Source organism: Thalassophryne amazonica, chromosome 7 (assembly GCF_902500255.1).
Source record: "Thalassophryne amazonica chromosome 7, fThaAma1.1, whole genome shotgun sequence".
NCBI classification, from domain to species: Eukaryota; Metazoa; Chordata; class Actinopteri; order Batrachoidiformes; family Batrachoididae; genus Thalassophryne; species Thalassophryne amazonica.
Genome location: NC_047109.1, coordinates 111364381 through 111508559, shown reverse-complemented (window position 1 = coordinate 111508559; position 144179 = coordinate 111364381). Strand labels below are relative to the sequence as shown.

Sequence of the window (144179 nt, the reverse complement as noted above, 5' to 3'; positions counted from 1 at the left end):
GTATCGCATCACTCAGCATTTGCATACAGTAGACTTCTCACCTATTTTGGTCCTACCGAACTGGCTGGATAGCAACCACGTCTCTCTCTCTCTCTTTTGTTTTTTTTTTTTTTTTTATATAACTGTAAAGTGGCCACTCTGACTGAAAATGAGTGGCAGCTTCTTTTCTTTGCTTCTGTCTCTTGTAGTTAATGTGATCAATCAATCAATCAACTTTTTTCTTGTATAGCGCCAAATCACAACAAACAGTTGCCCCAAGGCGCTCCACATTGCAAGGCAAGGCCATACAATAATTATGAAACACAGTCTACGTCTAAAGCAACATAACCAAGGGATGGTCCAGGGTCACCCGATCCAGCCCTAACTATAAGCCTTAGCGAAAAGGAAAGTTTTAAGCCTAATCTTAAAAGTAGAGAGGGTATCTGTCTCCCTGATCTGAATTGGGAGCTGGTTCCACAGGAGAGGAGCCTGAAAGCTGAAGGCTCTGCCTCCCATTCTACTCTTACAAACCCTAGGAACTACAAGTAAGCCCGCAGTCTGAGAGCGAAGCGCTCTAATGGGGTAATATGGTACTACGAGGTCCCTAAGATAAGATGGGACCTGATTATTCAAAACCTTATAAGAAGAAGAATTTTAAATTCTATTCTAGCATTAACAGGAAGCCAATGAAGGGAGGCCAACACGGGTGAGATATGCTCTCTCCTGCTAGTCCCCGTCAGTACTCTAGCTGCAGCATTCTGAACCAACTGAAGGCTTTTTAGGGAACTTTTAGGACAACCTGATAATAATGAATTACAATAGTCCAGCCTAGAGGAAATAAATGCATGAATTAGTTTTTCAGCATCACTCTGAGACAAGACCTTTCTGATTTTAGAGATATTGCGTAAATGCAAAAAGGCAGTCCTACATATTTGTTTAATATGCGCTTTGAATGACATATCCTGATCAAAAATAACTCCAAGATTTCTCACAGTATTACTAGAGATCAGGGAAATGCCATCCAGAGTAACGATCTGGTTAGACACCATGCTTCTAAGATTTGTGGGGCCAAGTACAATAACTTCAGTTTTATCTGAGTTTAAAAGCAGGAAATTAGAGGTCATCCATGTCTTTATGTCTGTAAGACAATCCTGCAGTTTAGCTAATTGGTGCGTATCCTCTGGCTTCATGGATAGATAAAGCTGGGTATCATCTGCGTAACAATGAAAATTTAAGCAATACCGTCTAATAATACTGCCCAAGGGAAGCATGTATAAAGTGAATAAAATTGGTCCTAGCACAGAACCTTGTGGAACTCCATAATTAACTTTAGTCTGTGAAGAAGATTCCCCATTTACATGAACAAACTGTAATCTATTAGACAAATATGATTCAAACCACCGCAGCGCAATGCCTTTAATACCTATGACATGCTCTAATCTCTGTAATAAAATTTTATGGTCAACAGTATCAAAAGCAGCACTGAGGTCCAACAGAACAAGCACAGAGATAAGTCCACTGTCCGAAGCCATAAGAAGATCATTTGTAACCTTCACTAATGCTGTTTCTGTACTATGATGAATTCTAAAACCTGACTGAAACTCTTCAAATAGACCATTCCTCTGCAGGTGATCAGTTAGCTGTTTTACAACTACCCTCTCAAGAATCTTTGAGAGAAAAGGAAGGTTGGAGATTGGCCTATAATTAGCTAAGATAGCTGGGTCAAGTGATGGCTTTTTAAGTAATGGTTTAATTACTGCCACCTTAAAGGCCTGTGGTACATAACCAACTAACAAAGATAGATTGATCATATTTAAGATTGAAGCATTAAATAATGGTAGGACTTCCTTGAGCAGCCTGGCAGGAATGGGGGCTAATAAGCATGTTGATGGTTTGGATGAAGTAACTAATGAAAATAACTCAGACAGAACAATCGGAGAGAAAGAGTCTAACCAAATACCGGCATCACTGAAAGCAGCCAAAGATAACGATACATCTTTGGGATGGTTATGAGTAATTTTTTCTCTAATAGTCAAAATTTTGTTAGCAAAGAAAGTCATGAAGTCATTACTAGTTAAAGTTAATGGAATACTCAGCTCAATAGAGCTCTGACTCTTTGTCAGCCTGGCTACAGTGCTGAAAAGAAACCTGGGGTTGTTCTTATTTTCTTCAATTAGTGATGAGTAGAAAGATGTCCTAGCTTCACGAAGGGCTTTCTTATAGAGCAACAAACTCTTTTTCCAGGCTAAGTGAAGATCTTCTAAATTAGTGAGACGCCATTTCCTCTCCAACTTACGGGTTATCTGCTTTAAGCTACGAGTTTGTGAGTTATACCACGGAGTCAGACACTTCTGATTTAAAGCTCTCTTTTTCAGAGGAGCTACAGCATCCAAAGTTGTCTTCAATGAGGATGTAAAACTATTGACAAGATACTCTAACTCCCTTACAGAGTTTAGGTAGCTACTCTGCTCTGTGTTGGTATATGACATTAGAGAACATAAAGAAGGAATCATATCCTTAAACCTAGTTACAGCGCTTTCTGAAAGACTTCTAGTGTAATGAAACTTATTCCCCACTGCAGGGTAGTCCATCAGGGTAAATGTAAATGTTATTAAAAAATGATCAGACAAAAGGGAGTTTTCAGGGAATACTGTTAAGTCTTCAATTTCCATACCATAAGTCAGAACAAGATCTAAAATATGATTAAAGTGGTGGGTGGACTCATTTACTTTTTGAGCAAAGCCGATAGAGTCTAATAATAGATTAAATGCAGTGTTGAGGCTGTCATTCTCAGCATCTGTGTGGATGTTAAAATCGCCCACTATAATTATCTTATCTGAGCTAAGCACTAAGTCAGACAAAAGGTCTGAAAATTCACAGAGAAACTCACAGTAACGACCAGGTGGACGATAGATAATAACAAATAAAACTGGTTTTTGGGACTTCCAATTTGGATGGACAAGACTAAGAGACAAGCTTTCAAATGAATTAAAGCTCTGTCTAGGTTTTTGATTAATTAATAAGCTGGAATGGAAGATTGCTGCTAATCCTCTGCCCCGGCCCGTGCTACGAGCATTCTGACAGTTAGTGTGACTCGGGGGTGTTGACTCATTTAAACTAACATTCATCCTGCTGTAACCAAGTTTCTGTTAGGCAGAATAAATCAATACGTTGATCAATTATTATATCATTTACCAACAGGGACTTAGAAGAAAGAGACCTAATGTTTAATAGACCACATTTAACTGTTTTAGTCTGTGGTGCAATTGAAGGTGCTATATTATTTTTTCTTTTTGAATTTTTATGCTTAAATAGATTTTTGCTAGTTATTGGTGGTCTGGGAGCAGGCACCGTCTCTACGGGGATGGGGTAATAGGGGGATGGCAGGGGGAGAGAAGCTGCAGAGAGGTGTATAAGACCACAGCTCTGCCTCCTGGTCCCAACGCTAGACAGTCACAGTTTGGAGGATCCCAAAAAATTGGCCAGATTTCTAGAAATGAGAGCTGCTCCCTCTAAAGTGGGATGGATGCCGTCTCTCCTAACAAGACCAGGTTTTCCCCAGAAGCTTTGCCAATTATCAATGAAGCCCACCTCATTTTTTGGACACCACTCAGACAGCCAGCAATTCAAGGAGAACATGCGGCTAAACATGTCACTCCCGGTCTGATTGGGGAGGGGCCCAGAGAAAACAACAGAGTCCGACATTGTTTTTGCAAAGTTACACACCGATTCAATGTTAATTTTAGTGACCTCCGATTGGCGTAACCGAGTGTCATTACTGCCGACGTGAATTACAATCTTACCAAATTTACGCTTAGCCTTAGCCAGCAATTTCAAATGTCCTTCGATGTCGCCTGCTCTGGCCCCCGGAAGACAATTGACAATGGTTGCTGGTGTCGCTAACTTCACATTTCTCAAAACAGAGTCGCCAATAACCAGAGTTTGATCCTCGGCGAGTGTATCGTCGAGTGGGGAAAAACGGTTAGAGATGTGAACCGGTTGACGGTGTACACGGGGCTTCTGTTTAGGGCTACGCTTCCTCCTCACAGTCACCCAGTCAGCCTGCCTTCCCGACTGCACGGGGTCTGCCAGGGGGGAACTAACGGCGGCTAAGCTACCTTGGTCCGCACCGACTACAGGGGCCTGGCTAGCTGTAGAATTTTCCACGGTGCGGAGCCGAGCCTCCAATTCGCCCAGCCTGGCCTCCAAAGCTACGAATAAGCTGCACTTATTACAAGTACCGTTACTGCTAAAAGAGGCCGAGGAATAACTAAACATTTCACACCCAGAGCAGAAAAGTACGAGAGAGACAGGAGAAGCCGCCATGCTAAAACGGCTAAGAGCTAGTAGCTACGCTAAGCTAGCGGATTCCCAAACAGGGAATCCGACACTAGACAGGCTGTGGAGCAGCACAGGTAACGCACGACAACAGTGCTAAAACAAAATAAAAATCCACTAGACAGGCTGTGGAGCAGCACAGGTAACGCACGACAACAGTGCTAAAAAATAAAATAAAAATAAAAATCCACTGGACAGGCTGTGGAGCAGCACAGGTAACGCACGACAACAGTGCTAAAACAAAATAAAAATCCACTAGACAGGCTGTGGAGCAGCACAGGTAACGCACGACAACAGTGCTAAAAAATAAAATAAAAATAAAAATCCACTGGACAGGCTGTGGAGCAGCACAGGTAACGCACGACAACAGTGCTAAAAAATAAAATAAAAATAAAAATCCACTGGACAGGCTGTGGAGCAGCACAGGTAACGCACGACAACAGTGCTAAAAAATAAAATAAAAATAAAAATCCACTGGACAGGCTGTGGAGCAGCACAGGTAACGCACGACAACAGTGCTAAATCAAAATCCACTGGACAGGCTGTGGAGCAGCACAGGTAACGCACGACAACAGTGCTAAAAAATAAAATAAAATAAAAATAAAAATCCACTGGACAGGCTGTGGAGCAGCACAGGCAACGCACGACAACAGTGCTAAAACAAAATAAAAATCCACTAGACAGGCTGTGGAGCAGCACAGGTAACGCACGACAACAGCGCTAAATAAAAATCCACTGGACAGGCTGTGGAGCAGCACAGGTAACGCACGACAACAGCGCCAAAAAAAAAAAAAAATCAAAATCCACTGGACAGGCTGTGGAGCAGCACAGGTAACGCACGACAACAGTGGTAAAAAATAAAATAAAAATCCACTGGACAGGCTGTGGAGCAGCACAGGTAACGCACGACAACAGTGCTAAAAAATAAAATAAAAATCCACTGGACAGGCTGTGGAGCAGCACAGGTAACGCACGACAACAGTGCTAAAAAATAAAATAAAAATCCACTGGACAGGCTGTGGAGCAGCACAGGCAACGCACGACAACAGTGCTAAAAAATAAAATAAAAATCCACTGGACAGGCTGTGGAGCAGCACAGGCAACGCACGACAACAGTGCTAAAACAAAATAAAAATCCACTAGACAGGCTGTGGAGCAGCACAGGTAACGCACGACAACAGCGCTAAATAAAAATCCACTGGACAGGCTGTGGAGCAGCACAGGTAACACACGACAACAGTGGTAAAAAATAAAATAAAAATCCACTGGACAGGCTGTGGAGCAGCACAGGTAACACACGACAACAGTGGTAAAAAATAAAATAAAAATCCACTAGACAGGCTGTGGAGCAGCACAGGTAACACACGACAACAGTGCTAAAAAAAATAAAATAAAAATCAAAATCCAGTGGACAGGCTGTGGAGCAGCACAGGTAACGCACGACAACAGTGCCAAAAAATAAAATAAAAATCCACTGGACAGGCTGTGGAGCAGCACAGGTAACGCACGACAACAGTGCCAAAAAATAAAATAAAAATCCACTGGACAGGCTGTGGAGCAGCACAGGTAACGCACGACAACAGTGCCAAAAAACAAAACAAAAATCCACTGAACAGGCTGTGGAGCAGCGCAGGTAACACACGACAACAGTGCCAAAAAATAAAATAAAAATCCACTGGACAGGCTGTGGAGCAGCACAGGTAACACACGACAACAGTGGTAAAAAATAAAATAAAAATCCACTGGACAGGCTGTGGAACAGCACAGGTAACGCACGACAACAGTGCTAAAAAATAAAATAAAAATCCACTGAACAGGCTGTGGAGCAGCACAGGCAACGCACGACAACAGTGCTAAAAATAAAATAAAAATCCACTGGACAGGCTGTGGAGCAGCACAGGTAACGCACGACAACAGTGCTAAAAATAAAATAAAAATCCACTGGACAGGCTGTGGAGCAGCACAGGCAACGCACGACAACAGCGCTAAAATAAAATAAAAATCCACTGAACAGGCTGTGGAGCAGCACAGGTAACACACGACAACAGTGCTAAAAAATAAAATAAAAATCCACTGAACAGGCTGTGGAGCAGCACAGGTAACACATGACAACAGTGCTAAAAAATAAAATAAAAATCCACTGAACAGGCTGTGGAGCAGCACAGGTAACACACGACAACAGTGCTAAAAAATAAAATAAAAATCCACTGGACAGGCTGTGGAGCAGCACAGGTAACGCATGACAACAGTGCTAAAAAATAAAATAAAAATCCACTGGACAGGCTGTGGAGCAGCACAGGTAACGCACGACAACAGTGCTAAAAAATAAAATAAAAATCCACTGAACAGGCTGTGGAGCAGCACAGGTAACGCACGACAACAGTGCTAAAAAATAAAATAAAAATCCACTGAACAGGCTGTGGAGCAGCACAGGTAACGCACGACAACAGTGCTAAAAAATAAAATAAAAATCCACTGGACAGGCTGTGGAGCAGCACGACAACAGTGCTAAAAAATAAAACAAAAATAAAAACGAAAGCGTTAGCAAGCTAGTTAGCCTGCCAACGCTGATGAAGGCCAGCTGATAAAAGAGCTCCGTCGCGATGCTTCGACCGTTAGAGGTCTTCCTTAGGCGTTGGAGCACGGTGAAAAAGTAAAAAAAAGTAAAAAAGTCTTGAAAAAGACTGTTAATTCAAAGAACTCAAACAGCTCAGTTCAAACAGCTAACAGATACAGCAGAACACCGCTGTGCTCCGGAACAGGAAGTCAACTGTGATTAGAAATGAATTAACACGTTCAAGGTCAAGGGTGATGGGTGTCCATGATTGACAGCATTGTCAACAATGCATTGAGTGCCCTCTGTTGGAAAACCTGTGTTGTGACACCATTTCCATCAAATAGCTTTTTCTTTTTCTTTTTTTTTCGCATTGTGTTTTTGGTAAAATAAAAGTTCTCATTGGCAAAAATGACACCGATACTGGTTTGTGAAATGCTCATATTGACCGATGTTGTCGGCCATGTGATATTGGTGGGCTCCAGAGAAAAGTATATCATGTTATGATGATGTGCTTGGCAGGAGGGCAGGGGGAGTCTCTGACAAAATAAAATGAAGACCCTCCCAGTCGATGATCAGCTGATTATCGGTCTATCCCTTCCCACTACCATTTTAGTTGCTGGGGTGTGTGTGGCGGGGGTGGCGAGGGGTTGTGGGCAAATCATAGGGACCCAGCAGTTGGATTTGGCTCTCTTTTGGGGAGTTGCATGTGGAGATTTTTATTTGCAGACGAGGCATCATCATTTCTCTGCTGTCCTATTGGTGGTCCTAGGTTTCAGTATAAATTGCTCCATAGATGCGTGACCATTTGTTGCCCTCTGTGCCATTTTGAAATTACCTTTTTGCTGTTGGTTCCACTTAAAAAAGTTGACTGTTGTGCGGTAAGCCTAAAGAACAATGCGGCTGTGTAACACTAGCAAGTAGCCTGGACACAGTCCCAGGTCACCGCTCCTCGCCGGTTGTGTCTGATGGCATTTGCGGGTTCATTTAACTCTGTCTCACTTACACAGATCAGGTTGTTCCATACAGAGACATCAGCCCTTTGTGTGTCCTCAGCACAAACTCAAGTTATTTCAAGGAGGGAAAAAAAGGCAGAAATCTTAAGAGTAACACTTTTTTTATCAGTGGCTTTTGTTTGGGCCGGGGGTGGAGTGGGGGGCTGCCTGCCAAACTGTGAAGTGCAGTGTAGCGAACAGGAGTGGGAACTAAAAGTGGATACGGAAATGCACATTGTTCTGCCCAGCTGCTCTGCAAAGAGATGAGCTGCTAAAAGAAGGGCATCGGATTAACTCTTAGGAATGGAACCTGGAGAAATAAAAAGGATCCCATTTGGGTCTTCAATATCAATAAACTCATCAACCTTTATGTCGAAACTCTCATCTATGTGATATTTTTTAAGTACTTACGTTTCCTCTCACCACCTGTGACTTTATTAAAATTGTTTTGCACATTCTATAAAATTCCCGTCTGTTTCCGCTGACGGACGTTCAGGATGACGCCAAAGGTCACATGTCTTAATCAGCGTTAAGCAAAGGGGGCTTAAATTTCTCCGTGATGTCACGATGACCGATACATGCCATCTCTCACACACACTCACACAGCACACAGACAGTCAAATGGCTAATTCACACGACAGCAGAGTCAAGACTCGAATCGTTTAAAGCTCATTTGGATGCAGAAGTTGTTTTTGAAAGTCCGGGCTGTCAGCCAACATTTTTCCGAAACAGCCCATGATCACAAATGCTGAGCGCCAAGAACACCATTATGAGGCGCTTCGATCTAAATGCAGCCATGAGCACTAACCAGGTGGAACGGCTCCAAATTACTTCTAGACGGCGTTATTGTGCAGCGTGCTTTTGTAAGAACACAGCGTAAAACACATGAAGTAATGAGACGGTGGAACAGAGAATCCCAGCAGCTGACAGGCTGGAATTTATGTTGTTTCTTTTCTTTTAGTTACTGGAGCTTATCGCCAAGTCCCAGCTCCCCTCGCTCAGCGGTGTGGCACAGAAAAACTACATGAATATTCTGGAGAGAGTCGTTCAGAAAGGTGAGACTTGTCACTTGGATACTTTTGTTTAAGTTCATGAGTCTACTTTCTTGTGGTCTAGCAAGAAGAAGAAGAAGAATGCACACGCCAAAATGCATAAATGTGCAGATCGGGCCTCAAAGAAAGAGGTGATGTGATGTCAGCTGCTATTTTTGGGGAAACCAAGTCATGCCGTGAGCACAAATGTCTTATAAATGATTGATAAAGACTCAGGTAATTATTGTCCATGTTATGGGCAAACATTATTTAAAAAGTTGCAGCATTAGAACACCTGTAATAGTTGCACAAATAGTTACTTTTTGATTGTGATATTTGGCAATAGACTAGTACCATATTTTCCATAGTAGAAGTCACACCTGTTTAATAAAATGTCTCTTGATGAGGAAAAATCCATATACAAGTTGCTTTGGAGTATAAGTCACTCCTTTTTTTTCTGTATTATCAGCTGTTTTGTATTGTATGGCCTTGCCTTACAATATAAAGCGCCTTGGGGCAACTGTTTGTTGTGATTTGGCGCTATATAAAAAAATTGATTGATTGATTGATTGTTTAATTTGGGATTTTTGTGCATTGGTGTAGTGTACTTTTTATTATTGCCATTTGTTCTTTTTTTAGTTTTAGTGCTTTGATTCTTGGAAAAGTCCTTTATAAATAGTCATTGTTGATATTCTTATTAACAACGAATGTGTGGTATTTCAATATACAAGTCCCACTGGATTATGTCACAGGGCCTCCCAAACTAGTTTAAAACAAAAAACGGCAATTTACACTTCAGACAATATGGTAATAATAAGAATAATAGTTTATTGATGTAATCCATTCCATTACATTGTTGCTAGGATGAAACACTATAGATTGTCTTTGTAAAAATAAGCTATGATAAGATGATGATAGGAATTAGAACCGGTTTGATGCCACTTATGGTTCTGCCAGTGCAACAAGAGCTGAACTTTGTGGAATTAAAGACAACTTGGTTTGAAAAGATGCCAGCAGAGGTTACAATGGTACTTAACAATACTCTGATACAATGCTAGGTGAGAACAAATGGAAAAAAATTTAAGGTTGGTGGGGGGGATTTAAGGAAACCCAGTCTTACCAACTTTATACTTAAAAATGTATTTTTAGGCTTTGGAAAAGCCCAGGCATGTTCCCAGTAATATTCTCTGTGGGCAAATCAATGAGTCCATCTCCTCTTGATTAACAGGATACCTTAAAAAAGAATGTGTTCATTTTAGTCTTCTCCTAATTAGGCTAAACTGATTTAAATTTGTTTGGATTTAAGTCCCAGATCAATCAAAAAAGCAATTTTGATGGCTTGTGTAATGTCCCATAGACTTTCTTGCCCTCTGCTGCATGGTTCTGGGTGATTAAAAATTAGGAGCAGGTGTAGTTGTCAGTGAGAGAGACAGACTTTCTTTACAACAATGCACTAAATTAGAGAAATAAACCCTTTCTTTCTGATTCTGCATTCTAAAATGCAAATGACATCCATACACAGACAAATGGTAAATGGACTGCATTTATACGAGGTCTGTTAGATAATAAACCGACCCTTTTATTTATTTATTTTTGTAACTATATGGATTTGAATGACGTGCGATTACACCAATCATGCTTGAACCCTCGTGCGCATGCGTGAGTTTTTTCACGCGTCGGTGACGTCATTTCTCTGTGGGCAGGTCTTGAGTGAGATGTGGTCCCGCCCTCTTGGCTGAATTCCTTTGTTTCACACGCTGCTCGAGACGGCGCGCGTTGCTTTATCAAAAGTTTTTCTGGACCTATGAGGAATATCCGAGTGGACACTATTCGAGAAATTAAGCTGGTTTTCGGTGAAAAGTTTAACGGCTGATGAGAGATTATGGGGTGTTTCTGTCGCTGTAAGGACTTCCCACGCAGTGGGACGTCGTGCAGCGCTTCCAGGCGCCATCGTTGGCCTTTTCGACCTGAAAACATCCTAATTTAAGGGTTAATTCACCCAGTACGTCGTGAGAGAACAGAGAAGATTCAGAAGAGGCCGGCATGAGGACTTTATGTGGACATTCCACTGTTTAAGGACATTTTGTAATGAAAGACGTGCGCGCAAATTCGCCGAGTCGTTTCCGTGATGACTCGGCAAATCTGTGTGCGCCGCGACAGGAAAAACACCTCCGAGTTGAAAACCATTTGTAAAATTCAGGTGGCTTTTGATGGCTTTCAACAAGTGAGTAACTGAGAAATTGTGTAACAGCTTGGGCATGTTCCAACTTGCCCGTTAAGGTTTCCAATGGAGGTGTTTTTCCTGTTGCGACCCCCCGCGGTCGGGTCCGGCCCGACACGCGACTCTGCCCGACTTCTGAAAGTTCTCTGTTCTCTGACGACTTACTGCGTCAACAGAGCCTGAAATGAGGAAGTTTTCAACTTGAAATGGCGAGACGATGCCGCCTCGAAGTGCAGATCGCCGTCAGGCACCGTGGGCCGTCCTTACGGCGACACTACCAGACCAAAATCTCTCATCAGCCGTTAAAATTTTTACCGAAATCCAGCTGAATTTATCGAATGGTGTCCACTCAGTTGTGCCTTACAGTTTTGAAAAAAATTTGATCAAACAAAGCAGCAGTCTCTGAGCCATTCCTAAACAATGAAAAAATCGACGAGAGGGTGGGCGACTCCTCACTCAAAGACTGCCCACAGGCGAATGACGTAACCGACAGGCGTGAAAAAACTCTCACATGTCCACGAGGGTTCAAGCATGTCTGATGTAATCACACGTGATTCAAATCCATATGGTTTTTGAAAAAAATAATAAGGTCGGATACTTTTCTAATAGACCTCGTATAGCGATTTTCCATCTGCATCAGACGCTCAAAGCGCTTTACAATTATGCCTCACATTTACCGCGATGTCAGGGTGCTGCCATACAAGACGCTCACTACACACCGGGAGCAATAGGGGATTAAAGACCTTGCCCAAGGGCCCTTAGTGATTTTCCAGTCAGGTGGGGATTTGAACCCATGATCTTCTGGACTCAAACCCAACACCTTAACCACTAGACCATCACCTCCCCTGACAACACCTCTGGAAAGGATTTTTTGTGAAATTCGCTGTGACAGACAAAGCAATGAATGTGGTTGAATTTGGTCAGTGAACGTGGGAACATTTCCACACCAACATTTTGTTAAATTTAGAGTATAAAACATGTTTTGATTGTTTCACATGGGTTATGTTCTAAAACTCAAATGACATAATCACAAGTCCACACAACCCTGCAGGAAGGATTTTGTGACTGCAGCTGAAGTAGATGTGACTAGGTTGACGTCAGCTTCTTTAATTTCCAAACCCTCTGTCTGATGCTCACAGCTGCTTGTACATCTCAGGGTTCCAAATATTATTGGTCTCTCTTCTGCCTCTGGTTTTAAAAATACACACACACAAGCAGGTGAGGAAATAATCCCTGATGTGGAAAGAAGACTGAGGAGTGGATTTAGAGCTTTTATGTCAAAGTGAAAATGCTGACAGTCACCAGAGCCCTCAGCAAACCATCATGTAAACCAAATGTTCAGTTTGTTAAACACAGATTCAGGTTATTTATTTGGGCTTATGAGACCCTTTAGCCAAATATCATTGTTAGGGGAGAGCACAGTAAGTAAGTCCCTTCGGCTGCTCCCTTGTTTGCACTCGGGGTCACCACAGCAAATCCAAGGTGGATCTGCATGTTGGATTGGCACAGGTTTTACGCCGGATGCCCTTCCTGACGCAACTCCACATTACATGGAGAAATGTGGCAGGGGTGGGATTTGAATCCGGAACCTTCTGCACTGAAACCAAGCACATTAACCACTTGGCCACCACAATCGCCTCCAAAACATTTGGTTTCATCATCTGCTGTTCAGACCCACAGTAAATAGTTCACTGTGGCTGTTTTGCCTGTCAGCAGCTGCTAATCTGGTTCAAGAATCCAGGCTGTAATTGAGATCTCGTTGTCTTTTCACAGTCCTCGATGACCAGCAGAACATCCGTCCGATCAAAGAGCTGCTGCAGATGCTGTATGTGTCACTGTGCGGCCTCGTGCAGAACATGGGCAAGTGTGTCCTCGTGGGGAACATCAACATCTGGGTGTACCGCATGGAGCACATCCTGCAGTGGCAGCAGCAGCTGGACAACATCCAGATAAACAGGGTAAACGTCTGTCCCCAAAGCTGGGACTACTAAGATCTGGATTCACCAGAGTTAGTGTTGTTCTGATTTAGTTTTTCTCCTGCAGCCTGCGTCTACAGGCATAACTCTGACCAACCTGCCCGCCAGTCTGCAGCTGAACATCATGCAGCGGCTGTCGGACGGCAGGGATCTCGTCTGCCTGGGACAGGTTTGTCCCGAGCTGGGAACGCTCACTGAGGACCGGCTGCTTTGGAAGAGACTCTGCCAATACCACTTCACGGACAGACAGGCACGTAGAGACTGAACAACCCATAAATACACTCATGGCTGCAAGACAGACGAGTGTGGTGAAGTGCGAGAATGATGTCTTTTATTTCACAAACATGTTTATGTGCACTGCTCATTTGTCATCTGAATCATTCTCCTTGAGGAGCTGTGCATCTTTTCTCGATCTAATATACAGTTGGTTATCAGGTTAGTCTTTAACAGCTGTTTCACCATCAGTGTAATGACTTAAAATACTTCAACTGAAGAGCAGTTGCATTGGCCTTAATTTTAGTTGTTCAAATACCCCAGTCCCCAGTACAGTCTTTTTTGGGTGCCTTGCAATATAGCAGGTCATAGTCACCTGCCATAGACAGAGGTTTTGCATTGTTAAAAAAATAAAGTGTAAAAGATAGATTAAAACAAACAAAACTACTGTATATATTACAGTGCCATGTGTCAGTGCCTCCTTTATTACACACTAGTGAGTCGATGCCCAGTGATGCGTGTACCTTGATTTAATTGAACATGGACTGGTCATGGTAACACGGTGATACTTAAGAAACAGCTGTAGTTGTACTTTGTGTGAAGATTAATGAAATGTTTGGAAAATCTCCAAACTGTAGGTCTCAGCAATGAGTCTCATGTTACTGAAAGACAGAAAAGTGTCCAATTTTCTGACATAAAAACATTACATAGCCAGATAATATGTAAGCAAAGTGAGAAGTAGGTACTTTTGTTGTCATTTATCACTAACTTAAAGTTAAAACTGGGAATTCTTGCTGAACATCTGCTTGACCTCAACCAACTAGTTTTCCCTGCGGTCAGCCATCACCCAAGTTTCAGTGATGCATAACTGGTCAGATGACACCCCCCCCAATAACACTGGTAAAATTGTGAACTTAAAGTTCTGTTAGTTTTATTTGACTGTTAGACTGAACTGCTTACTCCAGGGAAAGGGGCTGGAGCCTATCCCAGCAGTATAATGCATAAACATCCCAAATTAAAATACAGAAAAATTAAGATGATACAGAAAAAAAGGTGCGACTAATACTCCAGAAAATATAGTGTCGATTTCAGGATATTTTCCCTGTCATGGTGTCTTAAACATTTGCTTTTTCTTCACAGATCCGAAAGCGCCTGATGGTGTCAGAGAAAGGTCAGCTGGAATGGAAAAATATGTACTTTAAGCTTAGCCGCTGCTACCCTCACAGAGAGCAGTACAGCGACACGCTGCACTTCTGCACGCACTGCCATGTCCTCTTCTGGAAGGTAGATGAAAATATTCCACTTAAGGTGTAACTTTAACACATGCACCTAATAAATACTGACCGCTATGCATCTCTCCTCAGGACACCAACCATCCCTGCACAGCGAACAACCCAGAATCCTGCACAGTCTCCCTTTCCCCACAAGACTTTATCAACCTTTTCAACTTCTGAGCTTCCAAACAAGCCACATGTGCACATGAGCCGACTGTGCACATTGTACATAGAAATGTATCATACTGTTTTTGTTGTATATCTGGTTGTAGAGAGGGATGATTGAGGTTCAGGCAGTGGGACAGTTTGCAATAGTTTTATAATTTTTATATAAATATTTTTGGACAGAAATCTGTGAGGCTGAAGGTAAATGAATGTGAAGGAGAGCGTGAGCGAGCAGTGGAACAGGGGAGAAACCACTCGGTTGTTCATGGTTTTGAAATGCACCTTTAAACCTGAGCTGTATTATAAATTATTTTTGGGAGCAGAAGTGGGACGATTAAAAGTTTGAGGGGTCATATAAAGTTTGCTGGCACAACGGGAAGCCGTTTGCAGTAAAGTGTTTGTTGCACTGGGATGATTTGTGTTGCAGCAGTGCATAAAAGAAAATGAATGTAAGCATCACTTTGAGATTATTTTTTTTGATATGTTCACGCCACAGTGTTCTTTTCACTTTTATAACTACTTTGTATTTATTTTAAATGTGTGATCATTGTTTTACTGCTATAGCAACAAGAGTGCAGTATTACCAAAGATTATAATTGCAATAAACAAAGAAAGTGGTGTGCCTTATGAAACTTGAAACCAGCACAACTTAATCTTCATGTGCAGTCTTTAAAGATTTATTTATTGTTTTGTCTGTCACATGGTAGTTTCAGTTTAGACCTGGATCTTTGCAACCAAAGTTCTTTTTTTTGCAGAATTGTGTACATATTTCAAACAGCCATCTGTTTTTATGTATTTATTTGGTTTTCTGACCTGCAGTTGGAAATCTAAGGAATGGAAATTATACTATGCAAGTCCAACTTTCTGTCACTGTTGAAACTGTGACTGATTATGTCCGTGCTGTGCAATGTTTTTGTTGTTTTTTTTTATGTTCTATTAATAAATTTAAATTAAAGAAGTTCCTGGTGTTAATTTTGTGTGTGTGTGTTAATGCAAATTGAGTGCATGAAAGATGCAATCTCCCCTCGTGCCCCATTTTTGGATAAGTGAGGAAGTGCAACAGTTTTTGTAATTTTGCACACTTAATGCACTACCACAATGGAGTTAAAACTATCAATCTGCGTTTATTGCAGTCATAAAGCAGGAGACAGGCATTTCATTAAAAAAAAACAAATTGAGCTGAATTTGCCAGAAGGCACATGGGAGGCTTGAGCCAAGATTTGATCTTTTCTTTTTCATTGTATTAAAATCTGCTGTATCACTCCACATTAGATTTGTGTAACTGGTGATTCTTCAGACAAAGGTTGTACTATGCAGTTTTTCAGTCAAGGCCACAAAAGTTTGTAACATCTTCAGAGTCATTTTGGTGGCTTCCCTCACCAGTCTCCTTGCATGGTCACTCAATGTCTGAGCTGCTTACTCCACAAATGTTAGCTATTTTGTAATTCTTAATTATTGACACAAATGAAGTCCAAAACATTCATGAATCCATCCCGACGTGACTGAAGAAAGGTGGCTGTAAAAGTGATGATTGGTCTTAAAAAATGCAACATATATTTAGTTTTGTCCAGTTACTTATGAGCTTTGAGGCAAAAAAAGGCAATATATATTAAAATGATCAAGTTTATATATTTTTAACTTGAATTACAGCTAAAAGTCTGCTACACAAACATCTTGTTTCATTTTAACTGATGATGTAATTGGTGTACACATGCAAACTTACAAAAATAAAACTGTTCAAATATTTGCAAGTACTTACAATGCATCAGGAAAGTATTCACACACTTCACTTGTTCCATATTTTGCTATGTTACAGCCTTATTCCAAAATAGGTTAAATTCATTTTTTCCTCAAATTCTACACACAATACCCCATAATGACAATGTGAAAAAACCTTTTTTTTAGTTTTGCAAAATTTATTAAAAATTAAAAACAACAAACACTAATAAATCACATGTACGTAAGTATTCACAGCCTTTGCCATGAAGCTTAAAATTGAGCTCAGGTGCATCCTGTTTCCAATGATCATCCTTGAGATGTTTCTGCAGCTTAATTGGAGTCCACATGGGGTAAATTCAGTTGAATGGACATGATTTGGAAAGACACACCTGTCAACATATACGGTCCCACAGTTGACAGTCAGAGCACAAACCAAGAATGAAGCCAAATGAATTGTCTGTAGACCTCTGAGACAGGATTGTCTCGAGGAACAAATCTGAGGAAGGGTACCGAAATTTCTGCTGCTTTCAAGTTCCCAATAAGCGCAGTGGCCTCCATCATCTGTAAATGGAATAAGTTCAGATCCACCAAGACTCTTCCTGGAGCTGGCCACCCGACTAAACTGAGTGATTGGAGGAGAAGGGTCTTACTCAAGAAGGTGACTAAAACCGATGGTCACTCTGTCAGAGCTCCAGCATTCCTCTGTGGAGAGAGGAAAACTTTCCAGAAGGACAACCATTTCTGCAGCAATCCACCAATCAGGCCTATATGGTAGAGTGGCCTGACAGAAGCCACTCCTTAGTAAAAGCTATATGGCAGCCCACCTGGAGTTTGATAAAAGGGCACCTGAAGGACTCTCAGACCAGGAGAAACAAAATTCTCTGGTCTGATGAAACAAAGATTGAACTCTTTGGCGCGAATGCCAGGTGTCATGGTGGAGGAAACGAAGCACTATCCCTACAGTGAAACATGGTGGTGGCAGTATCATGCTGTGGGGATGTTTTGTCAGCAGCAGGAACTGGGAGACTAGTGAGCCTGAGGCAACAGTTTATCTTTCTGCAGGACAGTGACCCTAAGCACACAGCCAAGATATCAAAGGAGTGACTTCAGGACAACTCTGTGAATGTCCTTCAGTGGCTCAGCCAGAGTCCAGACCTGAATGTGATTGAACATCTCTGGAGAGATCTGAAAATGGCTGTGAACTGACGCTCCCCATCCATTTGTAACAACAACAAAAAAACTTTTTCATGTTGTCATTATGGGGCGTTTGAGTAGAATTTTGAAATAAAAATGAATTTACTCAATTTTGGAATAATCAATCAATCAATCAATCAATTTTATTTATATAGCGCCAAATCACAACAAACAGTTGCCCCAAGGCGCTTTATATTGCAAGGCAAGGCCATACAATAATTACGTAAAAACCCCAACGGTCAAAACGACCCCCTGTGAGCAAGCACTTGGCGACAGTGGGAAGGAAAAACTCCCTTTTAACAGGAAAAAACCTCCAGCAGAACCAGGCTCAGGGAGGGGCAGTCTTCTGCTGGGACTGGTTGGGGCTGAGGGAGAGAACCAGGAAAAAGACATGCTGTGGAGGGGAGCAGAGATCGATCACTAATGATTAAATGCAGAGTGGTGCATACAGAGCAAAAAGAGAAAGAAACACTCAGTGCATCATGGGAACCCCCCAGCAGTCTAAGTCTATAGCAGCATAACTAAGGGATGGTTCAGGGTCACCTGATCCAGCCCTAACTATAAGCTTTAGCAAAAAGGAAAGTTTTAAGCCTAATATTAAAGGGAGAGAGGGTGTCTGTCTCCCTGATCTGAATTGGGAGCTGGTTCCACAGGAGAGGAGCCTGAAAGCTGAAGGCTCTGCCTCCCATTCTACTCTTACAAACCCTAGGAACTACAAGTAAGCCTGCAGTCTGAGAGCGAAGCGCTCTATTGGGGTGATATGGTACTACGAGGTCCCTCAGATAAGATGGGACCTGATTATTCAAAACCTTATAAGTAAGAAGAAGAATTTTAAATTCTATTCTAGAATTAACAGGAAGCCAATGAAGAGAGGCCAATATGGGTGAGATATGCTCTCTCCTTCTAGTCCCCGTTAGTACTCTAGCTGCAGCATTTTGAATTAACTGAAGGCTTTTCAGGGAACTTTTAGGACAACCTGATAATAATGAATTACAATAGTCCAGCCTAGAGGAAATAAATGCATGAATTAGTTTTTCAGCATCACTCTGAGACAAGACCTTTCTAATTTTAGAGATATTGCGTAAATGCAAAAAAGTAGTCCTACATATTTGTTTAATATGTGCTTTGAATGACATATCCTGATCAAAAATGATTCCAAGATTTCTCACAGTATTACTAGAGGTCAGGGTAATGCCATCCAGAGTAAGGATCTGGTTAGACACCATGTTTCTAAGATTTGTGGGGCCAAGTACAATAACTTCAGTTTTATCTGAGTTTAAAAGCAGGAAATTAGAGGTCATCCATGTCTTTATGTCTGTAAGACAATCCTGCAGTTTAGCTAATTGGTGTGTGTCCTCTGGCTTCATGGATAGATAAAGCTGGGTATCATCTGCGTAACAATGAAAATTTAAGCAATGCGTCTAATAATACTGCCTAAGGGAAGCATGTATAAAGTGAATAAAATTGGTCCTAGCACAGAACCTTGTGGAACTCCATAATTAACCTTAGTCTGGGAAGAAGATTCCCCATTTACATGAACAAATTGTAATCTATTAGATAAATATGATTCAAACCACCGCAGCGCAGTGCCTTTAATATCTATGGCATGCTCTAATCTCTGTAATAAAATTTTATGGTCAACAGTATCAAAAGCAGCACTGAGGTCTAACAGAACAAGCACAGAGATGAGTCCACTGTCTGAGGCCATAATAAGATCATTTGTAACCTTCACTAATGCTGTTTCTGTACTATGATGAATTCTAAAACCTGACTGAAACTCTTCAAATAGACCATTCCTCTGCAGATGATCAGTTAGCTGTTTTACAACTACCCTTTCAAGAATTTTTGAGAGAAAAGGAAGGTTGGAGATTGGCCTATAATTAGCTAAGATAGCTGGGTCAAGTGATGGCTTTTTACGTAATGGTTTAATTACTGCCACCTTAAAAGCCTGTGGTACATAGCCAACTAATAAAGATAGATTGATCATATTTAAGATCGAAGCATTAAATAATGGTAGGGCTTCCTTGAGCAGCCTGGTAGGAATGGGGTCTAATAGACATGTTGATGGTTTGGATGAAGTAACTAATGAAAATAACTCAGACAGAACAATCTGAGAGAAAGAGTCTAACCAAATACTGGCATCACTGAAAGCATGGGATGGTTATGAGTAATTTTTTCTCTAATAGTTAAAATTTTATTAGCAAAGAAAGTCATGAAGTCATTACTAGTTAAAGTTAAAGGAATACTTGGCTCAATAGAGTTCTGACTCTTTGTCAGCCTGGCTACAGTGCTGAAAAGAAACCTGGGGTTGTTCTTATTTTCTTCAATTAGTGATGAGTAGTAAGATGTCCTAGCTTTACGGAGGGTTTTTTTATAGAGCAACAGACTCTTTTTCCAGGCTAAGTGAAGATCTTCTAAATTAGTGAGACGCCATTTCCTCTCCAACTTACGGGTCATCTGCTTTAAGCTGCGAGTTTGTGAGTTGTACCACGGAGTCAGGCACTTCTGATTTAAAGCTCTCTTTTTCAGAGGAGCTACAGCATCCAAAGTTGTCTTCAATGAGGATGTAAAACTATTGATGAGATAATCTATCTCACTTACAGAGTTTAGGTAGCTACTCTGCACTGTGTTGGTATATGGCATTAGAGAACATAAAGAAGGAATCATATCCTTAAACCTAGATACAGCGCTTTCTGAAAGACTTCTAGTGTAATGAAACTTATTCCCCACTGCTGGGTAGTCCATCAGAGTAAATGTAAATGTTATTAAGAAATGATCAGACAGAAGGGAGTTTTCAGGGAATACTGTTAAGTCTTCAATTTCCATACCATAAGTCAGAACAAGATCTAAGATATGATTAAAGTGGTGGGTGGACTCATTTACATTTTGAGCAAAGCCAATAGAGTCTAATAATAGATTAAATGCAGTGTTGAGGCTGTCATTCTCAGCATCTGTGTGGATGTTAAAATCGCCCACTATAATTATCTTATCTGAGCTAAGCACTAAGTCAGACAAAAGGTCTGAAAATTCACAGAGAAACTCACAGTAACGACCAGGTGGACGATAGATAATAACAAATAAAACTGGTTTTTGGGACTTCCAATTTGGATGGACAAGACTAAGAGTCAAGCTTTCAAATGAATTAAAGCTCTGTCTGGGTTTTTGATTAATTAATAAGCTGGAGTGGAAGATTGCTGCTAATCCTCCGCCTCGGCCCGTGCTACGAGCATTCTGGCAGTTAGTGTGACTCGGGGGTGTTGACTCATTTAAACTAACATATTCATCCTGCTGTAACCAGGTTTCTGTAAGGCAGAATAAATCAATATGTTGATCAATTATTATATCATTTACTAACAGGGACTTAGAAGAGAGAGACCTAATGTTTAATAGACCACATTTAACTGTTTTAGTCTGTGGTGCAGTTGAAGGTGCTATATTATTTTTTCTTTTTGAATTTTTATGCTTAAATAGATTTTTACTGGTTGTTGGTAGTCTGGGAGCAGGCCACCGTCTCTACGGGGATGGGGTAATGAGGGGATGGCAGGGGGAGAGAAGCTGCAGAGAGGTGTGTAAGACTACAACTCTGCTTCCTGGTCCCAACCCTGGATAGTCATGGTTTGGAGGATTTAAGAAAATTGGCCAGATTTCTAGAAATGAGAGCTGCTCCATCCAAAGTGGGATGGATGCCGTCTCTCCTAACAAGACCAGGTTTTCCCCAGAAGCTTTGCCAATTATCTATGAAGCCCACCTCATTTTTTTTTTTTTTTTTTATAAGGCTGTAACATAACATAATGTGGAAGGAGTGAAGCGCTGTGAATACTTTCTGGCTGCACCGTATCTTCTTGGGTAAAACTGCACACAAAGTCATAACCTGCTCCTCAGTGCAAATTCAATTCACAGTCAATGCTATGGAGCATCTTAACATATGGCAGTATGATGAAGAGGTGATTCCACTGTTAAAGCAACAACACAGTCATTTTAAGGCAGAGGAATTCATTGTTATTCCCACAGTATTTGTTAAAAAAAAGTCACTCTTGAAGACTAATTGGTCCCTCCCCTGACATTTAAACTTGACTGTTTTCATTCTGGTACAGATTATCCAGATCACAATGCTGACACCTACTGGATTAGACTGAAATACAAACCACCTGCTATTATATATATATATATATATATATATATATATATATATATATATATATATATATATATATATATATATGAGGATTAACAGACCAAAATGTGGTTATCTCTGATGGACCAGCTCAATAGAAAAAGCTATTTTCTTTTGCCAGTTTAATCTATCATAAACCTGTCTGCTGCTACCTGTTGTTTGGGCTTGTTGTGCTGTACATAGTCTCATCATCCCATGCATGAAGAAAAATAGAAAAAGAAAAAATTCATGAAGGAATTTAGGAGCAGGTGTGGTTAAAGTTACACAGCATTTGAAACGTCTGTCAGTTTCTTTCATTCCTAAACCCAGATCTCAGGCCAAACACAATAATGGCATGTTTTTCTTAAAAATAAAGAGGACTATACACCGTGTTTCTATTTTTGCCTTCTTGAACTTGTATTGAGTTAGCCCTGATTGATTTTCCATACTCAGCATCCCAATTCACACCAGTCTGCAGGTTTAAAGTGATATTGCTGACCTGCATTCCATCAAAAGATTGCCAGTGTACAGTGGGGTAAAAAAGTATTTAGTCAGCCCCTGATTGTGCAAGTTCTTCTACTTAGAAAGATGAGAGAGGTCTGTAATTTCATCATAGGTACACTTCAACTATGAGACAAAATGAGAAAAAAAAAATCCAGGAAATCACATTGTAGGATTTTTAAAGAATTTATTTGTAAATTACAGTGGAAAATAAGTATTTGGTCAATAACAAAAGTTCAACTCAGTACTTTGTATCATAATCTTTGTTGGCAATGACAGAGGTCAAATGTTTCCTGTAAGTCTTCACCAGGTTTGCACACACTGTAGCTGGTATTTTGGCCCATTCCTCCATGCAGATCTCCTCTAGAGCAGTGATGTTTTGGGGCTGTCGCTGGGCAACATAGACTTTCAAGTCCCTCCACAAATTTTCTATGGGGTTGAGGTCTGGAGACTGACTTGGCCACTCCAGGACCTTGAAGTGCTTTTTACGGAGCCACTCCATTGCCTGAGCCATATGTTTGGGATCATTGTCATGCTGGAAGACCCAGACACGTTGCATCTTCAATGCTCTCACTGATGGAAGGAGGTTTTGGCTTAAAATCTCATGATACATGGCCCCGTTCATTCTTCCCTTAACACAGATCAGTTGTCCTGTCCCCTTTGCAAAAAAACAGCCCCAAAGCATGATGTTTCCACCCCCATGCTTCACAGTAGATATGGTGTTCTTGGAATGCAACTCAGCATTCTTCTTAATCCAAACACAATGAGTTGAGTTTTTAACCAAAAAGTTCCATTTTGGTTTCATCACACCACATGATATCTCCCAATCCTCTTCTTGATCATCCACATGCTCTCTGGTAAACTTCAGACGGGCCTGGACACGTACTGGCTTAAGCAGGGGGACACGGCTGGCACTGTAGGATTTGAGTCCGTCTCTGTGTAATTTGTAGCCTTTGTTACTTTGGTCCCAGCTCTCTGCAGGTCATTCATCAGGTCCCTCCATGTAGTTCTGGGATTTTTGTTCACCGTTCTCATGATCATTTTGACCTCATGGGATGACATCTTGCGTGGTCTTGTATACAGTACAATACAATGGTCTTGTATGTCTTCCATTTTCTTTCAATTGCTCCCACAGTTGATTTATTCACACCTACCTGCTTGACTATTGTAGATTCACTCTTCCTAGCCTGGTGCACATCTACAATTTTCTTCCTGGTGTCCTTCGACAGCTCTTTGGTCTTGGCCACGGTTGAGTTTGGAGTCTGACTGTTTGAGGCTGTGGACAGGTGTCTTTTATGCAGATAATGAGTTCAAACAGGCGCCATTAATACAGGTAACAGGTGGAGGACAGAAGAGCTTCTTAAAGAAGAAGTTACAGGTCCGTGAGAGCCAGAAATCTTGCTTGTTTGCGGGTAACCAAATACTTATTTTCCACCACAGTTTACAAATAAATTCTTTAAAAATCCTACAATGTGATTTCTTGGATTTTTTTTTTTCTCATTTTATCTCTCATAACTGAAGTGTACCTATGATGAAAATTACAGACCTCTCTCATCTTTCTAAGTAGGAGAACTTGCACAAACAGGGGCTGACTAAATACTTTTTTACCCCACTGTATTTGTTGCTTTGACAGCAGGAACACGGCACGTTTGATTTTTTTTCCTCCAAAGATGCATCAACAATTTAACAGCTAACTGTCACACTACCTTAATAAAACCTTATGTTATCATGCAAAGCAGCTACACGAGCACCAGCAATGACCTTCTTATTGTACCTTCAGCAGACTCCTTTAGTACTCATTAGTGCAGAACAATACAGCAGAATGACATCAGTGGAAAAAGTCATTGTGTTTGTTGCATACTTTCGCTTTTGTTCGGTACTTTGTTTTTTTTTGTTTTTTGTTTTTTTTTACAGTCTGCACATCTACATTTCTCACACATTTGTCAAAGCACCCTTCATCTAAATAAATTCAAAGCATTTTTCTAAACTAAAGATGCTCCTACGATTCTTTGTGAATGATCTGAAATCGATTCACCTTGTGGTCATTCAATGGTACTACATGTCAAACAGATAAACTTTTCCTTTCCTTGTCATTTCTGCTATTTTTTTGTTTTGTTTTGTTTTAATTCAGAAAGCATTAATGTTCAGTAGTCCTGGTACTAAGAGCATTAAATGGCACTCAAAGGTGATGCACAATTTTTCCAATGTGCCGATTTCAGTGCTTCGTCTTCATCATTCAGTTTCAGCAGCAGTGATTTTCCCGCAGGGTGAGGGAGGAGGTGTGGCGAGACAAATCCACAGAGCCTCCCACAGGTTGGAGACACAGTCTTCATCACCATGGAGCTGCAGTCCTGTGTTTAAACACACATTCCGGTTTGAGTTCTTGGTGACACACTTGAATTATCCCGTATGTAATTTTGCAGGTTTCAGAGTTCAAAAAGGAGCAGCATGCTGGTTTTGATCTGGCAAAAACGACGGGCAAAATTGCAAAGGAATGTAAAGCGAAGAGTTACCAGAGTTAGTAAATGTCAGAGTGGCATGTTTTCGCCTTCAGAGTTCTGAATAATCCACTCAATTGCATCCCATCCCTACAGATTCACACAGGAAAGACAGAAGATGAAACACAACGTGCACGGTGAGACCTCTGTCGTCTTTCAGATCGTTTTTCCAGAAGAGTGACTCTGGAGCACAACAGAACGTATAAAGGCAGTAAAGTTAGAAAGCATGCAGAGAAATCATCACTTCAATCAGAGTACATGCAGAAGATGGACAGGAGGAACAGAACCTGAAGGTGTCTGACCTTCCTGGCGTTAGCAGACATTCTTCTGGCCATCATCCCTTCCAGGTAACTGCAGAGTCCGACTCCTTTGACCATGATGATGGCCTCCTGCGTCAGGATGGTACTAAAGACAGAAAGCAAAGAGAAGGAGGGTCTTCTGTTACATCAAAAGCATCTTTTTTAAACGAGGGAACATTCAGTGTTAGTCTTGTTGAATAGCAAGATTTCCCGAGATTCAGATCTTCCACTTGGTGGAAAGTGGTGCACAATGTTAATTTTCATCAAATGCGGTTTTAACTTTTACACCGAGCACCCTCATTCTGTAGATCAGGGGGTACCAAGCCCTGGGCCACAGATCTGTACTGGGCCACGGGCTGGGCTGAGTCGGGCCACAAAAACCAGAAGGAAGCGAAGGGAAAGATAACTACAATCTACTGCTTTGTGATTTGTTATTTATTTTCCTGTAAATAATATATCACAAGGAAATAAGCAGTAGTGGACACAGTTCCGCTAATCTGCTAACTGCTAATTAGCAAAGCTAACTTTTTCGTTACAGGATTAGCTTTTCAGCTAACTTTGAAAACCATCACCGGACCGATTAGCGTCCACTAAATTTAGTTCCGCTAACTTTCAGCCTGCTAACATTTTTTATTTTTTTATTATTATTATTATTTTTTTTTTTGCTGGTAAAGTGAGTAAATTTTAATGGTCAAAAACATCTGTAAACCCTAAAATCATCCACGTTAGTTCCTATCTGTTTTGTGTCTGCTACAGTCAGGCCAGTGTTCTGTCGAGATGAGCTCCCGTTGCATAAATCGACAATTAATGTGTCTGCTTTAAAGACAGAGTGTAGATGTAAATCTTTACCTTTTTAAAGTGAAAAGATGCTTATTGCTGTATTTTTATGTAAAGACAAAACTTATGTGGGTTTTCTCCAGTGGGGCAACTCAAGGTGACAGGTGAGATGTAGATTTTACCAGTCGCATTGAACGTAACACGGGTGATCCATTACTGTAACACTTTATAAATATAATACAGAGATAAACTGTAACTCTTAATACGCAATTTACTGTTTTTGAAAAAGATGATGATCGTGTTTGGAATTTTATTTTTTATTTATATATTTTTCATGCATTTGCTTTGTGAGATGTAGATTTTACCAGTCGCATTGAACGTAACACAGGTGATCCATTACTGTAACACTTTATAAATATAATACAGAGATAAACTGTAACTCTTAATACGCAATTTACTGTTTTTGAAAAAGATGATGATCGTGTTTGGAATTTTATTTTTTATTTATATATTTTTCATGCATTTGCTTTGTGAGATGTAGATTTTACCAGTCACATTGAACGTAACACTGGTGATCCATTACTGTAACAGTTTATAAATATAATACAGCGATAAACTGTAACTCTTAGTACTGCAATTTACTGCTTTTGAAAGAGATGATGATCGTGTTTGGGATTTTATTTTTTATTGATATTTTTTTCATGCATTTGCTTTGTGAGGTGTAGATTTTACCAGTCACATTGAACGTAACACGGGTGATCCATTCCTGTAACACTTTATAAATATAATACAGAGATAAACTGTAACTCTTAATACGCAATTTACTGTTTTTGAAAAAGATGATGATCGTGTTTGGAATTTTATTTTTTATTTATATATTTTTCATGCATTTGCTTTGTGAGATGTAGATTTTACCAGTCACATTGAACGTAACACTGGTGATCCATTACTGTAACAGTTTATAAATATAATACAGAGATAAACTGTAACTCTTAGTACTGCAATTTACTGCTTTTGAAAGAGATGATGATCGTGTTTGGGATTTTATTTTTTATTGATATTTTTTTCATGCATTTGCTTTGTGAGGTGTAGATTTTACCGGTCACATTGAACGTAACACGGGTGATCCATTACTGTAACACTTTATAAATATAATACAGAGATAAACTGTAACTCTTAATACGCAATTTACTGTTTTTGAAAAAGATGATGATCGTGTTTGGAATTTTATTTTTTATTTATATATTTTTCATGCATTTGCTTTGTGAGATGTAGATTTTATCAGTCACATTGAACGTAACACTGGTGATCCATTACTGTAACAGTTTATAAATATAATACAGCGATAAACTGTAACTCTTAGTACTGCAATTTACTGCTTTTGAAAGAGATGATGATCGTGTTTGGGATTTTATTTTTATTGATATTTTTTTCATGCATTTGCTTTGTGAGGTGTAGATTTTACCAGTCACATTGAACGTAACACGGGTGATCCATTCCTGTAACAGTTTATAAATATAATACAGAGATAAACTGTAACTCTTAATACACAATTTACTGTTTTTGAAAAAGATGATGATCGTGTTTGGGATTTAATTTTTTATTTATATATTTTTCATGCATTTGCTTTGTGAGATGTAGATTTTACCAGTCACATTGAACGTAACACTGGTGATCCATTACTGTAACAGTTTATAAATATAATACAGCGATAAACTGTAACTCTTAGTACTGCAATTTACTGCTTTTGAAAGAGATGATGATCGTGTTTGGGATTTTATTTTTTATTGATATTTTTTTCATGCATTTGCTTTGTGAGGTGTAGATTTTACCAGTCACATTGAACGTAACACGGGTGATCCATTCCTGTAACAGTTTATAAATATAATACAGAGATAAACTGTAACTCTTAATACACAATTTACTGTTTTTGAAAAAGATGATGATCGTGTTTGGGATTTAATTTTTTATTTATATATTTTTCATGCATTTGCTTTGTGAGATGTAGATTTTACCAGTCACATTGAACGTAACACGGGTGATCCATTCCTGTAACAGTTTATAAATATAATACAGAGATAAACTGTAATTCTTAATACACAATTTACTGTTTTTGAAAAAGATGATGATCGTGTTTGGGATTTTATTTTTTATTTATATATTTTTCATGCATTTGCTTTGTGAGATGTAGATTTTACCAGTCACATTGAACGTAACACTGGTGATCCATTACTGTAACAGTTTATAAATATAATACAGCGATAAACTGTAACTCTTAGTACTGCAATTTACTGCTTTTGAAAGAGATGATGATCATGTTTGGGATTTTATTTTTTATTTATATATTTTTCATGCATTTGCTTTGTGAGGTGTAGATTTTACCAGTCACATTGAACGTAACATGGGTGATCCATTACTGTAACAGTTTATAAATATAATACAGAGATAAACTGTAACTCTTAATACTGCGATTTACTGCTTTTGATAAAGATGATGACAATGTTGTTGTGTGGGCTGCCAGAAGAGGAGGTACTGCTGGCCCACCACCAGAGGGCGCCCTGCCTGAAGTGCGGGCTTCAGGCACGAGAGGGCGCTGCCGCCACGGACACAGCCGGGGGTGACAGCTGTCACTCATTATCTCCTGACAGCTGTCACCCATCCATACTTCATCATCTCACTCCATAAAACCCGGACGTCATCTCCACCTCATTGCCGAGATATCGTCGACCCGTTAAGGTAACGTTCTCAGCCTTAATCTGTGTCATATTGACTTTGTTTAGTGAACTCGTTTTTGCAGCTGTTTTCCTGCGGAGTGTTTTATCTGGAGATTGGCGTGACCGGCGACAGCTTCGCTTTACTACCCCACCAGATAAGTGTTGAGACAGGAGCTGCACGAGTGTGTGTTAGAGGTGGAGGTGGACTCTCCATCGTTGTTGTTACTGGGTGTGCACACACCCATATCTTATTGTCTCTGCTCCTTGCCAGCAGTACCAGATCCGACCTTCGAAGACGGTGGCCACCTGGGGACTCGGGACTTGGCGGCTCCAGTATTCTCCGGGTTCGGTGGCGGAGGAAATCGTGTGATTCCGGTTCATCTCAGGACAGACGTCTTCTATCCTCGAGCCTGCCCACACGTCACCCTTGTGATTGACTGTTTGCAAAATTTCACATTCCTCTGTGTTGTGGTTGTGCTCATTCACAACAGTAAAGTGTTCATATTCGACTCTTTCATTGTCCGTTCATTTACGCCCCCTGTTGTGGGTCCGTGTCACTACACTTTCACAACAAATGTTTGGGGCTTTATTTTTATTAATTTATTTTTCATGCATTCACTTTGTGTTTGTGATCCTGAATTTACCCAGCAGCCCCTGCGTCGCTTAAACTCGAAACTGGCTTATCAGTAGCTGACAGTACAATCCGATGTGGCAGCAACTGAGTCAATACTATTTTATTGTTGTTTTTAGCGTTATAAAAGTTAACTTTTCAGTTCGTGGATTAATGGTTATCGAAGCTAACTTTTCAGTTTAAATAGGCTATACAGTGAAAACATTTTAATGGTGTCACCTGTTGGTGAAAGGTATAGAGCCGATTAATGCTTGAGCAGACATTGTGATTCACTCAAACAGCCGGTAACGAGCATAGACTGCAGGCAACGAGTAGCTTGGACCGCTGTCTTGGATCAGGGATTGAATGATGTTCCACAATGACACAGCCACCAGATGGTTGATCTTGTACAATAAAGTTATCTGATGGGTTTTGACATGAGTTGTGGGTAAATGTTAAATGGACTGTACTTTTCCATCTACATCAGACACTCAAAGCGCTTTACATTAACACCTCACATTCACCCCAATGTCAGGGTGCTGCCATGCAAGGAGCTCACTACACACCGGGAGGAACTAGGGGATTGGATCTTGGTGTTGTGGCAGTAAGGTGGTGGGAAACAAAATTGGGTCAATCCCTGTCTCAAGATGATGGATGGAAATATAAGAATTTTTATGCCCACACTAGTGTTTTTTTTATTTTTCATCTTAGTGGTTAAAGGTGTGAAATATCAGTGGTCACTTTTACTGGAAATGAAGCAGTGAGATGAAAAATATCTGAGAAAATTAACAACTGACATTAACTTTTTTACTGGGGCTGCAAAGAAAGACTCAGGGGCAGTAAAGGTTCATTCAGACCAGTGGGAAGGATCTGAATCCTCTCTCACACCGGTATAAGAGGACAAATTACAGATGAACCGTTAACTCGCGTATGTGTAACTTGAGCTTTGGCTTTCCTCACGGTCGATTTGTGGACTCAGAAAATTTAGACTACTGTATATTTTTGGTTAACCTCATTAACTCACAGTTTCAGATAACTTCCGGTTTGATTTTGTGGACCCCAATTTGCGTGCGTTAACCAGGTTCACCTGTACTGAGGACGAAAGGCTTCATTTGAATCCTGATCTATCCCATCCCCAGAACTTGCCACAGTGGCACTGAAGACATTGTTCCACATAACTGTCCCACAGTACCACTCTACTGTCCAGTCTCTGTCCTCTAATATGTAGGGAATCCCTGCTCTAGATCATGATACCATTTGCACTCACGTGGGTGTGCTGGTCTAAAAATGATGTGTGGTCGGATACAGAGCTGGCGTGTCAACATCATCCATCACCAGAAACCGTTTGCACCTTAGATCAGCAAAACCTGGTGCAAAGTTCAGTGCTGTCTAGAGCTGTATTTAAGGAGTGTAATGCTCAGATACACCTTCATAAGCGGGTTCATGACACACATATCCTCTGTATTTCACAGATCACTTGTACTTACACCTCAGGATTTTCTGGGTGTGGCTGGTACACAAGCCGCTCATCAACTGAAATCAGGTTGGTGAGTGTAATCTGGAAGAAAACATCAATTTGGATTTACTGAAAAGGATCATATTCCATATGGAGGTATCAACATCTGGTACAGTTACTACAATACGCACAACAAATATCCATGTTCCTGTCATGATGTACATGCAATGTTTGAGGTGGTACATTTACAAATGCATGCATCGTTGTCACGGTATGGATGTTACGGTTCAGTGCAGGCGGTCATACGGAGAATAGGTTAAATAAAAATGTAATGTGGAACCAAATTTTACACTTGCAAGTTCTTCAGTTCGGGACAGCTGTGAGTCATCGACATCCAAGTGGAATGTGATGATCCACAGAAGATAGAGAGGACCGAGGGATGGAAAACTCCCAGTACGCTACGAGCAGCGGATCGGACGAGAACACTGTGGTTCAGCATTTGCATATAAGGTATGCAGTTGGTGCTCACTCAAAATCACGCCGACTTTGCTTTTGTTGCCATAGTGCATTCACTGGCACTTATAAATTTCCACCACTCTCTCTCTCTTTGTCTCCCCCCTTCACCCCCACCACCCCCCACCAACATACACACCCTCTGCCCTGGAGCCACTGGAGCTAGGCAGAAAAACGTTGCTTCTCCCCCCCATTGCACCAAATGCGTACAGAGCCATGATGTCCAAACTAGGCTGTCAACCAGACATTATTGTGGGTGTTAAAAATCCAACCATTTGTCCACATTGTGACACCTGAGTAGTGGAACAAGTAGGGGATTGCTTGTTGGGGTGAAATACAGTAAGGACCTTATGTCTCCTGTGGTCTCTACTGTAACCATGAAGGCCCAACAGGAACCCTGAACATGAGATGGCTAACGGGGCTCTGGTGTAACAAGAAGATCTCAACGGTGGATCAGGCAGAGGTGCTGGCTTGTAACCCAACGATTGTGAAGGCAGATAAACACCCTGATCGTCTGTGATATTCCAGCCATCAGATCAGGAGAAGGATCTGTCAAGGACATTGTGTTTGTCGGCATGTAATGGCATTCCCACATTAAACAAACCCATGCGCAGGTGCCACTGGATCGACCCTGGATCTAGATTCCGTCCGGCAATTGATCAAGAGATCTAGTGCAGCAGATAACTGAAACAATCCTTCAAATGGTACAGAGAGGTCATGGTTTGGTTGATGTTGTGGAAATCCCTCAGTGACGAGGAAAACAATCAATCAATCAATCAATCAATTTTTTTATATAGAGCCAAATCACAACAAACAGTTGCCCCAAGGCGCTTTATATTGTAAGGCAAGGCCATACAATAATTATGTAAAACCCCAACGGTCAAAACGACCCCCTGTGAGCAAGCACTTGGCTACAGTGGGAAGGAAAAACTCCCTTTTAACAGGAAGAAACCTCCAGCAGAACCAGGCTCAGGGAGGGGCAGTCTTCTGCTGGGACTGGTTGGGGCTGAGGGAGAGAACCAGGAAAAAGACATGCTGTGGAGGGGAGCAGAGATCGATCACTAATGATTAAATGCAGAGTGGTGCATACAGAGCAAAAAGAGAAAGAAACAGTGCATCATGGGAACCCCCCAGCAGTCTACGTCTATAGCAGCATAACTAAGGGATGGTTCAGGGTCACCTGATCCAGCCCTAACTATAAGCTTTAGCAAAAAGGAAAGTTTTAAGCCTAATCTTAAAAGTAGAGAGGGTGTCTGTCTCCCTGATCTGAATTGGGAGCTGGTTCCACAGGAGAGGAGCCTGAAAAAACTCAATACTTTGTAACATAATCTTTGTTGAAAATGACAGAGGTCAAACGTTTCCTCTTGAAATGCTTTTTAGGGAGCCACTCCTTCATTGTGATGTGTTTGGGATCATTGTCATGCCAGAAGACCCAGCCACGTTGCATCTTCAATGCTCTCACTGATGGAAGGAGGTTTTGTCTTAAAATCTCATGATACATGGCCACGTTCATTCTTCCCTTAACACGGATCAGTCGTCCTGTCCCCTTTGCAGAAAAACAGCCCCAAAGCATGATGTTTCCACCCCCATGCTTCACAGTAGATATGTTCTTGGAATGCAACTCAGCATTCTTCTTAATCCAAACACGAGTTGAGTTTTTAACCAAAAAGTTCCATTTTGGTTTCATCACACCATATGTTATCTCCCAATCCTCTTCTTGATCATCCACATGCTCTCTGGCAAACTTCAGACGGGCCTGGACACGTACTGGCTTAAGCAGGGGGACACGCCTGGCACTGCAGGATTTGAGTCCCTCTCTGTGTAGTTTGTAGCCTTTGTTACTTTGGTCCCAGCTCTCTGCAGGTCATTCATCAGGTCCCTCCATGTAGTTCTGGGATTTTTGTTCACCGTTCTCATGATCACTTTGACCCCACGGGATGACATCTTGCATGGAGCCCCAGATTGAGGGAGATTATCAATGGTCTTGTATGTCTTCCATTTTCTTACAATTGCTCTCACAGTTAATTTATTCACACCAACCTGCTTGACTACTGTAGATTCACTCTTCCCAGCCTGGTGCACATCTACAATTTTCTTCCTGGTGTCCTTTGACAGCTCTTTAGTCTTGGCCATGGTTGAGTTTGGAGTCTGACTGTTTGAGGCTGTGGACAGGTGTCTTATAACGAGTTCCAATAAATGCCATTAATACAGGTAACAGGTGAAGGACAGAAGAGTTTCTTAAAGAAGAAGTTACAGGTCTGTGAGAGCCAGAAATCTTGCTTGTTTGCGGGTGACCAAATACTTATTTTCCACCATAATTTACAAATAAATTCTTTAAAAATCCTTCAATGTTTTTTCCTGGATTTTTTTTTCTCATTTTGTCTCTCATAGTTAAAGTGTACCAATGATGAAAATTACAGACCTCTCTTGCCTTTCTAAGTAGGAGAACTTGCACAATCAGGGGCTGACTAAATACTTTTTTGCCCCACTGTAGTTATTAGTTAACTTATTGCTGGCTGTTGTGTTCAGTGTATACACACGTTTGTGGAGCACAGCTCCATCTTCTTCTCCTCCGGGTCAATGATGGAATGTTCCTTCACATATGTCTGTGTGTGGCTGGTTCCCAGTATCTACAGACACAGAAATGCACCATATGTACATCTAAATCAGGGCAAACGTCACTCGACACGGCACATGTAAGTGGAACACACAGATTATGAACACCTCCTCCTGACAAATCTTAAATCTTGGGGCAGTGGAGTGGTTTCTCTTCATTCAACCAGGATATATTTGCTGTGCAAGTAAATTATTTCAAAATACAAATAAATTATGGTAACTAGATTGAGTCTCAGCAGCTTAATAGGTGCTGCTGTGTTTGTGTTTGCATCCACTGAGTGAAACCACACGATGTTGATCCATGTAGGTGTATATATTTTCGTGATGGTGCTGACGACCGACTGACCGCTCGTACGACGGCAGGGAGGCCCCACTCTGTGCTGAGCAGTCTGTGGCTGTGCAGACGTCCCTCTGTGTCCAGATTCCGGTCCAACACGTCCACCCCGACCACGTTTGGATTCATGGGGTTGGGGTACTTCCTCATAGCAGCTTTGATCACAGTCTCCCATGGATAACTGCACATGGATGGTGCAAAGTAACATGCAAGGAGGGAAACAAAAGCATATTAATGAGCAAACACCTACTTTAATCTACTGATTTGATTTTAAGAGGAGTATAAAAAACAGTTATTCTAAACATTGACTTCATGATGATCTCTTTGGGTAGAGAACCCAGTTGAATTCCACAAACTTCAGTCACCTGACAGAGGAGTTTAAACCTTCACTGTAAAAAAAATCCCCACAGCTGTGGTTACCAGGAGAATTCTGTTAAAATTACAGTGAATATGTAAATGGTTTGACATAAAATATGTAAATTTTACAGTGTAAACCTGTTGTAATTTTATTGTCTATTTAGAAGATAAAATCTCTGCACAACGGTCACCTCATGTTTAATTATCCTCAAAATGTGGTTTAAACACATCATCTCTTTTTTCAAACCCTTAATTATCAGTATTTTACTGTATTTGTGAAAATTCTCATTTGTAAAATCGAACTGTATTGTACAGGTTTTGGTATTACGGTTTTTCTGTGTTTAATCTACAGTCATTTGCATATTCTACAACGGCATTGGATTATTTGAACATATTTGTACTGTTAAAGTCACAGTTTAGTTTCGCTCCACATTTTACACATTATTGCTGTAAATTAAACATTACTCCACTGTTTTCTTTTACCAGTTTTTTTAATGTTGTGATTTCACAGGATTTCACTGGTAATTTCACAGACATTTTTTTACAGTGTTGGGTGTATAAGTCCTTATGACATCATAAAGCAAGCCTTGACAGATCTGTACCACCTGCCAGACAGTTTAGGATCAGCAATAACTAGTACTAAGTAGTCTTAATTAATATTTCTGAACAAAATAAAGTTAATTCTATATGGATTTAAAAACTTTTAATCAATTTAGAAGTTTTTTAAAATGTTATTTTCTTACGTAGCTCGTCATCTTTAGTATAACAAGTTCCAAAAATAGTTCAGAAGAATAAGAAATAATCAATCAGCTTTCCAGCGTGCAGGGTATTTATTGATTTTTTTACTTGACCAAAATCCGCAAAATCGACTTATACGGATTTAAATCAGGAAAAAACATAAAAATATTCATAAACGTTTAACACTGTTGATTAAAACATTACTGACTGACCTGAAAACGTGTTCCGTGCTCCAAATCTTCATTTTCCACACAAATCGCTCTCATATCGCAGGAATATCATTCTGACCGTTAAGAAGCTGCTGGGATCCGAACCTCGAACCCAGCGGGCCTGCGGAGGAGGATCAGGTCCGTTAGCGCATCATCCACGCGTCTCTCCGTCTGCTTAACAGCCGAAGCGCACGCAAAGTGCGCACAGAGAAGCTGCGTCCTTCGCTTTTCTGCGCAATTCCTAGAAACAAAAGAGCGAATCCGAAGACTGACGCAAATACAGCTTCGAAGAGGGAAAAAGCCGGTGTCAGAAAGCGCAGACCGCGACAGCTTCTGGTCTAGACTTTCAAAATAAAACCAGCTAGTGGACTGTCAAAAGTCAAAGTAAATTAAATGCAATGATACAAAACAACAACAACAAGCAAAAACAACAACAAGAAAAAAAATCACAGACAAAGAAAGAACTAGTTAAAACACTTAAAACATACTGGAAAAAAAATGAATGCATACTGAAATAAATGCGCTGATAGGATAAACAATAAATATAAACATGTTTTAAAAAGTAATAGAAGAAAATCTGGGTAAAAAAATAAACAAAAATATTCACGTATATGTTTACATTTTTGTACATTCACTTTTTCTTTTATTTAATGTATGAATATTCTATTTTATTTTTTTAAATTACTTTGATAATTTACTTCAATAGTCTGTTCATACTTCCTCAATAATTAATCATTTTAATTATTTCTGTTAGCATTTATATTTTTCTGTGAATTATTTGCCTGTTTTGTTTTTCCTATTTACACTATCTCCAACATATTTCAGCAATTCTTATAGTCATAGATAATAATGCAGGTGCCCATTATTACTGTATTTGGCAGAGGGATGAACTCGCCGAGTGCCCTTCTATCTTATGTCCGCTTCTGCTGCTGCTACTTGTGCTGCACCCACCTCCACGACTGCGCATGCGCTAAGCATCTCTCCAGCATCATCTCCACCCTGCTCAGAGTGCCGCTCTCATTGGACCGAGAGTGTGCATCATCTCCATGAGGCACGAGCTGCATCAAGTTAGACAGAATAAGACCGGAAATAAAGAACACTTAATTATTACTTATTACCAAACCCACTGAAAAGGGGGCGCTGTTTCACCATGTCGCTTGCAGGAAAATAAATTTGTGAGTTGATTATTTTAAAAGGCGTTCTGACGGATGTAATTTGATTTGTATTCATAAGTGCAGATTTCATCAGGCAATATTCTGAAGAAACCTATTTAAAATCTGGAAAAGTTAGATCTTAAATTATAATAAGAATAAATATAACAAACGGTTAAATGTCTGTATTGTTGTCATCACTGCTGTTTTAATGTCCAATTTCAAAGTAGAGAAGCTTGAATCTTCGACTGGACTGGGTTGCTTCAAGCTTCTCTACAATGGAAACCACCTGGACAACTGAGAGCCTACACAGTCCAATTTCAAACATTAATTACAATCAATACCAGTTATGTTTGAATTTTTTTTTATTATTTAATTCTTATTCTTATTATTATTTTTTAATGTTGTATTTGATTTGTTATTTTTGTTTCATTTTTTTTTACATTGTTTCTGTATAATTTTGTATTTAACAAAATAAATAATGCCTTCAATGTTGGAAAAACCGAGGTTTTCAAATAAACGCGTGTGTCTGCAGGGAAAAACTGCACAACGTGATGCCAAAAATTTAAAAATAACAAATATAGCGTCTTAGACTGTGTTGTCTCAATAAGCATATTGTATTAGACACAAAGGAAAAAAAAAATCTAAGATTTTTTTTTATTATTTTTAACTAGCATTTTGAAGGTGTGATCGGAAATAAAGCCGGTGTTGCGTCTGTCTTGTCGTTGCTGTTGCAGGGATCGAATGAGGTATTTATCCATCCAGTAGCGCAGTATGGTCCCCCGACGATAGATTTCGCACATCGCCAGGATAAAGGAGGAAAAACGATTCGATTTTCAGCAAACGTGAACAGCTGAAAGCGGAAAGCGCTCACTGCGTCACCTCGTACGGAATATCATTACAGACGGATTTTACGCACACGGTAAGGCCACATTAAGCATCTCCATCCGCCCAGAAGGCGTAATCATTATTGCACGCGCAATGCATCGATTAATATTTTGTCTTGGTTATTAGTTTGCTCATTATAATCGTATTTTATTTGTGCACCTGAAAGAGAAACAGGAAAATCTGCCAGCTTTTGTAGCTGCAGCCTTGAAGGCCGGACTGCGTGCCGCAGAGCGCACATCTGCGAGTCATAAGATTTACTTAGAATATTATGTGCTCAGTCTTTAATAACTGTGCAGTGGGACAGTCGGGGAGGGTTTGGTGAACGGAGGAGTGTAGCAGATGCGGCAGCAGCAGCGCCAGATCCGCTGCGCGCTGCGGAGACGAGGCCGTCATCTTTTGTAATGACTGTGCCCTCCGCTTGTTTCCAGCCTCTTTCGGTGCTGTGACCCATTTTAACGGCAAAACAGGGCCGTGAGGTAAATCCAGCAAGACGAGTGCCTTCAGTTTGACCGACGGCCGTGCTCGAGGCAGAAATCTGCTGACACATGCGTGCAGCCGGCTGGTGTTCTTTGTGCGCAATGACGCCCAGAGCCCATCCATCACGGCCCCGCGGAGCCTCGTCTAACACGCGTCCGGCTGTCTTGGGTGTGAATCTTACTGCCAAAAATCCTTGATTACGGGGAGCAAATAGATCCGGCGCCACTTCGGTGTCTAAACAGCTCACATCTGACGCCCGTATCTTTGATTTCAGGTCCACAGATGGAGATCGTTACGCATTTAATCAATGACACCATCGAGTTCTACAAATGGACCCTGACCATTGCAGGTGACGACCTCTCTTGGCCGTGACGGATGTGACAGAGTGAGGTTTGACTGAGAGAATGAAAGGCTGATGTATAGGGGAGACCGGGAGCAGTTATAACACATTTTGCGTCAGCACTAAGCACTCAAAAGTTTTGTGTCAGACACTGACAAAAAAATGAAACGTGGACAAACTTAAAAAATATTACTGTAATATGTTACACCTAACTGCATTATTTTTCCTGAAATTATATTTATTATTCAAGGTTTTGACTGAATAATAAATATACTTTGAGAAATTCTAATACATTTAGGTATAAAAAATGCAGTATTTTTTTTGTAAAGTTTGTCCAAGTTCAACTTTTATTAGTGGAGCTAACAATTTTCTCACAATATCTCAGCATGTATCTCGAAACAGCACATTTTTCAACCTGTATCATTGATTTCACATACAAGACAGTCTGTTGTTACTATATTGGGGAGGCTGGGGCAAGTGACAACATTAAAGGGAAACAGTCACAGATTCAACACATTCTTTATAAGCAGTATCAAAATAATATGTTTATGAAGAAATTAACAAGCGTGTGTCTTCTATTAGCAGGAAAGTGTCATAATTACAGCTGCAAATAGAAATTACTATATTTTCTCATTATCACATTCTGCTGATTATTTTATCTCAAATTGAATAATATGATATGAGTATTCAGTTTACTGAAAAGGAGATGTGCGAAATTAAGTTACATTTGTTTGGGCTTTTCTTATGTGAGGAGAGAAAGGTCTTTTAAAGCCAGCTTAAAAAAGTGCACAGAATGTTTTCAGATCACACCTTCATCATCATCTGCTGCACTTTTCCAATTCCAAAATGTCAGGCATGCTCCCAACAACTTTTCAGCTCAAAATACTGTATGTCAATATGTGGTCATATGCAAAAATAAATAAATAAATAAATAATAGCAACACATTTTGCAAAAAGGTAACAACTGGCCCCCATCATGTCAACCTGATCAGCTGTTGTAGACTATTGGACTGGAATACAGTGAGACATAAAGTATCAAAATAGATTTAGATTTAGATTGGCAATGCTACTCCCCCCCCCACACACACAAAAAAAACAAAAGCCTCCAAACTCAAAATTCATGTGGCTTTTATTTTGAAGGGGTGGATGGAAGGGTTTGGGTGAAGTGGGTGGGAGGAGGCTATTGAACCTGCATGTTGTATGTGTGATTTGTAGAGCAGGTGCTGTTACGCTTTCCCCTGATCTCCCCTATATTTAGCTGAAAGCAGTGTGTGTGTGTGTGTGTGTGTGTGTGGTGTGCAGTGGTGGGCACAGTTCCGATAATCCGATAACAGATAATTATTGAAGATAATGTTTTCATTATCGGATTATCTTTTTAGATAACTTTAAAAACCATTATCGACTAATTATCTTCCGCTACATCTTTGTCTGATAACTTTTAGACCAATAACATAGTAAGCAAAGATGAACAGTGACATACATGTTTAAAACTTAAAATCAGTTGAGCTCCTACCTGTTAAAAGTTTTCTAACAGATGCATAGTTCCACCCTCTGCAAACAGAAGAGCGCTGCTCCCCCCAAAAAAACAAACAAACACTTTTCTCTACAGGCAAAACAGAACTGGTCTCACCAAAAAAAAAAAAAAAAAAAAAAACCATTCCCTTACACCATACTGATATGCTGGCAGTATCACCCAAGTCATCCAGAGACATACATTTTTAACTTATGGTTGAAATTTTAACCAAACTAATTTTGGACAAGTTATTTAAAATTACTGTCATGTCTGACGTTTTATAAAGTGAAAATATCAGATATATGTTTTAGTTTTAAAGTAATGTGCTAACTTTAAGGTTTTAGTGAGCACATGCTATGCCCAGTAGTGCATTATGGGTAGGATAGTCTAATCTCAGTATGTTCACGACAGGACAAATGCATTTCACACACTCTGTTCAGGCTCTACGGACAGCAGCATTAAACTCTAGTGCCTAAAACTCTCATGAATATATTCTCTGGATTTATAGACGTTATTGTATTTCCGTTTGTTAAATTCCACGCATCTTAAATGTAGCAGACATGGATTATCTGGGATTTTGTTTTGGCAAGTTTTTCAGACCTCTACTGCCATCTACTGGCCAGTAGTGTTCATGGCAGTATTCGCCCTAAGTACTAAGCGTCTGGGCACCAGTAGATGGCAGTGTTCTATTTATTTTGACCCTGGTTATATCAGATGGTTGTCAAATCAACTTTTTGGCTTTTCAAATGTCTTTTTTTTTTTTTTTTTTTTTTTTTACAAATTAAGTTTAAAAACAAAACAAAACAACAACAAAAAAATAACATTACAAGACAGCTCTGTGGTGTTTGCACAGGCACGGTGCGAGCAGTTGGATGCTTGTAGTCCCTCAGCAGCAGGATAACCAAACGACGGCCGACCAAAATAATATCAAACAGGTTTGATTTTCATTCAACCATACGATCGGCAATCAGGAGGTGGTCGTGAGATGTTAAACGCAGTTACTCCATGTACACCACACGATGCAAAACTTGGTCCAAAAAATTCTCTCACGAATGAAAAATCATCTGAAAAAGGGCCAAAACTCGCACAGTGTAAAGCCAACATTTATGTGTCAAGACAATATTTAGTGCACGTTTTACAACATCATCAAACGTGAGCATGGCACTAATAACATGCGCGCACATTGGGCCTCATGTATCAACGTGCGTACGGCGATATTTGAGCGTATATGGGGTGTACGCCAAAACGGCTGCGCTACTTGGTATTTATCAATGTGGTCGTTGGCGTATGCTGCGCTGAAAATATACACCAGGTCGAGAGGTGGCGTAAATTATACACCAAAATGAACCAGCGCTGGAATCCACATAAAAATGAAAATGATCAACATGATAAACAGTGCCATTATACAAATCAATGCATATGTTAGATAAATAACACTTTCCTGATCATACTACATAATAATCAATACAAATCCCGCTTTTTGCTGGATTGCTGGTCTATCGAGCACGATCCGTGGCCACAGCGCTGACCGCAAAGAAAGCGCTGCTCGCCTTTTTCTCCACAGCCTGGAGCCAGAGCAGCGCCGAGCTTAACTTTATGTGGTGTGATCGTTTTAGACAATGAAATTGATAATAACAACTGTAGTGTTGTCATTCCCTTCGCCCGTGCTGCAGTCAGGTTGTGTTGTCTCCATTCGTTTGTTCCAATAAAATAAATAAAGAAATACATTTTAAAAATAAAGAAATCTGAAAAATTAGGCGTCTTATTAATTGAGCGAGCAAATATCCACGTCAAGAAATATTAACATGTGAAAAGAGAATACAGTGGTCCCTCGCTATAACGCGGTTCACCTTTCGCGGCCTCGCCGTTTCGCGGAGTTTTTAGTCCAATTTTGCATGCCTTTTTTTTTTTTTTTTACAGTGTTCTGTGTTCTGCGTGTCTGTTTATAAGAATCTTCTCGCCCTGAAGAAAAAAGAGCGCCAACAACTACTCATAACTGTGTTTGTCACTCGGAAACAGACACCTGCAGCCAGGTGTGAGTGGAAAAAGGCGCAGCGCCACGACAAAGAGGTGCGATCTGTGAAATACTGGTCAGTCACTATTAATAATTTCTTATGTGTCCGACCTCGTACGTTGATCGTTAAAATTAAATTCGTTAGTTCTAAAAGCCATCATAATTATTTATAGGAAAACGTTCTATTTTTAGTTCTCAAACAAATGTTTGGGCCTGAAAACAGTTTGGTCTTATTTTTCTACTAAGGTTTGAACTTTGAGAGTGTTTACACACGAGAGAAAAGTGAGAAAATGTTCATGCCTGATTGAGAAAGTGTGTCAAGTGGTTTTACAGCTTTAAAACGTCTATAATAATTGTAAAAAATAATGCTGACTACGTTGCAGTTTCGTGTATTACGGGCTATTTTTAGAACGTAGCTCCCGCGATAAACGAGGGACCACTGTAACACTTTTTTGATTATACTACAAAACAATTGATACGACGGCCGCTTTTGACGCTCTATTGGCACGCATAGTGATTGGTGGAGTTCTTTTTCTTTGCCGTCTTCCTGGCTTCCATGTCGTAAAATGAGGGTGTGTCTGAAGCGGAGTCTGAATATTTATGGGCGTGTTTATTATAATTACGATTGTTTTCACCCGCTGCATTTATCAAGGTCACGTCAGGCATACGCTGGAAATGGGCAGGTGTGCACTGCTTGATACATGTCACGGCAACTTTGGTGTACTTCAAATTTATACCGTAAATTTCCGCCACAAGTGCACAACTTTGATACATGAGGCCCATTCTCTTCACATGCAAAACATTTTGCAATGACACTTTCAGGGCTCCATAAAAATGCCTGTTTTTACAAATAAAAAATGTAATATTTTACAAAAGCACATTTATCTGTAAACACCAACAGACGACACACGTCACATTAACTTGTTGGTTTACATAATGAATGACTGAACCAATCAGTGTTTAGCAGAGGCACTTTTACCCAGAATCCTTTGCGATCTGTCTGTGTTTGTTACAAAACCTCAGAATTAGTGCATTATTCAACATTAAAACATATATGTTATATTTTAACTTTGTACAAATGACAGAATTGACATTAATGGAGTTACTCTATCAGTGTTATTTATAACTCAAAACCATAAGTCAGAATGATTTTATTTTCCAAGACCTCTGCCTGACCGGCGTATTGAGATTAATAGAGAGCTGGCTTAATGGCTGCCTTTGTGCAGTAACCAAGGGCTTCCAGCAGTGGGCAGGATGTTTAAAGACAAACGTGTGGTCTCATTGTTTGGATCTGTTGCCACTTTTAATATTCTTAAAAGCTATTGTGATATTTAAACTCAAATACGGTTTATTAGTAGTTGTGTTGTGTGGGATGCGAGTTTGAAGCCCGACCCAGCATTTGACCGGACCCAGCGCAACAGAAGCAGAGACGGTTGGAATGAAAACAGATTTAATTAACAAACAGTGAATATGGTGAACAAATAATAACGTCGATGGTCTGTGAGGTAGAAGACACGGCCCGCTCCAGGCAGTTCAAAGAGGCTGGAAGTCACAGCGGCGTTGGACCAGGAGCAGAACCAGAACCACGTGGCCGCAACGAAGCTGAGTCTGGGGAAGAGGAGAGACGGAGGTGAGTCTAAACACTCTACAACGCTGACAGATATTTTCAAGGTGCTCACAGTCAGAATTTATACAGCAACAAACTTCCAGGCTTAATTTAGGGTCAGCATTCTCACTGGCAGGAGGTTCAAAACGCAAGCTGCGGGAGAAGCTGATCAAACAATTTACATAGCAGCTCAAACCGGGAGGCGCGAGGGAACGCCAAACCTGCAGGTTCTAATAATGAAAATTATAGAAACCAAATTACCTTAGGAAGTGTGCTGTCTGACGGCAGACCTCAACGAATCCTCTCCTCTTCACCAGAGACATAAACGTCAAACCTGAGTCAGCTTCAGCATCCAACGTAACAGTGTCACAAAGTCGAGTCTCTGGCCCTGATCCACTGCATAGTCAGGGTTTAAATGCAGCAGCCCCTGATCAGGTAGAGATGAGCTGCAGGTGAGATTCCTGATCAGGGGACAACTAGCTGCAGGTGAGGTCTGCAAATTGCTCAGCTCCGCTCACGTGCCACCTGGTGGGAAACAAAGAAAACAAAAACTAGCCAAATAGCCCAGTCCATGACAAGTTGCAAATGTACCAGAGACAATATTATAATTTATCTGTTATCGGTTATCTGTAACTTCTGATACATTTTTGGGTGGTTTATCATTTTATCTTTATCAAAGATAACTTTTCAATACTATGAGAACTTTTGTCTCACAGACAAGCGAGTGGAGAAATGGCCTCTGATGGACAACCCGCTGCCCACGCTGGCCATCAGCACCTCCTACCTGCTGTTTCTCTGGCTGGGACCCAAATACATGAAGAACAGGGAGCCCTTCCAGCTCCGCAAAACCCTCATCGTCTACAACTTCAGCATGGTCTTCCTCAACTTCTTCATCTTCAAAGAGGTACAATATAGCCATTTGTATATCAAGTGGCCACCGGTTTTTGTTTTGTTTTTTAGTTATGGTTGAAAGGAAAAAGCAAAACCTATGAAAAAAGGTGGTGATGATGTCACCAAAAACAATATGGTGGATTTTCTGTCCAAACTCCCCCTCCCCCTGCAGAAATTAATCTCATACCTATATTATTGTTATAACAAACCTTAATCCTGACTGTAACCCTAACCAAAATGCAAACACATTTCTGACCATTAAATGCTAAATTTGTGGACCTGCCTAGGAATTATGAAATATTGCACTTTACGTTTGGTATGATATCATGCTAAACGTGTCACAAGAACATGTTGACTAGACACACTGACCCCATGTGAGATCTGGATCCACATCTACACCAGTCTTACATTTGTGAAAAATGAGTCACATCTTCCAAATTTTTCAAAAGTTTAAATTTTGTGTGATTGACAAGAAAAAGAATGAAAACATTCTATTTTAGAATGTTGTAGAATTTGACAGTTAAATCTGATTCACATCCATGTCCTCACCAAAGTGCACTGGGTTACATTACTGCAATGTAAAAAAAAAACAAAACAAAAAAACATAGTATTTCAGTTAATTCACCTAACAATCAGGCAGGCAGAGAGACAAACACAAACCCAGGAAGAACTTAAACTTTTTTCTTGGATAAAATAAGGAAATGGTGCTTTTGTAGAACCTCCACCATTCCAGTATTTTAAACCAGTTTGTTTATTTATTTAGCTGTAGGATATCTGAAAATGACATGACCCAAATTCAGGGAAAATTCATTAACTGGCAGATCTTGGGTCAGGTAGCTACATAATCCCAGACCTTTTTTAATTCATAATTTTTTTAATATTATTATTATTAAATAGATATGCCTTCGATCAATTACCAAGTTTGTTGTACTTTGGTGAAACAGCGCCCATACTGGCACATAGTTAAGGACAGATAAGCTGTCAGGGCCTTGGTGAAGACCCCCACTCTGAGTGCTCTCTAGTTTTCTTGTTTGTTCAGTTAATTTTGAGTCAGTCTCAGTGAAACCTGGTGGAACGTTCCAATTTTCCTTAGCAAAAGGATGTGGATACTATGTGGATGCCCTCAGCAGTGAGGCTAGGAGTAGATAGGACCTCAAACTGTCGCTTATAGAGTTACACACACGTCCGTCTGGGTGGACGACCCATCTCAGTGGCCTGGAATGGAGTTTGGAGACTTGTACTGTTACTTAGTCAACATACCAGGTTGGTTGAAGCATTTTTAGTTTTACTAAGCTTTTAAAAAAATAAAAAATAAATTAAAAAAAAGACATTGTTTAACCAGCCCCACATGATCATATGGAGTGCTGTATTATTTGTTGCAGGTCTCTTGGAATATAACATATAAATGAAAAAAAAATCCTAATTGTGAGGGGATGTTAGGTGAAATAAACTTATTGCTATCATAACACAAAGGTATCTGCTTAACCTGTCTCATTATGCACTCCCTAAACAAAGCAAGATAATAAATTCTAGCCAGATCTGCATTTTCAGTCACCCGATGTAGAGCTGTGGACTTCCCACTGGTGGTGGTTGTGGCCTGTTGCTGTTTTAGGAGTACCACTTTTACACATTATGCAAGTTTAATTATTCAGTTAGATCACCAACCTTGTTTCAATACAATATCATAATGGCAACTGCTAAATTGTAATTACTTTGAAATAAAACCAAATCTGACCAGTGTAGGATAACAAGGTCCATACTGTGACGCATACAAGTGCCTCAACTTCCTCATCTGCTATGATCACTCACTGCTCATAATGGGAACCGTGCCATGTTTTGGCCTTAAAGAGGGCAAAGATTTGATTCTTGTTGCTTTGTGTAAATTATTTGAGCAATTGCAACATTTTCATTGAACTGGAATTGCTTGCAAATCTGTTGGAATTGAATTGAAATGAGAAAATGTAGTTGTGCTTGAGGCCAACCTTTAAAACAAGTTGGTTGCATGAAAGCCCTTATGGACAAAACAAAATTTTGTCTTCCCCCCCCCCCCCACACACACACAAATTTTGCAAATAATCCTGCTAAATGACTAAAAAATAAATAAATAAATAAAAAATCTTATGTGCACACATACAGCTTGACATCCAGTTCCCCATGTTAATTTATTTACAAATATGTGACATTATATTACATGCACACAAATGTATACATAGAAATTCGATTTTTCAATACTATGCATGTCAAAAATAAATAAAAGAATCCCCCCAATAATAATCCCTGCCTTATCAATGTTTTTTCGAGAATATTCTATGCAACCAACATATATGGGTGGTGCGGGCCCCTCCTGCTGCAGCCTTCACCCACTTTTCCTCAATTCTGATGACAGACTGCTTCAAGTTTAGTGCACATAAACAATGTCAAATATATATGTGTCATCTTTAATTTTGATGTGTGCCATTATTACGTTCAACTAGTAATAATTGTGGATTCATTGCTGTATTTTGTCTGAGGTAATTGGAGTGTAAACGTAATTTCGTTGTTGTTGCACTCATGTAATGGCAATGACAATAAATCTCATCTCATCTCTCATCTCATCTGTCATATTTTTAAGGCTGACTTGGAATTGGCCTCATCTAGTTGCAAATTATTATCACAACATAATAATAATAATAATAATAATAATAATAATAATGATGTCAGAAATGTACTTCAATTTCAGAAACTATTGAAGCAACTATGAATCAACCCTCACCAACACCATTGATGTCCCTGTTCATACAGGCCCTGTTTTAAAATATGAAGCAAAATATATTTACCATGGATGAAGTATTCAGAAAAAAAGTGCTCTGGACTTTGAGGGACTCCAGTGTGATCCATTTCATTCTCCCTGTGGATAGCTGCCAACCATTTATCTCTCCTGTCAGGGCTACGTTGTCTCTTGGGCAGCTCAAAAAAGATAACATTTTACCATGCTTGTGGTCATGGTTTGCACAACCTACAATAACAACACAGCTTCGTGGCATCTCTCCTGTCTGCTGAAACCAGGTTTCTGGGGCAGGTTGATGTCAACAAAACTGGCTAATGTGGAAAAAAAAAAAAGGTGTGGACAAGGCAGAGATGTCAACACATGAATGGGTTTGTTTTCAGCGGTTCTGCCATTGCTTGACAGTGAGGGAGGAAGTTCCGGGCTGCCTGTGGGGTCTATTTGTCATGTTTGATGCTGCTGTTAAACAGAGGTGGAAAACTCCGGCTTCAGAAAGTAAAAGTCCAACTACATATTTGTTCCATCTTCCTAATTAACCAGCTGATTGTAATTCAACTCTTCAGGCAGGTGGATGAGATAATTATTAACATCACCTGTTTTAGGTGCTAAGGTAGAAGCAATACGTACATGGCGGGGCTTTTACTTTCTGAAACCAGAGTTTTCCACCTCTGCTGTTAAACCATCATTCATCATGCTGGTCCTGCATTCGCCCACATGGGTGAGCTGTGTCAGCGGATAGAAACTGACTCCATGAAACCATAATAATTCTTCGAGATCCATCAGTAGCAGTTTTCCCTTCCGGGTTTGGTCTAACCTTATTACAGTGTAATAGAACATCTGCACATCATCTCTCTGCATTTCTGTCTTCATATCACCCAGTCAGATGAAATATTATTTTGTCTTCCAGCTGTTTTTGGCGGCGCGGGTGGCAAGTTACAGCTACATTTGTCAACCTGTGGATTATTCAGATGACCCCAATGAAGTTAGGGTGAGTAAATTCAGTTCTAGCTACTTTAAATGTGCCTAAAACCTTTGCACAGTACTGTAGCTAGTTGCTTTTAGTACACTATAACTACTCTGCTTAGCAACAGGCCAGTCATAGGGGGACGCACCCACATACCCACTTTTGGGGGGTTGTTTGTGTGTATTTTGGGGGTGGGGTAGATGGATTGTGTGCATTTGTGTTGTAGGGGGTGTTGCTGCAGTTCCTGTTGCTAAGCAACAAGCCAGTCATAGGCATACCATATCTTCCAGAGTATGTCACAGTTTTTTATTAGTTTAGGAGGTCCTGTGATTTATACTCCAGTGCAACTTACATATAGAACAATCACACATTTGTTATTATGAATAATAATTATAATGACTATTTACATAGGCCTTTCTCAGGAATCAAAGCACTAAACAAAATAAAGTTGAATAATGAAAGAATAAAGGCCAATAATAATAATAATAAAACTACAACAATGCACAAAAAATCCCAAATTAAAGAGCTGATAATACAGAAATGGTGCAACTTATATATGTGTTTTTCCTCTTCAAGAGGCATTTTTTAAGAGGTGTGACTTCAACAATTTCCTACATTTGTTTTGGTGTAATGGTGTGTTTCTTTCATCAAAATAATGTAATCTCTTCCCCGCAATGTTAAAAGGTGTCTGTATTCATTCTACAAGGTCAGGTTTGAGACGTGTGTTTTTGGGAGGCGGATCGCACGGCTAAATCAGGCCGTGCATCCCGTCAGTGTGGTTAACTAATCCTGCACTACTGTGATGGAACATGTGCAAAATTGTTAACAGATACATTTCCACTGGAAACCGCAAGAGCTAATTTAAGTCTTAAAACCATTTTACCCTGACTTTCATTTAAAAAAAATCACGTTGAGTAAAGCTACACTTGCAAAAACAAATCTTAAGACAGTGTTGGGTGGAACCTGTCAGGGAAGCTTGTCCCTCAGTGGTTTTAGAAACCTGATATCCACCTCAGTTCATTTTGACCCTGGTCCTGTTATCAGGAAATGTCCGAGCTGGAATCCTGGTCGAGTTTCACCTTCATTCTTCTTGCTCCATGACATCATTACACTTGACACAGAACCAGGAGTCAGTTAGTGTCAGTTGATGCAAAGATCAAGATGTCAATGAATAGAATAGATTACAGTAGAACACATTATAGCAGGACTCTTGTGATTCTCTGTATGTACAGTACCTGAAATTCAATTAACTAATTCAATGAAAATTTCTATGTACCTACATGTGAGAGAACTACTGCACTTTTTAAACTGTTTCTATTTTTTCTTTCTACTTTTGGCTGTTTTGGACCATATGCTCCTGTCCTGCCTTCATTATCCTTCTACTTTGTGCTCATTATCCTCATGTCCTGTCCTTATTATCCTCATGTTCCATGCTTATTGTCCTCATGTCCTGTGTTCATTATCCTCATGTCCTACTCTCATTATCATCATGTTCTGTGCTCATATCCTCATGTCCTAACCTCATTATCATCATGTTCTGTCCTTATTATCCTCATGTCCTACTCTCATTATCATCATGTTCTGTGCTCATATCCTCATGTCCTAACCTCATTATCATCATGTTCCATGCTTATTGTCCTCATGTCCTGTGTTCATTATCCTCATGTCCTACTCTCATTATCATCATGTCCTATGTTCATTATCCTCATGTCTTGTCCTCATTATCATCATGGTCTGTGCTTATTATCATCATGTTATCTGCTTATTATCCTCGTGTCCTCCCCTCATTATCATCATGTTATCTGCTTATTATCCTCATGTCCTGTCCTTATTATCATCATGTCTTGTCCTCATTATCATCATGTTCTGTGCTCATTATCATCATGTCTTGTCCTCATTATCACCATGTTCTGTGCTCATTATCCTCATGTCCTCCCCTCATTATCACCATGTTATCTGCTTATTATCCTCATGTCCTGTCCTTATTATCATCATGTTCTGTGCTTATTATCCTCATGTCCTGTCCTTATTATCCTCATGTCCTGTCCTTATTATCATCATGTTCTGTGCTTATTATCCTCATGTCCTGTCCTTATTATCCTCATGTCCTGTCCTTATTATCATCATCATGTTCTGTGCTCATTATCCTCATGTCCTACCTTCATTATAATCATGTTCTGTGCTCATTATCCTTATGTCCTACCTTCATTATAATCATGTTCTGTCCTTATTATCATCATGTTCTGTGCTCATTATCCTCATGTCCTACTGTCATCATCATGTTCTGTCCTTATTATCCTCATGTCCTATCCTCATTATCCTTATGTTCTGTGCTCACTATTCTTATGTTCTATCCTCATTATCATCATATTCTGTGCTTATTACCCTCATGTCCTGTCCTCATTATCATCATGTTCTGTGCTTATTGTCCTTATGCCCTGTGCTCATTATTCTTATGTCCTATCCTCATTATCATCATGTACTGTACTTATTATCCTCATGTCATGTGAGTTTTTCCTTCCCACTGTCGCCAAGTGCTTGCTCATAGGGGGTCGTTTTGACCGTTGGGGTTTTTCCGTAATTATTGTATGACCTTGCCTTACAATATAAAGCACCTTGGGGCAACTGTTTGTTGTGATTTGGCGCTATATAAATAAAATTGATTTGATTTGATGTCCTGTGGTCATTATCCTCATGCACTATCCTCATTATCATCATGTACTGTGCTCATTATCCTCATGTCCTGTCCCCATTATTCTTGTATCCTCTTCTCATTATCCTTATGCTCTGTGCTCATTGTCCTTGTGTCTTGTGCTCATTATCCACATATGTTCATTCATATTGTCTTCATATTCTGTCTTCATCATCCTTATGTTGTCTTTGTTATCCTCATGTTCTGTCTTCCTTATACTCATGTTGTCTTTGTTATCCTCATGCCTTGTCTTTATTATCCCCATGTTGTCCTTATGATCCTTTTTATTCCTGTATGCCCGTATTCCCATATTTCCCCTTTGTCCTTATGTTCTGTCTTCATTATCCTCATTCCCTAACCTCATACTCTGTACGTATCTTCATGTCCTGTCCTCATTATCCTCATGTCCTGTTGTCAATACCCTCATCTTTTATTGTCATTATCCTTATGTCCTGCCCGAGACAGGTGGCAGGAGCTTTGTGGTGGTATTTCATCTCCAAAGGCATTGAATACCTGGACACGGTGTTTTTTATCCTGCGGAAAAAGTTCAGCCAGGTTACTTTCCTGCACGTCTACCACCACTGCTCCATGTTCACGCTCTGGTGGATTGGCATCAAGTGGGTGGCAGGAGGACAGTGTGAGTATTCAGAAATGTATACCTCATCCAGCTGATGTGGAGCTCTTTACACATCCAGACTTCACTGCATATGCAAACAATCAGTCTTCCAAAAACACGTTCCCTTAAATCTTTAACTGATGTGGATTAGAATTTGAGTATTACTGCAGGCAGTGAGACAAGCAGAGCGGCACTCATCGGACTGCAAACCTCAGCCACATTAGACCTCAGACACATTTGACCTCCACATTAGAAATATTACAAGGACTGTTTTCATCCACCTGCGAAATATAGCGAAGATTCGTCCGATCCTGTCTATGACTGATGCTGAGACCCTGATCCATGCATTTATCTCTTCTAGATTGGACTACTGCAATGTTCTATTTTCTGGTTTACCGCAGTCTAGCATTAGGGGTCTCCAGTTGGTTCAAAATGCTGCAGCCATACTTTTGACATGAAGCAGAAAGTACAACCACATTACACCCATTTTGGCATCCCTTCACTGGCTTCCCGTCCCAGTGAGAACAGATTTTAAGGTTCTGCTGCTAGTCTATAAAATTGTTCACAGACATGCACCTCCTTACCTAGCTGACCTAATTAAACCTTATGTACCGGCCTGGGCTTTACGTTCTCAGGGTGCAGGACTACTTTGTGTCCCTAAGGGCACTGTCCCACTGGCGTTTAGGAGGATTTGTGGATGGAATGCGCACAAAAGTGTCCCACATGCGCCAAACAACCGCAATAACCGTGTAACATTCCTGTATGAGTCGGCCGCCATCCGAACATGTCCGTGATCATCTGCAGAGGCACGCATGTCCGCAGCCAGATTTTTTGAGCGGCTCAAAATTCCTGCTGCAGATGAGATCCGCATCACTGCCTGAACACATACTGAAGACATACGCAGGACATACACAACCAACGCGCTGCATATCCCCTGTCATCCGCTGATATCCGCAACCGACGGGTTGGCACGAGTTGGCGCGGCTTGGCGGTGGACCGGGACAGCGTGCAAAACAGATATGACGCGTGCCCAGCACGGCCACATCACGGTCGCAAATGGTATGTCGCGCATGCAGACAGAGTGGGCATGGATGAGTGCATCACGGCCGCTGTGCCCCTCATGGGGGCGCCTCCGCGGTCGCCTTCGCTTCTGTTCCCTGTTATATCCGCTTTTCTTCCTCATGTATTTGCTGATCCACCCCGGGACATTTGTCATTTCCGCCCGCCTTTGTTGGGGACGCTCAGCTTTTGTCTCCTCATTTCATGCGCAAATCCTCCTAAATGCCAGTGGGACAGGGCCCTAAGTGTTGTGTGGGCCGCTGAAGAGGAGGTACTGCTGGCCCACCACCACCAGAGGGCACCCTGCCTGGAGTGCGGGCTCCAGGCACCAGAGGGCGCTGCCACCTCACAGGAGCAGCCGGGGTGACAGCTGTCACCAATCATCTGATCCGCATCGGTATATCAGCAAGACGTCATCTCCACCTCTTTGCCGAGATATCGCTCTACTGAGGAGGTAACGTACTCAGCCAATTGTGTTGTCTTCTTGACAGTAATACTTTGTTGCTTGTGTGCAGACAGTGAGTAGTACAGCTGGAGACTGTATTGGACTTTTTTGGATAAGTACTCACATTCCTGCACTTACCAGTATTTTCCTGACGAGAGGTGGAGGTGGTTTTTCCACCATACGTGTTGCTGGGTGCAGGCGCACCCACATCTGACTGTTTTTGTTCCTCGCCAGCAGTACCAGATCCGACAAGCGGAGGCAGTGGCCACCTGGGAGTTCGGGACTTGGCGGCTCCAGTATTCCTGGGGTTCGGTGGCGGAGGAAATCGTGTGGTTCCGGTTCTGCTTTGGACAGACGTCTTCTATCTTCGAGCCTGCCCACATGACACCTTTTGTGATTTGACTTCATTGTCTACTATTGTAATCTGTCGTGTTTGTTGTGCTTATTTCACAACAGTAAAAGTGCTATTTGACTTCCTCCATTGTCCGTTCATTTGCGCCCCCTGTTGTGGGTCCGTGTTCCTACACTTTCACAACAGGATATCTCGGCCAACGTCATGGATCCCGAGGGGCATCAACCGGCTGTTGAACGGCCAATGGAAGAACAGGGCGCACAGGCGTCCGCAGGAGGAATGATCGGTGAGTTGCAGCGAATCCTCACCGCCTTCACGGCTCGGTTGGATCTAATGACCGAGCAGAACGTCCTCCTTAACCGCAGGGTGGAGGCTCTCGCCGCGCAGGTGGAAGCGCGCCCTCAGGGCGCTGCTGCGGCTCTCCCTCCTGTCGACCCTGTGCGTAACAGTGACGTTCCACAGGTCGTTCAACGACCCCTCCCACCTTCCCCGGAAGCATACATAAGCCCTCCAGAGCCGTACGGGGGTTGTGTGGAGACGTGCGCGGACTTTCTTATGCAGTGTTCGCTCGTCTTCGCACAACGTCCCGTCATGTACGCGACTGATGCTAGCAAAATAGCTTATGTGATAAATCTGCTTCGCGGTGAGGCACGCGCTTGGGCTACACCGCTCTGGGAGCAAAATTCACGGCTCCTTCAGACATATGATGGGTTTGTGAGGGAGTTCAGAACAGTGTTCGATCACCCAAATAGAGGAGAGACTGCTTCAGCCGTGCTGCTGTCAATGAGACAGGGGCGCCGGAGCGCAGCTGCTTATGCAGTCGACTTCCGCATCGCGGCTGCGAGGTCCTGTTGGAATAGCACTGCCCTCCGCGCCGCCTTCGTAAACGGACTGTCGTTGGTCCTGAAGGAGCACCTGGTGGCTAAGGACGAACCGCGGGATTTAGATGGGCTTATTGATCTCGTTATATGATTAGACAATCGGTTAGAAGAACGCCGTCGGGAACGAGACGAAGGGCGTGGCCGGGCACGCGCCGTCCCTCTCCCTTCCAGCTCCGACCGAGCTCCGCCCTCCCCACGCTCCACGGCCTCTACGCTCCGTGTGGTTACAGCTCCCCCTGCTGATGAAGCTATGGACACGAGCAGGGCCACATTTAGACCACCGGATAGACAGAGGAGGCTGGTCCACGGAGCGTGCTTTGTTTGTGGCTCGATAGAGCATCAGGTGAGGGACTGCCCCGAGCAGTTAAACACCAATGCCCGCCCCTAGAAACTGGGCTAGGGGTGGGCCAAGACATTCACGTGGGACACACCCATATTGCCACATGACTCCCAGTTACAATCCTTTATGAGGATTTAACCCTTCAGGCCCCAGCACTGGTGGACACGGGCTCTGAAGGGAATTTGCTAGACAGCAAATGGGCCAGGGAGGCAGGGCTCCCTCTGGTGGCACTTACTTCACCTGTGCAAGTACGGGCACTAGATGGCTCCCTACTCCCTTTAATCACACATAAGACACCTCCAGTAACTCTGGTGGTGTCAGGGAACCACCGGGAGGAGATTGAGTTTTTTGTGACTCCTGCCACCTCCCGTGTGATTCTCAGGTTCCCCTGGATGTTAAAACACAATCCCCGGATCGATTGGCCGTCCGGGGTAGTGATTCAGTGGAGCGAGACCTGTCATCGGGTATGTTTAGGTTCCTCGGTTCCTCCCGGTTCCCAGGCTAAGGAGGAGGTCAGAGTCCCGCCCAATCTGGGGACAGTGCCGGTGGAGTACCATGACCTTGTGGACGTGTTCAGTAAGGATCTGGCGCTCACCCTTCCCCCGCACCGCCCGTACGATTGTGCCATTGATTTGGTTCCAGGTGTTGAGTTTCCGTCCAGCAGGCTGTACAACCTCTCACGACCTGAGCGTGAATCAATGGAGACCTACATCCGGGACTCTTTAGCTGCCGGGTTGATCCGGAATTCCACCTCCCCGATGGGTGCAGGTTTCTTTTTTGTGGGGAAAAAGGATGGTGGACTATGTCCATGCATTGATTACAGGGGGCTGAACGAAATCACGGTTCGTAACCGATACCCATTGCCCTTGTTGGATTCAGTGTTCACGCCCCTGCATGGAGCCCAAATGTTCACTAAGCTAGATCTTAGAAATGCGTATCACCTGGTTCGGATCCAGAAGGGAGACGAGTGGAAGACGGCATTTAACACCCCCTTAGGTCACTTTGAGTACCTGGTCATGCCGTTCGGTCTTCCAAACGCCCCAGCGACATTCCAAGCATTGGTTAATGATGTCTTGCGGGATTTCCTGCACCGATTCGTCTTCGTATATCTGGACGATATACTCATCTTTTCTCCGGATCCTGAGACCCATGTCCGGCATGTACGTCAGGTCCTGCAGCGGTTGTTAGAGAACCGGCTGTTTGTGAAGGGCGAGAAGTGCGAGTTCCACCGCACTTCTTTGTCCTTCCTGGGGTTTATCATCTCCCCTAACTCCGTCGCTCCTGATCCGGCCAAGGTCGCGGCGGTGAGAGACTGGCCCCAACCTACCAGCCGTAGGAAACTGCAACAGTTCCTCGGCTTTGCAAATTTCTACAGGAGGTTCATTAAGGGCTACAGTCAGGTAGTTAGCCCCCTGACAGCCCTGACCTCTCCAAAAGTCCCCTTCACCTGGTCGGATCGTTGCGATGCCGCGTTCAAGGAGTTGAAACGGCGCTTCTCGTCTGCACCCATTCTGGTGCAGCCCGATCCTAGTCGCCAATTTGTGGTTGAAGTGGACGCCTCAGACTCAGGGATAGGAGCTGTGCTTTCCCAGAGCGGAGAGACCGATAAGGTCCTTCACCCGTGTGCCTATTTTTCCCGCAGGTTGACCCCGGCCGAACGGAATTATGACGTCGGCAATCGAGAACTCCTTGCGGTGAAAGAGGCTCTTGAAGAGTGGAGACATCTGTTGGAGGGAACGTCCATGCCATTCACGGTTTTCACTGACCACCGGAACCTGGAGTATATCAGGACCGCCAAGCGGCTGAACCCCAGGCAAGCCCGCTGGTCACTGTTCTTCGGCCGTTTTGACTTCCGGATCACCTACCGTCCCGGGACCAAAAACCAAAGATCGGATGCCTTGTCCCGGGTACATGAAGATGAAGTCAAAACGGAGTTGTCGGATCCACCGGAACCCATCATCCCGGAGTCCGCTATCGTGGCCACCCTCACCTGGGACGTAGAGAGAACCGTCCGGGAGGCCCTGGCACGAAGCCCGGACCCCGGAACTGGGCCGAAGAACAGACTTTACGTCCCACCAGAGGCTAGGGCTGCAGTCCTGGACTTCTGTCACGGCTCCAAGTTCTCCTGTCATCCGGGGGTGCGAAGAACCGTGGCAGTTGTCCGGCAGCGCTTCTGGTGGGCGTCCCTAGAGGCCGACGTCCGGGATTATATCCAGGCCTGCACCACCTGCGCCAGGTGCAAGGCTGACCACCGCAGGGCATCGGGACTGCTCCAGCCGCTGCCCGTGCCTCATCGCCCCTGGTCCCACATCGGCCTGGATTTTGTCACGGGCCTCCCGCCGTCCCAGGGCAACACCACCATCCTCACGATAGTGGACCGATTCTCCAAGGCGGCCCACTTCGTGGCCCTCCCGAAGCTCCCGACAGCCCAGGAGACAGCGGACCTCCTGGTCCACCACGTCGTCCGGCTGCATGGGATTCCAACAGACATCGTCTCTGATCGCGGTCCCCAGTTCTCCTCGCAAGTCTGGAGGAGCTTCTGCCGGGAACTGGGGGCCACGGTGAGTCTCTCATCCGGGTATCATCCCCAGACCAACGGGCAAGCAGAACGGGCCAATCAGGAGGTGGAACAGGCCCTGCGTTGCGTGACGGCCGCGCACCCGGTGGCCTGGAGTACCCATTTGGCCTGGATCGAGTATGCCCATAACAGCCAGGTGTCGTCAGCCACCGGCCTCTCCCCTTTTGAGGTGTGTCTGGGGTACCAGCCTCCTTTGTTTCCGGTGGTTGAGGGAGAGGTCGGTGTGCCCTCGGTCCAGGCCCACCTACGGAAGTGCCGTCGGGTGTGGCGTGCTGCCCGTTCTGCTTTGCTAAGGGCCCAGATGAGGACGAAAGCCCATGCAGACCGTCGGCGGACCCCGGCCCCTGCGTATCGGCCAGGGCAGGAAGTGTGGTTGTCAACAAAGGACATTCCCCTCAAAGTGGACTCACCTAAACTGCAGGATCGGTACATCGGTCCATTCAAGATCCTCAAGGTCATCAGTCCAGCTGCAGTAAGGCTTCAGCTTCCGGCCTCACTGCGGATCCATCCCTTTTCCATGTGTCCTGGATTAAGCCGCATCACACCTCGCCCCTCTGTACTCCGGGTCCGGCACCACCTCCTGCCCGGATCATCGATGGCGAGCCGGCTTGGACTGTGCGCCGGCTCTTGGATGTCCGTAGGATGGGCCGGGGCTTCCAGTATTTGGTGGACTGGGAGGGGTACGGACCTGAAGAACGCTCCTGGGTGAAGAGGAGCTTCATCCTGGACCCGGCCCTCCTGGCCGATTTCTACCACCGCCACCTGGACAAGCCTGGTCGGGCGCCAGGAGGCGCCCGTTGAGGGGGGGGGTCCTGTTGTGTGGGCCACTGAAGAGGAGGTACTGCTGGCCCACCACCACCAGAGGGCACCCTGCCTGGAGTGCGGGCTCCAGGCACCAGAGGGCGCTGCCGCCTCACAGGAGCAGCCGGGGTGACAGCTGTCACCTACGACAGCTGTCACCAATCATCTGATCCGCATCGGTATATCAGCAAGACGTCATCTCCACCTCTTTGCCAAGATATCGCTCTACCGAGGAGGTAACATACTCAGCCAATTGTGTTGTCTTCTTGACAGTAATACTTTGTTGCTTGTGTGCAGACAGTGAGTAGTACAGCTGGAGACTGTATTGGACTTTTTTGGATAAGTACTCACATTCCTGCACTTACCAGTATTTTCCTGACGAGAGGTGGAGGTGGTTTTTCCACCATACGTGTTGCTGGGTGCAGGCGCACCCACATCTGACTGTTTTTGTTCCTCGCCAGCAGTACCAGATCCGACAAGCGGAGGCAGTGGCCACCTGCGAGTTCAGGACTTGGCGGCTCCAGTATTCCCCGGGGTTCGGTGGTGGAGGAAATCGTGTGGTTCCGGTTCTGCTTTGGACAGACGTCTTCTATCTTCGAGCCTGCCCACATGACACCTTTTGTGATTTGACTTCATTGTCTACTATTGTAATCTGTCGTGTTTGTTGTGCTTATTTCACAACAGTAAAAGTGCTATTTGACTTCCTCCATTGTCCGTTCATTTGCGCCCCCTGTTGTGGGTCCGTGTTCCTACACTTTCACAACACTAAGGTGAATAAGAAGTCTGTGGGTCACAGAGCTTTCTCTTATCGTGCCCCTGTTCTGTGGAATGATCTCCCTGCATCAATAAAACAGTCAGATTCTGTAGAGACTTTCAAGTCCAGACTTAAGACACACTTATTGTCCCTTTCATATGGCTAGCATACTGGTACAGTTTGGTTTTACACTTTTTACTCTTTTAATTCATTTTATTAAGAAACTAAGTGGGCCGCGGCCTCAACTTTACCTAAATTCTGGGACTTTTAGTGAAGTTTAGGGCTAGTGGCCGACGATCACCTTGATATTTCCTGTTTTGCTTGTTGTGTAGTGCTGACAAATTATGCTGTATTTCTTGTCTTTCTGATGCCTGATTCTGTTTTTTCTCTCTGTTTAAGGTGCAGCTCCATCCAGAGATGGGTGTGGTATTTGTGCTGGAGACCCTCCTGTCCTGTGCACCAACAGCATTTCCTGTATATTCATTTTGTGAATCGTTTTGTAATTTGTGTCTGTATCATGGCCCAAGCAGAGGGTCACCCCTTTGAGTCTGGTCTGCTTGAGGTTTCTTCCTCAGAGGGAGTTTTTTCTTACCATTGCTGCTCTGGGGGTTAGTAAGGTTTGACCTTGCTTGTGTGAAGTGCCTTGAGGCAACTCTGTTGTGATTTGGCGCTATATAAATGAAAATAAATTAAAGTAAATTAAATTAGTTATGCATGAACTCTCATGCTTTTCACCTTTGAATTATTTCTGCAAAGTTCCAAAGCACAACTGTCTTTCAATCAGTTTTCTAATTTTCTGGGAATTCACTTGTTTTAAAATGCTCAGTATTACAGCATGAATACAATTGGCAATATTTTACTGTATGCAATGTAGTTAAAATATCAGGGTGTATAGAATTATTGCAGTTGTAGTGAACAACATTTAATTGACTAATTTTTTTTCCAGCTTTTTTTGGTGCACACATGAACGCTGCCATTCATGTCTTGATGTACTTGTACTATGGTTTGGCCTCCTGTGGACCTAAAATCCAGAAGTACCTTTGGTGGAAGAAGTACTTGACTATCATCCAGATGGTAAAACATACTTGTTTAACTCCTATAATGACCCTCAAGCCCCATGTACAACTTTCTGATGTACTTCTGATCCATCTGATGGGTTTTTATATTTTTGTCTCAGGTCCAGTTCCACGTCACCATCGGACACACTGCTTTATCGCTCTATGTCAACTGTGACTTCCCTCACTGGATGCACTACTCCCTCATCTGCTATGCCATCACCTTCATCGTCCTCTTTGGGAATTTCTACTACCAAACGTACCGCCGCCAGCAGCCCAGACGTGACGCCTCCTCCTCCTCCTCTGCCGCCGCCACTTCCAAAGCAAGCAAGACGCTTTCTAACGGGACCCTCAACGGACTCAGCAAGGCTGCCAATGGAGCCGTGGTGCCGGGAAGCAAAGAGGAGAAATCGCAGGAAAACTCTGGGAGGAGGAAGAGGAAAGGAAGAGCAAAAAGAGATTAGAGGAAGAGGACGAGTGCCGCAGAGGTGAGGTGGGGCTGAGAGGCCTCTGCTTTTAGGGCAACAGTGCTAAACCGTGAAAGACTTTACCCAAGGACGACAATTTTGATGGATGACCGTGTGGAGGTGTGATGCGTTTATTCAACCTCCTCATACCCGTGTTTTGATTTGGTAAATGTAATATCCACTTATGTGGGCGCAGGGTCTCAGGAGGTTAGGCCACGAGTTTTGCATAAAGACCCACACTGAGAGATGTCAAAGGTCATAAAAATATCTATAATAAAAATACAGTCATGTCTGGTACGAGATAGATCTTAGTGTTCCTTCTCTTTTTTTTTGTGGTGCCAAGTCAATGTGGTTCAACAAAGTGATTTAAAGCTCCATGAATGGCACTTAAAGAGGATTCGGGAATGTTTTCGGGGCTCGTTTGGCACGCTGAGTAAGCTGCATTTAAAACAAAATAGATTTGTTGTCAGTGATCACTGCTGTATTGAGACAGGAGGATGCAGCCCAGCACGCTCAGCTGTGTCCATTTGTATAGCTGAGCTCATCATATTTTGTGTGCGTTTACAAATGTAAAGCTGATGATAATGTACAGTTTCCTGTCTTTTCCCCCTCCTCTAAGCTCTTTATTATTTTGTAAGTAGTACACATCTTTTGATCAAACAGATCAAATGAAATTCTTATTTTAATTTGTGTGTGTGTGTGTGTGTTTATTTGAAGTAGCAGCTTTCATTCCATCATTATGCAGCATTCTAAAAGAAGATAATGTCTCCTCTTATATATATTGGAATTAGAGGCCCGAGTTTTAATCCTCTGACAGAGAATTATTGTCAAACAAAATGAAATTTAAAATAGAAATTAAACAAACAATAAAATAAATGTCATTGAATGAGAATTTAAAAATTTAAATTTAGTTCAATTGTAATTTTCTGATTCTTCATAGTGTGCAAAAAAAATCAGGCATTTAGATATTTTAAAAAAAGGATTAAGTGAAGCTACTGCAAAAATAATAAAAAGCTTTAAAATACAGTAATTTATGGTAAAGAGTGCTGAATTTCAATCATGATACAAAATAAATAGCTTATTTCGGTTTCACAAACATATTATGTTGGTCGGTGTATTATTCTCCTATTTTTGTGTCTTATTTACTTTCTTTAATAAACTTGTCTGTGCCATTGTGGCTAAATGATGGATTTTTCTCTTTAGCCGCAATTAGCTTCATTGAGCTACATGATGTAGCCATACTTTAAACGATACCGACATTAGCAGCCAAATTCATATACCACAGGTTTAATCAAAGATATGACCAGATAGTGACCAAATAATAACATCCGGTCTGTAATTTGTATGAATTACATAGAACTATAAAATATCCATAGCCCTTGTGGCTAAAAGCAGCCATCATTTATTTATTTATTTATTTTTAGCCACATAGCATTTCCCTTAGCATCTGGCTATGCACATGGCTAATCAGTAGCACAAACCCAGGTTGAATGAATGAGTAGCCCAGCATTTTTTTTTACTTAGCTTTGGAAATTGCCTAGGCATATACCCTCTAAAATGCAGGCAAAATTATTATCATTAACATTTGTAAATTTCAAATTTGCTCATTCATTGACATAACATTAAAAGCCACATTTATAGAGAAACACTAGAACATGCAGTACTGTACACACAAGCATTACATGTTTTATGTATCCCTACTTATTGGTAATGTAATGTAAAAAACAAGTATACATGTTATTAATAATGAAGCTGAAAAATGTATATCAGTGTTTCTCATTATGACAGAGAAACTGGAGTTTTATTAAGTTGTTTGCAGATGATTATGTGTTTTTTTAATCCTGTCTGTCAGTTTCCTTTGATGCTGCTGAAAATGTTTGTGTAATGAACCAAGGTGTGGTGGCTTTTTACTTTGTAACTACAGAGAATTTAGAGCTAGCTTTACCTTTCCATGTTGTACGTCCCGATGTTCAGTTTGCTTAAATCATGTCCTGACCTAGCTTGAATGTGAATGTATCAAAGTGAAGCATTTGGTTGTAAATCTATACAGATGTTGATCGACACGAGTCGAGCCGGTGAACCGCTGTCGTGACTCTTTCAGTTCTATGACTATGAAGAATAAATTTGCTCTGCCTGTACTGCGCACACTATAAGTCAGCGGTGATTATATCAACACTTCCATCTTTGTATCTTTCAATACATTTCAGTGTGATGTATTACTTTATTTTCTATACAATTTACTGTAATGTAAATACAATTCCGTCTTGCTGAAGGTGCTTGTCTGTGTGTTTGTGTTCTTTTGTTGTACATATTTTGTAGACTGGACATTTGGGAATGCTCCCAGCTTATTGGGTTTTTTATTTTTCTTTTTATTTATTTTTGTCCAAATACAGTGTTTGTTTATTTTTTACTTAAAATTAAATTAAATCGAATGCTTGTCCAAATCTTAACTTGTCCTTACTAGGCTACTTCTTTTAGCCATTTAATATATTCCTAATTTTTTTTAGCTGATTGCATCGAGGATGTTAGTTAGCAGTCTTCCAGACATTCCTGTTTCCATAAATGATGAATGTGTTAACACTAGAGGGCGCCAGAGTAACATTGCCTTGATTGTTGAGCATGATCCGCTTCACGTCACATTATGAAACATCCCTAGTAATTATTTTTCATTGTGTGAAGTTGTTTTTCTAACTTTATGACATCAGTGCAATCATTTTCCTTCATTTTCTTTGTTCTACAGGTCGTTCTTTGACATGTTCAGTAGCATTCTAATTACTTCACATGACATCGTCATGGAAAAATCCTTTAAGATAAGAAACGTATGAAGTGAATAATGTGTCAAAAGCTATTTGTAAATATAACTTTTCAAACATAGCTTTGTGATTGCTATGGAACATTTTCCTGATACTTGTAAAAAAAATGTTGGCAAAAACTTTGTGTGTGTGTGTGTGTGTGTGTGTGTGTGTGTGTGTGTGTGTGTGTTTGTGCAAAATAACTGAGAAATAGGAGATCTGATTATTACCAAACTCGGTGTGAACATTCCATGGATGAATGTCTCCAGATGATTAACCTTTGGAGCAGATCAAGTCAAGCTAGTCAAAAATATAGTTTGAAAACACTTTTTTTCCCAGAATATCTCCACAACCAATAGGCCCAGAGAGAAGATCGAATGGTTCCATTGATCAGCTAATAATTTCTCATTATGTGGATAAAAATGAAACCATGAAGACAATCAAACATAATGAGATGTTATCACTACATTCTGAAAACAAATGTTTATTACATACACATACATCATATGCATCAATTCTCTTATGCACTTTTTTGTTGTTATTTACTTTTGTATTGGAAAAAAAGGGGGGAAAAGCAGTATTATATATTAATTTTTCAGTGCAGAGATAGGCAGAGTTATTACAACGCCTATTTCTGTTTTTAAGGCTTTTACTACAAATAGGATTGCAAATACCTAAGTTCAACAGTGTCGTGGGCGAGGCCCCTTATTGAGTGTGAGTGTTCTGACTTGTTTGGCAGCTGTTTGTTGTTTATCGAGTTTATCCTAAATATCAAAATAAATGCTGGTGACAAATCAAACCACATGTCAGACAAAGCAGCTCATTGAATTGGATTTATGACATTACTCACCCGTCTTGAATTCCCCTCCCTTTTTGCGGCCTGGCACATTTAGACAAAGGTTGCCATGGTATCTGTACACAGCAGTTTTTTGGACACGAGGAGTGGGAGTGGGTGGTCCCTGCTCCTCCTCCTTCTCCTCCTCCTGCACCTCCTAATGCTGCTCCTTATTGAATCAGCTCAGGTCTATGTGGGATACAACACAATAAACTATTAAACAGGTTTGTGCGTGTGCATGTGTTGCATGTGTGCACGTGCGTGCATGTGCATGTGTTGCATATGGTGTGTGTGTGTGTTAGCGTGTGAGTGGGAGGCCTGTGAGAGGCGATTTCATGAGAGAGATTGAGAAACACTCTTCCCCTGCAGACTTTATGAGCTGGGGGCCGTTAAAGGCAGAGGTTGTGTTACAGTACACACACAATTCTTGTTTTGTTGTTTGTGTTTCAAGGTAGAGTAATAATTTCATAAGTGCAAATAATAATAATAATAATAATAAAAGCATAAAGCAGCCATTCATTGAATGGTGGCCTCATTTTAAGAATTTCAGTCTTGTCTTTGCAGCCAAACTGTCTCTAAAGCTCAGAAATAACAAATAATTAGAATACAGATGTGGGTGAGTCAAATTTAAAACATTTGCAGCTGAAATAAATTGCTGTTCATTCTACAAAAGCTCATTTGGATAAACTGGAAAGTTTTTTTTTTTTTTCCCACGAGCACAAAAATGATCTTTCGGTGTTTTAGGGAACAGTCCATAACAAAGAGAATTTAAGAAGATGACATTTGTCTGTTATAAGATTTATGAATGAGTCACGTATGTTCTACTGCACTGTATAAAAATCAGACAATTACTTACAGTTATTTGGCAGAAACCTCAGTGCTCAGAGCCTGGTCCTTTCCTTGTGTTCCTGAGGCTCTTGTTTTGCAACCCTGATCCTGTGACACTTTTCTTGATTTGACCATTTTCTGCATTGAGTTTGGTTCAGTGCAGTTCTTTTTTTATCTCCATAATTTTTACTCTGTCAACATCAGATCATTGTTCTTTACTTTATCATTGCTTGGATTTTGAGGTAACTCTGAAGACAATGAGGCTTTTCAGGTTTCAAATCCCGCAAAACCTCGGAGAGGTCACCGCGCTGCAAGATCTCAGTAACATTGAGAACTGCATTGAGATGCTCTGATCACGCTGCACTTTAACCGCTGCACACAGACAACACAATTAACATCGCAACATAAAACTATTTTTATATTGTGCCTAAAACTCTTGGGAATATATTCTCTGGGTTTTTAGACGTTATTGCGTTTGTTTTATGTAAACATGCGAGAATCACAGCCTGTCTCTCCGTTATTTTCAGTGGGAGCTGCTGTGAGCTACAATCGCTTCCTGATCATGTCGTTCTGGGGGAAAGTGAAGTTTGCTCTTTAACGTCTTGATTATTGTTCTTTACAACACTGTTTGTCCTCTTTGTTCCAGACTAATATATATAATATGTCTGAAATTCGGTTTGCGCTTCTTAAATTCCACGCAGATTAAACGTAGCAGACACGGATTTTTTGTTATAATTGTTTTAGCAAGTTTTCAGGGTATCATGCAGCAGTCTCTTATTAACGTGATGAAAAGCATAAAAAAATGACATTTTTGTAGTATAATATTCACTTTCTGGCACGCAAGGGATTATGGGATACATGAAAACCCCGAATGAAGGCAGTAAAGACATTCTGACATTTGACCATAATGAGCTTGACCTTTACCCAAATGATTGACTTCTGGCTGACCTAACTAAGGGCCCCTTCACACATAGTGTGAAGTTTGGTCAACATCTGGTTGATTACAGCGATACAGCGCGAAACAGTTCTAAATTAGCACACCATGAAACATCTTGCCAACAGGCAGGCATGCACGAACCCGGTGTGAGAGTTCATACACGCGCCAGTGTCTTTCGAGTAGAAACAGTGCCAAGTGCAGCACATGGTGCCACTTATGTGGTATAAATAAAAAATAAAAACCAGTTGGTACCTGTGGAACCACATCACCCCACTTATGTGGAATAATTAAAAAAAAAGAGAAAAACACACCACCCACTGGACGCTAACTCACACCTTTCAAAAGCTCTGATTGCCAGTCAGCAACTTTACCACTGAGCTACAGAGATGTTCTTTAAAAGCTATGGGAATCTGCCTCATATCAGGAAGGACATGGAAGTATTACAAAAAAAATTAAAAAAAATTGCACAACATATAAAAACACCACATTTATCAAGTGAGCAATACAAATATGTTCTGTCTGTTCCTCTGTAAATGACCCATGGTCACAGACATACAGTCATGAAATGACATGAATGAGAAGCAGTTCATTCGTCTCATTCATGTCCACATATGCTGGCACGTCTTCAACCAGCTGCGCACATGTCTTGTGGACGACGTGTGCCACAGAACACCATGTCATGTGGAACAGAGCTCACATGGGTGACGTGACAGTGAGACTGCCTGCTGCGTGCTCTGATCTGATGGTCTGTTTCAACCAGGGAGCAGCCTGTCCATGTGCACGCCATGCGCATGCTAGCTTGCTGCAGCACACCGCCACAGTGATATATATTTTTTTATTTATGTCCACTTGATAACAGCAAACAGACACACGCGTCACAGTGGGCAGTTGTTTGTCCATGTCCGTCCAAACACAGTATGTGGTATCCAGCTGAAATGTCCAGATCCACAGATTTCCACAGCCACTTCAGTGGGAGGCCACACCTCTTGTCATCTCAGCACACACACCAAAGCCACACTCATGTGGGACTTAGACAAATTTCTCTACGAGTACGAAGGTGATTGTCTGCAGTCTGCTGTCGTGCCAAGAGTGCGACTGGCTACACATCTTCTAAGTGCATGTGAGCGATGTTAGATGTTTATGGGTGTCACCTGGAATTTGGCTGACACCTGCCGCAAGAGGGTGCGATGGGTTCGCACAGCGCACATTTTGTCTTTCAGGCGCTTGTGGACGCAAATAGTTGTAGCAACAGGTGTACGAGGTGTTGGCGACAGGGATGACATAGTTGGCACACGATTCTGAAATAAATTAATAAATAAATCTGAAAATTTATTCTGTTTTTATTTATTTGTGCAGTGCATTGTTATTTTTGTTCTGTGACAGCATCTGTGATGTTTTTACTAAATGACACTAAATACGAGTTTAAATCTAAATTTTGACCTTTAACCCAATGACCTAGATCTTAGCCAAAACTATCCCGAAAGTATAATTCTGACATTCGGATATCATCCACATATCAATTTTGGGGGAGGACAAACAGTGCTCAATGTATAGTATGATACCAAACATCATGGAATGATTTTGTGAGTTATATTAAAATACAGTAAAAAACTAGACTGGCACTCAAAGAATACATACCATGCATATCCACAGACAACAACAATCACATTTTTGACTGATCCTAGGTTGTATGCACATGATAGTGGAGACTTATATGATCTCATGAGAAGGATCTCTTTATGGTTTCACCCTTTCTCATTATGAAATCACAAGGCAGGTAGTTCAGTTTTTTCATGATATAAAGCAATGGTTTTCTTATGACCTTTGTGCGATTATAAATCCACAATGTTAGGGGTTTTTTGTTTGTGATGGTCACAAAACAAGAATGATGCATGCACAGACAACAAACAACAGTGCACGTGACAGCAAAAGACCAGTTGAACAGTTATTAGCTTACTTTAAAAAGTGATGCAGGTGATGGTATTTCAATTTATTCAACAATCTGCAAGTAAAGTCCATCTGATAGGCCACAGGACCTTCATTCTTAGCCATGTATCATGGTTTGCGAGCACGCTTCACACAGCAGAAGCAACAAATGTAAAAGACACAATATTCACATACAAACATGTTAATCCAACTGTCATAGCAATTTCCATTAGATGCTCAGCACTTGTGTCCTTTTAATCCCATAGTTCTGGGTCCTTGATATGTTAAGGCCACACCTATAAGGTAGGGACAGTGGGAATGTTCATCCACTAATGATGAAAATTATTAAAATAAATAAATAAATAAAAATATCTACTTGGAAACACATACGAACTGCCTGTGCCACATTATACACAGTAACAAAATATAAATAAATAAATGAAAATCTGTTGGTTTTAATTATAAAAAAAATAACTGGCAGCTGCAGTTGTCAGAATGTTTCTGTAAAAAGCACAGTAAAAATATGTAAATACTTAGAGAACAGCATGTAAACCTCATGGCATAAAGGTTTTGTAATTTCCAACTCTCTGCAAAAAAAAAAAAAATCAATAAAATTAAATGAAATAAATTAAAAAAATATACATTTTAAACCAATACATCTACCAGTTTTTTTTTTGTTTTTTGTTTTTTTTAGAAATTAACATTAACATGCTGACTTTTCTTATTGTACATTGAAGTGTCTCATTCATGGTGACTTTGTTGTGGTGCTCCCATTTTGCTTAGGGCCATCACCTGAAGTTTGACATGGGATCCACATGTTGACCTAGCTTTTCTACCAGAAGGACTCAGGAGGCCAGGTAAAGTTGATAATGAAAGTTATAGTCTATGAATTTGGTGCTCGTCCCATCATTGCAGAGAGTAGATTTGAGATGATCACAGATCTTACCAATGGAAATGGCAGGGCAAAGGAAACCGCCAGGCAGGAGATGGGTACCATATGGTGGAGATGGGGTGGGGGAGTGGATGTCTTATCAGTGATCTGTAAACAGTGAGAGGTGAGAACATTGATGTTTTAAGGAATGTGTGTGGTTCCTTTTGGTTGATGATTCATAGAAAACACTATTTCATTTAGAGATTAAAGTTGATGTAAATTAATCAACTCCGATTGACTACTTAAACAACATGTGTCCTCTGGTAGAAATTACACTGCATTTCTAAGAGAACTATAGCTGTATAAGGAGAATGAATTTCACGTGGTGTGGGACCTGGAATATTTTACTTTTAAGGCAGTGCACATTGTTTGTGCAACTGCGCTGTCACACAATAGGAACTACTCTAAACTACTCTAAATATAATAAATTGTATGTCATATTGCCCTATCAACACATTTTTACTGTATTTCTACAAAGTATGTTAAACTGAGGTGTTCTGAAAAAAATCACATCTGTTTAGAATTGAGTAGGTTCTTTATCAGTATGACAAATCAGATTCTGCAGTTCATTACATTGTCAGACTAGCTCAAGCAGTTAGTTTCTTCCTTCCCAAACAGAACATCCCCTGTTTAAGGCTATGCATACATCACCCTCCCTTTACTTTTTTTTTTTTGCAAATTACAATATTTTTATATTGCAAAACTTACAATATCTTATGTAAAGGTATTGACACATTCTTATGGCATTTTTCCAGAATTATACTCACAACCACAGCTGCTCTTTTATTTTCCATAAAAACAACAGATCCCCCCCCCCCCCCCCCCCAAGTACATATGGTGTATGCACCAGTGCATGTTTCCAGAACTGACCTGAGCAATGGAGGTTAGCCTCCTTTTTCATATCTGCCAGTCACAGGCTGACAGTATACTGAACATGTGTGTGACATGTACCGTGCACAGTATTTCTGAGCAGCAGAACTCATTCCTGCACGAAAATCCCTCGTGGATTTCACAGCAAAGTAATAATTTTACTCCCTGTCAGAAATTGACTTGATATGTGGAACACAGCTGCTCAGAGGGCAGACAGAGAGAAAAACCTACAAGTCTAAGTAAGTAACTAAGTAAGTAAGTAAGTAAGTAAGCTTTATTTATAAAGCGCCTTTCACAGACCAGGGTCACAAAGCGCTGCACATGGCATACAAAAATAATCTAAAAATAACATACAAAAACAATAAAATACAATATTAGGCTAAAAAGCTAACTTAAAGAAATGCGTTTAGTTACCTTCTAAAAGTATCTATACAATCCAGAGAACAAAGGGCACAGGGAAGCTCATTCCAGAGGCTAGGCGCCACCACTTTAAAAGATCTGTCCCCGCCAGTTTTAACGGGTCCGAGGAACCATCAACAGGTTCTGATTGGACGACCTGAGGCTCCTGGAGGAAGCATAAGGCTGGATCAGGTCCCTGATGTACTCCGGTGCCTGTCCATGCAGAGCTCTAAAAGTCAATACCAGGATTTTGTAATGAATCCTGTAGGAGACAGACAGCCAATGCAAAGTATTAAGAATAGGAGTAATATGGTCCCTCCTGCGGGTGCGGGTAAGCAGGCGCGCAGCAGAATTTTGCACAACCTGCAGGCGGGCCAACTCCTTCTTATTCAGACAGGTGAAAAGACTGTTACAATAATCCAAACGCGATGAGACGAATGCATGAACAATCATCTCAAGCTCTTTTAAAGTCTAAACTCTCCACTGCTAACGAGTGAGAACGCAAAGACAAGTGGCTGTTTATTTTATTACCTCACCAACAATGGGATTATTTTAAACCAAGCTTTGAAATAATTAAGTAGTGAAGCTATGTATGGCATTTGATATACTGCTGAAGTTCAGGTCAGTGTCTGGGTTTGCAATTGGCCTGGACCAAGACTGAGAGTCAGGTCTTCACTGACTCCCTGGACTTGGCCATCAGATGCGTATCTCTGTTTGGTGAAAGTGTACAACTTGAAGAGACATTCACTTATCTTGGCAGTGACATTCATTGTCTTTGGGCTCTTGGTCTTTGAGCCGGAGATGTCTGAGAAGAGCTTATGGAAGCATGACAGATGTGTTTAGTGATGCTGATACCTTTAAAGGTGAATGAAGGTTGCTAGGACTGATTTACTAAAGATTTGCATGTGTAAAAACTTGCAAACACCATAGTGCCCACAAAAATGTGCATGCTGATTAACTAACAGCGCACATTAAGGATTATGTGCAAAATTGTTTGTATTGTCCATTGAACATTAATATGAAATCTGGGGTGTGCCCACCCATGTGCACAATGCTTTGGGCATTGAACATGCAAATAGGTGAGGTTTGCACATGCAACACAATTTCTCAAGACTAAAATCAATTTCAGAGGCTGAGATTGCATTAGTAATTTTGCACTTTTGAAGCATTGGGTGCTAACTTACCAAGTTTTGCAAGATCCATGTAGACACATAAATGTGATCCTAAGTCATTCTCCATAAGCTGTTTGGGGTATGCATTTCTTTGTTTTCACAAGGTAATCTTTAACACACAGAAAACACCACAATTATGTAAACATTAATTTATTATCTACTATTTTTTAATAAAATTAAATATCCGCTGCCTAAATAAAGTTAAATGTGACATTTATCATGTCTTTCTATGCAATAGAAATATAAGGAGAAAGTCCTGTGCACATCTGTCTAGCGCAGCCTTCACAGGCAACCATGCACAAGCGCTGACAGCCACCTACATATAAAACATACACAAATGATTTTCATTCTGTAGCATGTCCTCCGTGATTATGTGACAGTGAAGAAATTACATTAACACCGACGTGAAATTCGCCCCATCATGGGAGTGTGCATTTGAAAATTGTCAGCAGTGCTGAGTCTGGACTTGTGCCAGACCCTGCACACCTCCTGTGACAAACCATTTTCAAGGCACATTCATTTTTGATTTAGTAAAAGTTCTGTAAATTACATTTTCAGTTAAAATGTCTGTGTTTGTATTATGATACACACAGCTGCAAGCATCTGATTGAATTTCATTTTGTGCTTATGTCATTAACACATGTAAAACCTTCACTTCAATACTGCTATCTACACCATGCTACCACCCACTGTCATGCACAATTATTACAAATCATTCATAAAACATTCGTCAAACGTGCAAAAGTTGGGAATTTAACACTTGCCATATGGGATCTTAGTAAATCAGGCCCCAAATGTTTAGGGTCCAGGTCCTTCCTGTGTTACTGTATAATTTTTAACTTTGGTGCTAACCAGTGAGTTCAGAAAGCAATTACGTGTCTTTGATAGTAGGTCTCTTTGGAGGATCTTTGGATAACACTGGAATGACGTAATATCAAATAAACATTTACTTCAGCAGATTCAGATGAGAAATACAACTTGCACTGTGATGGAACATCAGCGCTAAGATTCTGGATATATGGCGTGTTTCTCTGCATGAACCAGCATGCAAGAGCCTCAGTGATGAGGACTGCAACAAAAGTCAAGTAGACACCCACGATTCACCTGGCTGCAGCAGAAAGATGCTACTTTCTACAGGTGGGATCCACAGGATAGCTTCCTGGGTGGTTGTCATGCAGGATCCATGCTACTTCCATAGTTTATTGGGTGCAGTGACATGGGGAAGTGCATGCCCCCAGACCTCACAGTTTGTACAGTGACAGTTTTTGCATACAAAATATTCTTGTAACACAAACTCAGTACCCCAAGATCTGTCACCAGTTTGATGAACATTGTTATTTCTTTTTTTCCCCAATCAAAAATCTGCATGTTGTGTACTTTACATTTTATTCCGTCTGAATAAATGTCCATAAACATAGGCTTGATAGTCTCATTGGAGCTGTTTGTCTAATGTTCTCATGTAAAACTTATATGCATTAGTTAAATTTTTCAATTTTCAAAACAAACAAACAAAGCAGATGTTGTTGTTGTTACATTGATGCAAACAATGCCTTTGTCATAAGACCAGATTGAAACACCTCCATGCAACTCTCATGAAGGCGCACATTTTTTTGAAAGATGCTCTTGGTGACTTTATGAATTATTTTGAAGAAAACGAGAGTGAAAATTTCTGCTGCTGACATGAGATAAGACGACTTGTTTTCGAAATACTGAAAGTGTAATTATTCTGACTCTGGGTAATGTGAAGCATTAAGAAAATGACCTTTTCAGTGCATAACTGATTCCTTTATCATATGTTCAAAGCAATAATCCATTATTTCTATGTATGTCATTTAGACATAAATTGCTCAAAAACACCCATATATCATAAAGGGCTAAAGAAATATATGTATTTAAGATTTAAAGTGAAAGATGCCTTCTCTGCAACTATGTGTCACATCTCTCTCCAGACGTACTTTATGAGCTCTTGGTGTTTGAAGCAGCATCAGTGATGAAGCTAACATAAGGCAGACATCTGTCACTTAAATGCAAATTAATGACTGATGCTCCTGTGCAGATGGAGAGGGCAGCAGCAGCAGCAGAAGCCACGTGAAAGACTCTGCAAGACCCTGAACATCTGTTACGCTTCTCAAAGGAAAAAAGATCGCCATTCTTGTCACATTGTTTCTTGATTGCACTTACAGCCTGTCTGGCAATTAGACTGTGGAAACAAATGGAGTGCAGCCTTGTCTTTGGATGGATCAAGATATAATGTTATAAAAGGGGACAGAGACAAATGAATTGCACAGATGTAGAAGGTTTAGAGTTGCTGTTGCTTAAACCTCGACAGAAGGTGAAATCTGTGTCATGAGACATTCAGAGCGGAGCAAATCTGAACTTTAATCCAATCAACCCTTGACACTTCCTGAGCTTTTCATAGATGATTCATGCAAGCCCAAAAAAATGCAAAAGTTTAGCTGTTACTGGATTCATCTGGTGCAAAAGAGCCACAGAGAGTTAAACAAATACATGTAGAGTTGAATTATCACCACATGATTTAAGACTGACACTATTAAGGTTTCTGTAATTAATTTAACTTAATTTATTTTCATTTATATAGCACCAAATCACAACAGAGTTGCCTCAAAGCGCTTCACACAGGCAAGGTCTAACCTTACTAACCCCCAGAGCAACAGTGGTAAGGAAAAACTCCATCTGAGGAAGAAACCTCAAGCAGACCAGACTCAAAGGGGTGACCCTCTGCTTGGGCCATGCTACAAACATAAATTATAGAACAATTCATGGACAAATATACAAGAAATGCTACTGGCACACAGGACAGGAGGATTGCCAACATGAATACAACTCCCATCTCTGGATGGAGCTGCACCTTAAACAGAGAGATAAAACAGAATCAGGCATCAGAAAAACAAAAAATACTGTATAATTTGCCAGCATTAAACAACAAGAAAAACAGAGAAATACTAAGGTGATCACCGGCCATTAGCCCTAAACTTCACTAAAAGACCCAGAATTTAGGTAAAGTTGAGGCTGCGGCCTGCTCCAATTACTAATAAATTAATTAAAAGAGTAAAAAGCGTTAAACAAAACTGTACCAGTATGCTAGCCATATGAAAGGGAAAATAAGTGCGTCTTAAGTCTGGAGTTGAAAATCTCCACAGAATCTGACTGTTTTATTGATGCAGGGAGATCATTCCACAGAACAGGGGCATGATAAGAGAAAGCTCTGTGACCCGCAGACTTCTTATTCACCTTAGGGACACAAAGTAGTCCTGCACCCTGAGAATGTAAAGCCCGGGCCGGTATGTAAGGTTTAATTAGGTCAGCTAGGTAGGGAGGTGCCAGTCCATGAATAATTTTATAGGTTAGTAGCAGAACCTTAAAATCTGATCTCACTGGGACAGGAAGCCAGTGAAGGGATGCCAAAATGGGTGTAATGTGGTTGTACTTTCTGCTTCATGTCAAAAGTATGGTTGCAGCATTTTGAACCAACTGGAGACCCCTAATGCTAGACTGCGGTAAACCAGAAAATAGAACATTGCAGTAGTCCAATCTAGAAGAGATAAACGCATGGATCAGGGTCTCAGCATCAGTCATAGACAGGATCGGACGAATCTTCGCTATATTTCGCAGGTGGATGAAAACAGTCCTTGTAATATTTCTAATGTGGAGGTCAAATGTGTCTGAGGTCTAATGTGGCTGAGGTTTGCAGTCCGATGAGTGCCACTCTGCTTGTCTCACTGCCTGCAGTAATACTCAAATTCTAATCCACATCAGTTAAAGATTTAAGGGAACGTGTTTTTGCAAGACTGATTGTTTGCATATGCAGTGAAGTCTGGATGTGTAAAGAGCTCCACATCAGCTGGATGAGGTATACATTTCTGAATACTCACACTGTCCTCCTGCCACCCACTTGATGCCAATCCACCAGAGCGTGAACATGGAGCAGTGGTGGTAGACGTGCAGGAAAGTAACCTGGCTGAACTTTTTCCGCAGGATAAAAAACACCGTGTCCAGGTATTCAATGCCTTTGGAGATGAAATACCACCACAAAGCTCCTGCCACCTGTCTCGGGCAGGACATAAGGATAATGACAATAAAAGATGAGGGTATTGACAACAGGACATGAGGATAATGAGGACAGGACATGAAGAAAGCAGTCCTAGTAATATTTCTAATGTGGAGGCCAAAGGACAATGAAGAATCAAAAATTACCCCAAGATTCCTCACTTTGTCAGTGTGATGTATGACACCCGAACCGAGGCTGAGCGTTAACTGGTCAAATTGATGCCGATGTCTCACTGGACCAAGAACTATCATGTCAGTCTTATCAGTTTTTAAAAGTAGGAAGTTTCTAGACATCCAACTTCTCACTGCTGCAAGGTAATCTTCTAAGGATTTTATGTGAATGAGATTACCAGCAGTTATCGGTATGTATAACTGAGTATCATCTACATAGCAGTGAAAGGTAATCCCAAAATGCCGCAATATGTGCCCAAGGGGTGCTATATAAAGGGAGAAAAGCAGGGGGCCTAAGACATACCCCTGTGGAACCCCAAATTTCATGTCACTAAGGTTAGAGGTAGTGTTACTGTACAAAATACAGTGAGAACGACTGGTCAAGTATGACGTCAGCCATGCAAGGGCACTCCCAGTAATCCCAAAATGATTTTCCAGCCTATCAAGTAGAATATGATGATCCACTGTTTCAAATGCAGCACTGAGATCTAACAGCAACAGAACCGTAGTGGTGTCCGAATCCACTGTAAGCAGAAGATCATTCACCACTTTAGTGAGAGCTGTCTCTGTGGAATGATATTTTCTAAAAGCAGACTGCAGTGGCTCAAAGAGATTATTCTCAGTAAGATAGTCTACGAGCTGCCGTGACACCACTTTTTCCAGAATTTTAGAGAAAAATGATGGATTTGATATCGGCCGATAGTTTTTCAATACACCAGGGTCAAGATTAGGTTTCTTAAGTAATGGTTTAATCACTGCAGATTTGAAACATTTAGGAACAGATCCAGAAGTTAAAGAGAGATTAATAATTTCCAGCACAGTCGGCCCGAGAGTGGGCCACAGGTCCTTAAACAGTTTTGTTGGTATAGGATCAAATAAACAGGTTGTGCTTTTTGTTGACATTATGAGTTTTGTCAGCATGCCTAGTGAGATGCTATCAAATTCTTTAAATCTAGGTAATACCTCAGTAAGCCCACCTCAATAGCAGGGTGTAGTGGCTGGGTTAAGGCATGTCAGGATATGTTTAACCTGATGTCTTCTATTTTCTTCCCAAAGTAATCCAGGAAATCTTGTGCTGTAAAAGGAGAGCGAACTACAGGTGGTTGTCCATGCAAAAGTGTTGCCACCATGTCGAACAAGAACTTTGAGTTATGCTTGTTTTTGTTGATCAAATCAGAGTAGTAGGTCCACTTTGTAGCCAATAATACAGTCTGATAGCATCACGCCATGCAAGGTGAAATACTTCTAATTTTGAACGATGCCATTTCCGTTCTAGACCTCTTGCTTTATGCTTGAGGTCACGCAGATAATCATTGAACCAAGTTGACTGTGATTTGGGGGAGCGTGGTTTTAACACAGGTGGTGCAATCATGTCGAGTGTAGTTTTGAGCACTGAGTTTAAACTATCCACAAGTCTGTCTACTGACTGGGTATTTGTCAAATGTGAAGCTAAGACATCAGGCAGTCTAGCTTCAAGTTCAGTCTTAGTTGAGGAGTTGATGCATCGCTGTAATGATATATAAGGTTGTTGTTCCATTAAACATGGCAGCGAAACTGTAAACTTAATAAGTGAGTGATCAGACATCACTGATGTAAGAGGCATGATGTCAATATTCGTGACAGCAATACCACGTGCGAGAACCAGATCCAGGGTATTTCCACTAATGTGCGTTGAATCCCGAATGCATTACCGAAATCCTAATGCATCCACAATTTCCATAAATGATTTGCAGAGGGGATCAGAAGGTTTATTTATATGAATGTTAAAGTCACCAATGATCAGAATGTTATCTACACTAGTTGAAAAGTTAGAGATGAACGCACCAAATTCATCTAAGAATTCAGAATATGGGCCAGGAGGCCTATATACAGTGACAAAGTAATACGACTGATTTTTATTCTTCTTGTCTTGGCAATGTGTAATATCCTGAGCAGAGCAGAGAATAAGATGCTCAAACGAGTTATATTTGTGACCCCCAACAGCTAATAAGCTAAACCTAGATTTATAAATAAGAGCAACACCCCCGCCTTGCTTCGCATCACAAGGGACGTGACTAAATGTATATGCTGGTGGGCAGGCCTCATTTAAGGGGAGGACAGCTGTAGGTTTAAGCCATTTGCAGGCACCTTGGTATTAAAATCCATAGAGCAGCTGTATAATAGAGCAGTTAAGATATATGATAACAATCTAACTCTTATCATCACTGTAAGGTTCTGGAAAAGCACAAGTTTCTAGACTTTGAAAATCTGAAGGTATTCAAATATGCCTGCTTCATATATAAATGTTTACATGGACCAGCACCAACTCATGTTACAGAATTCATACACATAAAAAGACTCAAAGAGTACAAGATCTGACACAAGAGGTGACTGTGAGATTACTCATAGAAGGACCACCTTTGGTCAGAAGGTATTATCACTCCCATTCTCACCTCTCTCCACTGGCTTCCTGTCCATTTTAGAATAATTTAAAGATTTTGTTGTTTGTTTTTAAGTCACTAAATGGCCTGGCACCTCAGTATATTGCTGATCTTATACATGTCTACGCCCCCATGAGAGCACTGAGAGCCGTTGATCAGCTCCGTCTTGTGGTGCCAAAAAGCAGACAAAAGACCAGGGTGGACCGTGCTTTTTCAGTGGTGGCTCCCAAGTTATGGAATGAGCTGCCCACTCATATTAAAATGACCCCCACCCTGGATACTTTTAAATCTCGTTTAAAAACATATTTTTATTTCATGGCTTTTAATACTGCATGAGAGTCGTGTGGTCTTCTGTCTCTGTTTTTATTGTGTTTTTTGTTGTGAAAGTGTCGTGACACGGACCCACAACAGGGGGCGTTAATGAACGGACAATGGATAAGCCAAAAGTAACAATTTAATGTTGTGAATCGCACAACGAAGTACAGACAACAACAATATGGTGGAATGTCAATTATACACAAGGTGACGTGTGGGCAGGCTCGACGATAGAAGATGTCTGGCGAGAGAAGAGCCGGATCCCACACAGCTTCCACCACCAATGGAGCTGAAGAACACCGGAGCCGCCAAGCCCTGCACCCCAGGTGGCCACTGTCTTCAGCAGTCAGACCCGGTACTGCTGGCAGAGAACAGAGACAGTACTGATGAGTGTGAGTTCGCACACTCAGTAATCCCACAGTCTGTATACAGTTAGGAGGGAAAACCTCCACCTCCAATCACACACTCGTGCAGCTCCCGAGATAACCACTTATCTGGGTGGGGTGGGAGGCGAAGCCGTCGCAGTCCACACCAAACGCCAACTCAGCAGACAGGGTATCCGTCCCAGGAAAATGGCTGCAAAAGAGATCAGACTGATGCTCGGGTTAAGGTTCAGCAGAGAAGTAATTACCTGAATGGTAGCTGATTTCTCGGCGGGGAGGTGGAGTTGCAGTCTGGCCTTTATGGTGGTGGTGATGAGTAGTGGATGAGTGACAGCTGGTACGGATGATGAGTGACAGCTGTCACTCCTGGTCGCTCCGACGCCCTCTCGTGCTTGAAGCCCGCACTTCAAGCAGGGCGCTATCTTGTGGTGGTGGGCCAGCAGTACCTCCTCTTCAGCGGCCCACACAACAGTTTTTATCTTTTTGGTGTTTTATCTGATATCTTCCTTTTGTTTTTAGATGTTTCTAATCTACTGTATTTTAACTTTATTTTATTTTTTTTATATTTTATCTGTTGTCCAGCACTTTGGTAACCTTGTTATTTTTAAGATGTGCTATACAAATAAAGGTAGATTGGATTGGATCATAAAACTCTTTTGGTTCCTCCACCTGTTGGCTGCTTATTAACTATCAATTGTTGCTACTTTGAATTGTAAATATATGGTTCCATTCTTACCTTACAGGCCGTTCATTTACTGTCAGGCTGGGGGAGTCCACCTCGTCTTCTGTTCCTCTGAACTGTGGAGTCCCCCAGGGTTCTATTCTTGGGCCTATTCTCTTCACCCTATACCTTCTCCCGTTAGGTCAGGTGTTTAGAAAACATGGCATATCTTATCATCTTTATGCAGATGATACTCAAATTTATTTGCCTATTAAGAATAACTCTAGCAGCCCCCTGACACCCTTGCTTGTGTGCCTAGAAGACGTCAGGGCTTGGTTGGCTCAAAAATTTCTTAGCTTAAATGAGAACAAAACCGAGGTGATAGTGTTTGGGCCCAGTGTTGGTTCCACAGTTCGATTAGACCTGGGCCCTCTCAGTCAACACATGAAGCCCACAGCCACCAACCTTGGCGTCATTATGGACTCTGATCTTAAACTGGACAGGCAGGTCAAGGCGGTTGTTAAATCCAGCTTTTATCAGCTTCGTCTTTTAACCAAAATTAAATCAATTTTATCCTTTTCTGACTTGGAGCGCGTCATGCATGCTTTTATTTTTTCACGCCTGGACTACTGCAATTCACTTTTTTATGGAATTAATCAAAATACACTTCACAGATTGCAGTTAGTCCAGAACGCTGCTGCACGCCTCTTAACTGGGAGCAAAAAACATGAACATATTACACCTATTCTTGCGTCTTTGCACTGGCTCCCTGTTAATTTTAGAATTGATTTTAAAATTTTATTATTTGTTTTTAAAGTTTTAAATGGACTGGCCCCACAATATATTTTAGACCTCCTCCAAATTTACTCCCCAGCGCGTTCTCTGAGGTCTGAGGGCCAGCTCCAGCTTGTGGTGCCTAGGACGAGACTTAAGACCAGGGGGAACAGGGCCTTCTCTGTGGCTGGGCCCAGACTCTGGAACGCTCTGCCTCTCCACATTTGAACAGCCCCCACAATGGAGTGTTTTAAGTCTCGTCTGAAGACCCACTTTTATTCTCTGGCTTTTAGCTCTGCATGAGTTGTATGGTCCTCTGTTGTCTTTGGCCTAGTGTTTTATTTATTTATTGTTTTATTGTTTTTATGTTTATTTATTTATTAGTATCTGAGTGGGTTTATTGTTTTGTATAGTTGTATAATCATTTTTATGTGCAGCACTTTGGAAACGGTTCTGTTGTTTAAATATGCTATATAAATAAAGTGGATTGGATATATATATATATATATATATATATATATATATATATATATATATATATATAATAATGTTTTAATTGTTTTTCTGTCATGATTAATTTATTTTGGTATGTTGGGTGTTCTTGGTCTGTTTCTATGTTACTGGGACCACAGATGGAAATTAGCATCCTGCTATAATCCGGCATATTTATGTGTAACAATGTTCATTAATATGCATTGTCCCATTTCAAATAAGCATTATAATGGTACTTTTTGTAACCCAGTCCCACGAGCTGCCATCAGACTGGGTCTAATTCAATATGCAAGACCTTTCCCATATTTTATCACAACTTTAGACAGCAGCTGGGTGAGGTGGGTGGGGGGGGGGGTACAACCCATTAAACCTCCTTCTAGATCAGCCACTGAAACTTTATTTATTTTTGACGCAGCTGGTGACCTATAGCTCTCTGATTTATAAGATGACCCCTTTACCAATCAGCACCCCTCTGACCACGCCCATGAGACAGGGACTCACTGTGCTTTTAACACCAGTAAGAATAGCTGCTTGATGCTCAGGTTATTAAACTTATTCAATCCCTCAAAAATCATTAATAGGCTGAATAAAAAGCACTGGTTACTGCAAAGAATGAGAACGTGGCACCGTATTAAACCTGTCTTTTTTTTTTGTTCCTCCACTGGGAGCAGGAGGCTTCGTTTCCGCTCGGCCCTCCCAGCGATGATGTAATGTCATGAATAGTGAAACAGGTTGGCTGGTGGTCGGGAGGCGCTCGAGCGGCATCCCAGTGCCTGCATCAGCACCACCAACCAGAACCCGAGCAAACACTCCGAAAAGGTAAGAAATCCACTGGAGATTTACTGTTTCCATCTGTTCTGTGATTACAAACCCTTAAATTCATTGTTATTTCTTGATGAAGGGAACATTAATCAGTATAAAGGACAAATCTGGCCGATCCATTCCTGCCATTGTGCGCTCTTAGTTCTCCAAGATGCTGATTTGCTGTCAGCAGGAACATATGTGAACCGAATTCATTTAATGTTTCAGTCAGCGAATGATTGATTGTGTGACAGGCGGTCGACGAAAGAAAAAAAAAAAGAAAAAAAAAAAGCGCACAGACTGTGCCAAACGCACAAAGAGCGACATTGTTCCCTCCTTATTTTTACGCGTTTCTCTCTTGTATTTCAGTAATGAGTCATCGAATATGATGCTGGATACTAATGGCTGACAGGCAGGAGGATGCTTCGTTACTTTCGCGCAGCCTCCAACGATCCTGTTCGCTTCTTTGGAGCTCGGTTCGGCGCAAGGACGCGCGGAATCCATTCCGGAGAAGCGCTTTAATTGGTTGGCTGCTGCCTCTGGTCACGCAGCCAATGACATTGTCTTTTCTTTGCGCTCCGGCTGCCCTCCTCTTTGCCCTTTTTGGCTGCGCACATGACGCATATAATTAACCGAGATGCAGCTGATCTCAAAAAAGCACTGCCTGTATTGTAATCAGCACGGTCACATCATTTATAGGTTAAATCCGCCCCCCCTCACCACCACCACCAATTTACCCTGTGAGCTGGTTGAACCAACTGATTTCTTTGATCCAGGTTCCGATCCACGTTTTCAGTCTGCTGGATTGCTTTTCAGTTGTTTGGGAAGGATGGATGCTGTTGAGGATGAACTGAGTCTCTGACATCATGATGAGCTCGCCGTCTGCCGACGCGCCGCGGCAGCCAGACAATAGCAGCCGGAAGCAGCAGCAGCAGCAGCAGCAGCAGCAGCGCTCTTCTTCTCCGGCCGGCATCAAAGACGGAGGAGCTAAAGCGGCGCAGAAAAGCAGCAGCTCCTCAAAGCCCATCACGTCAAAGCAGGGAGGGGGAGGAGGATCAGGAGGAGGAGGAGGGAGAAGCAGCCGAGGACACTCTCCTGTCTCCGCGGGCAGGGAGCGGCAGGCCGGCGGCAGAGGCGCGGCCGCTGTCCAGACTCCAAGTGCTGAAAGCCCGACCCTCAGCAGGCCCGCGGACCGTGCAGCAGCGGCAGGAGGAGGAGGAGGAGGAGGCACCCCGACGTCTGAAAACGCCTCCTCTCCCTCTAGATCTGATCCGAACCGTGTGGTGTCGGACCAGCCCAGCGCGTCCAAATCCCCCAAACTGAGGAGCAAAAACCCGCGAGGCGGTGAGGCCGCGAGCACAAACAAGAAGAGCTCCAAAAGCGCAGTCGGATGCGGACCTGGATTCTGGAAGGAGGGATGCTTACAGTCAGAGCTGATCCAGTTTCACCTGAATAAGAGTTTGGGAAAGAAAGGAGCAAAGATGCAGCAGGCCAAAGCGGCATCCCCGCCGGCTTCAGAACCGGAGCTGTCCCCGGAACCCGACAGTCCGCAGCGGGCTCCTGAGCCGGACCCGAGACTCCAGGAAGAGATGGACCGACTGGAGGATGAAAATGACGATCTAAAGGTAAGGACAAAAAAAAAAGCTTATGGACCGTTTAGATTTCCTTCCTCTGTGCACCTGTTGTGAAGATAAAAAGCGCAGCGCGTTTGCGGGCCTGCTCAGTTATTTACTGTGGTGCTCAGAATGAAATCGAGTTGATGCGGGCGGAGATGGATGAGATGCGGGATACCTTCTACGAGGAAGACGCATGCCAGCTGCAGGACATGCGCAAAGAGCTGGAGAGAGCCAACAAGAACTGCCGGATCCTCCAGTACCGACTGAAGAAAGCCGAGAGGAAAAGGCTCCGCTTCGCCGAGAGCGGCCAAGTGGATGGAGAACTGCTCCGAAGTCTGGAGCAGGACCTGAAGGTATGGTCCTGCCCAATTCTATTCTGTTCTATTCTATTCTATAATATATGTACATTATTCTTAACTTTTCCTCATCTTTTCCCATTTCACATACAACTCAATTGTTACATAATTTTATCTGATGTCTGAAATGAAAAGCCATTCCGGACATCACCATATTGTAATTTTGAATATTCAAAACACATTGTATATGATTGCCACAATTGGCATTCTTCCCTTAATCCATTAGAATTATGACTGGAAGCAATACAATTGTGTGTAGCCATAAATCTATATCTTTTAACATAAAAAAGGGTTAATTGACTAGCCACAGTTATATTTTTGGTAGCCATATTTGCATTTTTTTCTTGTCAAAATGATCATATTAGACACAATTATAGCAGGGGTGGTGGCCAAGTGGTTAATGCACTTGGTTTCAGTTCAGAAGGCTCCAGGTTCAAATCCCACCCCTGCCACATTTCTCCATAATGTGGAGTTGCGTCAGGAAGGGCATCCGGCATAAACCTGTGCCAATTCAACATGCAGATCCACCTTGGATTTGCTGTGGCGACCCCGAATGCAAACAAGGGAGCAGCTGAAGGGACTTACTTACTAGACAGAATGACAATTAAAGATATCTGCAATTACTGTACATTCTTATGAGTAGAAACTGTATATCTAAAACTCTATTTCTGTTACCCAGATGAATAAATTTGACCAGTGCAGACAACCACACACTGGCTAGGTGAAATAAGTGATTTTATTTACCAAATGAGAAGAGTCAAAGTACAAAAACTAGAGATCTGTACAACCAGTCCAAGGTGTAACACAGTTGTGGGTGGAACAGGTGGCGAGGCTGGGCATGGCCAGCACAGGAGGTGCATCAATGAACTAGCAAGAAGTGGATGGATGAGCTGGTCTTTTAAACTGCCCAGGAGTAAATGATTGATTGCAGGTGCAAGAGTCAAGCAGGTCAGTCATGCCCAGCCTAAGACTCACCAAACCAACAGAAAAACGTGAAATCCTCACAATTTCTCCCTGTCAAAATTCAAATTTGAGATATCTTCCAAACCTTAATTATTACAAATAACAGTGGTAACACTTAATAGCAATTCTACATATATTGAAGTTGTCAGTAATTCTATTCCAGTCAAAATAAACATTTAAGATATCCACAATGGCATTCTACTGTCCACAACAGCCATTTAGAACATCCACAACATCTTTCATCCTTGCATAATTGGTCATTTTTTTTGGCATTCATACGAGGGCTGTCAATAAAGTAAGGGTCCTTTTTATTTTTTTCAAAAACTATATGGATTTCATTCATATGTTTTTACGTCAGACATGCTTGAACTCTCGTGCGCATGCGTGAGTTTTTCCACGCCTGTCGGTGACGTCATTCGCCTGTGAGCACTCCTTGTGGGAGGAGTCGTCCAGCCCCTCGTCGGAATTCCTTTGTCTGAGAAGTTGCTGAGAGACTGGCGCTTTGTTTGATCAAAATTTTTTCTAAACCTGTGAGACACATCGAGGTGGACACGGTTCGAAAAATTAAGCTGGTTTTCAGTGAAAATTTTAACGGCTGATGAGAGATTTTGAGGTGATTCTGTCGCTTTAAGGACTTCCCACGGTGCGAGACATCGCGCAGCGCTCTCAGCTGCCGTTGTCAGCCTGTTCAAGCTGAAAACCTCCACATTTCAGGCTCTATTGATCCAGGACGTCGTGAGAGAACAGATAAGTTTCAGAAGAAGTCAGTTTCAGCATTTTATCCGGATATTCCACTGTTAAAGGAGATTTTTTTAATGAAAGATGTGCGGACGGGTCCGCGCGTCGGGACGCAGCCGGCGCGGTGCGGCGGCACAGGAAAAACACCTCCGTGTTGATAACCATTTGTAAAATCCAGGCGGCTTTTGATGGCTTTCAGTGGAGTGAGTATATGAGAAATTGTTTAACAGGCAGGACATGTTCCAACTTGTCCTTAAGGCTTTCAACAGAGGTGTTTTTCCTGTGGCGGAGCGTCGCGGCGGCTGCGTCCCGACGCGCGGACCCGTCCGCATGTCTTTCATTAAAAAAATCTCCTTTAACAGTGGAATATCCGGATAAAATGCTGAAACCGACTTCTTCTGAAACTTCTCTGTTCTCTCACGACGTCCTGGATCAATAAAGCCTGAAATGTGGAGGTTTTCAGCTTGAACAGGCTGACGACGGCGGCTGAGAGCGCTGAGCGACGTCTCGCACCGTGGGAAGTCCTTAAAGCGACAGAATCACCTCAAAATCTCTCATCAGCCGTTAAAATTTTCACTGAAAACCAGCTTAATTTTTCGAACCGTGTCCACTTCGATGTGTCTCACAGGTTTAGAAAAATTTTGATCAAACAACGCGCCAGTCTCTCAGCAACCTCTCAGACAAAGGAATTCCGACGAGGGGTTGGACGACTCCTCCCACAAGGAGTGCTCACAGGCGAATGACGTCACCGACAGGTGTGGAAAAACTCACGCATGCGCACGAGGGTTCAAGCATGTCTGACGTAAAAACATATGAATGAAATCCATATAGTTTTTGAAAAAAATAAAAAGGACCGTTACTTTATTGACAGCCCTCGTATGTACTGGCATTTCAATTTCAGATGCCCACACTCACTCATCACTCATCTTCAACCGCTTTTCTGGGTTTCTGGGCAACAGCTCTAGCAGGAGACACCAGACTTACCTCTTCTGGGCCACACTGACCACCTCTGACTGGGGGATCCCGAGGCGTTCCCAGGCCAGTGTGGAGATATAATCTCTCCACCTAGTCCTGGGTCTTCCCCGGGATCTCCTTCCAGGTGGATGTGCATGAAACACCTCCCTAGGAAGGCACCCAGGAGGCATCCTTACCAGATGCCCAAACCACCTCAGCTGGCTCCTTTCAACGCGAAGGAGCAGCGACTCTACTCCGAGCTCCCCACGGATGACCAAACTTCTCATCCTTTCTCTAAGGGAGACACCAGCCACCCTCCTGAGGAAGCCCATTCCGGCCGCTTGTAGTTCTTTCGGTCATGCCCACAACTGAAATTTTGATATCCAGAATGATCACTCTGGACAACTGCAAGAGAATTCTTACTTGGGGGAAAAACAAACAAACAAACTCCAATTTCAGATTATTATTGTCCAAATATATTTAGGATATTCAAAGTTATGCTGTGGGTATCTGGCATGGCTTTTCATTTTGGATTTTGGATTTCAAAAATGTAATTGTGAACAACTGAAATCAAAAGCCCAATACTTATGAATACAAAGAGTGACATTATTTATTATTATATCATGACATTGTTGATATCTGAAATGACAATTATGGGCAGTAAGAAAGTAATCATGTATATTTTAAATGTTCCTTTTGACTATGAAAAACTGGGTTATTGATATCTGCAACATATATCCAATCTAGCTATTAAATGTTAAAGCCACTTGTGTTTTTAAAGAGTTAATATTTTAGTTAACACTCTGACTAAGAAGTATACAATTTTGATTTGGAGAAACAATATTATTGATATCTAAGATGTAATTACAGGTTGGAGTGTGATTTCACGTTATTTCTATCTATTGTTTGTTTTTGTGTTTTTACTTATTTGTCATCAGGGGTGGTGTCTGAGTGGTCAGAGTGCTTAGTTTCAGTGCAGAAGGTTCCTGGTTCAAACCCCAATGTGGAGGTGTGTCAGGAAGGACATCCGGTGTAAAACGTGTGCCAAATCAACATGCAGATCCACCTTGGACCTGCTGCGGCAACACCGAGTGAAAACAAAGAAGCAGCCGAAGAGACTTACTTATGTATAGTTACAGGGTTTCCTGCAAAATCTTTCTTAACATTGTGGCCTTATGATGTCACAAAGATAAGATGGAAAAGTCTGAATTCTGACTGGCCTGTTCATTGGTGAGGTGTATGTGCTGTCTGAGTAACCTGAACTTGTGTTACATTCACATTTTTTGCATTCTGCAGATGTTTGTATTCATAGCAACTTCAATCACAGTGTTATGCAGCAATGACATGTGTTCCACGCAAGGAGTCAACCTTCATAGCTGATTAAGTTGCACATCTTACTCAAGGACACACTGACAAATGACAGCAGCAGCAGCCAGGGGTTGAACCATTGCTCTTCATTAATGGAATATTCTCTCTCTCTCTCTCTCTCTTTTTCAGGTGGCAAAGGATGTGTCAGTGCGCTTGCACCACGAGCTGGAGAATGTAGAAGAGAAAAGAACAAAGACAGAGGAGGAGAATGAAAAGCTGAGGCAGCAGCTGATAGAGGTGGAGGTCACCAAGCAGGCCCTGCAGAATGAACTGGACAAAGCCAAAGATGTAAGTGGACTTATGCATGTGTACAAGAAAGACACATATTATCCAGCGCCGCCGTTCGGCATAAGCAGACTATGCAGCCTGCGTGGGGCACCAACCATGTTGCACTAGTTTGCAGGGCCTCCAATTGACTGAAAAATGTGTTGAAACCTAACCAGGGTTGCCAGATGTGACGATTTCCAGTCCAATAAATGCTCAAAAATGCATGGAGGCACTAAATCCTGCGCAATTTGAACTGATTTTTAAAATGTGTGTGGCAATTCTATACAAAAAACTCGTCCAGTGCCATATTTTTATCCTAAACAAACCAATTGGATGGGAAAACACCCAATGTGGCAACCCTGCGCCTAACTGAAGTAGCACTGCTAGCCCACATTCGATTCTTACACGAGACGACAAGTTGCCACTATGCCACAATTAAACAATGAAGTGACAGCAGGAGTCTGGAGCTGAAAAACGGAGGAAGAAGAAACAAAAAGATGATGCCTGTGCATCCCTTGCTGGTAAGTACGTGTTAAAGGTTTAAATTGTTTTGATTACTTAATGTTCAGTGGTGCTGCTTAAGCTAGGTTGCGTTGGCTTTGCTGATTTGATGTAGCTTTAAACGCTAAACTTAAACGCTTTAATAAATAGTAACGGTTTGGGTAGAACTTTTGTGTGTGTGTATGTGTGTGTGTGTGTGTGTGTGTGTGTGGGTGGGTGGGTTCTCTTGTATGGGGGTGGGGGGGCCTCCCTGACCAGTTGTACTTAGGGCCTCCAAAACCTTAGCAGCGGCCCTGATATTATCTATCACCTGAACTACACATAAAATCAGGATAAAGACAATCTGAAACACACTATTACTGCTCAGTATGGACATGCCTCAGAAGGGGCATAAACAAAGTATTTTGGAGAAGGATTGTGATGTGATGTCAAACATTTGTGTCCATAAATGTCAAACGCTTAATGCTAGGATATGGTAAAGATAAAAGACGCTTAAAGCAAGAGTCTTTTACCTTTTACCTTTGGGAGTGGCTTGCAACTTGTGCAACATTCAAGATAGTGGTAATCTTGTAAAACCAAATTTGGAATCTTCTGAGTTCCAAAAAGCATGCGTTAACTTGATTAACTCAGAAAACAATATGCACGCCCGCTCTAACACATTTGCGCTTTACAATGAATACATAGTTATTATGGTTGCTGCCAAGACGCCTTAATGCAAACATGTCACATACAAATTCACGATTTGTTAAAAGTAATTACATAGCATTTGTAATACTCCTGACTTGACAATCATGACTAAGAACACCATGATTTTGTGAAAGTTGGAGTTTCTAATTTCCCACTTGCTGACATGTCATGAATGCAGAGTTGATGTCACTTCTATGGGTTGCTGCGGACTTTACCTCAGCGCCATCTGGTGGCCATTTTTGGCTGATGAAAACATCGCTGAAGTCAGTACAAATACATATAGTTTGGTCACTTTTCAAAGGGTTCAGACTCCTCAATAAAATCAATTTAATGGTTCGATTCAGGTCAGCTTGGTGTATAAATCTCATTGTTCCAGGCAGTGACGGCTATCAGCTGCCGATAGAAGCAAGTTAGAGCCAAAACCAAACCAGCTGATTTCAAGTAGACAAGCAATACAGCCCCAGCATGTTTTCATTGGGCCACCAATCACAGAAGCACAAATTCTCACCTTCGGATTCGCCACTTTGCCGGAAGTGACGTATGACCATCCCATTGTGTTGTGATGCGTGTTGCTAAGCATATAAAATATGTAACAAATGCTACATTAAATGCTTTTAAAGTCACTAACTGCAAAGTATAGTGTAACAGTTCATATATTAGCATAAATGATTATTCATACCAAGTGGCTCATTCCCAAGCCAGCTATAGGCTAAGTAGCTAAGCTAGCAAGGAGAGCCATAGCAACTGAGCTAGGCTAGCTATCCAGTTAATGCCAATTAAGTGAAAGGAATGCATTTGTATTATCCATTAATCAAATTTTATTTTACTTCAAGTCAAATTAACATAATTATACTTCAACAGGGCAGAGTTTTAGTTTTAATAAGTGGGTCGCTAACCTGGTGGCTGCTGTCATTTACGATAGAATTCTTTTTGTTTTCTCAACCAGTGTCACCTGTAGGAAATGAATGTAATAGCACATAACGGTGTCTGACGCACATGACAGAGAGGTAGGCAGACACACAAATCAGCCTTCTCGTTTATGCAGTTGAGAAGGCAAATTAGACAACCCTGGAGAACATTACCCCATTTTCTGATACATATTCAGTAACGGAGTGTACAGTGCTTTATAAATCTTGATTGTATCAGCGCCTCTATCTTCAGGTAATAGTCACTGATGACGATAACGTCACTGCTATTTCCCTGCAGCTGTCCCTGAAAAGAAAAGGAAATAAAGATGGCCAGAAGGCAGAGAGAAAGACTCCACAAACTCAAGTCGAGGTGAGTCAAAATTTCAATTTCAATTATTTAGTTGTAAACAACAGTAAAAAAAAAAAGCAGATGCTGAGGTTCTTGTCAGACTGCAACAACAATTTCATGATGATCCACTTCTCAAATACGTTCTTCTTTCTTATTATGATTAGGCTAATCAATTTTTTTTTTTTTTTAGTTTGCATTAGGGGTGTTGATGATACACTCTAAGGTACAATATGTATTACCTATCATGATTTGATGCATAACACCATACATTACTCCATCCCTGTTCACAGTAATTATGGAGACTTTTAATTAGTGGTGAACACTTACATTGAAGAAAAAAGCTGTATAAATACTGTAAATTGTAATTCTTGATGTTAAAAAACTTACAATATGCTTCTTAAAGAGGTCCTTATTTCTTCCATGGAGTAGGTGACTTTTACACGTCACTCACTGACAAAAAACTCCCACACGATTGGAAACAGGCTTCACAATGTACCATCATCAGAAAATAGTTTAGTACATACCACAGTCTGTCTAAACCTAAGGAGACATCTTCAGATCAGATGACTTATTTGGTCCAAATAATAGTCAATCAGAAGATATTTAATCGTCAGCTGCCAATAAAAAGAAGTATCAGTGTCTCCCAAATTTACCCCACTTGAATCCAGCTCTCATTTAGAAATGTTGAAAATCAAAATACATTTCAAACCAGTTTAAAGAGGTAACTGCTGTAAGCAATTTAAAATAGACTATACCTGGTTTAGAAAATTACATTATAAGTATATAGCCATTTCATCTTCAGTTAGCTTTATATTCTTTTAGGTTTACACAACCATTCTTTATGTTCAATTACCTTTGCATTCAATTAGTGTTATACAGCCATTTATGTTCAGTTATGTCTCTGTTTAACTTTATTTAGCTATCTTTATGTTCCATTACATCTGGATTCAGTTAGCATTATATAGCTGTTTCACATTCCGTTAGCTTCATATTCTTTTTAGTTTATGCAGCTATTGTTTATGTTCAGTTAGTTTTATATTCAGTTAACTGTTTACAGCTATTTTTATATTCATTTAATTTTGTATTTAGTTAGTTTTATGGAGCTTTTTTATGTTCAGTTATCTTTGTGTTCAGTTAGCATTATGCAGCTATTTCATGTTCTTTACATTCTTTTAACTTCACATTCACGTAGCACTAGGATCTTTTAGCTTTTCATTTATCTTTGTAAACAGCACTTGGCACTCATAGCAATGAGGTTGTGGGTTCAGTTCTGTCAAAGCGTCTGTTCTTTGTGGAGTTTGTTTGTTCTCCCTGTGTCTGGTTTTCCTCTGGGTTTGACAGATTCGGTTTGAAACTATGTGAGTGGTGAGACTGATGTGGTGTTCAGGTGTCTTCTCCACGGGGTTGCGAGAAAATCTTAAACCATGTTTATGGAAACAATCTCTCATGCACAGTAAATCTCTCTTTCCTCTAGGAAGAAAATGAGGATTTGAAATGCCAGCTAGCCTTCATCAAGGAGGAAGCAATCTTGATGAGGAAGAAGATGGCAAAGATAGACAAGGAGAAGGACCGGCTGGAGCAGGAGCTGCTGAAGTACCGCTCCTTCTATGGGGATGTGGACAGCCCTTTGCCCAAAGGTGAGGCTGGAGGGCCTCCAACCACCCGTGAATCTGAACTGAAGCTACGCTTACGTCTGGTGGAGGAGGAAGCCAACATTTTGGGGAGGAAGATTGTGGAGCTGGAGGTGGAGAACAGGGGACTGAAGGCTGAGCTGGAAGACATGAGGGAGGACAGGTATGCTTCAAGAAGAAGTTTGAAGGTCATCTCTCATTTACATTCTGTGGTCTCTGTTGTAACTTTAAATGTGAAAACTGGGACCGTAAACTAAATTTCTCAGATATCGACAACACTTCTCTTTCGTCTTTTTCGCCAGTCTGGCGGCGGCTGGAGCAGATGGTTCTGGTGGCAGAGGTCATCAGTGCAGGGAGCAGGGTGAAGCTCTGTCGGAGCTCAGGCAGCAGCTCCAGCTGGTGGAGGATGAGGCTGAACTTCTCCGCAGGAATTTAGCAGATGTGGAAGAGGAGAACAAAAAGGTGGAGGGCTCGTTGTTATGTTACGAAATGAGACCTAAAGTACCGATGCAACAACTTCATAAACATGTAGAACTGTAACCTGCTCTGCTGAAAGAGACACCCTCATTTGTGTTCAAGGTTAATACAGTGCCCCCTAGTGTTGAGCCTCTTTGCATTGATTCTGTTTTGAAATGGGGGGCATAGACAAGCACTGCCCCCCCACACACAACAACAACAAAAAACAACCCCCCACAACCAAAAATAACTCCTGTTTGAACAATTATTAAGCTTTTTTAAGCTTCTCAGTGGTGTTGCCAGATCTTGTGAGCGAAAAAAATTGCTCTCTATAGCAGATAATTTATATTATGGCATCATTTTCATTTGCAATTCACTAATAAACTGGCCAACCCAGTTATGCTACATATGCAACTCTATAAAATGGCCATATATGTTTAGCTACATTATAGAGTTGCATATGCATCTTTTTTTCTGAAATGCTTGAAAGAATATTAGTAGGGAAGTGAGAGAATGCAGAATGCAGCTGTGTATTGTTGCTTTGCTTCATTTTGTAATAACTGCCACTGTTGTAATATTTATTACAATAATGGTATAATAATGTTCTCAGCTTTTCACTTAATTCTTCTTTCATTTGAAGTGCATACTGTGGAATTCAAATAATTTTAAATGGTCACTGTTGCAACATGTGCTGTCATACTATAATCATCTTTAGGTGACAAACGAGCTGAACAAACTGAAGTACAAAGCTGGGTCCCATGAACCTGGATCGAGACATGGAGGAGGTTTGTTTTGAATTTATTTATTTATTTTTGGCAGATCTGTAGGTTATTCTTCTAGGAAACAAAACATCTGCATAGCAGAACAAGAAATCAACTGCATTAAATTCTAAACCATGCTTCACAAAAGGTGGATAGCATGGTGGCTTAGTGGTTAGCACTGTTGCTTCACAGCGAGAAGGTCATGGGTTCAATTCCCACTTGTGGCCTTTCTGTGTAGAGTTTACGTGGGTTCACTCCGGATGCTCCGTCTTCCTTCCGCATCCAAAGACATGCAGGTTAGGCGAATTGGACACTTTAAATTGTCCATAGGTGTGTGGGTGCAGGTGTGAATGTGTTTGTTTGTCTACATATGATGTGGCCCTGTGTCAGACTGGTGTCCTGTCCAGAGTGTACCCCGCCTCACATCCTATGACTGCTCCAACCTTCAAAGTCCCTACTTCACCAGACTGTGAATTCTTCAAACTATATTGGATTAACCCTGGAATTGATCAGCTGGTCTCTGAACGCTATTGACACCATTTTTTCAACAAGGAAATCACGGCCGGGGGACCCTGCGTGCCCAGATGGAACCTACGCTGCGGGCTATGTTCTCGACGCCTGGGAGAAATGGAGTGTCGCATGCTTGGCACCACTCTCTGTGGAGGACGTTGAAGATTTATTTATATTTGGTTTTATCGTAGGAGGGCTGGTACTTATTGGTTTATGTGCTGCCCTGACCTACCAGAGAATTGGCAAGACGGATGCCACCAGAACCACGACCCCTCACCTCTCACCCCTCACGACCCCTTCACCCCTCATGATTAATGTGTTGGGCAAGACGATACATTCTCAGACTGTTAACCCTTGAACTCAGACGCAAGTTGGATAACATCTCGGAGCAAATGCACGCCTTGCAAAGGAAGATGTCGGAGACCAGGGAATACTCATAAATTTGATCTAGTTGTTCATGAGAGCTGCAAATCTGCTTTCACTGATCAACCATAAACATGGCAGGCTTACAAGCCTCTGAAGGTCAAAATGACCTGTTGTTTTCCTCCAGAAGAATTTCTACAGCCCTGGTGAACCATTCGGCTACCTTCTTATCTTTTGCAACTCCAGCACACACCGACAGAAACTGACATAAACTTAACTCATCTGCCACTCACACATGGACAGTGACTGATACGCCTGCTCCCACACCCTTCCCCTCCTTCGTGTTCCTGTCCCCATCCCCCACCCCATCCCGTCCCCTGCTCACGCCACTCCCTTCACCCTCCAGGGTGCAGCGCAGCTTTACCTGAGGCAGCTCCCCATTCCCCCCAAGCTGGCTGCTTGACCACATGTTGCTGCAGCCCCCCACACTCACATTTCCTCAATTCAGCTGACAGACTGTTTCAAAGTTTAGCGTACATAAACAATCAAATGTATATGTGCGGTTGTTTTAATTCTGATGTGTGTGATTATTACGTTCAACTCGTAATAATTGTGGATTAATTGCTGTATATTTGTCTGAGGTTATTGGGTGTGAAATGAATTGCCCTATTAGGGATCAATAAAGTTGCCTGAAGTCTGAAGTATGACTGCTGGGATAGGCTCCAGCCCCCCCGCGACCCGATCTTGGATATGCGGTTGAAGATGAGTGTGTGTGCTTCACAAAAGCTTCAGAAGCGGCACATTAAAGTCTTGTTTGTAGAGATGTTGTAGCTCTCATTGTCACCTTGTTTTATCCCAGGGGGCACTGATCCTGCTAAAGTGGAGGCTCTCCAGGAGGAGCTGAAAGCTGCCCGTCTGCAGATCAATGAACTGAGCGGCAAAGTGATGCAGCTCCAGTACGAGAACCGCGTGCTGCTTTCCAACATGCAGCGGTACGACTTGGCTTCCCACCTGGGCATCCGTGCCAGCCCACGAGACAGTGACGCAGAGAGCGATGGTGGGCGGGACGATGACACCCCATCAGCATCGGCCTCCTCCCCTCGTCTCCTCCCGCCTCACCGCAAGCGTGAGGGCCCTATTGGCGGGGAGAGCGACTCAGATGAGGTGAGGAACATCCGCTGCCTCACCCCAACACGCACCATCTACTCACCCGTGGACAGCCGTTTTTTATCCAGAAGCCTGAAGGACCGGCAGCAAATGATCGACATCCGCATCGAGGCAGAGAGGCTGGGCCGGACCATCGACAGGCTCATCGCTGACACCAGTACCATCATCGCCGAGGCCCGCGTCTACGTCACCAGCGGGGACCTGTTCGCCAGGCTGGATGAGGATGAGGAAGGTGGCAGGTATTAAAGACAAGAATGTTCTGCTTTTAGACAGTTCGACTTATCATTCTTATCAAAAAAAAAATTTATGTGTATCCTAATCTACCTGGATATTATTTAATTTCTCAGGAACTGCCTAAATTGTCTTCAGGCGGTCTGTTATTGGCAATTTTTAGCTCCAATTTCAGCCTGATTTCAAAATTGCGGAAATTAAACACAAACAAAAAAGAAAAAAAAAAAACCTTTAATAAGGCTGGTATAAAGAGGAGATCAGGTGAATGAAAATGAGGAGGAGAAGGTGTTACAGAAAGGAAACATCCACCACATTACAGAACTGCCTTAGGTCCTGGATGGCAACCACCCAGGCAGACAACTGGTCCATGCCCACCTCTCAAAAGTAATCATCTGTCTGCTGCAACAAGGTGAAATGGAGTAGATGCTACATGGAGCACCTGGAACGTTGTGCTATCAATTGTCAAGATAGGGCCCTTTGTCTGAAGCTGAAATGATACCACAGTAATGGCTGAAAACAATAAAATTTACCAAGTACTATGACCGGAGTAACTGTTGATGCTATGGAGTGTACTTTGACCTAACATTATGTGGCAATCCCAGGTTTCTATTTGATCCAAACGAACATTCATTATTTGTTTTATATGACACCTAAATGCATCATCGTCAAGGCAAAGTACACATGGTACAGATAGCTCCCTCATATCCTGGATGCATGTTTATGAAAATGTAGTGCCTTTGTTCAACAGAGCAAAACATATGGAACCAAAATGAACCGTAAATGGAACCTGGTCGGCAGCTTCCTAGTTCACAATATCGCAGTGTGACACATCAACACTTAATTCACTATCTGGTATAACATACGGATCCACTGAACCAACTGCTACACATCTATCACGATAAATAGCTTTATATTGAGGATTTAAAGCATTGCAATGACCGTACATTCTCTACATATTTCTATCACGCGCCAGCCTCCTTGTAATCCAGAATGGAGACGGCACCTGCCCTGCAGAAAATCGGTCACGTGATTGAAAACCCTCTATACCTAATAGCTAACGTTAGCTTATCTAACTGGCTGTAGCACATTTATCGTAGCTAACAATATGGTCTGTTCTTTTCTGTTTGGAAACCTACGTTAATACACACTTCTGTCTACATTTGTTGTTATATGTATTTGTTAATACCGTTATTGTAGAGTTTAACTACGCTATTATACTTTATACGCTAGTTACCGGTTTTGTTTATCTTGTTAGCTAGCTAGGTATGGTTGGCTTATTAATGGCTAATTTAACCATATATATATATATATATATATATATATATATATATATATATATATATATATATATATATATATATATATATATATACACGAGGTCTGTCCATAAAGTATCGTACCTTTTTATATTTTTTTAAACTATATGGATTTGATTCATATGTTTTCACGTCAGACAACCTTGAACCCTTGTGCGCATGCATGAGTTTTTTCACGACCGATTCGCTTTGGAAGTGAGACAAAGGAACACCTCCGTTTCGACGTGTCAGAGGACAAGTTTGGACATGTCCAGCTCTCCACAATTTCACTGATACTTACTGGACTGGTAAGCATTGAAAGCCGAGATAGACATGTCCAAACTTGTCCTCTGATACGCCGAAACGGAGGTGTTCCTTTGTCTCGCTTCCAAAGCGAATCGGTCTTCACGCACGAAGCCTCAGCGCGGCTTTCCATGACAAAATCTCTTGTTAAAAGTGAAATCTACCAGAAAATGGCTGATGTCCAGCTCTTGTGATAACCAGAGAAAGAGCACACGATGGTCTCGTATCCACAGAGCCATCTGTTTAGAAATGGTCCGGTGGCTTGTGCCGTGTCGTCGCAGCTCGGATCGCGGTGCACTGAGCATCCTTAAAGGGGTCCTTAAAGCTGTACTACCAGACCTTATTCTCTGTGAAGCCCATAAAATTTTCACCGAAAGCCAGATAAATTTTTCGAATAGCTTCCAGGTGCCAGTCTCTAACAGCTTCTGAAAAAATTCTGATGGAAAAAAACCCCAACTCATTCCGCCATTTCCAGACAATGAAAATCCGACGACAGGGCGGGACCACTCCTTCTCAAGGCGTGCTCACAGGCGAATGACGTCACCGACAGGCGTGGAAAAACTCACGCATGCGCACGAGGGTTCAAGCATGTCTGACGTAAAAACATATGAATGAAATCCATATAGTTTTTGAAAAAAATAAAAAGGACACTTACTTTATTGACAGACCTTGTATGCACTTTGCCTGTTTTCAGCACTAATCACAGATGTACTATTGACAACAAATTTCACACAAAGTCTAAGACTACATCCAAATACTGCAGCTTACTACTGGAGGACATCACAGTCTGTAGGGTATCCGAATACTCAGTAGGTATTCAGTAGTACACTGTCACAAATTTCTATTTTAATCTACAGAACCCTACTGGCAACTAGAGTTGTCAATAAGGTATTGTTATTCTACAGTACTACTCTACTTTTATTCTGCAATATTATTGTTTTGTTGTTCTACCGTATTATTGTACTGTTATTCTATAGTGTGCCTACTGTGACGTACAACAGTTTAAGTGTCTGTTACACAATGACAGATTGATGAAATATATGAGTAACATATATGAAATGTAGATATTAGTTTGTGTCAATTTTTGTCCTTTTCGCAGTCATTAAACATGTTCTTTGCCAGCTGATATCCGGTGAGTCCATTGGAAAGTTTTGTACGCTCTCAAAACCTCGAGGAGACATGAGACAGAGAGCTTTCCTGGTGATTGCAGATTTGTTTACAGTTTTGTCTTCTACTTGTTTGTTACTTCTATGATACTCATGCGTTCATATCCTGTGGTGTGCCCAGTGCTTCTGACTGGACTTCTGACTGGCCAAAGCTCTGGTAATAAATTATACACAAACATGAACAAACCTGTCAAAAGAAAGCATTGTGAAATCTAAGTAGCTCATTGGTACAAAATGAAAAGATCTCTAAGGGTCCTTACTGGACTGGTAAGCATTGAAAGCCGAGATAGACATGTCCAAACTTGTCCTCTGACACACCGAAACGGAGGTGTTCCTTTGTCTCGCTTCCAAAGCGAATCGGTCGTGACGCGTGAAACCTCCGCGCGGCTTTCCATGACAAAATCTCTTGTTAAAAGTGAAATCTGGCGGAAAATGGCTGATGTCCAGCTCTTGTGATAACCAGAGAAAGAGCACACGACGGTCTCGTATCCACAGAGCCATCAGCTCAGAAATGGTCCGGTGGCTTGTGCCGTGTCGTCGCAGCTCGGATCGCGGTGCACTGAGCATCCTTAAAGGGGTCCTTAAAGCTGTACTACCAGACCTTATTCTCTGTGAAGCCCATAAAATTTTCACCGAAAGCCAGATAAATTTTTCGAATAGTTTCCAGGTGCCAGTCTCTAACAGCTTCTGAAAAAATTCTGATGGAAAAAAACCCCAACTCATTCCGCCATTTCCAGACAATGAAAATCCGACGACAGGGCGGGACCACTCCTTCCACAAGGCGTGCTCACAGGCGAATGACATCACCGACAGGCGTGGAAAAACTCACGCATACGCACAAGGGTTCAAGCTTGTCTGACGTGAAAACATATGAATCAAATCCATATAGTTTAAAAAAAAAATAAAAAGGTACGATACTTTATGGACAGACCTCGTATATATATATATATATATATATATATATATATATACACTGCATCAAATTTTGCTGGACTCCGAAAAATGATGCCCACCTCTTCCACAATTTCTTGGATAGTGACACGACTGAAAAGCCACCGAAAGCCGTCTGAATCTTCCGAATGGTGGAAGAGGTGGACATGTCACAACATGTCCTGTGAGACTTCAACACGGAGTTGCTTTTGCTCCGCCGTCAGCAGCTTCAGCTGAATTTCACCGTCACTCTTTTCATGGCCAAATCTTCTGTCACAGTGGAATGTGCCGAAAAAGTGCTGATGTCCACCTCTTCCGCAATTTCTCAGATAGTCACACAACGGTCCCACATCATCACAGCGTTCACTTTGGAAATGATCTGGTTATTTCAGCATGTTGATGGCCAATCGGAGCGTGGCTTGCTCTCAACCGTTGTGCGGACGTCTTTAAACCGGTTGTACCGCTCCTTAATCTGTGTGACGCCCATAGCATCGTCACTGAAAGCCATCTGAATAATCTGAATGGTTTCCACCTGGCTGTCGCCCAGTTTCTGCCAAAATTTGATGCAGTCGCGCTGCTCCAGTCATTCTGCCTTTTTCCTTGAAATGAAAATACGACGAGAGACTCCACCCATCCTCACACAAAGGCTGCTTGCAAGCAAATGACGCAATCAACAGGCGTGAAAAAATTCACGCATACACACAAAGGTTCAAGGTTGGCTCATGCAAGCACACGTGATTCAAATCCATTAGGTTTTTGAAAAAAATAAAAAGATCGGATACTTTTCTCACAAACCTTGTATATATATATATATATATATATACAGTAGTGTTCAGAATAATAGTTGGTTTGGAAGCAAGATTTTGCTCATTTACTAGTGTGCTTGGGGTCATTGTCTTGTTGAAACACCCATTTCAAGGGCCTGTCCTCTTCGCAACATGACCTCTTCAAGTATTTTGACAGATCCAAACTGATCCATGATACCTGGTATGCGATATGTAGGCCCAACACCATAGTAGGAGAAACATGCCCATATCATGATGCTTGCACCACCATGCTGCACTGTCTTCACTGTGAACTGTGGCTTGAATTCAGAGTTTGGGGGTCATCTCACAAACTGTCTGCAGCCCTTGGACCCAAAAAGAACAATTTTACTCTCATCAGTCCACAAAATATTCCTCCATTTCTCTTTAGGCCAGTTGATGTGTTCTTTGGCAAATTGTAACCTCTTCTGCATGTCTTTTATTTAACAGAGGGACTTTGCAGGGGATTATTGCAAATAAATTAGCTTCACACAGGCATCTTCTAACTGTCACAGCACTTACAGGTAACTCCAGACTGTCTTTGATCATCCTGGAGCTGATCAGTGGGTGAGCCTTTGCCATTCTGGTTATTCTTCTATCCATTTTGATGGTTGTTTTCCATTTTCTTCCATGCGTCTCTGTTTTTTTTTGTCCATTTTAAAGCATTGGAGATCATTGTAGATGAACAGCCTATAATTTTTTGCACCTGCATATACGTTTTCCCCTCTCCAGTCAACTTTTTAATCAAACTACGCTGTTCTTCTGAACAATGTCTTGAACGTCCCATTTTCCTCAGGCTTTCAAAGAGAAAAGCATGTTCAACAGGTGCTGGCTTCATCCTTAAATAGGGGACACCTGATTCACACCTGTTTGTTCCACAAAATTGACGAACTCACTGACTGAATGCCACACTACTATTATTGTGAACACCCCCTTTTCTACTTTTTTTACTAACAGCCCAATTTCATAGCCTTAAGAGTGTCCATATCATGAATGCTTGGTCTTGTTGGATTTGTGAGAATCTACTGAATCTACTGGTACCTTGTTTCCCATGTAACAATATGGAATATATTCAAAACCTGGATTAATCTTTTTAGTCACATAGCACTACTATTATTCTGAACACTACTGTATATATATATATGTATATATATATATATATATATATATATATTTTTTTTTTTTTTTTTTTTTTTTTTGATTGATGGAATTACTGTTCATCAAATGAACGGTTACGTAGGGAGACTCCGATGAGGTAAACTGCTTCTATTGCGAGAGAACATTTTTAGGCATAATCCAGCATGTAGGTACCTCAGTGTTTTAGACCCCAGCAAAAGGAAAAGGCCAAGTGCAACACCACGTATCACTTGGCTGCAGCTACTTTTAGGAGGTATGGATGGACCAGTCGTCTGCCTGTGCAGTTGCCATCAAGGATTCAGGGCAATTCTGCAGTGTGGTGGATGCAGTGACGTGTGGCACCATGCAGCACATGCTCCCAGACCCAACTTGACCCGTCAACCAAATTATTCTACAGCAGAGATGAATTTAGCAGACCATAAAGAACTGCAGTGAAACACTTATCTTTGAACGCATGGTGACATAATGCTGAAGGAAAACATTTTCATATGTTGGAAACAATTTGACCCCAAAATCAAAGTGGAAAAAATCTGCTTGAGGGTTGGTTTGTAACACATCGGACTGCGTGCTGTTTTTTGTCAAATTTAGTGAGAGCCCCTCTAAAGTCCTCTTAATGTGCTCCGCAGAATCAGAGAGCACGAGCTGCTGTATCGTATCAATGCCCAGATGAAGGCCTTCAGGAAGGAGCTGCAGAGCTTCATAGATCGCCTGGATGTTCCAAAACAGGACGATAAACAGGCAGAGGAACCGCTCTCTGTAAGCAGATACAAAACTTACCAGATAAATACTTTGTTTCTGATAAATGTGCGGAGTCTGGCTTTAATGACTAAATCTTACATTTTTATCACCCTGTTTCTCCTTTTCATTCCTCTTGTATTCCATGAAGATGTTTCAGCCCATTATTTTGCTGATCCTCATTCTAGTTCTGTTTTCCTCACTGTCTTATGCCACCATTTTTAAATTGGTATTCCTTTTCACCCTATTCTTTGTCTTGTAAACCACATATTCAATATCATATTACTCGATGTGCACCATGTTTTTTTTTTCTTTCAGTTATTTGTTTAAATTCTGTTATGTTGAACGCATCACATAATTAAGGTACAGGACATTCTAATTTTCCACGTATGACACCCACCACTCATCTACCCAGACGCTTTTTATCGGAGACCACATTTCGCGGCAGCCGTGGGAGAGGTGAGTCGAAATTTCACTTAACTTTTTGCTTGTAAACAATACATTTTCTGTGCACGCCCTATGATTTGTTGTTGTTTTTGTATATACATATATCTATTTCAGTGCGATAAAATTTATTTATACCTTTGTTATCATCTTGAGATCGACGCCAACGAGGAGAGTATCACATTCAGTTTTGTTTATTTGTCCAGCCACTATTATCTAAAAACTGTCACATAAGAAACATAGTTGTCTTTGACTTTAAAAGCAACACTGTATGATTTATTGCCATCTAGTGGTGAAGCTGCAGATTGCACTATAGCGTCACCAGTCACAATTTTGTTTTTCTTCACATTTTCATTTCTTTGATGATGAGGTATTAAGCTCCTGAGCTTTCTCCTCTGATAAGCAATATGTACAATTCTCTATTTCACAAAAATGTAGCTCTTCAAATACAAGGGCTGTCAATAAAGTATAGGTCCTTTTTATTTTTTTCAAAAACTATATGGATTTCATTCATATGTTTTTACGTCAGACATGCTTGAACCCTCGTGCGCATGCGTGAGTTTTTCCACGCCTGTCGGTGACGTCATCCGCCTGTGAGCACTCCTTGTGGGAGGAGTCGTCCAGCCCCTCGACGGAATTCCTTTGTCTGAGAAGTTGCTGAGAGACTGACGCTTTGTTTGATCAAAATTTTTTCTAAACCTGTGAGACACATCGAAGTGGACACGGTTCGAAAAATTAAGCTGGTTTTCGGTGAAAATTTTAACGGCTGATGAGAGATTTTGAGGTGATACTGTCGCTTTAAGGACTTCCCACGGTGCGAGACGTCGCGCAGCGCTCCCAGGCGCCATCGTCAGCCTGTTTCAAGCTGAAAACCTCCACATTTCAGGCTCTATTGATCCAGGACGTCGTGAGAGAACAGAGAAGTTTCAGAAGAAGTCGGTTTCAGCATTTTATCCGGATATTCCACTGTTAAAGGAGATTTTTTTAATGAAAGACGTGCGGATGGGTCCGCGCGTCGGGACACAGCCAGCGCGGTGCGGCGGCACAGGAAAAACACCTCCGTGTTGATAACCATTTGTAAAATCCAGGCGACTTTTGATGGCTTTCAGTGGAGTGAGTATATGAGAAATTGTTTAACAGCTGGACATGTTCCAACTTGTCCTTAAGGCTTCCTAAAGAGGTGTTTTTCCTGTGGCGGAGCGTCGCAGCGGCTGTGAGCCGACGCTGCAATCCGTCCGCACGTCTTTCATTAAAAAAATCTCCTTTAACAGTGGAATATCCGGATAAAATGCTGAAACCGACTGCTTCTGAAACTTCTCTGTTCTCTCACGACGTCCTGGATCAATAGAGCCTGAAATGTGGAGGTTTTCAGCTTGAAACAGGCTGACGACGGCGCCTGAGAGCGCTGCACGACGTCTCACACCGTGGGAAGTCCTTAAAGCGACAGTATCACCTCAAAATCTCTCATCAGCTGTTAAAATTTTCACCGAAAACCAGCTTAATTTTTCGAACCGTGTCCACTTCGATGTGCCTCACAGGTTTAGAAAACATTTTGATCAAACAAAGCGCCAGTCTCTCAGCAACTTCTCAGACAAAGGAATTCCGACGAGGGGCTGGACGACTCCTCCCACAAGGAGTGCTCACAGGCGAATGACGTCACCGACAGGCGTGGAAAAACTCACGCATGCGCACGAGGGTTCAAGCATGTCTGATGTAAAAACATATGAATGAAATCCATATAGTTTTTGAAAAAAATAAAAAGGACCTATACTTTATTGACAGACCTCGTATGTTAGCCTACGCTAGCTACCAGGCGATAGTGTTTAGGGGAGCAGCCACTGATTCATCCTCTTATTTATTGTGTCTTCTGGCTGCACTGCAAAATGTGAAAGCTGGAGTCAGTATGTCCCTTTTGGGCTACTGTAGCAACATCGTGCTGCAACATGGCTGCCTCCATGAGGGGGCGCGCTACCATGTAAACATGAAGGGCTCATGGCAAGCTTACAAAAAAATTGTTTTTGTTGTTGTTTTTGGTAATTATACACTAATGATGGTTATGAATACTATACTCCATTTCAGCTAAGCAACACTCCCAAATCCTACATGATGCAACTTTAAATACAACGCAAAGCTAAAATACTCTCAGCCATATATGAGCATAACAACAGGAAACAGAATGTGACCTTTTGACCTCTTAAAATTAGTCAAGGTTAGCCATCTTTGAACTTGTTCAAGGTCTGTCTCCCAAGAATGTTCCTTGTGAATTTGAAGACCCTGGACTGGATGAATTCTGAGATCAGACAAACAGACATACAGACGCAAGGCCTTCGCAATACCTGATGGCCATATTTTGGCCTCAGGTAAAAATAATAGAATTTGCTTTTTTCTTTTACTACAAATCTACCTCTGATTGACCAGTTTCACAATATGATGTGCAACCTGTTGGTTGATAGAGATAGGCCAAAATATGCAGAGCATCATGGGAAAATGTTGATATTGGAAACCAGGAAGTGGATGATGCACCACGTTACTAAGTGTTTACTGTGTATGGGAAACGAAACAGCTCAAAGCTGCGGTTCCAGCAAAGTATTTTTAACAATTTTCTTACCGTTTTGATTAGTACTGTGATGGATTTTATTTGTGAATGAGGTCAGTGTTATTCCTATTCATCTCACATTCAATCCATCTGCCATCTTTGCAACCCACGCTAATTTCGATGTCAACACCAGAAGTGCCTTTCAGAAGCAGTAAGTAGTTAATACAGTTCTGCACATCACCCTTTTTCTTAAAAATCAGGACCAGTACACTTCTTCTCTCCTCCCCTGGCTTCATCTCACCTTCTAATATTTTATTAAACAATCTGGCTAAAAACTCCACTGTCATCTCACCTAAACATTTCCATGTCTCTGCTGGTATGCCATTTGGACCAACTGCATTTCCACTCTTTATAGCTCTCCTCAATTCATCCTCACTAATCTTTTACACTTCCTGATTTATTCCACATCATTCAGCCTTCCCTTTCTCCCATTTTCTTCATTCACAAGCTACTCAAAATACTTCCTCCACTTTCTCAACACACTGTCTTTGTTTGTGAGTACATTTCCATTTGCATTCTTTATCCCCCTAACCTGCTGTCCCATCCTTCTAGCTCTGTTCCTCTGTCTGGCCAACAAGTCCTTCTCTCCTTCCTTAGTGTTGAACTTCATATACAGCTTGTAATAAACCCTTTCCTTAGGATTTGCCACTCTGTCTGACTATCCCAATTTTTTTTTTGCCAACCTCTTTCTCCTTATACTCTCTTGAAGATCTTCATTCCATCACCAAGGCTACTTGTCTTCCTTCCTTTGTCCAGACGGCACACCTAGCACCTTCCTAGCTGTCTCCCTCACATCTGCAGCCATTTTCCAGTTCTCCAAAATCACTTCATCTCCATCCAAATACCTATTTCACTTCCTCCTTGAATTTCACAACAGCCTTCTTGCTTCAGCTTCCACCATCTGATCCCTAGTTCTGCTCTCACCGTCTTCCTCTTCTTCTTATGCTTTCAAGCTGCACTCTCCCCTGCCACCACCTTGCAGTCTCCAATTTCCTTTAGGTTCCATCTCCTACACAGAATCGAGTCCACCTGTATGCACCTTCTTTGCTGCTCATCCTTCTTAAAATAAGTCTTCATCAGCAGCCATGTCCATCCTTTACCACCATCTGCGCTTCCACATTCCTCTCATTGATACCACATCGACCCATAACTTTCTCAACACCTCTGTTCCCTTCACCAACATGCCCATTGAAGTCCACTTCAATCACCACTCACATTTTTGCTTCTTGACAGGGATGCCTCTTCCATTTCACAAAAATGAGGATTCTCAGACTTGTTCACCTCCACTAGCAGCAACCAGTAGACAGTGTCTTCAGTCTTCTGGCCTCAGTGTAAAATGTGCAGGGCAGGTTAAGTATGTCCTTTTTGGGCTACTCTACCAACATGGCTGTGTAAAATGGCGGCCTCCATAGTGGGCAGAATCAAATAAAGCTATGAAAATCTCATTCTTAGGTTATCAAAACATTGATTTGTTGATGCAGGTCATTACAGGTGAATGAGTGAAAAGTTATGAAGGATAACATTTCTGCTAATAAACGTCCATAAATCACACACACTGTAGCTTTAAAATACACTTTGAAAAATTTCACTGAGGGTTTTAACTCTTTTTAACACTCCAGTTTCTGCTGCTCAGGCTTCTTATTCCTACAGCGAATTTGGGTTTTGGTTGAGTGGAGAATGTGTAAAAATAATAGCGTGTGGATGTGAAAAAATGTGTTTAAGGAACGGACGAGCCCACCAGGACGGGCACGGGGGCTGAACCGGTTCTTCTTTCATCCAACCGGTGGGAGGAATGACGTCATATATTAGGTCCAGCTGTGGAGGAGAGAGAGAGAGAGAGAGAGAGACTCCGGTTAATGAAACATCATTTCAATTGTCGCCGCTTTCCAGATGTTTGAACAAAACGTCTGAAGAACCAGCTTAACTTTCTGAACTTTTATTTTTTATTATCGTTAATTGGAATCGATCGAAAGGTAAGAGTCCGTCACTCCAACGACACGTGTTTGTCAGCGGGTAAATGATCGTTTGTAATTTGTGTGAAAGTGCGTTTTTGGAGCTTATTTGTTCTGACCATATCCGTGTTAAAGAAGTAGATAATTCGCTCTTAAAGCAGTGATTTGTGCTGTTTTAAACATCATGTGGTGCCTCTCTGAGCTTCGAGCAGGATGTTATTAGCCGTTAAATCAAACCGTTACTTTCCTCGTGATCGTCATCATCCTCTCTCATGAAAAGAGAAGAATTATTCCATCAACATGTTCATCGAGCTGTTTGATTTCGGTGGTTCACCATCATTTTTGCTCCTGAAATCTATTTTAAAAAAGGTTGAATGAGTATTTTTTTGAATCCTATGCAAGACACTATATTAAGCGCATTACAACCTATGATTATAACGACTGTTGCGCAAAGAGCTGTGTTGCCAGATATGTCCGTGAAAACCAGCGATTTTGGCTTTTCAAAGCAAGAACACAGAAGGAGAAGCCCGAAATCAATAAATCCTCCACCAGCTCTCAAGTAGGGGAAGCTGGGGCACAGTGGATCAGAAATATTGTTTTGTGGCAGCATCAACACATTATGCACAGGTTTAGGTCATTCTATTGTGGATTTAATACAGCAAGTTGTTGTTTACAAGGCTGTGTTATTTATGTCTTCCAAAGTGTAATTTACAGGTGTTTAAATTTGATTTTAAAATTTCTGATTCACTGTGCCCCGGACACCAATTCACAGGGCACAGTGAATCAATTTAGAATATAATGAAAAAACACATTATTATAAAGATTTCTTCAAAATTATTAAACATTTGCTGATGCATATACAAACTATAATTGAGCAAACCAGTTATGTAATGTGCGAGTGTCTTGATATAAGTAATTTAGAAACTATTATACAACTGTCATAATTTATGTTAAAACATGAAAACAGTTGTTTATATACACAAATTATACAAATAATTCATGGAAAAATAAGTGTATAAGCTTCAACAAGTAATATTGTCATCCACTTGATACTGGGGCTTAGTAAATCACTGTGGCCTGATTCACTGTGCCCCGGGTGCATGTGACACACATTATTTATTTATTTCCTCGTTTATTTGTAAAAGGACCATGTACAATAAAGAACATAAATGTTTCCATTTGGTGCATTATACCAGAGTTAATTTACATCTAATTTAGCTAATTTAATTTACATCTAATTTAGCTAAGCTAATTTACATCTGCAGTCCCACATGAGTCATGTTATCAAATAGCTGATAGTCTGGAGAAGACATAACACATACTCATTAGTTGAACGGGGTCTTCTAACTAATAACAATTTTTTGGGCCACCTTTCCTCTGTTGTGACAAATAAACACAAAGACACTGCCATCCACAAAATTGACTTTTGATAGGAAAAAACGGGCTTCACTTAGTTTTATCCTTAAGGTATCCAAAAACAAAACATTAATTTATAAGGGGGATGTCTTTATGCATAAAAATATGGCATAACTGCTGCAAATATATATGTAGTTTTGCAGATATATAAATTGGATAAATACATTTGTTAAATTGGAATACACTGTGAATAATACTGTCTTTTTTTGCAGTATTTGCATTGCTTAAAATCCTAGCAATTTGATGATGGTATGTATACAAGAGTTAAAACAACTGTAGTCATAATACAAAGAAAATACAGCATTTGGATGTATAGACTTAAGGGTAGTTTTTGGTGCAGCTGACTGCTGCTCTTTTGGGGCTGGGTTTTGGGTGGACACTATGATATTTCAGAAACAGCTTAGACGGCAGATGTAGGTCAGTGCTTGGTCAAATGAACAGAAGCAGGAGGAAGTGGGCATCAAGATTTTCCATGAAGTGTACTAAAAATGTGCTTGTGTTTATAAGGGTTCGAGAGCGAAACTGGCACATGTTGATGCTGCATGTTGTTGCATCAACCACCTTAAACAGAACCAACCTACCAGGCTACATCTTTTGAACATTTTATAACCATTTTTCTGCTGCAGCCAAGTGAGATGTGCACTGAAAAGAATGCAAATAAATAAATAAGAATATTCTGGCAGCAGCGTGGTGGATTAGTGGCTAGCAGTGTCGCCTCACAGCAAAAGGTCGTGGGATCACCTCCCACCTGGTCCTTTCTGTGAGGAGTTTACATGTTCTCCTCGAGTTTGCGTGGGTTCCCTCTGGGTGCTCCGGCTTCCTCCAACTTCCAAAGACATGCAGGTTAGGTGGATTGGAAACTTGAAATTGCCTGTAGGTGTGCGCGCAGGTATGAATGTGTTGTGGCTCTGCGACAGACCAGCGTCCTGTCGAGGGTGTCCCCTGCCTCATGCCCTATCTGCTGGGGGTAGTGATGGTCAAGCGGTTATGTACACTTGAAGGTTCCTGGTTCAAGACCATCCCTGCCAGTTCTCCATGTAATGTGGAATTACGTAAAACTTGTGCTAAACCACCATGCATCTCCACCTTGGATCCACTGTGGTGAATGACCTCCAGTGGAAAAACAAGGAAGACTTACTGACAGTGTCTGTGTCCCTCATGGCCTTTTCCAGTGGGGTCCTCAGCACTGAGGCACCAGCTGCTGGCTGTGTTATTACAGTGTAATTATGTTACTGTTACTAATGCAAATGGCAGGCCTCGTGTGTCTCCCTAACCACAGTCATTTAACACAAAGTCACTGTCTGTGACGTGGAGAAAAATTTAAATAATGCGCCCTATTGACCGAATTAGTATTGAAATTTGTGATTTTTGTTCCATTCCTGGGTGTGTTTCTAAATGCTAATCCACTACAGCGCCACCAAATGGTCTGGTGTTGAGGTACAGTCTTTGCATGGGGTCGTGGTATGAATCCACGTGTTGATTTGGCACAAGTTTTACGCTGAATGCCTTTAAGGCTTTACGCACAGTGATGAATTGCCAGAGACGCTGCGCCCGTTGGAGCAGTGAGCGGTGGTGATTGACGGCTGTTTCTCCGCCCTCCAGCCGTGCATGTCGAAAAATACACGCATGGCTACAGCGGGTAAAAATACTCCGGGGCTCCTGCATCCGCGCGCTGCCTGATATTTTTGGGGTAGTCTCCCCTTGACGTCACGCTGGTTAGCGCGAGCGTGCGTCCGTGCCAGCTCCGGATTTGTTGAGTGCGCGCGAGCAAAACAACACCGCGCGTCACATCGTGAAAGGAAAAAATAATAGTAAATAATGATAATATATGATGTAAACGGATAAAGCGGCGCGGACGCGCAAGAGGTGCATGAAAGACAAAAGTAGGAGTTGGTTTGTGGTTTGACCTTGTTTTTGTGAGGACATGGAGGGGATCAAGAAGTCGCACAGCGGCTCTCCTCACTGTGCGCTTGGTGGCAGATCTGGTCGGGTTTGGATAATTTGCGCTTTCATTACGCGTCACTTTAAAAAATAAAATAAAGAAACGTTGATGACAACCACAAAAATTTCTGTCATCAACTTTTTGTTGTTATTTTTTGATGCGTTGGAGGAATGTGGAGCGCGTTTATGACTGGCTCGGGGCTGCACGGCACCGGGGTCGGTGCCGGCGGAGGCTACGTGCCGTGTCAGGGATGGGAGTTCGTGCCGTGCTCCAGGATGGAGAGGGCGGACAGAGGCAGGCGCAGCAGCCCGCTGAGGAGGATCTCCCCCCCGCCCACCATCTTCAGTCAGCTGCAGGAACCGCAGCCAGGCGCTTCAGGAAGGACACAGGCTGAGGTCCTCGGGGGCCAAAAGCCGTCAGGACCCGAACCCCAAAGGCAGCACGAACAAGACCAGCAGAACCAATACGCGCGACTGGAAAAGAAATTGGAGGATTTGAAAAAGCGACATGTGCAGGACAAAGAAGAATGGATGCGTGAGAAGGAGTTACTGTTAAGAGAAGTGGCTGACATACAAGTAAATTGGCATATTTGCTATAAGAGGAATGAAAAGTGTGAATGCTGAAGTTTTCTTTTAATGGTGAAATTCAAAGATGACTTTTTGGGGTGTTTTATGCACAAAGTGATCATGTTTGAACATAGGGTTTATTAGTTCAGCAGCTCAGTGGCGGCTCCAGAGTTTTTTCTTGGAGGTGTTTTAGGTGGGAGTTATTTATATTTGGTGATGGGGTAGAAGTTCTAGTGCCTATTACATGCATGTTCTTAATTGATACATACAAGGTCTGTTAGAAAAGTATACAACCTTTTTATTTTTTCAAAAACCTGATGGATTTGAATCACGTGCTTGCATGAGCCAACCTTTAACCTTCGTGCGTATGTGTGATTCTTTTCACGCCTGTCGGTTGCGTCATTTGCTTGTAAGCAGCCTTTGTGTGAGGATGGGTGGAGTCTCGCGTCGTTTTTTCTTTGCAAGGAAATGGCGGAACAATTGGAGCAGCGCGACTGCATCAAATTTTGTCAGAAACTGGGCGACAGCCAGGTGGAAACCATTCGGATTATTCAGCTCGTCCACAATTTCTTGGATAGTCACACGACTGAAAAGTCACAGAAAGCCGTCTGAATCTTCCGAATGGTGGAAGACCTGGGCATGTCCCAGCATGTCCTGTGAGGGTTCAACACGGAGGCACTTTTGCTGCGCCATCAGCTTCGTGCCAAAGAATTTCGCTGCAACTCCTTTCATGGCAAAATCTTCTGTCACAGTGGAATGTGCCGAAAAAGTGCTGATGTCCACCTCTTCCACAATTTCTCGGATAGTCACATGATGGTCCCACATCATCACAGCGTTCACTTTGGAAATGATCCGCTCATTTCAGCATGTTGGTGGCCGCCCAGAGCGCGGCTTGCTCTCCATCGTTGTGCGGACATCTTTAAACCGGTTGTACCGTTCCTTAATCTGTGTGATGCCCATAGCATCGTCACCAAAAGCCGTCTGAATAATCCGAATGGTTTCCACCTGGGTGTCGCCCAGTTTCTGCCAAAATTTGATGCAGTCGCGCTGCTCCAGTTGTTCCGCCATTTCCTTGCAAAGAAAAAACGATGAGAGACTCCACCCATCCTCACACAAAGGCTTCTTACAAGCAAATGACACAATCGACAGGCGTGAAAAAATTCACGCATACGCACGACGGTTCAAGGTTGGTTCATGCAAGCACACGTGATTCAAATCCATCAGGTTTTTGAAAAAAATAAAAAGGTCTGATACTTTTCTAACAGACCTCGTATTTCACAGAACGCGTGGCTCGGGAAGAAAACATTTTTTGTCACCATTACAAACTCAAAACACTGTTCTGCAGTGTTTCAAACCTTTTGCAACAAATGTGTTTTGCAATATGTATCAAACAGAAGACATCACGGGATGTTTTCCACTTGCCAAACACTAGAACCTATACTGGAATGTTTTTGAATGTGCATCCGTATCAAATGATGAGTTCACATTTAAAGGCAATAGTCAGAGCAGGGACGTACAGGAAGAACAATGGCAAAACCACACAGCTAACAACAAACAACACAATGAGGATGGAGGCTTCTGTCAGTTAGGTCGAGCTGATCTTCATTTTCTCTGAATATCTGACTTTATTTTTTTTACCAGGTTCTTGTTCCTAGACAGAGCTGTTTGTCAAGGAAACACTTCATTTTTCATGCCATTTCAAAGCAAAGGCAACAATAAATAAAATAAATGCAACTTGCAGCTGCACAGTGCCACAAGTGTTTAATATGCCTGCCTATAAGAAGGTCCCCAGTTTGAGGCATAATATACCTCTGGAGTTGACAGGAAGGGCATCGGGCATAAACCTTGTTCCAAATCAGCATGTGGCGATCTCGAGCAAAACAGCAGAATCCAAAAGAAATGACTCAATAAACATATCTTACATTAGGTGGTGTGAACTGGCTGAGTTGATCCTGGTGGAAAGAGGATGTTGAATGGCAAATGTGAACTTTTTTTGCTGCAGCAGGATAACTGAAATTCTTTCGGGGGGGCAGACTCCAGCCCCATCCAGCCCCGCCCTAGATTCGCCTATGCTGCAGCAATTACATAACTGTAGGGAGGAAGCAGATTTGCAAAACAGTCCATTGAAGTCTGTTGTGCGATAATCTTCTCGTGCAGGGAGGGGAGAACAGGAGGATTCTACTGGACCTGAAGTCAGTTTTGGAGGAGGTGCAGGTGGAGGTGAAACGAGAGGAGGAGAAGCGGAGCGAGCTCCAGCTGCAGTACACCAGAGACAGATGTGCATGGGAGCTGGAGAAGGCTGAGCTCAAATGCAGGATTGCACAGGTGATGATGATTATGATGATGCTGATGTGTGATAGATTCTGAATTGTATTCAGAAATATGTGTGAACAAAAATAATGCATGCACACGAAGGCTACAGCGATCTCGAAACATAACATGTCACGTAAACGCTGCTCTAATTGTGTGGTGCATTTCCCCATATTCCTCCAATTTTTTTGTTGATGTCTGACCTCCTCCTTTGCATAATTTGACCTCACATTTGCCACACACACGGAGGTGATAAGTCACTCTGACAGCCGTCCAGCTCATACTTGAGCTTATTCAAAACCTTTGCACTGAGGGTTTAGACGCCCAAGTCGCCTCCAGCTGTTTGAACTGACCAGATAAACTATTACTGTATTGTTCCCATAAACATAATGCATAGTTACCATTGTTGCTGCTGCTGCTAAGTGTTTCCCTAAAACATTTCCTGGGTTAATTTTGCATTCCAGTTCCATGCTGTGCAAAGGCATTGCATGAATCACTTCAAAGGCTGTAGTTGGTCTTCAAAGCAGTGTGGCTTTTCAGGATTTAAAATTTTTTCCTGCTTGTATCATAAGAATAATCTTGTCTTGTTGGGGGATTTTTTTTTTTTCCCCTCCTAAATTAGAAGTCTGTGTGAATGTGATTAGGCCTGATGACCTCGTGATTTTACTAGTGAAAAACTTTAGTTTGTTGCTTGCTGGTTGTGACGACCGTCTCTTTCTCCACAAGATGAACCTGAACGGTACCAAACAGGCTTAAAACGGATCAGTAGCGCTTATTCACACAGGTCTCGCTTTGTTGAACTGTGCTTCAGGAGAATCAAACGGTTCTCTGAAGTGAGGAAGCTCAGAAATTCCAAAATTTGGTGCTGGAAATGAGCAAGAGCAGCTTGGCATGGAGGCTGATGACACCATGACAGGTGAATGCGACACAGCCAGATGATTTTACCAGATCAGGTTTGAGGTCAGCTCACTTTCTGTTTAAATGCAGAAGAAGCCAGCCGAAAGGTTTAGAGGAGAATTTCTGGAAGTTTTCAAACTGGGCTGTTTTTAAACACCATCACGGGCTAACTGGCTAATTAATGTAATGGCACAGGACAGCTGAAAAACACTCTCAGTAAACCGGTTGTTGTTGCTAATGAACAGGCGACAATCAAGCTGTCAGCTTCGATGGTCTCAGATGAAGCCCACCTGGAAGAAGAAAAAGCTGCAGTTACTTGGCTGGCCACATGAGGCTGTCTCCAAAAGCGAACAGGCTCCCATTCAAGTCCATGTTAAAATGTCCAGTCTTAGAGCAGTAATAAATATGTTTGCATCCTGCTACAAAAAAAAAAAAAAAATGGTTTTGGTCTCTACATGACAGCTGTATAATTAGGGGTGTGGTCGCTTTGAGTGACAGTAGCTGAGCCAAGTATCTCCACCTCTCATAGCAGTGGTAACGTGTTGGCCAGTGGCAGCGGCTGCTAGCTGTTGTGGTGGGCTGTGTGTCATTTTGAGCATTTTATTACAAATACCTGGAATAATCTGTCTTGTTGTGTGATTAAACGTCCTAACGGATCATCTAAGACATCCTTGCTGCAATATTTGAGCTGAGTGAAATTCGCATCTTATTTAATGCTGTATGCAAACGATGTACTTTTAGCAGCTTTCGGGAGGCTGATCTACTAGGTCCATTAAATGCACAATTATTGAGAAAATAAGCAACTCATGATTTTTAATGCAATCACCAAAGCAAATCTTTATGAGAACCACATCTCAGTTTCAATTAAATTTCAATTTATTACCCAAGGCCAAAATATGGCCAATGGGTATTGCAAAGATTTTGTGTCCGTCCGTCTGTCTTTTTGTCTGTCTGTCTGTCTGTCTGTCCATCTGTACTCAGCATAAACCTAGTCCTATTATTGTCAGGGTCTTCAAATTCACAGCATTCTTGGGACACAGACCTTGGACAAGTTCAAAGATGGCTAATCTTGACTTATTCTAAGAGGTCAAAAGGTCACATTCTTTCTACACAATCTTTCATTGATTACATGCTCATATGGCTGAGAGCATTTTAGCCTTGTGCTACATTTTTAATTAAATAGCACCAAGTCACAACAACGCTGCCTCAAGGTGCTTCACATGACAAAAGTCTAACCTTACCAAAGCCCTAAAATATGATCTAATTATATGGTTTGAATGCACTTCACCTCTTGGTGTTTTAGACTCCACGTTGTGCATTGAAACCTATATACACAGTCTACAGAGATGATGAGGAGCTGTGTCTTAAACCCAGTACACACTGAGGGATTCCAGCAGTCTGATAATAAATTCACTGCAAAGCCACACTGTGCAATATGGATTTATTTAACTTAAGACTCCAAATTTGATACCTGCAGACTGTTTTGTGTACCACAGAACCTTGGGATGAATCGTCATCAAGTCACGCTGATGACCAAAAATGGAAGAGGATGCTTGCATGTGCCGACATGCCACACAAAATCTGTCACAATAGAGACAATGAAGCTCATTTATGATAGGAGAGTGGACAGAATATACACTCAACAAAAATATAAACGCAACACTTTTGGTTTTGCTCCCATTTTGTATGAGATGAACTCAAAGATCTAAAACTTTTTCCACATACACAATATCACCATTTCCCTCAAATATTGTTCACAAACCAGTCTAAATCTGTGATAGTGAGCACTTCTCCTTTGCTGAGATAATCCATCCCACCTCACAGGTGTGCCATATCAAGATGCTGATTAGACACCATGATTAGTGCACAGGTGTGCCTTAGACTGCCCACAATAAAAGGCCACTCTGAAAGGTGCAGTTTTATCACACAGCACAATGCCACAGATGTCGCAAGATTTGAGGGAGCGTGCAATTGGCATGCTGACAGCAGGAATGTCAACCAGAGCTGTTGCTCGTGTATTGAATGTTCATTTCTCTACCATAAGCCATCTCCAAAGGTGTTTCAGAGAATTTGGCAGTACATCCAACCAGCCTCACAACCGCAGACCACGTGTAACCACACCAGCCCAGGACCTCCACATCAATCAATCAATCAATCAACTTTTTTCTTGTATAGCGCCAAATCACAACAAACAGTTGCCCCAAGGCGCTCCACATTGCAAGGCAAGGCCATACAATAATTATGAAACACAGTCTACGTCTAAAGCAACATAACCAAGGGATGGTCCAGGGTCACCCGATCCAGCCCTAACTATAAGCCTTAGCGAAAAGGAAAGTTTTAAGCCTAATCTTAAAAGTAGAGAGGGTATCTGTCTCCCTGATCTGAATTGGGAGCTGGTTCCACAGGAGAGGAGCCTGAAAGCTGAAGGCTCTGCCTCCCATTCTACTCTTACAAACCCTAGGAACTACAAGTAAGCCCGCAGTCTGAGAGCGAAGCGCTCTAATGGGGTAATATGGTACTACGAGGTCCCTAAGATAAGATGGGACCTGATTATTCAAAACCTTATAAGTAAGAAGAAGAATTTTAAATTCTATTCTAGCATTAACAGGAAGCCAATGAAGGGAGGCCAATATGGGTGAGATATGCTCTCTCCTTCTAGTCCCCGTCAGTACTCTAGCTGCAGCATTCTGAACCAACTGAAGGCTTTTTAGGGAACTTTTAGGACAACCTAATAATAATGAATTACAATAGTCCAGCCTAGAGGAAATAAATGCATGAATTAGTTTTTCAGCATCACTCTGAGACAAGACCTTTCTGATTTTAGAGATATTGCGTAAATGCAAAAAGGCAGTCCTACATATTTGTTTAATATGCGCTTTGAATGACATATCCTGATCAAAAATAACTCCAAGATTTCTCACAGTATTACTAGAGATCAGGGAAATGCCATCCAGAGTAACGATCTGGTTAGACACCATGCTTCTAAGATTTGTGGGGCCAAGTACAATAACTTCAGTTTTATCTGAGTTTAAAAGCAGGAAATTAGAGGTCATCCATGTCTTATGTCTGTAAGACAATCCTGCAGTTTAGCTAATTGGTGCGTATCCTCTGGCTTCATGGATAGATAAAGCTGGGTATCATCTGCGTAACAATGAAAATTTAAGCAATACCGTCTAATAATACTGCCCAAGGGAAGCATGTATAAAGTGAATAAAATTGGTCCTAGCACAGAACCTTGTGGAACTCCATAATTAACCTTAGTCTGTGAAGAAGATTCCCCATTTACATGAACAAACTGTAATCTATTAGACAAATATGATTCAAACCACCGCAGCGCAATGCCTTTAATACCTATGACATGCTCTAATCTCTGTAATAAAATTTTATGGTCAACAGTATCAAAAGCAGCACTGAGGTCCAACAGAACAAGCACAGAGATAAGTCCACTGTCCGAAGCCATAAGAAGATCATTTGTAACCTTCACTAATGCTGTTTCTGTACTATGATGAATTCTAAAACCTGACTGAAACTCTTCAAATAGACCATTCCTCTGCAGGTGATCAGTTAGCTGTTTTACAACTACCCTCTCAAGAATCTTTGAGAGAAAAGGAAGGTTGGAGATTGGCCTATAATTAGCTAAGATAGCTGGGTCAAGTGATGGCTTTTTAAGTAATGGTTTAATTACTGCCACCTTAAAGGCCTGTGGTACATAACCAACTAACAAAGATAGATTGATCATATTTAAGATTGAAGCATTAAATAATGGTAGGACTTCCTTGAGCAGCCTGGCAGGAATGGGGTCTAATAAGCATGTTGATGGTTTGGATGAAGTAACTAATGAAAATAACTCAGACAGAACAATCGGAGAGAAAGAGTCTAACCAAATACCGGCATCACTGAAAGCAGCCAAAGATAACGATACATCTTTGGGATGGTTATGAGTAATTTTTTCTCTAATAGTCAAAATTTTGTTAGCAAAGAAAGTCATGAAGTCATTACTAGTTAAAGTTAATGGAATACTCAGCTCAATAGAGCTCTGACTCTTTGTCAGCCTGGCTACAGTGCTGAAAAGAAACCTGGGGTTGTAAATCCCAGGGGTTGTACATCCAGCATGTTCACCTCCAAGATCGTCTGAGACCAGCCACTCAGACAGCTGCTGGAACAATCAGTTTGCATAACCAAAGAATTTCTGCACAAACTGTCAGAAACCGTCTCAGGGAAGCTCATCTGCATGCTCGTCGTCCTCATCGGGGTCTCGACCTGACTCCAGTTCGTCGTCGTAACCAATTTGAGTGGGCAAATGCTCACATTCGCTGCCGTTTGGCACGTTGGAGAGGTGTTCTCTTCACAGATGATGCGAAGGAGATGTGTTGCACTGCATGAGGCAAATGGTGGTCACACCAGATACTGACTGGTATCCCCCCCAATAAAACAAAACTGCACCTTTCAGAGTGGCCTTTTATTGTGGGCAGTCTAAGGCACACCTGTGCACTAATCATGGTGTCTAATCAGCATCTTGATATGGCACACCTGTGAGGTGGGATGGATTATCTCAGCAAAGGAGAAGTGCTCACTATCACAGATTTAGACTGGTTTGTGAACAATATTTGAGGGAAATGGTGATATTGTGCATGTGGAAAAAGTTTTAGATCTTTGAGTTCATCTCATACAAAATGGGAGCAAAACCAAAAGTGTTGCATTTATATTTTTGTTGAGTATATGTTTCTGGTGAGGGTGACTGCTTTTATCAGCTGTTTAGAAATACATTCCATGCTCACTTTTTAAATGGATTTATTTATTAAAAGGATGGATAAACTGATGGACAAATTGTTTGTCTGCACCTTCTGCCAGGAAAAACAAAACAAACTATGGACACAGGATAGACTGCAACATTTCAAGCTTCATTTACAGATGTAGTGTGTGGAATTTTTTATATTGTCTGATATTTTTCTGGGGCTGTCTTTGGTTGCAATAATGTAATACTGGCTGTTCTTGAGCCTGTCACACAGTGCAACATGAAACTACTGTTTTCAGAGCCACAATAAAAGATAATGGCAGTCGATTTATAATGACTCAATGGTAAGCAGTGCTGAGGAGGACAGCTAGGCTAAGGTAAGTGTTTAACTGTATACAGTAGTGTTCAGAATAACAGTAGTGCTTTGTGACTAAAAAGATTAATCCAGGTTTATTGTTACATGGGAACAACAGGTACCAGTAGATTCAGTAGATTCTCACAAATCCAACAAAACCAAGCGTTCATGATATGCACACTCTTAAGGCTATGAAATTGGGCTATTAGTAAAAAAGTAGAAAAGGGGGTGTTCACAATAATAGTAGCATCTGCTGTTGACGCTACAAATTCAAAACTATTATGTTCAAACTGCTTTTTTAGCAATCCTGTGACTCACTAAACTAGTATTTAGTTGTATAACCACAGTTTTTCATGATTTCTTCACATCTGCAAGGCATTAATTTTGTTGGTTTGGAAACAAGATTTTGCTCGTTTACTAGTGTGCTTGGGGTCATTTTCTTGTTGAAACACCCATTTCAAGGGCATGTACTCTTCAGCATAAGGCAACATGACCTCTTCAAGTATTTTGACATATCCAAACTGATCCATGATACCTGGTATGCGATATATAGGCCCAACACCATAGTAGGAGAAACATGTCCATATCATGATGCTTGCACCACCATGCTTCACTGTCTTCATTGTGCACTGTGGCTTGAATTCAGAGTTTGGGGGTCGTCTCACAAACTGTCTGTGGCCCTTGGACCCAAAAAGAACAATTTTACTCTCATCAGTCCACAAAATATTCCTCCATTTCTCTTTAGGCCAGTTGATGTGTTCTTTGGCAAATTGTAACCTCTTCTGTACGTCTTTTATTTAACAGAGGGACTTTGCGGGGGATTCTTGCAAATAAATTAGCTTCACACAGGCGTCTTCTAACTGTCACAGCACTTACAGGTAACTCCATCTGTCTTTGATCATCCTGGAGCTGATCAGTGGTTGAGCCTTTGCCATTCTGGTTATTCTTCTATCCATTTTGATGGTTGTTTTCTGTTTTCTTCCATGCGTCTCTGGTTTTTTTTGTCCATTTTAAAGCATTGGAGATCATTGTAGATGAACAGCCTATAATTTTTTACACCTGCGTATAAGTTTTCCCCTCTCCAATCAACTTTTTAATCAAACTACACTGTTCTTCTGAACAATGTCTTGAACGTCCCATTTTCCTCAGGCTTTCAAAGAGAAAAGCATGTTCAACAGGTGCTGGCTTCATCCTTAAATAGGGGACACCTGATTCACACCTGTTTGTTCCACAGAACAGACAAGGATTCTTTTTTTTTTAAGGACAGATTTCCCGGATTGTTGGCTGAGAGAGGAGACATGCACTTTCAGAGTGCTGTTTACTTTTGGGATGCAGATCAGGTTTGAGAATATAGACTAGTACTGTAGATCACCACATCCACCACACTATGTAACTTAGGTCCTAGATGGCAACCGCTCAGCCAGCCAGCTGGCCAGTTTTGGGATGCCTGTGACAGAGTCACTTGTAGCTTGAACAAATCAGGTTAACTGCTAAAGTCCTTTTTTAGAATGGCCCAGCTCTTTTCTTTCTCGTCCTGGCCGCTGTACTCCCTCACAGTGCGGTTGACAGCAGCCTTTATATAAAAACAAAGACCTTTACTATTCTGCTTTGTGTTTGTGAAGCTCAGCGAGGCGCTGAGACGACTTTACAACGCCGAGTCAGCACAGACACTGACATTTATACCAAGATGTCCATGTGAGCCACGTATGTGACCGATCGGGATAAAGTGACGTGTTGCTGTTCTTTCTTTCATTGCCATAGTTTGTACTTCTGAGTACATGTTTACCAAGTTCTAATCTAAGATTTTGGCCTCACATTGTGTCAAGGCAGTGCTACTTTAATCATTTACAGCTGGAGAATCAAATTACTCATTTGCAGACATGCACCATAAAGTGACTCTTATCTTGGATACAGAGGTTTAAGATGTCTGTATTTTAGTCATTTTATAGTTAAAGAGACAATGTCGCCGGAGTGTTTGAGTCTGCGAGGTGAGCAAAGGATCAAAGTGTGGGCAAAGTTTCACTCCCCTGCTGGATTAGTGTAGCTAACAGCTAGACTGTTCATCAGACTTTGGTTTTACTGTCCTACTGCAAACGAGACTCAAGAGCCATTCCAACCTCAAACACCATAAAAACCACGTGCTACATTGTGAAGGATTATTGCAAGACAATGTGAATGCTGATAGTGAAGCCTCTGACGCTGACGTTCTCTGATTATTGCTCATCGAATGACTCATACAGTCAGAGACCGCTCAAATTAACTGAACTCAGTTGAACTCAGTTTATTTGTATGGCATCAAATCATATCTAACCTCACTCCAACGTTTGACACACAATTAAAGTCTAGACCTGACCCCACCCCATAAGCAAGCACTTTGGCAAATTGGGGATAACAAGCAGCTCCCTCAGTATTTTTCATAGTAGGCAGCATGACCAAAAATGGAGCCCAGGTCTACGTATTGGTAGCCCAACACCTTATCCCAATATGTGCTTATCTGCTCCATAATTTCAATAAGAGATATCCAGTTATTCACTCTAATTGATGCTTGGCACTCTTTAAAATGACCTCATTGCTTCTAAAAAAAGGTTTTTATGCAGTCCAAGTGCACCTTGATGCAGGATCTTGGTTATCCAGATTGTAGACATCCAGAGAATTACTCCACACCAACACCTCTGCCAGGAATTTTATCTTGTCAAAGAATTCCTAGAATTCTACCTCTTGAGTATAAATCTTTTCTAGGTCTTATGGACTATTGGCCTGTGCTTATCTCCAGTTTCCATAAGATTAAGTGGATGAAAGTCTATGGTCCCATAGATGGAACAATCGCCCACTGCAGGTTCACTGTCTTGTCAAAATATACAAACAGGTAGCCTCAAGTAGGTATACGTGCAACTGAACTCTGGTCTTTTAAGTTAATTGGTAAATGGACTGCATTTATACAGCGCTTTTCCATCTGCATCAGACGCTCAAAGCACTTTACAATTATGCCTCACATTCACCCTGATGTCAGGGTGCTGCCATACACTACATGCTCACTACACACCGGGAGCAATAGGGGATTAAAGGCCTTGCCCAAGGGCCCTTAGTGATTTTCCAGTCAGGCAGGGATTTGAATCCATGATCTTCTGGACTCAAGCCCAACACTTTAACCACTAGACCATCACCTCCCCTCAATGTTTCTGCCACCTGTTCTGTATTCTGCCTCAAGCCAGGCCAGCTAAACTACTAAAATATCCTTTCCACATTTAGGAGAATAAGATGTGGAGAAATGTGTGGTATGCAGTGGCACAGGCTGAGGTAAAGATTAGTGGCAAATTGTCTGGATTTTATTTAAACAGCACAATAATGTTTAGGGTTCTGCTGAAATTGCAATGAAAATATTGTGTGCACTGGCCCAGCCTACAGAGGACTACTGTTCTAAATTTGAGTTAGAGGCATCAAGGGATGATCAAGATTAGCTCTGGAAAGACATATACTGTACAAACATTCAAATCCATCCATTCCTTTTCCTGAACACGCTTATTCCAGCTAAGGATCTCTGTGGGGCTGGAGCCGATCCCAGCAGTTGTTTGGCAACAGGTGGGGTCAACCCTGGACAGGGTGTCAGTCTACTGCAGGGCCGACACATATTGACGGACAAACACATTCACACTCTCAGTCACACGTACGGTCAATTTTAGAACCACAAAGTCACCTAACCCGCATGTCTTTGGAAGTGGGAGGAAGCCGGAGGACCCAGAGGGAACCCACGCAGATGTGGGGAGAACATACAAACTCCACACAGAAAACATCAGGTCGGAAGTGACCCTGGGACCTTTTTGCTGTGAGGCAACAGTGCTACTAACCACTAAGCTTATATATACTACTTACGATACAAATCTCTGCAGTTGTTATTACAGAAATTAAGATTCACTCTATCACTGTAAAAGTTATACAGCAACATTTCTCCTCACCATTTAACCTCATCCTAATCACAAAGCATACATAATCTAACTATTAGAAGCAGTAGGCAGCCTGGTCCAACACTCAGGGACCAATTGTAGGTCCACAGATGCTGCTTTTGTGAAGGGCAGGAGCATGAACTTTATTTGTTTGTGAGACAAATTCGGAGTGTCAACAGAAACCCAAGGAGGTGGAGATGATGTACATCCAAGACCTTCTTTCTGTGATTCAACTGTGCTGCTAAATGCATCCACCATTGTGTGGTGGATGCAGTAATGTGTAGCACTGTCGTATACACCCAGACTTGACCTGACCACCATGCTGCCAAAAGGAAGTAAAATGGCTTTGAGTTAAATTTAAGTAAACAGATCACCATTCTCTTTTCAGAATAAGAATAAAATTTATTGCCAAGTAAGTTCACACACACAAGGAATTTGGTCTGGTGTTACTGGGCCATAAACAAACAAGAAAAGCACTTCTATAAGAAGTAAAATAGAGTTGTAGAACAAAACTATATTTGCTGTTAAATAAACCGTAATGGAATGGGACTGTGCCAAAAACAGGTGATTGGAGTACAGCTGTTCAGTACCTTTCAGTAGAGGGATGACTAATCTGTGCTCATGGTAGTGAGGGAGGGAAGCACAGTAAGTGGGGGTCTCTGGTATTATTTATGAGTCCAGCTGTGGATAGAAAGAAGCTGTTTTTGTATCGTGAGGTTTTGGTCCTGATGGAGCTCAGCCTCCTGCCAGAGGGGAGGGTGACAAAAAGTTTGTGACCTGGGTGAGAGGGATCAGCAACAAACTTCCCTGCTCACCTCAGGGCCCTGGAAGTGTACAGGTCCTGTAGGGATGGCAGACTACAGTTGCTCACCTTCTCCGCTGCATGGATGATATGCTGCAGTCTGCTCCTGCACTTAGCAGGGGCAGCAGCGTACCAGATGGTGATGGAAGAGGAGATAATGGACTCAATGATGGCAGTGTAGAAGTTCACATCATTGTTTCTGATAGGTTGAACTTCTTGAGCTGCCTCAGAAGGTACATCCTCTGCTCGTCTCTCTTGATGAGAGCGCTGACGTTCAGCTCCCACTTGAGGTCCTGGGTGATGGTGATCTCCAGGTAGTGGAAGGCCTCCACAATGGTGACTGGGGAGTCACACAGGGTGATGGGGCAGCCACGACTGGGTTCTTTCTGAAGTCAACAACCATCTCCATTGTCTTGAGGGCGTTGAGCTCCAGATTGTTCTGTCTGTACCAAGACACAGGTGATTGATCTCCCGCCCGTAGGCAGACTCATCCCCATCAGAGATGAGTCCAGTGAGGGTCGTATGGTCCGCGAACTTCAGTAGCTTCACAGACTGGTGATTGCAGGTGCAGCTGTTGGTGTACAGGGAGAAGAGTAAAGAAGAAAGAAAGCAGCCTTGGGGGGATCTGGTGCTGATGAACCGGGTGTCGGAGACGTGTCCTTCCAGCTTCACATGCTGCCTCCTGTTGGACAGGAAGTCAGTGATCCACCTACAGGTGGAGTCAGGCACGCCAAGCTGAGAGAAGTTGTCCTGTAGCAGGGCCGGGCCTGAGCCAAAGATTTGGTTGATCAAGAACCCAAAGATGTGTAGCTACAATACTAAGAGCCCAACTCTGAGACTCTGAGTTTGAATCTTAAGGGTGTCGAATAAGCATCAGCATGGTTTATCAGCAGTTGCTTGCTTGCTTGTCCTGCTCTCAATAGTTTAATTACATAGTGTTTGCTACTGTATGTGCTTTAAGATTCTTTTCAGGTACTGCAGCCATATACCGAGAAAGTATCCAAGCTCCCAGGCAGGGGTCTTTGGCCAGATATTTCCAGACAAATTTCTCTAACAACGAGTGATTTATGAAAGCTGTTGGCAGCTCGCGACATCTCACTTTGCAGAAGCAGCCAACTCCCCCCTCCCTTAGGAATGTGATATTGTACAGGACTGTGTGTCCGCTATTTATAGTGGGACGCCATGGTGACACAGTTACCCGTATATACTGTATACACTTTGCCATAGAGTGCAGGTGGTCAGCAGCAGATGGAGATGGCTCCTTGGGACTGTTTATAATTTATCCATTAGTTGTTAAGCTGTTGATGTGGGATCTCACATTAAGGGTGCCTCCTTTTTAATCCTGAATTCATATTGCAGAGAAAACTTCTTGTGACTCGAATGCAATCAGGTCCTGAGTTCTTTATTTTGACTTTCGTCTTGGTGCTTTTGCACTTAGCCTTCGGATGTTTAAATAGTCCCGTCACTGCCCGTCTGTAATTGTGGATAACGTCTAGAAGAGCCACAGGCAGACAGAAAGATTTGACTTGTTCTTCTGCACCATAATTTCTTGACCCTTGGCTGCAAGCAGAAATAGCACAGTGACCGAGTCTTGCAAGAAACCTTTGGTCAATGTCCCTGAGTGAATGCTGAAAGAACACACAAACTCGCACGCATACAGTGTATGCACATGTCATCTTGGGCACATTCCACTTCTAAACCCTCACTTTCCCTTTGAGTTCTGCCTTTTTTTTTTCTTCTTTTTTTTGTTAAAATAAATCATGCATTTCCAAATTTAAAAAATAAATCAAAATAAAAGAGTTTTCAAACTCACACATTAAAAATATAACTACAGTAAATGCTTCCAAGAGCTTGTAGAACAGGTAGCTCAGTGGGATAAGCAGTATATAGTTCTGGGTTTGATTCCCTGTCTGTGTCTTTAAACAAGATACTTCACCTGCATTCTCTCAAGTCCAGCTGGAAATGGATACCGGCCTTGGATGAAGAAGTAACCTGTGTTGGATTGGTATCCTGTATAATGGGGGTTTTAGACTTTCATCCACTTCACGTTACAGAATCCAGCAATAAGCACCAATGTTCCTCAGGGACTAAACTTGTTTTTCTTGTCAGTTACTTTATTAGTCCTGTGGACTAATGCCATCAAGATGATGGTTTCCTGAAAAACTGTTCCAGTAATTTTTCTGAAATTTGGTGCAGACAATCCTTTGGGGAATGTCTGATCTTAGTAAGCTGGGCTTTCTATACTATTTGCCACAGTATTCAACTTATTACAGAAAAACTGTTCAAAAACGTTTTCTCCATAAAGATGCTTTGGGAGGCTGACTACAGGCAAGAAAAATGTTATTGTCCTTAGATTATTGTACCCCCCACCCCCACACACACACATGCCACCACCAAAAGGGCCAAAAATGACATTTTGCACACTTCTCAGGGGGTTGGTAAGGTTAGACATAACTCCCGTGAAGGGCTTTAGGGAGCATTGTTGTGATTTGGCACTGTACAAATAAAATAAAATAAATTGAATTCTCAATTCATAATTCATTGCTGAAAAACTGCTTTGTAACTTTTCTGATTCAATGTAAACCTAAACAAAGATTTTCATTTATCTTGAATGTTTCTAAAGTCCCCCCCCCCCCCCCCCCCCCCATCAATACGGGTTACAAATCACTATCTGCTGATTTTCTCAAAAAAAATCTTCAACTATTTTTTTCTGAAATTTGGTGCAGATGTTCCTGGGGTCACTATCTGATCATGGTATAAGTTGACTTTCTGATGTGTTCATTAACGTTTTCTTCAATATTGAATAAAGACTCCTTGAGAGGCTGCCTACGGGGGGGATCATTGTCTCTGAATCTCTCTAAATGCCCCCCCCCCGACCTTTGAAAGGTTCAAAAATAACACTTTACAAACTTCTCCAATGATAGTTGAAAAATTGCTCGCTAACTTTTTCCTTGATTCTGAGTTCAGAGTTATTCAGAGTTTTCAGTTACTCAGAGTTATGTGCAAATATCTTGTGCAAATGTCTTTAAACAAACATTGTTCAGTATTTACTCTCACTGTTTTGGTACGCTGGCAAAATAATTGCCTTCAGGATAAATAAAGTTAATTTAACCTTTATTTAACCAGGTTAGTCCCATTGAGATTGAGATGTCTTTTGCAAAGGAGACCTGGACAGTTAGAAAGTTCCCAATTCACCTAAACTGCACATCTTTAAATGTGGGTGAAAACTGGAGCACCTGGAGAGAACCCACGCAAACACGGGGAGAACATTCAAACTCCACACAGAAAGACCACAGGTGGGAATCAAACCCATGAACTTCTTGCTGTGAGGCAACAGTGCTGGCCACTAATCCACCGTGTGGCCGAAGTTGATCTTATTCTTACTTTGATCTTATTCTTTGTCTATAGCTATATTTATTCTTAATTTTGCAGTTATTGTCAATTAATTCATCATTTATTAACACACTGTATTAGTGTTTGAGCTACAGTCATAGACAGGATTTGTACATAGTACAATTTGTACGACTGTTTTTTTTTTCTTTTACACTTGAGCATATATCCACCAGTTAAAGTGGGGCATATTGTTGTGACTTTTCATGTTCATGCTAGACAGACGTTTTGCCTACTGATCAAGAAAATAGAGAAAAATAACAAAATAGGGACCCAAATACAGTGAAACAGCCTGGAGAACATTACTTGAAAGAGACATTCACTGTGTTTCTACCATGTGGACTAGATCCAGAATACTACCTTGCTTGGTATTCATGGTCTAATCCCAGCTGCAGGTTTTGTTCTTGCTACCTCCTGGAAATGATGATCTATATATGAATAGGAGTGGTAGCACATGAAAACTCCAGAGTTTGAGTTTCCTTTCATTCACCCTTGCCTCTGATGGAAAGATTAAGAACAGAGTTACTGAGTGCCACAGCAGTAACAAAGCAGTTACCACTTTTTTGGGCTGGAATCTTCACCTCTGTAGTCCTTGAACTGCTGAAACGTGTTTCCTCCAACAATAATGTTAACTTCAATCTAAACTGTGACTATTTATACAATTCCAATAATGCCGATGAGGTATTTTGCCATATGTGTGCTGAGGGATTGTGTAGGAGGTCCGTGTACATCCTCTGTAGACGTATTTTGTCAGCCTGAATCTGGTGTATCCTGTACTATATCCTGTGTTAGTAAAGAAGTGGGAGAACAGAGACTTGTGAATTCTTACAGGATATTTTCAGTGTCTGTTCCTTTTTTTCCTTTTCCCCATCCTCTTGGCCTACTGACACGTGGCCCCTGTGGTCTATCATTCCCCCACTCCTCCACCTCTCTTCCTGCCACTCCTTCATTCTTTTTATAAGTGTCCTTGCAATTTCCATTTGATTCTCATTCTTCTGTTACCTCCACCTCGCTTGTCATCTGGCTGTCATCTGTCTTTTCTTCTGTTCTTTTATAAACATTGACGGTTGGTTGTCTTTCCTCTTCTAAGCCCTCTGCACTCCCCATCTGTTTCTGCTCAGTTGGAGGCTAGAGAGAGTGCCAGTGCGGTCAGTGGAGGGGTGCAGTCTGCAGCGGGCCCCGGCTTGCTGGCATCACGGAACCAGGAAAGGCCCGGTGAGACTTCGTTACTTCGCCGGGAGCAGCGGAGGCTCCTGGCAGATAAGCGCTCAACGGCCATGGACCTGCGCTGTCATCTGGAGCACAACGAGAAGGACTGGTCACGAGAGAAAGCAGAGCTACTGGAGAGGTTCGATGTGGAGAGGAGAGAATGGGAAAGCCAGCTGAAGGACATGCAGAGGAAGATAGAAGAGGTGAGATCATTTGAATGAGGACTGAGTAGTTTATGTTAAAGGATGAGTTCACCTTTTTGCAATCCTAATTGTATTAAAACAACGTAAACAATTACAAAATGTGAGTTCAGCGTACAGAGACGTGATATGTTTATCACGTCTCTGTACGCTGAACTCACGTTTGATGATTGTTTCATTTGCAAGAAATTCTTTTTGGATAAATTAGCTTCTGAAGAAATGAATGAGAGTTAACAGGGCAACCATGCCACCCACCGTATACTAACAAAACAACAACAACAACAGCAAAAAACGCTAACAACTTCCTTTTTAATATTCTGTAAAAATATGTCCAGAACACTTTATATCAACACTGCATCAGTCACAGAAGTTGATTCCAGTCAGCTTGCTTACCGCTGATGTCACAAATAGATGTTACCTTGCGAAACTTGCATTTTCAACATATGTGGTCATGCTGCTGTGAGCACACCTGATCCTGTCAGACCTCATAAATGAAGCAGAGCAGGTCCTGATTAGTATCTGGCTAGGAGCTCACCAGGGAACACCAGGAGCTTGTGCTGGCTTCGCTGTTGTTACCATGACGGAAATTACATACCGAACACACAGTATACCGGACAATAAAATAAAATCTGTTGCCTGCCTGGGAGGTTTTAATGGCTGAAGTTATTAAAAAATGTGCTTGTCCTGTAAGTTTACTGTAGCTTTAGCCATGTTGTTTAGATGGTTAGGAGGGGGGTGAATGAGTGCAGTTCTTGCACTTATACATTACTGTTATTCACAACTCTCATGTGATTTTTAAGTATAATCTTTCTTTGTACTGAGCTGCCTATAGTCAATCAATCAATTTTTTTATATAGCGCCAAATCACAACAAACAGTTGCCCCAAGGCGCTTTATATTGTAAGGCAAGGCCATACAATAATTATGTAAAACCCCAACGGTCAAAACGACCCCCTGTGAGCAAGCACTTGGCTACAGTGGGAAGGAAAAACTCCCTTTTAACAGGAAGAAACCTCCAGCAGAACCAGGCTCAGGGAGGGGCAGTCTTCTGCTGGGACTGGTTGGGGCTGAGGGAGAGAACCAGGAAAAAGACATGCTGTGGAGGGGAGCAGAGATCGATCACTAATGATTAAATGCAGAGTGGTGCATACAGAGCAAAAAGAGAAAGAAACAGTGCATCATGGGAACCCCCCAGCAGTCTACATCTATAGCAGCATAACTAAGGGATGGTTCAGGGTCACCTGATCCAGCCCTAACTATAAGCTTTAGCAAAAAGGAAAGTTTTAAGCCTAATCTTAAAAGTAGAGAGGGTGTCTGTCTCCCTGATCTGAATTGGGAGCTGGTTCCACAGGAGAGGAGCCTGAAAGCTGAAGGCTCTGCCTCCCATTCTACTCTTACAAACCCTAGGAACTACAAGTAAGCCTGCAGTCTGAGAGCGAAGTGCTCTATTGGGGTGATATGGTACTACAAGGTCCCTAAGATAAGATGGGACCTGATTATTCAAAACCTTATAAGTAAGAAGAAGAATTTTAAATTCTATTCTAGAATTAACAGGAAGCCAATGAAGAGAGGCCAATATGGGTGAGATATGCTCTCTCCTTCTAGTCCCCGTCAGTACTCTAGCTGCAGCATTTTGAATTAACTGAAGGCTTTTTAGGGAACTTTTAGGACAACCTGATAATAATGAATTACAATAGTCCAGCCTAGAGGAAATAAATGCATGAATTAGTTTTTCAGCATCACTCTGAGACAAGACCTTTCTGATTTTAGAGATATTGCGTAAATGCAAAAAAGCAGTCCTACATATTTGTTTAATATGCGCTTTGAATGACATATCCTGATCAAAAATGACTCCAAGATTTCTCACAGTATTACTAGAGGTCAGGGTAATGCCATCCACAGTAAGGATCTGGTTAGACACCATGTTTCTAAGATTTGTGGGGCCAAGTACAATAACTTCAGTTTTATCTGAGTTTAAAAGCAGGAAATTAGAGGTCATCCATGTCTTTATGTCTGTAAGACAATCCTGCAGTTTAGCTAATTGGTGTGTGTCCTCTGGCTTCATGGATAGATAAAGCTGGGTATCATCTGCGTAACAATGAAAATTTAAGCAATACCGTCTAATAATACTGCCTAAGGGAAGCATGTATAAAGTGAATAAAATTGGTCCTAGCACAGAACCTTGTGGAACTCCATAATTAACTTTAGTCTATGAAGAAGATTCCCCATTTACATGAACAAATTGTAATCTATTAGACAAATATGATTCAAACCACCGCAGCGCAGTGCCTTTAATACCTATGGCATGCTCTAATCTCTGTAATAAAATTTTATGGTCAACAGTATCAAAAGCAGCGCTGAGGTCTAACAGAACAAGCACAGAGATGAGTCCACTGTCCGAGGCCATAAGAAGATCATTTGTAACCTTCACTAATGCTGTTTCTGTACTATGATGAATTCTAAAACCTGACTGAAACTCTTCAAATAGACCATTCCTCTGCAGATGATCAGTTAACTGTTTTACAACTACCCTTTCAAGAATTTTTGAGAGAAAAGGAAGGTTGGAGATTGGCCTATAATTAGCTAAGATAGCTGGGTCAAGTGATGGCTTTTTAAGTAATGGTTTAATTACTGCCACCTTAAAAGCCTGTGGTACATAGCCAACTAACAAAGATAGATTGATCATATTTAAGATCGAAGCATTAAATAATGGTAGGGCTTCCTTGAGCAGCCTGGTAGGAATGGGGTCTAATAAACATGTTGATGGTTTGGATGAAGTAACTAATGAAAATAACTCAGACAGAACAATCGGAGAGAAAGAGTCTAACCAAATACCGGCATCACTGAAAGCAGCCAAAGGTAACGATACGCCTTTGGGATGGTTATGAGTAATTTTTTCTCTAATAGTTAAAATTTTGTTAGCAAAGAAAGTCATGAAGTCATTACTAGTTAAAGTTAATGGAATACTCAGCTCAATAGAGCTCTGACTCTTTGTCAGCCTGGCTACAGTGCTGAAAAGAAACCTGGGGTTGTTCTTATTTTCTTCAATTAGTGATGAGTAGAAAGATGTCCTAGCTTTACGGAGGGCTTTTTTATAGAGCAACAGACTCTTTTTCCAGGCTAAGTGAAGATCTTCTAAATTAGTGAGACGCCATTTCCTCTCCAACTTACGGGTTATCTGCTTTAAGCTACGAGTTTGTGAGTTATACCACGGAGTCAGACACTTCTGATTTAAAGCTCTCTTTTTCAGAGGAGCTACAGCATCCAAAGTTGTCTTCAATGAGAATGTAAAACTATTGACGAGATACTCTATCTCCCTTACAGAGTTTAGGTAGCTACTCTGCACTGTGTTGGTATATGGCATTAGAGAACATAAAGAAGGAATCATATCCTTAAACCTAGTTACAGCGCTTTCTGAAAGACTTCTAGTGTAATGAAACTTATTCCCCACTGCTGGGTAGTCCATCAGAGTAAATGTAAATGTTATTAAGAAATGATCAGACAGAAGGGAGTTTTCAGGGAATACTGTTAAGTCTTCTATTTCCATACCATAAGTCAGAACAAGATCTAAGATATGATTAAAGTTATTTTCATTAGTTACTTCATCCAAACCATCAACATGTTTATTAGACCCCATTCCTACCAGGCTGCTCAAGGAAGCCCTACCATTATTTAATGCTTCGATCTTAAATATGATCAATCTGTTTTAGTCTGTGGTGCAGTTGAAGGTGCTATATTATTTTTTCTTTTTGAATTTTTATGCTTAAATAGATTTTTGCTGGTTATTGGTAGTCTGGGAGCAGGCACCGTCTCTACGGGGATGGGGTAATGAGGGGATGGCAGGGGGAGAGAAGCTGCAGAGAGGTGTGTAAGACTACAACTCTGCTTCCTGGTCCCAACCCTGGATAGTCACGGTTTGGAGGATTTAAGAAAATTGGCCAGATTTCTAGAAATGAGAGCTGCTCCATCCAAAGTGGGATGGATGCCGTCTCTCCTAACAAGACCAGGTTTTCCCCAGAAGCTTTGCCAATTATCTATGAAGCCCACCTCATTTTTTGGACACCACTCAGACAGCCAGCAATTCAAGGAGAACATGCGGCTAAACATGTCACTCCCGGTCCGACTGGGGAGGGGCCCAGAGAAAACTACAGAGTCCGACATTGTTTTTGCAACGTTACACACCGATTTAATGTTAATTTTAGTGACCTCCGATTGGCGTAACCGGGTGTCATTACTGCCGACGTGAATTACAATCTTACCAAATTTACGCTTAGCCTTAGCCAGCAGTTTCAAATTTCCTTCAATGTCGCCTGCTCTGGCCCCCGGAAGACAATTGACTATGGTTGCTGGTGTCGCTAACTTCACATTTCTCAAAACAGAGTCGCCAATAACCAGAGTTTGATCCTCGGCGGGTGTGTCGTCGAGTGGGGAAAAACAGTTAGAGATGTGAACGGGTTGGCGGTGTACACGGGGCTTCTGTTTAGGGCTACGCTTCCTCCTCACAGTCACCCAGTCGGCCTGCTTTCCCGGCTGCTCGGGATCTGCCAGGGGGTAACTAACGGCGGCTAAGCTACCTTGGTCCACACCGACTACAGGGGCCTGGCTAGCTGTAGAATTTTCCACGGTGCGGAGCCGAGTCTCCAATTCGCCCAGCCTGGCCTCCAAAGCTACGAATAAGCTACACTTATTACAAGTACCATTACTGCTAAAGGAGGCCGAGGAATAACTAAACATTTCACACCCAGAGCAGAAAAGTGTGGGAGAGACAGGAGAAGCCGACATGCTAAATCGGCTAAGAGCTAGTAGCTACGCTAAGCTAGCGGATTCCTAAAAACACGCAAAGTGAATAATGTGTAAATAATTTAGATGTGATTCAGCAGAAGGAGTGCTTTAGTTAAGGCACGTAAAGATTACACTGGGAAACAAATCGTAATCTAGATAACTAGATCAATCTAACTGCGCAGATTAAACAGCTAACAGATACAGAAAAACACCGCTGTGCTCCGGAACAGGAAGTGATACAATACCGCAGTGAGAGCCAACCACCAGTAGAGGCAAGCAAGAGTCCTATAGACAGAAGTGTGTCACGCTTCCATCCTACACATCCTGTTCATCATCAAACTGTTAAAACAACATCCCTGACCCAGCGCAGCTGCACAGTACAAGCAACAAGGCAGGAGGAAGAAGGAAGGCAAAATATATTCAAACCCTTCCTAGAGCTATATGCTGAGAGAGTCATGGAGATGGGGGGTGAGACAGTCTGTGACCTGGAGGGTGACATTGGCATGCAATGCAGATATATTTTTGAAAGAGATGGCAGATAATGAAAAGGGATTTCCCTAAGAAAGGTTTACTTTGAGAAAGAGTAGTTGGAGCTCAGCTAAGAGAAATGATCATGGTCACATGCTGAGAAAGCACTACGTACAATATGCCATGTTTGCATTGAGAGTGTTGGAGTATAGAGACCAGAAGGAATTACATTGTTTGAAGACTTTGAGAAGGTTTATGACAGAGTCCCAAAACAGGTATTGCATGAGGAAGTCATTAGAAGCAGGGAGGGTGGTGTAGGATATGTACAAGGACAGTGTGGCAGCATGGGAAAGGGTAGTGGAAACTAGGCTTAGATAACAGGTGAAGATCTGTAAGCAGCAATATGGTTTCATGGTGAAAAAGAGCACTACAGATGCAATGTTTGCACTTGGAGGGTTGATGGAGAAGTATAAAGGATGCCAGAAGGAGTTGCATTGTGTGTTTGTGGATTTTGAGAAAGTTTATGACAGGGTCCTCAAAGAGGAGTTGTGGTATTGCATGAAGGAGTCAAGTCGAGAGTTGCAGAGAAGTATGTCAGGGTGGTGCAGGATATGTATGCGGACAGTGTGGCAGTGGTGAGGTGTGTGTTAGGAAACCAGGATGAGTTCAAGGTGAAGGTGCAATTGGCTCTTGAGCCCTGTTCTCGCATGGAATAGTGATGGTAGACAAAATCAGACAGGAGTCTCCATGGACTACAATGCTTGCAGATGATATTGTGACCTGTTGGGAGAAAGTCAGTCGGAGCAGAGAAGAACTACATGTGGGAGAATAAGAGGGAGGGTGGTGGAATGGTGTGTTGCAATGAGTAGAAGTGGTACAAATGGAGGAGTTTATTTACCGTCCTGAAGTTACTCCTTTGCTCTTTCACCTGAGTCTGTAAAACTCTTAGGGAATGAAATACTGATGTTTTAAGTAGATACTGTGATTACATTACATTAATTTAGCTGACACGGTTATCCAAAGTGAGTTACAAATGAGAAATCACAATCAGGCAACAGTTGGAAGGGGGACTTTAACAAGAGAATAAATAACAACTTTAAAATTTAAAGGAAACTTCAGCATAATGATGAAGACCATCTTCACGTGCACATAGAAACCATTTACTGAAAGGTAGAGAGAAAAGAAAGGCATGGTAAGTGTGAGTTAGGCATGCTAGGATTGTTAGAGATGTTAGCAGAGGACCTACTCTATTGGTTTTCAAGAATGTCGTGAAGGTACACAGGGACACTCCTGCTCTGATAGCATTTGGTGGCTTGTTCCATAACTCTGGCTCTGCTGCGATAGATAAATAGATAAAGAGGTGGAGCGTGGGTGACTCAGTTGTGTGATGAAAAAACCCAGAACACAGCCCTACTTTTTAGCTCTCCACAACATTTAGCGACTAAATCAAACAGCCTCTGAGCTACTGACACTATGAGAGTTGTGGCCCAGTCACACGACGATTCCTGAACGAAGGGAAAAAGTAAAAAAAAAGTCACAATTCGTTGAGAAAAGGTGGACGAAAGAGCTTTATCACTGAACAGTCTGCGAAGCAAGAGCGCAAAAGGGACGAAAGAGGAACTTAACAAAACCGAAGCTCACGATCTCGACACTTTAAATGAAACGCGCCTGGAGCCACAGCTGGAGCAGTGTGTGTCTGCATCTCTGAGTTCCAGAACTCAGTGCTGGGACGGAGCTCTAAGCTCTAAGCTATATATATTGATTTATAACAGAAAACTGTCAAAAGGGTGAATAAATATAAATATACGTGTAAAGATGATTGAATATATCAGAGCAGTAAATTAATCAGTGCGTGTGAACGCGCACATTGACTCACATGTGCGGTTATTCCACCAGCTGATCACTGATCCACAACGTGAATTCTTCCTTCCAGAACAGCTCTTTATGTCATCATTTTGATTCATCTACCTGTTGCCACATGTACAGAAGGACTGGATTGTCATTCCTACACTCATATTGTTATATTTAATAAAAAATCATAAGCGCACGCAGGAGCTGCTGCTGCTGCTAATGCTGCATTCAAGTACTGTCAGAAATTACACAACTTTTTTGTTGTTTCAAATTCAACAGTTGCTTGTAGCAAAATAATTAATTATATCCACACAATAGATTAATTCTGACCTATAAGGTGCCTGAGCCCAGTGAAGCTGACCCTCCCACCCAGATAAAAAAAAAAATCCAAGCAAGCAGGCTGAGTTTTCCCTCTAATTTCCAGTGGTACATGAAGCAGCAGCAGCCTCAGTGCTCACAAACCGGCTTCTGCACAGTGTGAAACCATTCAGCTGCTCCAACGAAGTCAAATTAAACAATAACGTTACAAAAACTAAACAAACGATTAAAAACGTCAAGAACGACAGCAAAACGAAACACAGACACATTGGGGTTTGCGTTGCCCTTCGTTCAAATTTTTCAACAGTTTAAAAATCCTGACAAAGTGCCATCTGCAGGAACGAAGCTGCACGAAGGTTAAACGATGCCAACGAAAGTCAACTAAAGTCAAGATTTCTTGTTTCTTCAGGGCTTTGTTGCCCTTCGTTAAGTGCCGTGTGACTGGGACATTGGACGAGCTCCGTTCAGCAGCTGTCACTTCACTCCACAGTTGGACATTTTTACAGACTTGAATGGGAACCTGCTCACTTTTGGAGCCAGTGGCCAGTAAAGGAACTGAAACTTTTTCTACTTCCAGGTGGCCCTCATTGCAGGCCATCGAAACTTACTGCTTGCATGTTTATCCATAATTACTCAGAGGCCATGGTTCTCAGCAGGAAACCAATGGATTGCCTACTCTGGGTAGGGAATGCGGTCTTGCCCCAAGTGAAAGAGTTCAAGTACCTTGGGGTCTTGCTCATGAGGGAGGGGACAATGGAGTGTGAGATTGGCCGGAGAATTGGCGCAGCAGGGGCCATACTGCATTCGCTCTGTCGTACTGTTGTGACGAAAAGGCAGCTGAGCCAAAAGGCGAAGCTCTCCATCTACTAGTCAATCTTTGTTCCTACTCTCACCTATGGTCTTGAGGGTTGGGTCATGACCAAAAGAACTAGATCGCGGCTACAAGCTTCCTTAGGAGGGTGGCTGGTGTCTCCCTTAGAGATAGGGTGAGAAGCTTGGCCATCCATGGGAAGCTCGGAGTAGAGCCGCTGCTCCTTCGTGTTGAAAGGAGCCAGTTGAGGTGATTTGGATATTTGGTAAGGATGGCCCCCTGTGCGCCTCCCTAGAGAGGTGTTCCAGGCATGTCCATCTGGGAGGAGACCCCGAGGAAGACCTAGAATTAGGTGGAGAGATTATATTTCCACACTGGCCTTGGAACACCTCAAGATCCCCCTGTCAAAGGTGGTCAATGTGGCCTAGGAAAGGGAAATCTGGGGTCCCCTGCTGGAGCTGTTTCCCCCCGTGACCTGCTGGAGCTGTTTCCCCCCGTGACCTGAACCCAGATAAGCAGTTGAAGATGAGTAATGAGTGAGTGCAATACACATGAATCAATTCTGACATAATTTCTTACTTTCTCCTTCCAGCTGTACTGTGAGGTAAGAGCCCAGCGACAGGGGATGGAACAGAACAGGGAGAGACCGGACGACAATGACGACGATGACAGCGACAATGACAACGATGACGATACTGTGCTCCGGGTCAGCCTTCAGTCATCCAGCACCGGCTCCAGTCAGCTCAGTGACAACTTGTGCTCCGAGGCGCTCAGCAGCAGCAGTCGGTCAGAACTGAGCAGACAACAAGCAATGCTCCAGAGTTTCCGCCATAACAGCGCCACCAGTGACAATAACAAAGGAGGAGTGGATACAGCACAGGCAGAGTCTAATGCATCCAAACATGATGAACAAAACATTCGTATTGGACCTAAAGAATGTCCACTTTGGACAGAGCTGAGTTATGGCAGCGACAAGAAGAAGAACACCACAGCGCTCAATGCTGTTAGTGGTTTCAGCTGTTTTACATCTTTCTAGTATTTGCTTGAAAACAGTGAATTTTGTACTTTGTGGTTTAGTCAGATGATGTGTTATTTCCTGTTTTTGCTTATTTGCGTGTTGTCAAAGCCTCTGCTTCAGTTCAGACCTCAACATTCTTTATGAAGACACGTTAGTATGTTGCTGTTCTTTTGTAATATTCAACATCTCGTCTCTTAGGCTCTGAAGGAGATAGCCCGAGTCAGCGAGGAGCTTTGCAGTTACCAGGATGAGATCAGGAGAAAAACTGTCCAGAAGAGGTAAACAGATCTGCAATACGTTTTTTTCCCCTGAAACTGTGATTAAAAAAATGAAGCTCATTTCAGGGCCAAAAGACTTCAAAGGATACAACAGGATGCTGTCCAAACAATCCCAAGAGTCATTGTGCTATTTTTTTTTTCTCTTTAAAACATAATTGTTGGCAAATTTAAAACAAACAATTACCAGCTTCATATGTCCAATTATGAATAAGTAATGTTTGTAAGTAAAGTATAAATAGGTATTGAAAAAATGATTACTAAACTATGGGTTACACCCACTATGGTAGTTTGTTATTTGCAATTTCAACTGAATTCAATTAATTTAATTTGTTCAGCACCAAATCACAACAAAGCTGCCTCAAGGCTCTTTACATGAGTAAGGTCTAAATTTACCAACCCCCAGAGCAAACACACAGGCAACAGTGGTAATGAAAAACTCCCTCTGATGATGTTGAGGAAGAAACCTCAAGCAGACCAGACTCAGAGGGGTGACCCACTGCTTAGGCCATTCTAACAGTTACAAGGTTTTTACAAAGTTTTTACAAGCTGAAGAAATAGGAATTAGAAAACCAGAGCTGTCAAGGTACAAGGAGACCAAGGGTAGGGCTGGAATAAGCTAATGATGCAATTGCAAAGTGCTCTGTGGGCTAAACCATCTCATTTCATGATCACTGCTTTGGCCAGATCTTTGTAAAATGCAGCTTTCAAAGGATGCAGTCCCTGAACTGAGACGCAGCCAGTGTTTTCCAATCCTAGTTTTTGGGACCCACTGAACACACTTGAGTGAGCAGTCTCTGAGTAGATCTGGGACTAATTAAAAACATGCAGTACTGATTTATAAAACCAGCCAATTTCACAGATCCAGTATATATTTTGTGTGTGTGTGTGCACATACAATGATGAGAATAAATGTATTTTTTTTCTGTTTGTTCATGTCAGGAATCAATCTGGATCACTGTGCCTCCTTGAGGAGAAAGACTTACTGCTGGACCATGAGAAAACTGGACCACAGCTGAATGAAGTACCCTGTGACTTCAGCCAGATATACTCTGATCTTCAGGAATTGGCAAGGGAAAACTGGATTACTTTGTCACCACAAAACACCTGGAAGGCCAGCAGAGTGCTACGTGAATCCCGGAGAACCAATACCCCTGATTTCAACAGCTACAGTGAGGCACAGACAAACCCTGACAAAACTCTCAGCATGGATTCATCAGCTCCACCTGTCCCTCCCCGCTCCTCTTCCTGGAATCTCAGTACCCCTACCTACCAGGACACAGAACTCCATATCCCAGAATCCCCCACTATGACAGGAAGGAAGTGCCACAGTCCTTGTGTTCTGGTAGATAGGAAGTGCAGTAGCCCGTCCATTGTGAGGAAGTTTGAAGCTATGTTGCAAGAAAATGAAGGTAAAATTTTAATAGATGGCGTGGTGGCATCTTGTTCTGTACCTGCAAGCTTTAAGTGCAACATCGGCTGCTGCCATAACCGCTGGTCCTGTGACATAAGCAAATTCGGTAGCCAAAAATTGTCTACTTCTGGGACTGTCCAGAAAAGTTTCTCTGAAGTCAACATATTAACTGCTCAGAAAAACCTGGGTCCAGATTACAGCCCTGGGTTTGATAACTCAAAAAGCGTGGATCTACAACAAGACTTACCTGTAGATCTGCTTTTGTCTTCTCTGGAAATGCCATCTGCCAGACCAAATGTGCAGAGCCCCAGAAGAAACATCACGCTGGAACAAAAAACTGCTGAGTTCAACCGAACGTTATTTCAGGCTGAGATGGGTCGTGGGTTAGAGAAACCAGACAGCACAACAGTTGCCTTTCCACCAGTTTTGGCATTGAAAGAGTCTCCAACTGAGGTTAAATTTGAGTTTCCCGAACATTGTGATGATGTCACCACTACCACTGCGAGTGTGCATCCTGAAGCCTCAATTGCTTCCTTCCCCACTGAGTCCAGCAGTCAGAACCACGAGGCCCACAAAAGGCAAAACAGATTTGACCTTGAAATTCATGAGTGTGGAACAAAACAAGAAAAGCCTTTAGATCTTTCATCTGAACATTCAGAGACTGGACTTAGGGAGCCAACCACAATGACCTCTCATGATCTTGCAGACCAATCTCAGGTCAAGCATAACATGCTAGCCACAAGTAGTCTTTCCTGGAAAACACAGCACAAAGTGCCCGCAGAGGCCTCCTCTTCCAAGCATATGCTGCTTAAAAAGGTTCAGCAGAGTGACAATGTGGAGGATTCCAGGTCCAGGATCCTGCATGAAGCAAGGCCTATGTCAGCTAGGACTGGTGGCTCACTTCAGCAGCTCTCTGAGATGAAACCAAGACACCCAACTCAACCAAAGAATATATCCTCTACTGCTCCCCAGTCTGAATCCTCCAGATCTGGACCCAGAATGATGAACGACCACCCCTGGAAGCCCCTTACCCTGGCTGCTTACCCGCGTCCTGAGGGATCCAGGTCCAACTACGGTGCATTGGAAAAGATTCTGAAGAATTATGAGACTGTGGCTCAGGCTCAAAAAAACCAGAGCCTTAATAAAAGCGAGATGGCTTCAAGTCCAGGACAGGATGGGAATGCTAAAGTAGATGCAATTGATGTAGTCCCCTTGGACTTACCTCCTACTGTACGATATGTGCAGCCTGTACACTCATCACAAGCACACAACTCACATGCACCGCTCAGCAGCCTCACAAATGTGGTTGTGAAAGAGATGCGTCTTACAGGTAGGCAGGTAGGTGTATTGTCTCATGTGCAGACTGCATGCACACTTCCACAGAGTATTCATGCACATACCTCGGACGGGACCTCCATCCAGTCCAGTTCTGCCGGAGGTTTCTAACTTTCAGCGCCATCGTCACCATGTGCTTGCTCTTGGGGGAATGTTGTTTTCCTGTTACATGCATTGTGCAGTGGTGGGCACAGCTAACCTAAAAATTAGCTTTGATGACTGCTAAACCGCTAACTGAGGAGTTAGCTGTCATCACGTTAAAGTGATACACTGCTAGCATATTTAGATGAAGCTACCAATAACTGCTCACTGCTTACACTTATTATATGAAATTAGCTTTAGCTTGTTATTTGGGGGGCGGGGGATGGGGCTCTGAAAGCCTGAAAAAAGACTTAAAGACCTGAATTTTTAATATGGTTTAATTTTAGAAGGTTTAGCATGCCAACTTCACATGATGCTCAAGATGTACATAAATAATTAAAGGAATAAATAATATTAAACAGTACTTTACATTCAACATACATTTTATTCACCATGTAGAAAATATTAAACGTATATATATATATATATATATATATATATATATATATATATATATATATATATATATATATATATATATATATATATATACACACACAGACACACAGATATGGAAATGTTAATAATCTATTTAATACATTTTCTCTGTGTCGACCACCTGTTCTTCATCTTAGAGGTGATTATTAGCATATTAGCTCCAACAGGAGCAAACGTATATCTTTAGGGTTTTGCAAATGTTTTTGACCATCAAATAAATGCTAGCTGACAAAAAGTTAGCAGAACTAGATGTAGTGGAAGCTAACTGGTGTGCTAACATTTACAAAGTTAGCAGTTAGCAGTCCACGAGATGAAGCCTGTTGTGGTTTTACACTAAATTTAAACGGACTTGACTGGACCCTGCCAGGCAGAGTGCAGTGTTTAGCTCACTTTCTCTGGAATAAAAGCTGTTCTTATTGTTTTCACTGAGATATAAGTAAGTCAAAATATATTTTTCAAGGTCAGTTGTAGATTTGTTGGCCCAGCAGACCTCACACATATCAGTCTGTTCCACTGCTTTCTGAAACACTAAGTGATTGTCCTTGACTGAGGATGCTTCCAGTGGGAATGTTGTTTATTTCTGGTGCGCGCTAAGAGTCAGAAACAGGCCAAAGCCTCCATTATAATGTGGGCATCTGGGCCATTTCATTGCTTAAAGGTTCAGAAGAAAAGAATCTGACGTTGTGGCATGTGATGTTAACTTGGCAGGAGGTCTCTCGCCCAAACACCAGCACCTCCTTAACAGTGGACCTCATTATTGAAGTGTATTTGCGGTCTCTGTGCCGGAATTATAAAACAATCTGCAAAGACTGCGGCTGACTAAATGCCCTTGGCAGGTCTTAAAGCCAGAGAGATTAAGATGCTTTAAAATGATCCAAATGTTAAATAAATATGGGACCATTTAATTCCACCTCTGGAGTGAATGTAATCAAAGTCATCACTAGAGTTTGCAGTGAGTGTGTCTCTCTAAAAGGTACTAACCTTCAGTGAAGACCACTTGTTCAAAATTAAATGTTGTCGAATCTGATATAAGTGGCGTGCACAGATGGAAAAGCTGAAGTGCATCAGTTTTCTTTTCCCTTTGACTGGCACTGTATCGACAATTAACCATAGTGTTCCTGAAATATACTTCTTCTCCCTAGGGTGAAGAAGACCACAGAAGGAACATGTGACAAAATGTAAAGTATTTGCGTGTGTGACTTTGATTGTTGATGGAATGGCGTTGATGACCCTAAATGTTAATTCATTTGTCTCTCCACAGGCAAAAGAAAAGTCTTCACTCTCCTCCTCAGCACAGAAGAATTTCTCGAGGCCTGCCCGCCCAGCCAACCGTCGGCTCCCCTCCCGGTGGGCCAGCCGCTCCTCCCCCTCTGGCACCCCTGTGGCACCCCCGTGCTTTCCCCTCGAGAAAAACAGTTCATCCTTTACCTTCTCACATGCCTTTCACATGGAGACAGTCATCATATGATCATGTTTGAACCCAACCTAAAGGCTTCGTGCTGACCAACGGGGGGCTTTGGTTGGCTTCTCGTGCATACCAAACCCCAGACTGCTTCTCCACTCCTACTCACTCTCAAGTGCTTTAGTTGTGAGTTCACCAGCTCACTTTTAGAATGTATGCGGCATCCATCAGAGCCAAACTCACCACGGCAAGAAAAAGGAGACCTGAAGCAGCTTCATTTATTCAGCAGTATAATGAAACTAAAACTGACAGCTGTCATGCATAGACTCCGTCACGCAAAGTGCATTTCAACTTCATGCCAACTGTTAGACTGGATACCCTATGCTCAGGTCTGAATTCTAACCTTGAAGATTTGAACCCTTCACGGTGTCCTTTTTCCTGTTGTATTTACACTTTAAACTGATGCTCACTTTTAGTTAAATGTTCTATAAATGTTTGTGCAGTGCCACAGTGCACTTTGTGTGCTTGTTGCACAAAACAGGATGTTAAATTAAGAATATTCATCACATAGACAAATCTACAGAACCTGCCGTTTCTCCCACACAATAATGATGGGAGAAACAAGATTTTTTTTTTGATACCCTGATCCAACTGAAGCAGTTGCTTCATTAAATGATTCACTTTTGAAAAGCTCAAATAATCCAAATGAAACTACTGATTCATAAACATGACTCCTTGTTTTGAAATGCTCAAAACATTTTAAACAAAACAGCTTCTTTGTCATGACGTCGCATTATGGTGCATCTGGAAAGTATTCACAGCGCTTCAATTTTTCCACATTTTGTTTTGTTACAGCCTTATTCCAAGATGGAGTACATTCATTTTTTTCCCCTCAAAATTCTACTCACAACACCCCATAATGACAACATTTTTTATTTTTTGCAAATTTATTAAAAACTAAGAAATCACGCGTACATAAATATTCACACCCTTTGCTCAGTACTTTGTTGATGCATCTTTGGCAGCAATTGCAGTCTCAGGTCTTCTTGAATATGATGCCACAAACTTGGTGCACTTATCTTTGGGCAGGTTGGCCCATTCTTCTTTTTTCAGCATCTCTCAAGCTCCATCAGGTTGGATGGGGAGTGTCGGTGCACAGAGATGTTCAATCAGATTCAGGTCTGGACTCTGGCTGGGCCACTCAAGGACATTCGCAGAGTTGTCCTGAAGCCACTCCTTTGATATCTTGGCTGTGTGTTTCATTGTCCTGCTGAAAGATGAACCATCACCCCAGTCTGAGGTCAAGAGCGCTCTGGAGCAGGTTTTCATCCAGGATGTCTCTATACATTGCTGCATTCATCTTTCCCTCAATCCTGACTAGTCTCCCAGTTCCTGCTGCTGAAAAGCATCCCCACAGCATAATGCTACCACCACCATGCTTCACTGTAGGGATGGTGACTGGTTTCTTCCAAACATGACACCTGGCATTCACGCCAAAATCTTAAATCTTTGTCTCATCAGACCAGAAAATTTTGTTTCTCCTGGTCTGACTGTCCATCAGCTGCCTTTTGTCAAACTCCAGGCAGGCTGCCATGTACCTTTTACTAAGGAGTGGCTTCCATCTGGCCACTCTACCATACAGGCCGGATTGGTGGATTGCTGCAGAGATGGTTGTGCTTCTGGAAGGTTCTCTTTCTACAGAGGAATGCTGGAGATCTGATAGAGTGACTGTGGGGTTCTTAGTCACCTCCCTGACTAAGGCCCTTCACCTCCGCTCGCTCAGTTTAGACGGGCAGCCAGCTCCAGGAAGAGTCCTGGTAGATCCAAACTTCTTCCATTTACAGATGATGGAGGCCACTGTGCTCATTGGGACCTTCAAAGCATCAGAAATGTTTCTGTACCCTTCCCCAAATTTGTGCCTTGAGACAATCCTGTCTCAGAGGTCTACAGACAATTCCTTTGACTACTTTTTAATAAATTTGCAAAAATCTAAAAAAAACAAAAAAAAAAAAACAAAAACCTTTTTCACATTCTCGTGGGGTATTGTGTGTAGAATTTTCAGGAAAAAACTGAATTTCATTCATTTTGGAATGAGGCTGTAACATAACAAAATGTGGAAA

The 144179-nt window shown here is 41.9% G+C and overlaps 4 protein-coding genes across 10 annotated transcripts in view; 3 read left to right on the top strand and 1 right to left on the bottom strand.

The window, feature by feature from the left end:
* fbxo32 (F-box protein 32) overlaps window positions 1-14770 on the top strand; it is a 19168-nt gene extending 4398 nt beyond the window's left edge. Inside the window, exons 1-6 of one of the 2 annotated variants that reach the window (XM_034175360.1) lie at window positions 8492-8729; window positions 8828-8921; window positions 12892-13076; window positions 13162-13344; window positions 14448-14591; window positions 14672-14770. In XM_034175360.1, coding sequence (XP_034031251.1) covers window positions 8891-8921; window positions 12892-13076; window positions 13162-13344; window positions 14448-14591; window positions 14672-14761 — 633 coding nt within the window. In that variant the 5' untranslated portion in view covers window positions 8492-8729; window positions 8828-8890 and the 3' untranslated portion in view covers window positions 14762-14770. Of the gene's footprint in view, window positions 1-8491; window positions 8730-8827; window positions 8922-12891; window positions 13077-13161; window positions 13345-14447; window positions 14592-14671 lie in introns of those variants that run through there. The other variant, XM_034175359.1, reaches the window with a different exon arrangement.
* Window positions 14771-24435: 9665 nt separating this feature from the next.
* On the bottom strand, window positions 24436-35751 carry prelid3a (PRELI domain containing 3A). 2 transcript variants are annotated; one of them, XM_034175357.1, is made up of 7 exons: window positions 35438-35749; window positions 34143-34311; window positions 33721-33810; window positions 30699-30769; window positions 25114-25216; window positions 24827-24901; window positions 24644-24664 (listed from the first exon to the last, which is right to left on the bottom strand). In XM_034175357.1, exons 1-6 carry the CDS (start codon window positions 35467-35469, stop codon window positions 24842-24844), a joined length of 525 nt encoding a protein of 174 aa, XP_034031248.1. In that variant the 5' UTR covers window positions 35470-35749; the 3' UTR covers window positions 24644-24664; window positions 24827-24841. The 2 variants fall into 2 exon arrangements, with proteins under 2 accessions (XP_034031247.1, XP_034031248.1); XM_034175356.1 differs by lacking the exon at window positions 24827-24901 and having other exon boundaries at window positions 24436-24664; window positions 35438-35751.
* Window positions 35752-37285: 1534 nt separating this feature from the next.
* On the top strand, window positions 37286-60527 carry elovl4a (ELOVL fatty acid elongase 4a). Its single transcript, XM_034175355.1, has 7 exons — window positions 37286-37507; window positions 38225-38299; window positions 44140-44327; window positions 47986-48066; window positions 51200-51371; window positions 59507-59634; window positions 59738-60527. Exons 2-7 carry the CDS (start codon window positions 38233-38235, stop codon window positions 60077-60079), a joined length of 978 nt encoding a protein of 325 aa, XP_034031246.1. The 5' UTR covers window positions 37286-37507; window positions 38225-38232; the 3' UTR covers window positions 60080-60527.
* Window positions 60528-81598: 21071 nt separating this feature from the next.
* Window positions 81599-142361, top strand: LOC117514768 (protein SOGA3). Of its 5 annotated transcripts, none has more exons than XM_034175352.1 (16): window positions 81599-82482; window positions 82602-82826; window positions 86982-87140; window positions 89514-89585; window positions 91039-91358; window positions 91498-91657; window positions 92367-92436; window positions 94145-94691; window positions 100944-101073; window positions 112126-112293; window positions 127520-127810; window positions 136629-137039; window positions 137253-137332; window positions 138272-139230; window positions 139264-140073; window positions 141919-142361. In XM_034175352.1, the coding sequence occupies exons 1-16, from the start codon at window positions 81724-81726 to the stop codon at window positions 142158-142160; spliced, it is 5403 nt and encodes a 1800-aa protein (XP_034031243.1). In that variant the 5' UTR covers window positions 81599-81723; the 3' UTR covers window positions 142161-142361. The 5 variants fall into 5 exon arrangements, with proteins under 5 accessions (XP_034031243.1, XP_034031244.1, XP_034031241.1 ...); XM_034175353.1 differs by adding an exon at window positions 141800-141835 and having other exon boundaries at window positions 138272-140081; window positions 141919-142046; XM_034175350.1 differs by having other exon boundaries at window positions 138272-140073.
* The last annotated feature ends 1818 nt before the right edge of the window (window positions 142362-144179 follow it).

Excerpts from the sequence above, each read along its gene's own strand:
- LOC117514768 (XM_034175350.1), top strand. The coding sequence starts at position 81,724 with ATGATGAGCTCGCCGTCTGCCGACGCGCCGCGGCAGCCAGACAATAGC. Across the intron at positions 87,141-89,513 it reads AACTGGACAAAGCCAAAGAT|CTGTCCCTGAAAAGAAAAGG; the intron begins GTAAGTGGACTT and ends ATTTCCCTGCAG. Across the intron at positions 137,040-137,252 it reads ACACCACAGCGCTCAATGCT|GCTCTGAAGGAGATAGCCCG; the intron begins GTTAGTGGTTTC and ends CTCGTCTCTTAG.
- prelid3a (XM_034175356.1), bottom strand. The coding sequence starts at position 35,469 with ATGAAGATTTGGAGCACGGAACACGTTTTCAG. Across the intron at positions 30,770-33,720 it reads TGGAGCTGTGCTCCACAAAC|ATTACACTCACCAACCTGAT; the intron begins GTGTGTATACAC and ends GTTTTCTTCCAG. Across the intron at positions 25,217-30,698 it reads CACCCAGAAAATCCTGAGGT|TACCATCCTGACGCAGGAGG; the intron begins GTAAGTACAAGT and ends TTCTGTCTTTAG.
- elovl4a (XM_034175355.1), top strand. The coding sequence starts at position 38,233 with ATGGAGATCGTTACGCATTTAATCAATGACACCATCGAGTTCTACAAA. Across the intron at positions 48,067-51,199 it reads ATGACCCCAATGAAGTTAGG|GTGGCAGGAGCTTTGTGGTG; the intron begins GTGAGTAAATTC and ends TGCCCGAGACAG. Across the intron at positions 51,372-59,506 it reads GTGGGTGGCAGGAGGACAGT|CTTTTTTTGGTGCACACATG; the intron begins GTGAGTATTCAG and ends TTTTTTTTCCAG.